Source organism: Denticeps clupeoides, unplaced genomic scaffold (assembly GCF_900700375.1).
Source record: "Denticeps clupeoides unplaced genomic scaffold, fDenClu1.1, whole genome shotgun sequence".
In the NCBI taxonomy this organism is placed as follows: Eukaryota; Metazoa; Chordata; class Actinopteri; order Clupeiformes; family Denticipitidae; genus Denticeps; species Denticeps clupeoides.
The window spans coordinates 243,167-381,315 of record NW_021630083.1 but is presented as its reverse complement, the minus strand read 5'-3'; the positions used below and the strand labels follow the sequence as shown (position 1 = coordinate 381,315).

Sequence of the window (138,149 nt, the reverse complement as noted above, 5' to 3'; positions counted from 1 at the left end):
ACAAATCATACATATACACACACAACATACACACACACATAACATAAACCCATACATACACACACAAGACAAACACCCATACACACACACTCACACAAAACACACACACACACACATACATACACAAAACATACACACACATAAACACACACACATGCGCACTCACACATACACACACACACGCTTTCTCTCTCACACACACACACACAACATACACACACACGCTCTCTCACACACTCACACACATATACACACACACACACACCCAATTCCGCTCAGAAACTGATATTTTTGTCACCATGGAAACAAAATAAATAATATTACAGATAAGTTATTCATGAATAATAATACATCTGTGATCAGTAATTAATTTGTTAAAGAAGATCAACATCATTAATTAACTGATTTGTTTGTTTATTGGTTATATTTTATTTTTATTGGAGGATGGTCGAGTGTCACTGTCCTGACTCGGGGGGGGGGGGGGGGGGGGGGGGGGGGGGGGTGGTAACCTGGGCCCGTTTTACATAGATGATTTCTTATGGAAGGAAGTGAAGAGACGTCATTGTGATACAGCAGCACAGCGGCACGGTGACACGTGTCCTCTGTATTTAACCATCACCCTTGGTGAGCAGTGGGCACCATGACAGGCGCCCGGGGAGCAGTGTGTGGGGGACTGGACCTTCATCAAGGGGACCTCGGTGGCACCTTGGCAGTTCGGGATTCGAACCCGCAACCTTCCTTAACCACTAGACCAACACTCACACCTGTGTTGTTGTGTTGTCCTCTGCCATGTTTCCCGCCTTGAATACTGCATAGTGCAGCTACTAGATCTTTTATGATCCTCAGTGGCCCTGGTGCATTATGGGCCTTCTGAGGTGACCAGGTGAGAAGGAAGAGAAGCTGAACTCTGTGTTTGAGGTAATTAGAACACACTTCATGTAATACAGCAGGAGGTCCAGTGACAAAAATTCTCTCTCTTTTTACAGGCCAACCATAAAAAAGATCTCAGCCATCCCAGGTCCTCCTGTTCTCCACAAACCATCTGAGAACGCAGAGAGAACCCCCATCTTCCCGGCTAAAATCCTGTCCGATCCACCCCAACCTCAAAGATGCATACGTCCTGTATATTCTGCATGACTGTGCAGAATGGATTATAGATTATAGATTATAGTGTCATGCGGTGTGTTTGCGTGAGAGGGAATTTTTGGTGAATTTCCAGAATTTGTAAAATGATTTGATCAGTTCACACCTGCAGGTATATAGCATTTTATGAGTATATATTTGAGGCAAATTTAGTCCTATTTTAAATGAGGGCGTCTGGTAAATGCCGTAAATGTAAATGTACCTGATAACTTGTTCTGACAGCTCCATCTAGTGGCGCTTCCTTACACACACACACACACACACACACACACACACACAAACACAGTATTACAGAATCAATTGTATAGGATGAAGTTCATTCTGAATCTCATATGAGCAACAGTGTGAATCATGGACTAATGAAATGTGTTCAGACCTGAAAAACAGTGTGTGTGTGTGTGTGTGTGTGTGTGTGTGTGTGTGTGTGAAGTTGACTGTGTCAGTGCAGGATGCCACGCACCCTCATTATCGCCACAGTTTCCCAAATCAAATGGCGGCGGTCACCCAGCGGTGGGACGCTAATGAGGCAACAGGCACCGGTTCTCCACCAGTTCTCCGGTTCTGAGCCCACCACCCTAACATCCACAGACAGACAGAAAGGAGCTAATGACACCACGATGTCCTCAGGTCCTCCTCTCAGCTGAGGGTCCTCTGGTGCTGCTGCAGAACTGATAGGAAGCGAGGTGGCGCTGCTAAATTCCAGTCATGATGTGGTTTGATGAGGAATCAGCGGGGCGTCTGAGCCACCGTCTCACACTGAGAGAGTCAGACCACATCAACATGGTCAGATGAGCAGAAGAACGAGAGAGACAGACAACGAGAGGAAAACCGGCATTACTTCACTTATTAATCCTTAATCTGAATTTTGGGTGATGGAGTGTGGTGGATGGAACATTGAACATGTGACCCCTCCCAGATTAAAAACCCCGGTGTGTGGGGTCAGACCTTCTGCTCAGCTCAGTGAGATGTGATTGGTCAGGTCATTATAATGTGACACCTATCCTGGGAAGATCATTAGCGCTGCGCTATGGCGAGCGGCGGGTCGGGGCACGAATCTCCGACACGTTTTTAATTTGCGGCCCCCGAGGTGGGAATTCGCCGCTCTCGATGCCAGAACACGGACCACCCTACACCGTTACCACGGAAACACACCTGACTGGACCACTAATGTAGACTCACAACACGCAAGATGAAAATGTGTCTGTATGATGAGTGGGTGGAGCCTCATTAGACTGTGGGTGGGTCTCGTGGCTCGGCGTGGTTCCTGAATACGCCTCCCGGGTTCTACTCTCAATAAAAAGTTGTAATTATTACTACACAAAGCTGTATTCATGTTTATTATTATTTTCTCAAAATGATCCAGCAGAAAAAAAACAAGGAAAAAACTGGCTGGTGTGTAGAACCGAACAATTAATAAAAAGATCAACAAAAAGGCAGTGAAGTGATTTTGTTTGTGAAACACTGCAGCACAGCACATGATGACACGGTGAAACGTGTCCTCTGTATTTAACCATCACTCTTGGTGACAGCGTGTGGGGACGGGACCTTCATCAAGGGGACCTTCTGATTACGGGGCCGCTTCATTAACCGCTAGGCCATCACTGCCCCCCACCACTGCCCTCTATGCACAATAATATATTCAATAATAGGTGAGGTGGTCAGGTGTGAAATTGTGGATTTTTTACTTTAAACATGGCTCAACCAATCAGATGTTAGAAGTGGAACTTGCCACTTTCTAACCTCCATTAATCCAGTAAGATATCTCATTTAACACGTCCGCCACTGTAATTCAAGGCCCAGTTGCCGTAGAGATGGTTGAGTGAACGACGCCTGGTAATAATCTGCTGCCATTTCATTTTTAATCTACTGAACAATGTTGGCATTCAATTTCTACCTCTAATTGGTTCCTGGACCCCAGACACGCCTGCCACTGATTGGAGAAAGCAGGGCTACAGCAGGGCGTGGCTACAGCAGGGCGGAGCTACAGCAGCGAGAGACTCTGCCGGTGGGAGAGACTGATGCTGATTATATTATTCAGGACGTAAGACGTGTGTGTGTGATGGGATGTGTAATTGTGTATGTGTGTGTAAGTGAAATTGTGTGTGTTGGTGCTCGGTCCAGGAAGCATTTTTAATAAAGTGACCCCAGCGGACGCAGCATTATCGCTACAGACCTGCGTTACTGTCTTATAAAAGCCAGCGAGACGCCAGGCTGTGGTCATGTGACCCATCAGATGACCATTAATCAAGACCTGCAACTGTCCAAATCGTATCATCATGTGGAAGATTTTCTGTAAATGATGATCCACCTCCATCTTCTGACATGTTGGATGATGTGCGTGTGACTGCCAGCGGCAATTTGATTTGTTCATTTTCATAATAACAGGAAATTAATCATATCCCTGTAAGGAATGCCAGATATTGACCTCTGACCCTTTTGGAATAAACCAGGACATTGTCCAGCTGCTGCAGTTCCTGTGAAGACGTGTCTACATCAGATCCAGATGTAAACAGGTCTCTGATATGGAATATTAGACTCCATAAAGAGATGTTTTTATTGTAACGTGTCCCAGCAGATGGGAGGATTTATGAAGCTTCTCCCCCACACGCCGTCCTCTGGAGTCTTTTTAGAAGTGTACGTGTCTAAGTGTGTGTGTGTGTGTGTGTGTGTGTGTGTGTATGAAACACCTCCAAATGTCAAGTGTGAAATTCCCAGCGCGATGGGAGACGCCGGTGGTGAATCATCTCCCGGGTCTGGTGGATCCAGCGCGGGGGCTGGAGAACCGTGAACTTCCTCCTGTTTCCTCCTCAACAAACCAACTGTGAATTTCAAATAGAGACAAGTCAAAAACCGGCCTGCCTGCGGCCACTTTATTAGAAATACCTGCCTGCTATGGTGTTGAGTTTCAGAGAGTTGTTCAAGCAACACACACACACACACACACACGGTTCAGGCACCTTTAATGCCAGTAGAACTGGGTAAGAGAAGCTCTGCAGATCCTCCTTCCTGTAGAAAGTGCTCCGGTTGTAATAAGTCCATTTATGATGTGTGAGGGTGTGAGAGAGGGTGTTTGTATGAGTGTGTGTAAGAGTGTGTTTGTGTGTGGGTGCATATGTGTGTGAGAGTATGTATGTGTGAGTGTGTGTGAGAGTGTGTGTGTGTATGTTTGTGTGTGTTAGTGTGGATTTGTGTGTGTGTATGGTGTGTAGTTGTGGTTAGTGTATAGTGTGTGTTAGTGTGAGTATGTGGGTGTGTTAATGTGTGTGTATGTTTGTGTGTGTGTGTGTGTGTATGTGTGAGTGTATTTGTGAGTGTGCCGTGTGTGTGAGTGTATGTTTAGTGTGCGTCTGTGGGTGTGTTAATGTGTGTGTGTTTGTGTGTGTGCGAGTGTATGTTTGTGTGTGTGTTAGAGTGTGTGTGTATATGTGTGTGTGTGGTGAGTGTGTGTGTGTGTGTGTGGTGTGTGTGTGTGTGTGTGTTGAGTGTATGTGTTTGTGTGTGTGTGGGTGTGTTTGTGAGTGTGTGTGTGTTTGTGTGTGTGTTGTTGTGTGTGTGTTAGAGTGTGTGTATTGTGTGTGTGTGTGTGTGTGGTGTTAGTGTGTGTATGTGTGAGTGTATATGTGTGTGTGTGTGTGTGTGTGAGTTAGTGTGTGTATGTGTGAGTGTGTGTGTGTGTGTGTGTGTTACTCTGTAAACACGATCCAAGGTCGTGTTGGTGTCCAGGTGTTGTGGACCGTGTGAACCCGCCTGGAAACGCGCGGCGGCGGCGACGTTCCTGCAGGTCGCCGCTTCCTGCGTCGTTAATAATTCAAAGCGTTGGGCGGCTGGGGACGGTGTGTGTGTGTGTGTGTGTGTGTGTGTGTGTGTGTGTTACTGAGGTTCCCCCTTCATCATCTCCACCGGCCAACCGCGCACACACACACACACACACACACACACACCCCGTCTCTCCCTCTCTCTCCCCCCATCTCTCTCTCTCCCGGTAGGAGGGATGCTGGGAGTCTGGATCTGGACCTGGATCCTGTAGAGACGCCAGACCGACACGCACCGCGGCTGCACTGCGCTTTTCGGGGACAGAAGCGGCGGATCAGGTGAGGATTTCGCCGTTTTTCCGCGTTTCCACCGACACGGCGGCGCGTCCGGCTTTTTATTGTCGCGCAGCCCGCAGCCACATGATCCGACACCCGCGACAGCCAGGACACCCAGAACCTGCAGCTGTAGCGACTTCCCGGAGTCGCACAATGTCGGGCTGCGGCCATCAAAGTTGGAAGTTGGATGTCCGCGGGATGGACGCAGGCTGATGTGACGATGAACCTGAGAACATGAGGATCATCTGGCCACTTGACCTTTGGTGTCCTTGGTAGAAGACGTTACGGTTCTTAAATCTCCCTACAGAGCAGATACAGTGGACATATTTACTCTATTCAAATATATATACCAAACTGATTAAAATAGAGATTTTCATTATGAGAAAACAATGATTAAATGCTAATAATGTAGCAGTGACAGGTGAATCAATCAATTATAAAAACACCAGGTTCTTCTAATCATCAGATTGGAGTGTAATAAAAATATTCCAATTAAATGTTCAATCAAGAAAATGTCTATTTAGGATGTATTTGAACGAGTGGTTTTTATATTTTAAGGAGCCACGTTTAATTACTGAGCCTTCATTCAATGGGAGTTCAGTATTGAATCTAAAACACAGTGAACGAATCTGAAGCTGTTCCATAACGCGAGCTGATGAAATCAGTCATAATAGCGCTTCAATCAAAACATAGTCATGCAATGGTGACATTACATTTTAACTCATTCTTCTTTCAGTTCTCAGGCCTGAATATTTACAGGCTCTGGTAGAGAGCCTCTTTTCAGACGACTGGTGCCTGAAGAGTCTAAGAAACGTCATTTCTCTTCCCCCAGGACCTCCAGCACCTCAGCTGAATGTTATAGCCTGAGAAGAAGAGGCAGGAAAAGGAATTAAAAGCCATCATCATGAATTTTGTAATGAAACAGGCGCTGGGAGGTAAGTCATATTAAATATGATTTTAATCCGCCAAGCTGCATGTTCCCTTATTTTTTTTAAATGAAGGAGTAAAGAAGTGTATATGCAAACTGAGTGGTTTAAACACACGTAACGCTTCACATGAAGGTTTATATTAATTGTGAGACATTTTAAATGCTGTGCATGTTTATTAATGCTTGTCTGGGGTAGTGTGGATGATAACGGACAATATTTATATAAAACTGCATCGTCTCGACTCATCTGTATGGTAAAGAGGCTGCGTGTTGATTGGTGTTGCAGAGCGTTGCCAGGTTTTGCGCAGTTCAGTAGCTGCATAGACTCGCTTCAGAAAGAACCTGTTACGTGCTGTGGAAATTTTGCAGGGAAAAAAAACATTGAAATTTCAATTAATTTTATTAAAAATTTTGAAATATGCATTCTGTTTGGTGATGTACTCATTCACAGGGGGTACAATTTAGTTGATTCATGCCTTCAGGACCTCCAAACCAGAAGAGCAGTTGTTCTTTTCCACAGCACCGAGCCCTGAGCCGACAGATTTAGATTACGCCCAATTCTGAAACCCTCGTCAATACAAAATGAGCCATGACTCCACCCACGTCTACCCTATATGACCCCATCAAATCACACCAGCCCAGTTTTCAGATGGATCAGATCTCACCACCTCCTTTTATACCGGATGGTTAAGATCTTCTGGTATCCAGGTCTCAACTGATCAGTCGTGGACCTAAATAAAATTTGTCAATTGCTTTTACTGTTTCGGAACATCATATGAGAAAATGACAATAAAACAATAACAGTTACGGTTATTATTACATGTAGCTGTTACTGTACACAGCCTTTACATTAACAGCTGGAACTCCAGGGTTTAGAGTCTCTAATGAAGACGGAATGTAAATATCTCATTTACATATCTCTGGGATATATTAGGAAGATTTGTATTTAAAGCTGTTACTACGTTAATGTGCAGAAGGATGATTAGAAGGCGGAAGTGTGTGAGTTGGGTGTGAGTGTGTAATGTATGAGGTTAATCCGTCAGCATTTACTAAGCACTTCAAACACACCCAGCACACTCAGTGAGCAGAAATCCATAAAATGTGTTTAAATGCACCCATGATGGTGCACGCACACACACACACACACACACTCAACATATTTCAACTAAGCCTGAAATACACGCACACTTACACAAGACTGCAGCATCAGCACCTTGTAGGACCAGCCCTCTTGAACACACACACACACACACACAGCCATACAGCCTGAGAGAGAGAGAGCTAATGCTGTAATTGCCACACTCTTTTCCATAAAGAACACGGTGACCTCCGACTCCACACACACACACACACACACACACACACACACTTCAGAGTGATGGAGGGACTGGGGGAGGGGTGTGTGCGGGTTTCATTAGCTCTGCAGTGAGAGGGAAATGGATTGGACACCAGCGGGTCACACACACTGCCAGCCCTGAAGAACATTTCTGATCTTGGCTTTATGTATGTTGAAATGAGAACGGGAGATGGAATTAATATTCATGATATGTTTTAAAATATTTTCTTTCCAATGAATTTTTTTTTTTTACATTTTTATTGTTTTTTTATTTGAATAATCACACTCACAGAAAAAACAAAACAAAAATACAAGAACAGATAAATAGTCTGGATTAGCGTTCATATTTTTATTCTACAGTCGGAAACAGCGTTCATAATTTTGGTCTACAGTTGGAAACAGGGTTCATATTTTTAATTTACAGTCGGAAATAACGTTCATATTTTTAGTCTACAATCAGAAACAGCGTTAAAATTTTTAGTCTACAGTCAGAAACAGTGTTCATATTTTTAGTCTACAATCAAAAACAGTGTTAAAATTTTTGTCGACAATCAGAAACAACGTTAAAAATCTTTGTCGACAGTGGGAAACAGGGTTGTTATTTTTAGTCTACAGTCGGAAACAGGGTTCATATTTTTAGTTTACAGTCAGAAACAGCGTTTACATTTTTAGTCTTCAGTCATAAACAGTGTTCATATTTTTAGTCTACAATCAGAAACAGCATTAAAATTTTTAGTCAACAGTCAGAAACAGCCTTAAAAAATTTTGTCGACAGTCGGAAACAGCGTTTAAATTTTTAGACGACAGTCAGAAATAGTGTTAAACTTTTTAGTCTACAGTCAGAAACAGTGTTTATATTTTTAGTCTACAACCAGAAACAGCGTTTAAATTTTTAGTCTACACTCGGAAACAGGGTTCATATTTTTAGTTTACAGTCAGAAACAGCGTTTACATTTTTTAGTCTACAGTCATAAACAGTGTTCATATTTTTAGTCTACAATCAGAAACAGTGTTCATATTTTTAGTTTACAGTGAGAAACAGCGTTAAAATGTTTAGTCGACAGTCAGAAACAGCGTTCATATTTTTAGTCTACAGTCAGAAACAGCGTTCAAATTTTTAGTTTACAGTCAGAAACAGCATTCTTATTTTTAGTCCACAGTCAGAAACAGTGTTCAGTTTCTGAGTTTACAGTCAGAAACAGCGTTAAAAGTTTTAGTCTACAGTAGGAAACAGCGTTAAAGTTTTTAGTCGACAGTCGGAAATAGGGTTCTTATTTTTAGTCTACAGTTGGAAACAACGTTCAAATTTTTTAGTCAACAGTCGGAAACAGCATTCTTATTTTTAGTCTACAGTTGGAAACAGCATTCAGTTTCTGAGTTTACAGTCAGAAACAGTGTTCATATTTTTAGTCTACAGTCAGAAACAGCGTTCAAATTTTTAGTTTACAGTCAGAAACAGCATTCTTATTTTTAGTCGACATTCGGAAATAGGGTTCTTATTTTTAATTTACAGTCGGAAACAGCGTTCAGTTTCTGAGTTTACAGTCAGAAACAGCGTTAAAAGTTTTAGTCTACAGTAGGAAACAGCGTTAAAGTTTTTAGTCGACAGTCGGAAATAGGGTTCTTATTTTTAGTCTACAGTTGGAAACCACGTTCATATTTTTAGTCTACAGTTGGAAACAACGTTAAAGTTTTTAGTCGACAGTCGGAAATAGGGTTCATATTTTTAGTCTACAGTTGGAAACAACGTTCAAATTTTTTAGTCGACAGTCGGAAACAGCATTCTTATTTTTAGTCTACAGTTGGAAACAGCATTCAGTTTCTGAGTTTACAGTCAGAAACAGTGTTCATATTTTTAGCCTACAGTCAGAAACAGCGTTCAAATTTTTAGTTTACAGTCAGAAACAGCATTCTTATTTTTAGTCCACAGTCAGAAACAGCGTTAAAATTTTTAGTCGACAGTCAGAAATAGGGTTCTTATTTTTAGTCTACAGTTGGAAACAGCGTTCATATTTTTAGTCTACAGTCGGAAACAGGGTTCATATTTTTAAATTACAGTCGGAAACAGCATTAAAATATTTTAGTCTACAGTCAGAAACAGTGTTCATATTTTTAGTCTACATTTGGAATCAGTGTTAAAATTTTTAGTTTACAGTCGGAAAACTGTTAAAATTTTTAGTCGACAGTTGGATTAGGGTTTTATTAACAGCGTTAATTTCCTGGAATCAAATCAAATATAGGTCATTGATCAAAATGCTTACTACAACTGAGAACCTGAGGCTTATGATGTACATGGACAATGGAGTCACCGTGAAGGTGGAGCAGTTAGATAAGTGGTGCGGTGTCCTTGGTAGCGGCTGGGTGCAGTGGGACTCCGCTGGGTAAAGTGCGTCATCGTTGGCACACAGGAGGGGCGGCGGCTGCCCAGAACTCTGGGTTCCTGAGAGCTGTCCAATAGGAGCTCAGTGTCAGAGAGATGGAGGAGATTCCTCAAGGTCACCTCACACACAGACACATACAGATAGAAATTGCAAGCTCACACGCATTTCTGTTGTCTGTACAGTATGTGTTTACTGTACATTACGCGGTCTGTACGGGAACCCCAACTACTGGTCATGAAGGGGTGGCCACACACTGAGCTGGAGGTCGGTGCCATCTGCCAAATGGACACGTACATGAGCTCCGTCATAAGACCCAAAAACACTAACACACGTGTGCACAAAACAAGGTTCAATCATGTCCAGTATACACACAATATTTAAAAAAAAATATTCTTCACTGTAACACTTTACTTTCCTATTTATTATCTGCACTGCTGCTCTGTGTGGATGTGAAGTTGTTCAGTTTGGACATTATTTTAACCCAATTGTATATGGCAGAGATGACAATAAAGCTCTACTTCACACACACATACACAAACCCCTGCAATGAAACACAATCCCATTTATCAGCAGTGAAAAGTATTTTAGAACCTTATAAGGTTCTAAGGTTATGAGGTCCTTGTCCTCATAATTTAGCCAATGTGAATCCTGGCTTCACCCTTTTCATCAGGTTCCAAGGTTTTGAATTCTGAAGACCGGAAATGGTGGAGCAGTTGTATGAAAATGAAGATTTCTTGATTTCAGGCGTATCAGGCGTGGCGTCTCAGCACCATCTGCCAGGGGGAGATCCCACCTCTCCGGTGCTCAGAGGGGCGTAAAAGTACAGAAAACATCAAAACTCGCCATCGTTTCTCCTTTCCCTTGTGCCAAGCTGCTATTTTGGGTTCCTGCTGGTCTGAGGGCTGTTTGGAATGGGATTACTGGGAGGCGGTTTGTGTTGTGGAGATCTGAAGGCCGGTAATGATCTGTCAACTGGAGTTACGAGGCGAAACCGACAAGAAAAGAGCAGCGTCTCACTTCACTACCTGATGCGGCGGCTGCAGAGTCTCTGATCACCTTCAGAGAACAGGAAGAAGAGAAGCTCTCAGACGTTCTGGATACTTCATAGCTCTGATGAAATCTTGCTGAGTGGGTGATGGGCGTGGCCAGCAGGGTGTGAGCACCTCTTTTCCAATTCAGACTCCATTATTTTCACGTGGAGAGAACTTTGGGGAGATGCTCCTCTGACTGCCTGCAGGAAGTGAACAGTGAAAAACAACAACAGGCCCTCTGAGGTTCCATCTTTTTAGATGTTAACCCTTTCATCTCTTTATCTGTGCTGCAGCACAGCTTAAAAATAAATGGTGTAAGTCGCTATAAATCTGTTTTAATCTGTTTATTCTGCTCCAAACTTTCTGAGTAAATTGCTGCTCTATTTAAGTTCTACAAGCTGAAATAACCATTAATTTATAAATTCAGCTAATTTTCTATTTCCTATTTTCCTTTTAGGCTTATTGCAAAAATAATGAATAATTGAGCTCAGAAATTGCTTTGTTTTGTAAAGGTTGAACATTTTGACTGTAAAATATCGAAGGAACCCCTGTATATGTATATCTATCAACCAATCCTTATTTATATGGCATTTTTTACAGTGCCTAACAAATAGAACAGTGCTCATTATGTATACATGATACATACATATTTACATACATACTTACATACATACACACAGTGCATCACATTTCCCATATTTTTTTATGTTACAGCCTTATTCCAAAATGGATTAAATCGTTTTTTCCTGAGAATTCTACACACAACACCCCATAATGACAATGTTCAAAAATGTTTACTTGAGGTTTTAACAGACCACCAGGAGCTGGCCAGTCGCCTAAACTAAGCAATCAGGGGAGAAGGACCTTAGTCAGGGAGGTGACCAAGAACCCAATGGTCACTCTGTCACAGCTAAAGAGGTTATCTGTGGACAGAGGAGAACCTTCCAGAACAACAAACATCTCTGCAGCAATCCACCAATCAGGCCCTTATGGTAGAGTAGCCAGATAGAAGCCACATGGCAACACGTCTGGAGTTGAATAGCTTTCAGACCATGAGAAACAAAATTCTATGGTCTAATAGACAAAGATTGAACTCTTTGATATGAATGCCAGGTGACACATTTGGAGGAAACCAGGCTCTGTTCCTCACCAGGCCAAAACCATCCCTACAGTGAAGCATGGTGGTGGCAGCATCATGCTGGGGGGATGTTTCTCAGCTGCAGGAATTGGGAGACTAGTCAGGATAGAGGGAAAGATCCTGCATGGAAACCTGCTCCAGAGTGACAACGACCCTAAGCACACATCTCTGGAGAGATCTTACAATATCTGTGAACCAACAGTTTCCATACAACCTGATGCCGTTTGAGAGGTGCTGCAAAGAGGCTGCTAAAAGTGCATCGACAAGGTACTGAGCAAAGGCCGTAAATACTTATGTACATTCGATTTCTCTGTTGTTCTTTTTTCAACATTGTCAGTATGGGGGGTTGTGTGTAGAATTCTGAGTGTGTGTGTGTGTGTGTAGTAGCAGTAAAGGTCAAACATCTCCAGAATAGAAAAGAGCTTTACATACAACATACACACACAATCTGAAGCACATATTCTCCCACAGTAAAGACCCAGATTCCACTGCAGCCCTTTTTTTGTTCCTGCGTATCAGAGCTGTGCAGCACACAGAGGTCACAAACACACACCACACACTCCCTCTGGACGTCCAGATAACCAGTGAGGCATGATGGCAGCTGTGAAAAGGCCAGAAAGCAGAAGAAAAGGCTCAATAACCATCAAACAATAATGAAAGGCATTGTGGGTATTCAGGTACACACGTTCACAGTGGGCTGCCCATGACCAGGAGATGCATTCCCTATTTATACATCCATGGAATCCATTGTGTAAAAAATGACTCTGATTGATGGCATGTGGTCCAGGGAGGAGCCTTCTGGGTAATTATCCATCTCAGCGATACACCTCTACTAGCAAGCTTGTGGGTTTGGGACCAGCCTTGTGTAGGTTCAGCTAATGCAATAAAAAATTTTAAAATTATAGTGGTCCTCCAGTTGACCGCTGGGGACCTTCAGACACATCAAAATCAAATAAGCCTGTGTTGGCATCTTCCAGGGTGTTAGCATCCTCCACATATTGTAGATATGTAATTAACATATTACTTAACTGGTTGGATCAAAGAAAATCTTGCATGGTCAGAGCAGTTTAGGGGGACAGACAAAATATCAGGCAATTTGTATTAATGTTGGATGTAAATCCGTAAAAAGAACTCAAAGAGAAGCTCTTAGTAATAAAAATACGGATGCCTCCATTCTCCTGAGGATGAATGCATCTTCTTGAAGTAATTGCTTTTTGTACGCTATGCTTGAAATATATTTACAGAATGCTGAGCGCGATTTTTGATGTTAATTCTTACAACAAAGAAACAATTTGGGGGCCAAATTGTCCCAAAAACTGGGAAGGTGTCCAGGTCCAGAGTGTAAGATTTGGTGGTCAAGGGAAAAGTGGATGGATGGAAAAGAGAGACAGAGCGACTGGGCTGAGATAGAAAGGAGAAAAAATCCATCATAAAAATAAACTAATTTCATCATAAACTTAACCCTTAATAATGAACTTAACTGGAGACACTCAAGGTTCACAATAAGCACAGCAGACGCTCACACAGATAGTGTCAGTTTCACCATGAAGCATAAAGGTTTATTTTCCAAGTGAGCGGAACATAATGTAGATACACACACACACACACACACAGCATCAGCTGCAGCCACTATCAGTTTCACCCTGCAGGATAGAGATTACTTTTCTAAGTGAGTGAACCGCTACACATAATGGCAGTGTACACAGATGGGTGTGTTGTGTGTGTGTGTGTGTGTGTGAGAGAGAGAGAGACAGAGAGAGAGACTGCAGGGCATTGGCCTAATCTGTATAGGTCAGCAAACATTTAACAGATTAGCCACAATGCTTTGGTTTTGGGCAAGTGACTCAAACTTGACACTAACACACACTGAGGTCCTCAAACTGCAGTTCACACCACACACACAGCCTATGGTGACGTGGAAAAGGTCTTCAGAGACAGCAGAGAATCTCTCTCTCACTGTCCTTCAGGCAGCAGGACAGATGTCCAAATCTCCACACATCACCATTCACACGATCCTCAGATATACATCACCTCTACTCATACTGCTCAGACGTGGAAGATGTTCTGCTCATCTTGAAATGAAGGATGACCATTTACTCCTGTCAAAAGGGAAGCCCCTCCCACTAAACCGAACAAGATCGTCCACTCATGGTCATTCAGAGAGTGTGATGTATGTGTGTGAAAGTGAAGTCATTTTCATTGCAGCACAGCACACAGTGTCACAGTGAAACGTGTCCTCTGTATTTAAACATCACCCTTGGTGAGTAGTGGGCACCATGACAGGCGCCCGGGGAGCAGCGTGTGGGGACTGGACCTTCATCCAGATGACCTCAGAACCAGCAACCTTCTGATTCCTTAACCGCTAGGCCACCACTGCCCCCGGTGTGTGTCATTCATCCACTCAATTAAAAGTGAATTTACACTCATAATTAATAATGCATATTTCATTATCCTCATTAGAATAACATCTAAAATGTCATCTGTCTCTGCATCTTCCGAGTTCTGCTTTTCTCTGCTGTCCGGCTGTTCAGGGCGGGGGTGGAGTCTACAGGAGAACAGAATCGGGGTCACTGTTAGCAACCAGACACAAAAAAATGCTGCTTTAGCTCCCGGGCAAGAGCACTCTAAATCCTGCCGCTTCCCTGGAGGACTGCACAGAAAGTCAAAGTGAAAGAGAGATGAGAGCGAGTGGAGATCACAGTGTTTGGACTGGATGATTCATTCCTTCTGTTCTCTATGGCGACCTTCAGCTCAGTAGTGGAGAGTAACGACCTTCACACACAGAGAAAGAGCAGAATTACACACAACATGTCCTCTACACAGACCTCAGACAAGGACAGACAGAGTAAAGGGAATGTCCTCAACACATCCTCCTGTACTATACTCCTCTACACAGACCACAGACGAGAACAGACTGAGTAAGGGGAATGTCCTCAACACGTCCTCCTGTACTATACTCCTCTACACGGACCTCAGACGAGAACAGACTGAGTAAAGGGAATGTCCTCAACACGTCCTCCGGTACTATAATCCTCTACACAGACCTCAGACGAGAACAGACTGAGTAAAGGGAATGTCCTCAACATGTCCTCCTGTACTATAATCCTCTACACGGACCTCAGACGAGAACAGACTGAGTAAAGGGAATGTCCTCAACATGTCCTCCTGTACTATAATCCTCTACACGGACCTCAGACGAGAACAGACTGAGTAAAGGGAATGTCCTCAACACGTCCTCCGGTACTATAATCCTCTACACAGACCTCAGACGAGAACAGACTGAGTAAAGGGAATGTCCTCAACATGTCCTCCTGTACTATAATCCTCTACACGGACCTCAGACGAGAACAGACTGAGTAAAGGGAATGTCCTCAACATGTCCTCCTGTACTATAATCCTCTACACGGACCTCAGACGAGAACAGACTGAGTAAAGGGAATGTCCTCAACACGTCCTCCTGTACTCTACTCCTCTACACAGACCACAGACGAGTACAGACTGAGTAAAGGGAATGTCCTCAACATGTCCTCTGGTACTATAATCCTCTACACAGACCTCAGACGAGGACAGACAGAGTAAAGGGAATGTCCTCAACACGTCCTCCAGTACTATAGTCCTCTACACAGACCTCAGAAGAGGACAGACTGAGTAAAGGGAATGTCCTCAACATGTCCTCTGGTACTATAATCCTCTACACAGACCACAGACGAGTACAGACTGAGTAAAGGGAATGTCCTCAACATGTCCTCTGGTACTATAATCCTCTACACAGACCTCAAACGAGTACAGACTGAGTAAAGGGATTGTCCAACACGTCCTCCTGTTCTATACTCCTCTACACAGACCTCAAACGAGTACAGAATGAGTACAGTGATGTCTTCAACACGTCCTCATCTACTATACATCCTCCTCCTGTTCTATACTCCTCTATACAGACCTTAGATGAGTACAGACTTGGCACATTCATCATTCATGGGTAGTACAGACAGATCTCAGGACAGTACTCATTTAAAGTGTCTTTCTAGGTACAGTGTACACTTTTCCAGAGAGGGTGGTCATGTGAGATACCTTTTATCATGAAACCAGGAACTACCAAAAAAACTACAACGTCATGATTGTCACATGACCTTAAAGGAATATTTCTGTAGTCCAAACATGCTGACCATAACACAGGTGTGGCTACCACTGCTGAGTCTCCAGTATGTGAAACATCCGTCCATTCATCTACTACAGTCTACATGCTGACTGTGTTAAAGTCCTGCGTGCACCGTCTCTGTCTCTTCCGTCCGGAACTTTCCAGCCGCCGATTATCCCAACGTGGAGCAGATCTTCCATATTCATGAGCAGCTGCTGCAGGAAACCAGGGAATTTAAATCCTTTCTTATGAGATAATTTGTCCACTTTCTTTAGAGACTATTAGGAGAAATGACAGTGGTGGCCTGGACAAGTGGGCAGTGGTGGCCTAGCGGTTAAGGAAGCGGCCCCCGTAATCAGAAGGTTGCCGGTTCGAATCCCGATCTGCCAAGGTGCCACTGAGGTGCCACTGAGCAAAGCGCCGTCCCCACACACTGCTCCCCGGGCGCCTGTCATGGCTGCCCACTGCTCACTCAGGGTGATGGGTTAAATGCAGAGAACAAATTTCACTGTGTGCACCGTGTGCTGTGCTGCTGTGTAGCACTTTTTTCTGTAGTTCTGTGTAAACTGATATAATGTATATTTACGGCCAGATTCTGTAGTTCTTTTAAACGTTTGAATGAGTGTGTTGTACATACACACTACAACATTGTGTGTATTGACGTAGAACGTATTACGTGATTGGATGGTGGTATATGTGGGTGGTGGGCGTGGTCTACGATCAACATTTACAGCATCATTAATGCACTGTTTACGTATCAGCTGCCTCCGTCGCCAAGTTTTAACTCGGAGTCCAAGTCACTCGTCCAGATACCGACTTTATCATTCTCACCCTCTCACCCCCCACCCACACGCAGCACCTTCTAATGCGACGATGATGAAGAAATGTCTGCATGCGCTCCTGCTAATTAGCTGCGGTAGCAACGTGTTGCTGAGGTCTGGGCTCATTAGTGGGTTGGAGGTGGGTGGATGAATGCGTTAAACTACAGACAAATCATAAACAGGAAAAGCAGGAGAGAATGTTCTAGACTAGTCGCCCAGCAGGATCTGTGGGCAGATTTCAAATTAGTGTTAAATATTTGCAGTTCAAGGGTGGATGCAAGATTTACTGATGTGACATCAGCAGTTTCTCACAGAGCTCCACCCACATCCATCATAAACAGGGCTGGATGGGGCAGGGAGGGATGAACTGGGCTCCTCTTTCTAATGACTATTGATTTCTGGGTTTAATATACGACCTGGTGATGACAGAAAACACACACACACACACACACACACACCTCCCATCTGATTCCTTTTCTGTATACGTGTGCGTTTGTTTAGTCATCTCTAGCTGCACAGGTGTGTGTTCTGCTGCAGAAGTAAAATCTGAGGACTGTGAATTCATTTTCAGGTTCTGCTGAAACATGTGGACTGAGTGGAAATGAGTGAATGTGAGGATGAAGATGCTGGCCATGTAATGGGATATGACGTGGTCCTCCTGACCTGAGACCTTCTCACACACTGTGTTCAGGAGAAGTCTTCCACTGATCTCGCGTTTTCTGAACAGGGGCCACCAAAGACATGGGGAAGATGCTGGGAGGAGAGGAAGAGAAGGATCCTGACGCGGAGAGGAAAGAGGAGGAGAGGCAGGAGGCGCTACGGCAGCAGGAGGAGGAGCGGAAGGCAAAATATGCCCGGATGGAGGCAGAGCGAGAGTCCGTCCGCCAGGGCATCAGAGACAAGGTGAGGAAAGAAGCGAGGAGTCGTGACCTTTGACCTGTGGCCCTACTCATGCGTCTTATTAAACTTGGTTTCAGTACGGCATCAAGAAGAAGGAAGAGAAGGAGGCAGAGGCTCAGGCTGCAATGGAGCAGGCGTCTGAGGGCTCGCTGACCCGCCCCAAGAAGGCGGTGCCAACCGGGTGTGGCAACGACGACGAAGAGGAAGAAGGCATCATGGACACGGTGATGAAGTTCCTGCCGGGTCCGCTGGCAGACATGTTCAACAAAAAGTAACGCCTGGGTTACTTAGCAACCATCTAATTAACATAATATTTACATAACCACCACGCCCCAAAGCTCACCAACTTCACTACATTTATGGTGATGGTATCAGCCACCACACCGTAACATTTATCTTCAACTGAGTATTTCCTGAGAAAAATTCAAAGCCAAAATGTCCCTGGTGCTCAAGTCTGAATTCAGACTGAGACCAGTGAGAAATTAATTATGATCTTTTCTGATTACTCTCAAATCTAATATATATATATATTAGAATTATAATTTGAGGGAGTGGTCTATTATTAAAAGTTTTATGGTATACTATACTATATATTATTTTGCAATATGACACAATGTTTTATTTGTATCCCAAAATATGACACAAATGTCAGGTTTGTCAGACTCCAGTCGAAAACTCATTCATGCTGCAAATCATTTTTTTGTAAATATCTTGAGTATCGTAATATATTATTATTATGATATATAAAAGAACAAAGATTAAAAGCCATAATTTTGACTTGGAAAATTCTCCAAATCATAAACACGTTTGGAAGGTTTGTTGTTTTCTTTTTTTACTGATATCATCACACAAAAATATTATCAACTGTCAGTGTTAAAATGTTATAATCACTGCACATGAATCCATAAAGAAGAACCCGGTAATGGTGAACATTTCTCCACAGCATGTATGTGCAATTGTAAGTTATTGCAGTATGATGTGTGTGAAATCATTTGTTTTTTAGGATGAAATACATGAATATTTAAGGCAATAATTCTTGATTTTTTTGGTCTAGATGCCGTTCTTATTTGCTCATTGTGAGTTATAAAGCTAGCGTGCACCTGTTACATTTTCTAGACATTTTACATTCACAGTTTTGAGTGATCTTTTACATTTTATAATATAACATTTGAATATTGATTCTGATAATTAACTGCCAAACAAAAGGTTGAGAGAAATGAATGTTTGTTTATTGGTTATATTCTGCCAGTTGTAGTGTCCCCATCATAGTTATCGTAAAACTCTTACTGTTGCTGTGGAAAACTCACAGCCAATCAAAACCAAGCAGTTGGTCTCTGATTGGCCGGTGCCTTGTTAGGTTACTGAGAGTAAATCCATTGGAGCTACAGGCCAGGGTATTTGTGGTAATGTAGCTGTAAATATTAGCTGTGCATGATTTACTAAACTCAACTAAAGGCTTCATTTTAATGGTGCCAAGCAACATTAATTCTTGACACAGGAGACATGATCACGAGCTGGCCGGTTCCCACTGGCTCAGGGTTCTCCTGTTCTTGATGTGGAGAACATGTCGCCTGCATAGCACCAGGAAAATAAAACCTGAAACGCGGTCAGACAGCGACAAACGTGCAATATTCGTTTTTCAAATGAAGTTGTTGTGTGTTGCTGCAAAATCAGCACAAACAGACAATCTTCATTTCTACGTGTTCATCTTAACTTGTGTGTGTGTGCGTGTATGTCTGTTTTACCAGACTGAAAAATGTATTTTCCTTTATTTTCATGTCATTCTTTGCAGTTTGGTAATTTTATGCACTTTTCAGTTTTGAGAATTTGACCATTATTGCTTTCATTTTGATGGTTGGCCAAATAGTCATAAATCTAAAATTTCCAGAAGTAAAATATTTTTACACTGCTCAGTGCGTGGATATCCACAGCTACAGGCTGCCATATTATAAACATTCCATTCAGAGAACATTCCAGAAACGGATTCTGGAATACAGCTGGTCCAAAAGAAGCAGCTGCTGCCAACCACCCAAAAATATTCGATAACGGTGAATATTTGACTGTTCAGCACATTATTCTATACAGACCCCGCCTTACAGATAATGTTAAAGCACACATCCAGATCGACATCATTTCTATCAGCAGTCACTGGTTAAATGCCATGATAACCATTCTTAACCAGGACGACTGGCCCAACACACTGCCTCTCATTTACAGTTAGTTGCCCATAATCTACATAATCCTGAATAGAAGCTACAAGCTAGCCAGTACTGATTTCGCCTTTAAAGAACTGAATATGAATGATTTTCTACTTGCTCTTAGCGTTTATGTTTTTAACAAGCTGATTTCACTAAGAAGTAAGATATCTGATCGACATGGTGACCCCAGAACCACACTGGCGGGTCAGCATGGTGATACGTTGACTTTATTGTAGGATCAGCGGTAGGAGAAGTGAATAGAAAATCGCTGTCGCTCTTTTTTGAACTGCTTCTTCAACGTGGATTTAATGGCTGTATTTAATGTCTTCTTCTCTGCATCGTCTTCCTGCGTGTTTCCTCCTTCTGATCCAGGCTGTGGTGTGTTTCTGTCTGTAGGTTTTTTCTGTCGTCTGGTGAATGTATTCAGAGATTTGTGTTCTTTATTTATTTCTTCTCACCCCTCTCTCTGGTTCTCTTTTGTGTGCATGCATACACTGTGTGTCGTATTTCAGTGTCCTTTTGTGTGATCACTGCATGATTACAGATTTGAGACTGTATCACACCCTGAGAGGGAAAAAACATGGAAATCACAGAGAATAAAGTGATTTCTTACGGACGCTGTCTCCATAGTCATTTTTCTGCTCCTCTCCAGAGCAAATAACGTCCATTAGGAAAGTACTGTACAACACAATTATTATCAGTGCTTATCTACAACTGCTCCCATGTGTTCACATGCATCATATGACTGTACAATGCTCCACATTTTCTAATAAATTAGGAATGACTTGACTGTTAACCATCTTGAAACTGTGTAATATGGCAGTTTTCCTTTCAGCAGTACTAAAAACTGACTACTGCTACTACTACTAATACATAACTCTTTTCATATTAATTTAATACAGATAAGATAATAACAGCCACCACAATGTCATACAGTTATAAACCACTCATAAATCAAATATTTACCATTCACGGTTGGTTGGGGTTCCTCCGCCCTTCTCACCTCGGACCCCTGACAGCCGACATGCTTCTCCAGCAGACCGCCTTTCATGATACGGTGATAACCAACTTTTAATCACTTAACCTCTCCTCCATCTTGGTTTCAGCGTCACTTCAACACTTCACGCAACAATGCATCACAGCTAAACTGAACTTTGACTGTGGTGTGCATAGAAGAAGCTTTATATGCCAATAATTATATTAACATTTATCTGAAATGCCTTTGTTCTTCTGACATCACTTTACTTCATAATGGAGTACACTGACTAGCAATAGAAATATTGTCAAAATTTGTCCCTTTAATTTATAAAGGCACTTTAACCCTTTAGTGACAACCTTTGGTGGCAGGATACAAGGCTTCTACGTAAGGACCTTAAGAATGTCAGTGGACACAAACACCACTCCCATCATTCCTTCTACACCATGACGAATTACAATTTTTATTGTAATTAAATTCCATATCAACTCGCTACTCCCCAACACTGGTTTTAAGAATAATCTGTAAAATTCACGATGGCTGTCAAACATGTCAGGTTCACTGCTGGGTAGAGTCTGGTGAGCAACATCCACTACACTCATCTGTGGGCGTACAAAACCATGAAAATCTCTTTAGCATCTCTGCGTTTCTCAAAATATGAGAAGAGGGGGCTGCTGGGACAGATTCCAGTTGGATGATTGGCTGGTCAGTCAGTGGAGACAGAATTGGAGGCGAGGCGTGGAGCTGTGATGGAGCTTGCAAATGACAAAAATACACCTACACAAAACAGAACTCGCACTCTGTACAAGAAGTCAGCAGATGGACTACACCATGGATCTGGACACCATCAGACGTTCACTAACACACCACCTCCTGACACACGCACAAACACACACACACACAACAGATTTACTTCATCTGTTATATTTAAAGCAATGTGAAGAGAGAATGAATGAGCGAGGAAACTAGCTGAATCAAAAAAGATGGCTCAGAATTCTTGCAAGAATCATAATTTCCTGATTCCTATTCAGCATTGAGGCATTGAGAGGCTCTCAGCCAATGAAAAGCTTCCTAATGAACATTTGATCAAACTGAAAACCACACATACTGTTCTGTTCTCCAGCTGCAAGATCAAAACCAGACTGAACAAGGAGAGGAAGGACAGATCACCCTGAACAAAGTCTGTTTTGTCACTCTTCTCTGCCATTAGGGAAGCAATTAAAGAAGCAAGAGACAAACAGAAATGCCTGAAACACATGATTATCTATTATCACATTACTATCCATTATCTAAAAGCCTTTCTATTATCATATTTCAATTTATGGTCACCGTACTATTTTTCATCACATGGTTCTCTATTAACACATTACTATCTATTAAAAAGAAAAAGAAGAAGAAAGTGACGTAATTGTCGTTGTGAAACACTGCAGCACAGCACACGGTGACACAGTGAAACGTGTCCTCTGTATTTAACCATCACCCTGAGTGATCAGTGGGCACCATGACAGGCGCCCGGGGAGCAGTGTGTGGGGATGGGACCTTCATCGAGGGGACCTCAGTGGCACCTTGGCAGATCGGGATTCGAACCCGCAACCTTCTGATTACAGCGCCGCTTCCTTACCCGCTGAGCCACCACTGATACCACCACTGATGTCATAATAGATTATCACATAATTATAGATTGTTGTAATAACCATATTATAAATTATTATTATTATTATTATATCTACTTAGTAAAGTATATCTGCTGTGTAAACCTGTACATGATGAGCTTTAATGTATTTTACACATTTTTTGGAAAAGGACAGTATTTATCACTGATCTGATGCTGTTCACTGTCTGGATCATATTTCATCTTTCACCCAATCAGCAGCAGCCCTTAATGCAGTAAAACAACACACAATATGTAGAACAAATCTGGCAAGAATGAAGGAAGAGCTATGAAAAGTGCAACGCTCGTAAAAACTCGGCTGCTACACCCACACACTGCCTGCAGCACGATCTACTTCTCACTTTTATTAATCCACTGCGGAAATCAAACCTCCGCTGCAGAAAAAGCTTTTCTGGTGCCAACATCTCAGGCATTTTAATCTGTTTTAATTAAAATTTTCACACACTGAGAACAGTAACATATTTTAAATAGAAGCCAAACTAAAGTCACATGGTAGTGCTGCAGAAATTCGAGGAAATCAGATGTTTACTCTGAAATTCACTTTGTCTCTCACCAGGTAAATTAATAAAGTGGCTCAGATTATTAAAGTGATTATAACACACACACAATAGGAGTAGAATTAAATCATTTTTAGGGTCTTCTCATACAAAGATCTTTGCCTACCATATTTACAGTCACCTTCTGATCACCCGATCAACTCTGGCAAAATTCTGCACCACCTCATTATAACATAACATGTGCTGGGCAACAATAAATATCTTCATTGTGATTAATCGTGATTAATCGAGATGATCTCTGCTGCTAAATCACTGACTGATACAGGAACTGCACTGTCACTGAGCAGAAGGCCCTACAGCAGAGCACATCATTGGGGTTTTCATCTCTCAGGTCTCCAAGAAACATCTCAACATTTTCAATTTCAACATATTTCACACTAAATCTGCTCAGTTTGCACATTTGTCTTGTCTTGTGTGTCTTGTTTGAAATATCCCACATACCTAATCTAGTGCACAGCCATTTTGAGCATCTTATATGATGTTGATGAGGATGTTGTTTAGTGTTAAAGTATTTAAGTTTAGTTTAATTTCAGTGTCCTCCTGGTCCAGCTTGAGGGAGGGCTCATTTTTGGGGGGTTGCTGAATGGGCTAGTGGACCCCAGCCCTAAGTCCAAATGGTGGAGCACAGAGGGAAGTGGAGTGGGAGGAGATGGGAGGTTCATGACCCAAGACCCAAGGAGAGGGGTTGAGAAACCAGTCTTCCCACCTGGACGTATGGAATGAAGGCTCCTGAGTTGGGTGGTACTGGTCTTTCTTCCCAGTCTCTCATGTATTTTTCCAGAATTTTATTCTTATTAGAGCCTTTGATAGATTATACATTGCATCCATACATCATGAATATGTGCACACACAAAATATAGATAGATAGATAGATAGATAGATAGATAGATAGATAGATAGATAGATAGATAGATAGATAGATAGATAGATAGATAGATATTGAATATTGATATTTATGTCATTTGTCATAGCTGCTCATGACTATATTTAATGTGCTGTTCTGTTTAAATATCCATTAATATTCATTTTAAGGCCTGTTTCCACCAATAGCATCATTTAAATATTTATGAAACAGAAGTGCACAAACTCACACACTAGCACATCCTCTTGGCACCTCTTCTTCGAGAAAGACTTGAAGTAAAGCCACTGAAGCCCCTTCATATTCCCCCCTGCTCCAGTGTGACCCAGTTCAGAGCAGCATCTGAGGCCCAGCTGCAGCTCTCCCAACTCAACATTTACATTTAAATTCATTCATTCATTCAGCTCGTGTTCAATGTACTGCACAGCTCCATTTTTCACCAGGAACACTGTGCACTCCATGCGCTCCCTGTTTCTTGTGATGAAACACCAGAAAGTTGTGCTGGAATCACCCCCTTCCCCCAACATATCAACACCCCACTAAAGGGGTTATTAATACCATAATCAGTTATGAATTAATGATGCAGGATGCGTGGTAATGGCTTTAAATATCTCTGTAATGTATAATGTATGATCCCTCCCTGTTTTATTTCAGCTCGCCTCTCTGATCTCTAAAGTCGGTGAGTTTCCTGCTGTCTGACGACCCATAATGCTTTTCTGTGGCTCTCATTAACAGTGACTGAGCTGCCAGAGATTTGTTTGTTCTGCTAGCTGGTGCGACTGGTGGATCAGAACAGCTGCAGCATCTAAACACTGAGAGTTAGACTGAGCTGAACTGGACTGGGCTGAACCAGAATTAACTATACTGTACTGAGCTGAGCTGTACTGGTTAGAACTGAACTGGACTGAGCTGAAGTGGACTGATCAGAACTGGACTATAATATCTGAAGCTCTGAAATTGTAAGTGAAATTGTTGTCAACCTAGTAAAACACAGAGAGAGAGAGAGAGAGAGAGAGAGAGAGAGGGAGATTAAGTTGATTGTCTGATACCCCAGCCTGTCCTTATGAGAAATATCACTGAGACAATTTAAAAATGTAAATTATTCATTTGAAATGCTGCACTCTAGTTCTCATGACATGAGAATGTGTGATCACTTTTACTCTGTATATCTCACATGCACACACACACACACACACACACACACACACACACACACACACATATTTCACACATTGTGCTGTGCATCACAATGATAAAAACACTTTATACTCACTTTTTACTGAAGTTGTACACTGTATGCATACTCTACACACCACATGTGTCATGGGTGCTGGTATTGGAAACGTTGTTCCTCAACCACTTTATCTTTTTCTGAACACCTGGATGACCATGTCTACAGGACAGTGGGCGTCATGGAGAATCACTCGTAGATACTTAGTAGTCATGGTGATGCAGGGATTTGGGTCTTTCAGGGATCTTCACATCAAAGCTGACAAGGGTCCATCCAATTCACCTAACAAAGGACATATTGTGTTTTTTAATTATTAATGACCAAGTTAACATCAAAACCACAATCCTGTACACACAAAATTATCTATAATAATGCATGTTCAATAATAATCAATTTTTTTACACTTGCAGCATGTATCAGACAACCATATCCAGTGTGACTTACAATCAGTAGTTACAGGTACTCTTTTTAAAACATCTGTCGTGTTTTTTATGTCAAACACAAGTCTACCACTAAACCAAAAGAACAAGCACACAAACACACCCACATACACGCCTGCACATTATTCTAATGTGTATCAGGATAATATATTTTCCATTAGTTGCCATGTAGGCAACCTAGAATTTTATTTAGCATATTTTTAGGATCATGATTTGATTGACAGGAAATGTGTGTGTGTGTGTGTGTGTGTGTGTGTCCTTTATATCCAACTCAATTTGCATTTCCATTACAAAACTGCTGCCATCCCATGCATTGCAACTAGACAGTAATGAAGTGTGTGTGTGTGTGTGTGTGTGTGTGTGTGTGTGTGTGTGTGTGTGTGTGTGTGTGAGAGTCTGTGTGAGAGCTCACATTTCTCACATTCAGCTACTTCCTGGCAACACAAACTTACAGTGAAATTCCAGTTTATCACCAGGGTAACACGTTTATCTGCTACAGGTCCACCAAACAGGATGTTCTAATCAGTCAGTCATGAATAATATACTATAACAAGCAACACAACTAGTTACTGTTCACAACTAAGTCTTTCACAAACCCTGATAAGACAGAAGCTCTTGTACTTGGGCCTCAAGACACAGTTTCAATGATTTAGTCCACTTTATTACACAGTCACCTAGTCAAACACAGACAGTGTTAAATTAATCTTAGTTAGGCTGTCCTAGTTAGTGTACCGGGCCACTATTACACAAAAATATCACTATAAGCACATATTTCTGTACTAGTTGTACTATGCCACCATCTGCTGCTGCTTCTGTTTGTTCTCTCACTGAATCAAGACCCAGACCATCTGCAGACTCCAGTGAAGAGACCACCAGATAAATCCTGGTTCTTGGCAATGGACTGCTGATGAGACGACTTAGCATGAAATGAACCAGAGAGTCACCAGAGCCACCACCACCGTAACAACTATGGACCAGTAACATCATAATGGACATGCAATGTAGACCATGACACTGGACTAAAACCTACTCTGTACTGTCCAGTACCTCCAAACATGGACAGATGCTCTATACTACACTTTGGACTTTTTTCACCACTACAACTATTGGACTTTTTCTTGGACAAACCATCACCAGCCCTGCAGTGACACCACTTGCAGGCTCACTCTACCCTGGAAGGGCGTCCCTCTCTATCACGCCTTCCCAACGTCTCTTGCAGCAAGTGGACAGTGGTGGCCTAATGGGTAAGAAAGTGGACCCGTAATCTTACTGTATGCGATTAAGAGCTATATAAGAAATAAATGTTGTTCTTGTTGGTGCTGTGTGGAGTAAAGCTGAGAAACACACACACACACACACACACCCGCACACATGCACCCGCACAACTGGAGCCCCTGATTACCCGCCGGGTGCTGATTGCTTTCGCCCTTTTCCTGGCTGTAAATGCCATGCTATTGTCCACCGATGTCCACGGTCATAATTAGAGCGTCTCTACACTAATCTGTCAAAGTCTGGGCAGAAAAACAAATGAGTGTGTGTCATTTAAAACGAAGAGAATAGAAATATCAGACATTATCATTACTAGTTTCTGCAACAGTTATTTGGAAGTAAAACCACTGTATATCCACACGGATCGGGGTTAGGGTTAGACGTCTCTAATAAAGTGGCCGGTATCAGTAGCAGCTTTGATGTTTGATCTCAGTAAAGGGTTGGGGCTACTAATACAGTCTACAGCAGTGTTTTTACAGCAGAAGTGGGGGTTCCTGCGATTTCAGGTGGAGCTCAGAGCTGCTGAGAACTGATAATGAGACGCCATTAGCAGCTGTCAGAGGCCATGATGGAGAAAAGCTTTAGTCAGGAATTCCACTAATAGCAGCAACACAGACAGAAATCATAAACACACACAGTGTACAGACATACGCAAGCATACACACACCCACGTACAAGCATACACAACAACTACATTTATTTCTTATTTAACCCAAAAACAAATACAGTTTTTCTTGTTGGGCTACAGTGACACCCAACACACGTTCACCCCTTCTGAACACAAGGAAAAACCTCATACAAAATACGAGGGAGGAACCTTGTGAAGGTTTGTGTGAGAGGGATGTCCTTCCAGGGTGGAGTGAGGGGACAGTAAGTGTCAGTGCATGGTGGGTAATAATTTGTCCAACAATAAATAATAATACTAAACAGTCCAACAGGTGTAATATTGGTATTAAAAGAAGTCCAAACCTGTGCATTGAAAAGGATCCGTCCATGTTTGGAGGCACTGGACAGTGCAGAGATGCTCCCAGTCCTCATGGATTGGTTCTGCCCCATCATCCCTGGTCAACATACCTTACATAACATTGTCAAATGTCATCATGGTCCTCATGAACTGCTTCTCCAAGGTGGTCCGATTTCTGGCCATACTCTTTCTAAGGCTGTACAAACTGCTGACATAGTATTAAGGGAGGTGTTCCTCCTCTCAGAACGGGATCCGGAATTTCATGTGTCCCTGTCCCACTCAGGTCCCACCTGTACAGGGATGTTCGGAATTGGGGTCAGCTGATGGAATGCTTCCTGCCTTGAACATTGGACTGACCCGTCTACTGCACATTCCCTGTTTAATGTGAGTGTGCCTGTCTGTAACCCTGACAAAAGCACATACACCATTACAAGTCACCTCCTGATACTACAATTCAAATATACTACCTCATAATACAAAACTGATGTGCAATAATCTGCCAGCATTCGCTAGGACTGTGACAAGAACAACCCAGGCTGATCCAGTTCTGACCAGTTCCCCTTTCTGAGCCCTGGTTCCCTGTACAAAGAAAAATAGATCAAGTGATTGATTGATTGATTGATTGATTGATTGACACACACACAGAAACTGTTGAGGTGACAGATTAGCTTCTGTTGTTCCTAGAGGGAGATGGAGAGAAGTGGCCAGACCACCTTCCTCAACATCCTCATCATCAGACCCACACCGAGCACTAAGAGCACCCACAACCAGCCCACAACAGCGAGAGCTGCTCACTGATTGGCTAAAAAAGAATTCCTGAGTCATGCCAGAGAGCAACATAAAATTAAGTAAACAGTAAAGCAGAAATTCTTGATTTGGGGATGAGCATCGATCAACCTTGTCTTGTATTGTCTTGTATTCATCTCACATTATGAAGGGCGTAATCCACACAACAGCAGTGAAAAGAACGAGGGTTGAAATGATCAAATCACAGCAAGTATTCTAGCCAGATACTGCAGGTCACTCATCACGACTATCTGTCAGGTTCTCTGTGACCCACGAACAGCTGGGCTGCAGCTCTTCAATGCACATGTGCAGAATGTCTAAAGAATTCATTTGCATTTCATTTGCATCATTACCAAGTGTGAATATTAAAGTGGCTGATGTGACCCTGTACACCTCCTGAACATATTCGGAATATAAACGTTATTTTGGTGTTCCACACACACCTCAACGGTTCAAAAGGTTGACTATTTAAAGAGACACTTTAAAAAAAGTTTCATTTGAGCATTAGTGGTATGATTTTGAAAAAAAGCTGAGATACTTGATTCTAAACAATTTAGAATAATTGTTAAACCGAATAATCACAATCTAAAACATCACAGATGCTATTTTCAAACTAGCGCTTCATGCAATGCTGTACATTGACTGCTGGTCTTCAATCCTCAGGATTAATACAGGATTATTAGTACAGGATTAGTACAGGAATCATAATACAGTATTTGATACACTAACGATTTTTCAAGGGGTGGTAGGGGTGGTAGTAGCCTAGTGGGTAACACACTCGCCTATGAACCAGAAGACCCGGGTTCAAATCCCACTTACTACCATCGTGTCCCTGAGCAAGACACTTAACCCTGAGTGTCTCCAGGGAGACTGTCCCTGTAACTGCTGATTGTAAGTCGCTCTGGATAAGGGCGTCTGATAAATGCCATAAATGTAAATGTAAGTCTTTAATCCTCCACTTGTTACCTCTATTAATTCCACATTTTCTACTCTTTACCTGTATATAAGACACCTTTCCACACATTCAATCAATTAATCAGACTCCAACCTCTCCACTATGGGCAGGACCAGGTAGCTGCCCAAGGACACCAGGGACAAACTTGTAGACTTGCACAGGGCTGGGATGGGCTACAAGACAACAGGCAAACCGCTTGGGGAGAAGAAACCCGATTCAGGAGATGCCTCCTACTGTAACCCAGTGGTACAGGATGATGTCTAACCTCATGAAAGTACACAGGAAAGATGAATGGTCTTTCTTCTGGCTCTGGAACCCTGTTTGATCATCTGGTCAACACTGAAGAGTGCTGGACATCTTTTTGAATGGACACTTTCCCAAACCAAAATGTACCCAAGCTGAATGGTGCTGGAGGATTTTTGACTGGTGGGGCAGAGGTCAGGGAATAGGGGCACGAACTCACATTTACATTTTTACATTTACGGCATTTGGCAGACGCCCTTATCCAGAGCGACTTACAACGTGCTTTCAAGTTACCATCGATGAAGAGATCAATTCCGGTTCACTAGGACCCCAACTATGAATACATCTATTTAATTCACTCTGTTGTAGATTCTGTACACAAAGTTTGACAAGAAAATTACAATTTAATCTAAATATTCTTTAAAGAGGAAGGTCTTGAGCTGCCGTTTGAAGGTGCTCAGTGACTGAGCTGTTCTGACCTCGAGGGGAAGTTCATTCCACCACCGAGGGGCCAAGACGGAGAAGAGTCTGGATGAATGTTTTCCTTTTACCTTCAGAGATGGAGGGACCAGGCGAGCAGTACTGGAGGCTCGGAGTATACGAGGTGCAGTGCGAGGTGTAATGAGGGCTGTGAGGTAGGATGGTGCTGCTCCATGTTTGGCTTTGTAGGCCAGCATCAGTATTTTGAACCTGATGCGTGCAGCTACTGGGAGCCAGTGAAGGGAACGTAGCAGAGGGGTGGTATGGGAGAATTTGGGAAGGTTGAAGATCAGTCGTGCTGCTGCATTTTGTATGAGTTGTAGAGGTCGGATGGTACATAGAGGTAGACCAGCTAGAAGGGAGTTGCAGTAGTCCAGTCGTGAGATTACTAAGGACTGAACCAGTAGTTGGGTGGCCTGGGTTGACAGGTAAGGGCGGATTCGTCTGATATTGTAGAGAAGGAATCTACATGAGCGGGAAAGATTGCTGATGTGAGTTGAGAAGGAGAGTTGGTTGTCTATTGTTACGCCAAGGTTGCGGGCTGTTGCAGAAGGAGAGAGCTGCGAGTTGTCTAGGTAAATAGCAAGATCCTGATGTGGTGAAGAATCTGCTGGAATGAATATTAGTTCAGTTTTGGTGGGATTGAGTTGGAGGTGATGGGCTGCCATCCAAGACGAGATGTCTGTTAGACATGCAGAGATTTTGGAAGCAGCATGTAGATCAGAGGGAGGAAAGGAGAAGAGGAGTTGTGTGTCGTCAGCATAGCAGTGGTAGGATAATCCATGTGAGGAAATGACCTCACCAAGTGATCTCGTGTAGAGGGAGAAAAGGAGAGGACCTAGCACCGAGCCTTGAGGGACACCAGTGGAGAGTCTACGTGAGGTAGAGGTGGATCCTTTCCAAGTCACTTGGTAAGATCGCTCATCAAGGTAGGAAGCAAACCACTGCCATGCTGAGCCCCGAATTCCAAGCCTCTTCAGGATTGACAAGAGAGTCTTGTGGTTAACGGTGTCAAATGCAGCAGATAGGTCAAGGAGAATAAGAACTGATGACAGTTTTGCCAATCTGGCTGCATGTAGCTGCTCGGTAACCGCCAAAAGGGCAGTCTCGGTGGAATGAGCTGTTCTGAAGCCAGACTGGTTAGGATCCAGGAGGTTGTTCTGTGATAAATGGAGTGATAGCTGGTTGTAGACACAGCGCTCAAGGATTTTGGATAGAAACGAGAGGAGGGAAACTGGTCTGTAATTGTTAATGTCTGTAGGATCAGCAGTGGGTTTCTTTAGGATTGGAAGAACCCTGGCTGTTTTGAAGGCGGATGGTACGTGGCCAGATGAGATTGAGCCGTTTATGATATAAGAAATGAAAGGGATGAGGTCAGGGGAGATAGTTTGAAACATTGCAGAAGGTATTGGATCTAGTGGACAGGTGGTTGGGTTGCCTGTGGAAATAATCTGAATGATTTCATCAGATGTGATTTTAGAAAATTGATTTAGAGTAGTTGTCGAATTTTCAGAGGGAAGAGTAGGATTAGTGGTGGAGAATGTCTCACAGATTTTTTCAATCTTCCCTGTGAAGAAGTTGGCAAAATCATCAGCTGTTAATGAAGTTGGGGCAGGGGAAGTCGGGGGGTTGAGTAGGGATAAGAAGATGTTGTGGAGTTTTTGAGGGTTGTGGGCAGAGGCTTCTAGTTTTGTTTTGTAGAAAGCAGTTTTAGCAGTAGTGAGGTTAGTAGAAAATTTGCGCAGAAGATTCTGGTAATCCAGTAGGTCTGAGTCAAGTTGAGATTTCTTGTATTTTCTCTCCGCTGCTCGAAGAACTCTTCGATTGCTACGCAATGTATCGGAGAGCCAGGGCGCAGGGGGAGAAGTCCTTTTGGGTTTAGTTGATATAGGACAGAGTTGATCAATGGAAAGGGAAAGTGAGGTGAGGAGAGAGTTAGTAGCGGTCTCTAGTGGTAAGGAGAGGAATGAGTCAGGGGTTGGGAGATGTGAAAGAATGCAGGAAGATACAGATGAAGGTGAGACAGTGTGAAGGTTTTGTCTAATGAAGGATGGACGGGGGACAGTTGTGGATCCTGTAGGTACAGTGAGTGTAAAGGTCAGGAAGTGGTGGTCAGAGATGTGAAGGGGAGTGGAAGAAAGGTCAGAAGTTGGAGAAGGACGACTGAAGACCAGGTCCAAGACATTCCCTCCTTTGTGTGTGGGAGAGATGTTGCTGTTGGTTAAGGAGAAAGAGTGGAGAAGGGGAAGAAGGCAGGATGATTGTAGCTGGGCTGATGGAAGGTTGAAGTCACCAAGGAGAGTTAGGGGGGTTTCTAAGGAGAAAGTGCTGAGGAGAGTGTCCAATTCATCTATAAAGGTCCCAAGTGGCCCTGGAGGGCGATATAAGACTATGAGAATGATGTTCACAGGAGAAGAAACTGAGACTTCTTCAAAACTCCATGTTTTGAAGAAGAAGGAGTACAATGAGTACAATCCCAAGAACACCATTCCAACTATGAAGCATGGGGTGGAAACATTTGCTTTTTAGGACAACAGATGGATGGGGTGTGTATGGTGAGATTTTGACCAGCAACCTCCTACCCTCAGTAAGAGCACTGAAGATGGGTCGTGGCTGGGATATTAAACCGAAACACGCAGTCAGGAAACTAAGGAGTGGCTCTGTAAAAAGCATTGCAACGTCCTGGAGTGGCCTGGCCAGTGTCCAGGTCTGAACCCAAAAGAAAATCTATGTAGGCGCTGAAACTCCGTGTTGCCCAGCAACAGTCCTGAAACCTGAAAGATCTGGAGAAGGTCTTTCTTGAGGACCAAAATCCCTGTTGCAGTGTATGGAAACCTGGTCAAGACCTACAGGAAACATATGACCTCTGTAACAGTTTCTTTACCAAATACTAAGTTATAATAAATATCTATACTATGTTGTATTAATACTTATTTATTACGATATAGATAATTAACAAGCAGTTACAAGCGCTACACCGTTCTAACGTCAGACAGAACTTTACGTAGTTGTGCCCTGACAAGCAGTCTGTGGTCTGCCAGCTCAGGTTAATGTCTGCTTTTATCCAGCTGCAGTACATTGATGGAGACTCATGGCCACATTAGAGGACAAAAGGGGACAGAATGGAAACACACACACACACACACACACACACACACAGACACAGAGAGAACAAGCACTATTAAGCAGCTGAAGATCACTGCGTGCCATCTGGCTTCAGGTTCCTCTCAGTGTCTGAACCGCATCCAGCTTTACTGTCTCCTGCCAACCTCCAAACCAGTGAGAAACGAAAGCACCAGCAGATGACAACTCAACTCAACTGCGTTTGTCTTTATGAGCTTCAGGGAACCTTGAAGAAAAGCAGCTGCTACCAGAAAGAACACCACTAATTCAGCAGTTTTCACACTGAGAACCAAATGTTGAAATCTCCTCAATCTCCTCAACCTCTGACCCTGACGATTAAAAGTTATTCCTGACATCTTAATCTGAAAATAATATAATCGTGGCAGCTCTCCAACAAGAGCAGGTAAATAAACGCTGATGTCTAATAAGCAGCAGGCAAACGTGTCCTGACACAAAAATAACCACATGAGAATGTGTGTGTGTGGGCGGGGGTTCTTTTGAAGCTTTTGTGAGGCTGCAGCAGTGTGTAGGTGGCCCTCATCCTGAGAATCAAAGCATCCTGCAAAAATGAATCAAGAAATTATGAAGTTTATTCCAGAGAACATTTGTCATCAAATAAATATCAAATCACCCGAATCATCAGGTCACACATAATTCAGCTATTTGTGATGTGAGTTCGTACCAGCAAAATGCAAAGTTTATTTGTATTAAAATACAGACACACACACACACACACACACACACCACCCCCACCTGACCTGCACCCACACATTGTATATTTAGCTGTGAATTACAGCTGAATGATGGGATTGCAGCCAGACGTGTCTCAGTGTGCTGGAAAGGACAGGTGAAAGAAAGCGTACAGAGTTTGGGGTATGTTTAGTGTAAATTGAAGTGGTTTTAGGTGAAGGGAGGGCAAGTGTAGTTTATAGTGTAGGGAGGTTGGGTGTAGTTTCGGAAGTAGGTTTGAGGTGTAGGAAGGTTTGTGTAGTTTCGGGGTAGTTTACGATGTGGGGAGGTTGGGTGTGGTTTTTTGGGGTAATTATGGTGTGGGGAGGTTGGGTGTGGTTTCTGGGGTAGTTTACGGTGTGGGGAGGTTGGATGTGGTTTTGGGGGTAGTTTACGGTGTGGGGAGGTTGGGTGTGGTTTTTGGGGTAGTTATGGTGTGAAGAGGTTGGGTGTGGTTTGGGGGTTCGTTTACGGTATGGAGAGATTGGGTGTAGTTTCGGGGTAGTTTACGGTGTGGGCATGTTGGGTGTGGTTTGGGGGGTAGTTTACAGTCTGGGGGGGGTTGGGTGTGGTTTGGGGTGTAGTTTACTGGGTCTGGCAAATTAAAACCTTGTTTTGATTATTTTATAAAATGTGGGTTCTTCAGGTGCTTAGCTGAAGTGAAGCTGAATGTGAGAAAGATCTGGATGTGGATTTTGACATGTCCATGTCCATGTCCCAGCTCCATCTCCACGGCATGTCAAATTAAGATGACAGAATTCCCTTTTTAAGGTCTCCACTTGAATCCTGCGTCCAGGTTCATACTCAAGAATTTGTGGCCATAATCAGAGATTAATGGTGGACACTAATGGTATAATGATCCACTAATACATGACCCTTAACCCCTTTACATAATCCCTTAGTCATCGCTGCCTAACTTCCACTCTGGTTCCTTCAGACATCAGCGAAGATCGCTGCTTGCCTGCCTTCAAAGGAAATTCCCATGATGCTCTGCTCCACGTCTCTCTTTTCATCCCTGACAGCAGCAGGTCTCAGCAGAGCCTGGAGGAAATTACCGACGGTGGAGGCTGATCCCTCATCGGAACCGGTTCTGAAGAGTCGCGTGGATCCCTGCAGCACCGTGTGGGTGTGTGAGCTGCCCTTCACTCACAGTGGAGGAGAGACAGTTACTCAACATCAAGAGTATTGATTAGATGATGATTTTCCCAGAGAGAACAGACACAGAAGAACAGGACCTTCCGTTTCCCAGAAAACGATTTGAATGTTGGGTCGATAGAAACAGTCTTTCATCATCCCTCCCTCCTCTTCAGACCTGGACCCGACCATCTGCGGGATCAGTGAAGGAGATCTATCTGCAGAGAACCTTAATGCTGATTCTGCAGTGTGACCTTGATGACCCCACCCAAAATATACAAATTCAACAAGTGGCCATTTCCTGCTTTTCAGAATGAACGGTGTGTGATTTCAGACGAGTCTGTGGAGAGTGTGAGTTCTGTGCAGTTACAGTTGCTATGGAATTTTCCTGTCTGAAACACCTTCAACCACACACACAACACACACACACACAACACCTACCAAAGTGGAGGTCAGAGCAAGTGCAGGTGTGTGTGTGTGTGTGTGTGTTTTGTGGGATATGGCTGCACACCAGCAGCAGGTTGAGACCGGCCCTGCGAAGAACAGGCCCTGTTAGATCATGCTGGATCAGCAATGAGCTCCCAGCACCAGCTGGTCCAGACGATGACGGTGAGAGAGAAGAATAAACCAGTCTTCTTCTCAAAAGCGTTTATTGATTAATTCCACACTTTCCATCGTCTTAAAGGAACTCCCATTTCAGTGTGACCCCAGAAACTCGAACTGAATCATACTGGTGCAATAAATAACAGAGCAGGAGGAAAAGAAAGAGCTGAAAAGCATCCAACACACACACACACACACACACACACACACACGATCAAATGATAAAAATAAAAACACCACAACCATGGTAATAACCACCATCGTAAGAAACATTTCAGCTGGAAGTCAGAAACTCTCCGAGCATCATGGGTAATCAGTGCCGGCCTTAACCCCCAGGCTGTTATTTTACCATATTTAATAATACTTAAAAAAAAAAAAAACTCCAAATGTAGTGAAACAGGATAAAACCGCACGCAGCATAAATAAATAAGATGATCATTCATAAACAAATGCATTTATGGCTCAAAACGGTTCCGTTGGACGTGTCACATCAAACGGGAGGATAGAAACACGCCTCCTTTAACACAGACAGACACAGAGTAGAAAAAGATTCAATAATCCTGGCGAATCTGCTGGTGATTCGTTATTTCACGTCTCTGGGCGTGGCCGGGGGGTTGGGAAGGCGGAGCATAGACAGCCCCTCCCCCCAGACCCTGCCGCTCAGGTCAGCAACGCAGGTCTAGAGCATCACACCATTTGTTAGTGACCAGCCAATGAAGTAAGAGTATCCTGAGAACGACCAATCACAGAGCTGGACAGTCAGCTAACAATTTTTGCAATAAATATATTTTAATTTTCATCCAACAACAATATTCTGGGTGTGGCAGAACTAGAATGTGAGGTGAAGAATCACATCTTGGAAGTTATAAAGGCTGGAATAAATACAGTTCAATAAATATTGTTCTTAAATCATATAACTGAGATCTAGTGTGCATCTCCAGACCGTGGTGGCGTATCTGAAAGTGTATTAGGGAAACGTCTTTTCTTTTCAACAAGAACAAGCAAGCAGCTACCTGAATGCTAATTAGCACTCATCATAATTGTGCATTTGAAATTAACAGCAGGTCCAGAAACGACACGTGATGTTCTACTCCAGGCAGCCACTGTCTGTGGGAGCAGCCATCTTGCATGTTGAGGTTGGGTCTGATGAAACTGTCTCAGATTCTAGCTGAGATTCCAGCTTTCAAGAATTATCAATATGCAATATACAGGAACGTATCACTAGTTGGTGCTTTTTGAATAAATATTTCAGGTCTGAGAAAAAACTGAAATTTGTGCTGAAAAATTAATTACAATCTGAATTTAAATAATATATTGAGACAAAAGAGAAAATCAATTAACCAAACCTAAGGCACTGTGCAACACATATACTCATTCTGTTGCTCTCAGGCCTGGAACCCTGACCTCTCCACCTCCAGAGACGTGAAATAGGCGGGTCTAAGCAAACAGAATGATTATAGCACCACAGGAGGCCACGCCCCCTGCCCTGCACCATTTTGGGTTGTAAAACAGTAACAATAAACTAAAAATACATTAGCACCATAACACACACCTAGTGCTAGATCATCTCTGGAAGCCTGTCCAGTGTGATAAGCCCCGCCCACCCTGCACTCCAGATTCACACTATTTGCTGATTTGCATATAGGAATGTAGAATCCTGTAATCAGCTGTTTCTTTCTTTGTGTAGTGTTGGAGTAACTGGTACGTAATGGACCTCTGAGAGGGAGTTGTGTTGGAGAAATCAGCACTTAATGGACCTCTGGGATGGGGGGCGTGAGCCGAGACGCAGGTAAAGTGGGAGATGCCTGGGTTCGGGGTCAGAAGCTCCGATCCCATTGGCTGACAGTGAAACATGTGACGCAGGCTAGACTCCCACTTTAACAATGTCTCTTCAGATCTCAGGTGAAAAGAAAAATCTCATCTGAACAACTGCTCAGAACCCAGTATAATGCTGTAGACAAATTATACAAAATAAAAAAGCAGAAATATTTCACATTGTAATATTAAAAATTGCAAGAGAAATTCAAGCAACAGATCAAATATTCCATAAGCAAAGCGCAGCGTTTCAGATTTTGTTCTGTTTTGGTGTAGCTGGTTTGGCAGGTCACCTGCTTGGATGGGACAATGATGTCACACGCCTTTAATACGCTGGATATGGCAGGAACACGCAATAAACCTCCATAAAAAATTATTATCTACATTCTGATATCAAAAAGCTGCTCCATGATTCCTGTCATAGGCGCTCTGAAGAGGGCACAGGTCAAAGGTCATAGGTCATTACACCGAGGGAGGGGGCAGACGGAATGGGCAGGCATGAGGTCACGATTTCCCTTCAGCTATCTGCTTCCCAGCTTCTTTCCTTGTTCGGATGTTCAGCTGGTGATTGGATAAAAGAGAAAAGGAACGTCTGGAACGTCCTTCTCCGACGCCTGCCCGTCCCTGGTTTCTACCGTGAAAAATAAAAACCTCGTGATCAGAACCGACCTCGCCAACTGAAGCCCAACGCTCCTCCCAACTCAGCACGTCAGGAGCTGTTCCAGTTCTTCTCTTTTCCATAATTCCTTTGTATGTACAATATCTGTATATTTGTATAGAACATAAATACTACACAAAAATTTAGTCTATTCACAATTCACTTAAAAGGGGGAAGAAAAAAAAAGAAGACAAAAGCAAACATTTTACATACAAATGTTGTATATAACTGTGGAGGGGTGTATCTGGGATGTCCGTTGCTATAGAAACTGAGTCATTTGTAAACAGAGCCCCATCCGTCCAGCTTCAGCTCTCGCTCACATATAAAAGTAAAAAGATTCCTTCGTTCCCGAGGGTTCCTGAAGCCAGCAGGTGGACGGTACCTGTGCTGGCCTGATTCGCTGGCGAGGGAGGGCGCGTGTGTATGAGTTCTCGGCAGCGTGTTGTTGATCGTCTCTGCATAAATGAACCATCACTCAGTTTATATCCATTGGTTGAGGTTCTCTACAGAAGATCCATTTTTGGCCTGTAGTGTAGAAGCAAGGGGGATTTCTGCAAAGTAAAACACACACACAGACGTGGTGTGAATATGCACACTGAGAGGTGAAGAATGAGTCGAATTTGCTGGTTTATACTGGTTACCAGATCCTTCACCTTGAATCTCCATCTCGTTACCACGACAAACTTGAGGGTGTGGTCCTTCCCTAAGATCTCTTCATTGCATAAGATATCGAGCTGGAAATACAGAACAAATATTTTAAGATAACGTTCCATGTTCTTCACAGTGTGTGTGTCCCCCAGCAGGTTAAATGCTCGGAGCTCCAGAAGAAGACCTGAGGGGCTCCAGAAGAGGCAGGGGCTGTACCTCGTTGAAGGAGGTCAGGTTGAGCTTCTTGGCGATGAATTTCTTGAGGTGCAACACGGTGGCCTGAGCAGAACAGCGGATCCACTTCCTTTTGAGTCCACGCAGCTTCGAGCTGTTGCACTCCAGACAGATACTGACCTGAAACACACACACGCTGACTTACACACCAGAACCCAGAACCCAGAACCCAGAACCCAGCCTGCCCACCGACATCTTCCCTCTCGGCAGGGTGGAGCACATTCAGTCACGGAAAATGACAGCAGCAGTGTGTGTAAGAGAGGTGTAACATTTCAGAGGAGAGGAGAGTATGAACACACACAAACACACAAACATCTGCTGCGTGCAACCTACCTGCTCATCGCTACGGTGATAGTCATTGTCCTCTTCTGCTTTGTCTTCAGGGTCTTTATGAGGGTCGTCAGGCTTGGTGTCTCCTGCGGAGGAAACTGATGATCACATGACATCCAAGATGGCCATCTTTAAAAAGCATTTGAAATTATGTATGTGTAAAGGGTGTGTGTGCGTGTGTGTGTGAAACACACCATTACGCTGTGAGTCCAGGTGTGTTTTCAGGTTGCCCAGTTCTCCTTTGATGTCACCAGGAACCTCCATTCCCAGTTTCTGGTAGAAATCCCGCTGTTTCCTCATCTCCGCTAGAGAACCACAGGTATGGGAGTTTAGTCTTTCATCATAGCTGTGTGTGTGTGTGTGTGTGTGTGGGTGTGTGTGGGTGTGGTGTGGGTGTGTGATAATTGAACACACCCTCCTGCAGGCCAGGCACCAGTTTGTAAACGATGTCCTGCATTGTCCGGTCATGACTGTAACAGAGAAAGAATGGAGAACCACACATGTACAGACCCAACAAATACCAACAAGGAAAATAATTACACACAAACACACCATAATACATCAACACAATAACAAACAGGGACAAAGAGCTGTACTTCAGTTTTTAAAAAAGCCCTTATATGAAATAAAAGTGAGTGGAGCGTGTGAGAATTTTATTCTGGACTAACCCAATATACTGCAGGGGGTGGCTCTGGTGGATCACAATCCTGCAGGTTGGACATGTGTTGTTCTCCTCCAGATACTTCACCAGACAACTCCTACAGACTACAGACACAGAGAGAGAGAAAGGCGGGGTGAATCAAGGAGCTATAGCCCCCTCTAGTGCTCAGAACTCAGACTGCGCTGAAATAATCCTGCTCCAACCAGTAAAACACTGAAACGTGGATCATGATTATTCTAAATGACCATGGTTCTAGAGCAGAGAGAGAGACTGACAGCAGGGATCTGAAACATGCATCATGATTATTCTAAATGACCATGGTTCTAGAGCAGAGAGAGAGACTGACAGCAGGGATCTGAAACATGCATCATGATTATTCTAAATGACCATGGTTCTAGAGCAGAGAGAGAGACTGACAGCAGGGATCTGAAACATGCATCATGATTGTTCTAAATGACCATGGTTCTAGAGAAGAGTGAGATGAGAGAGAGAGAGAGAGAGAGAGAGAGAGAGGATGACCATGGTTCTAGAGAAGAGTGAGATGAGAGAGAGAGAGAGAGAGAGGATGACCATGGTTCTAGAGAAGAGTGAGATGAGAGAGAGAGAGAGAGAGAGAGAGGATGACCATGGTTCTAGAGAAGAGTGAGATGAGAGAGAGAGAGAGAGAGAGAGAGAGAGAGAGGATGACCATGGTTCTAGAGAAGAGTGAGATGAGAGAGAGAGAGAGAGAGAGAGAGAGAGAGAGAGAGGTGACCATGGTTCTAGAGAAGAGTGAGATGAGAGAGAGAGAGAGAGAGAGAGAGAGAGAGAGAGGATGACCATGGTTCTAGAGAAGAGTGAGATGAGAGAGAGAGAGAGAGAGAGAGAGAGAGAGAGGATGACCATGGTTCTAGAGAAGAGTGAGATGAGAGAGAGAGAGAGAGAGAGAGAGAGAGAGAGGATGACCATGGTTCTAGAGAAGAGTGAGATGAGTGGGAGAGAGAGAGAGAGACTGACAGCAGGGATCTGAAACATGCATCATGATTATTCTAAATGACCATGGTTCTAGAGAAGAGAGAAAAAGAGAGAGACAAAGACTGACAGCAGGGATCTGAAACGTGGATCATGATTATTCTAAATGACCATGGTTCTAGAGAAGAGTGAGATGAGTGAGAGAGAGAGAGAGAGAGAGAGAGAGAGAGAGAGAGGATGACCATGGTTCTAGAGAAGAGTGAGATGAGTGGGGGAGAGAGAGAGAGAGAGAGAGAGAGAGGATGACCATGGTTCTAGAGAAGAGTGAGATGAGAGAGAGAGAGAGAGAGAGAGAGAGGATGACCATGGTTCTAGAGAAGAGTGAGATGAGAGAGAGACAAAGACTGACAGCAGGGATCTGAAACATGCATCATGATTATTGTAAATGACCATGGTTCTAGAGAAGAGAGAGACTGACAGGTGTGTAGGCACTCGGTCACTGTGGTGGCGTCGATCAGGTAGCCCTCACACAGTCGGCAAGTGATGTGGGCGTTGATGTCCCACAGCTTGATCTTCCGGGTCAGCATCTCAGTGTTCTGCAAAACATCATCGTAAATTGAACTATAACATCTAAACACCAAAACATACTCCATAATCAGTTCTAATTATAATAAGCATTATACATTCTAATAAATATAACAATCACTGGAGGGATGTTCTGCGTTTCTCGTAATGATTAATTATCAGTTTGTCTTCTGCACACAGTGTCGTTATTTTGATTATGCTGAACTAATCATTCATCAATACTGATATTTCCAATACCTGGGAACATCTGTTTTGCTGCTTTGATTTAAACTGTGTTTGTGGTTTTCATTCTTACCCCTATTGCCGCCATGTGTCAGCAGAGGATGATGGGACAGTTCTGTCTGACAGGGGCAGGGTTAACGCTGCATCATGGACACGCCCTCATAGAGCTGCAGCTAGAACCTGGACAACACAGAACAGAAAACAGAAAGGTGATGTAGAACAGAAGTGTAGCAAAGCACAGAGAAACACACACACACACACACACACACACAAACATGTACCCACATACAAGCACGCACCCACATACAAGCACATACAAGCACACATACGTACAAACACACACACACAAACACGCACACACAAATATACGTACAAACACACACACACACACACACACACACACACATACAAACACACACACGCATACATACGTACAAACACACATACAAACACACACACACATACATACGTACAAACACACACACACATACGTACGTACAAACACACAAACATGCACCCACATACAAACACGCACCCACACATACGTACAAACACACACACACACACACACACACACAAACATGCACCCACATACAAGCACAATAAAAACTCTGAAAGGAGCACAGGATGTAAATCGTGAACCTCGTCTCTTTTCACCGTCTGTCTGAAATGACATGGGGTGGCAGTGGCCTAGCAGGTGACACACCCGCCTCTGAACCACAGAGCCACCGGTTCAAGAAACACTGTAGCAGAGACCAGGAAGCAGAAAATACACACCAGAAACCACCGGGATCAAAAACAACTCAGAAGATCAGGTGCTAGTAGCCTAGTAGGTAACACACTCGCCTATGAACCAGAAGACCCAGGTTCAAACCCCACTTACTACCATCGTGTCCCTGAGCAAGACACTTAAGACAGTGTCTCCAGGGGGACTGTCCCTGTAACTACTGGTTGTAAGTTGCTCTGGATAAGGTCGTCTGGTAAATACTGTAAATTAAATTCAATTATTATGATGTAATTACAGCATCTCCAAAACTGCTGCTCTAGCAGTATGGATCTTCAGGATCTTCAAAAAAAGACCTGGGGCTGCAGACTGGTCAGGATGCCAACACTGTGTTCTCCACCAGCTCCAGAACTGGACCACGGGGCAATGGAAGAAAGTGTCCTGGTCAGATGAATCAGGTTTTTTTTTTTTAAATCAAGGCACGGATGCCATGGTGACACCAATCCATGGTGACATCACTTGTGGGACTAATAAAGGATCATCATCTTATCTTATCTTATCGATTCTCAGACATTAATCGATACTAAATTATCAGTTAGCACTGGTATCGAAGTGAAGTGAGACACTGCAGCGCAGCACACGGTGAAACGTGTCCTCTGTATTTAACCGTCACTCCTGGTGAGCAGTGGGCACCATGACAGGCGCCCAGGGAGCAGTGTGTGGGGACGGGACCTTCATCAAGGGGACCTCAGTGGCACCTTGGCGGCTCGGGACTCGAACCTGCAACCTTCTGATTACGGGGCCGCTTGCTTAAACGATAGGACACCAAACATTTTAAAGCAAGAGATCCATCTGGAAGTATTTCAGATATCAACCAGATGAAATGTGGACAAGCCCGTTTACAAGAAGTTGTCACTCTCAAAGCATTTAAAACGGCGTTAAAACTCTGAGTTTCGAGAGGGGAGTTGATGTTGAAACGTAATATGAGTATTTTATTTGTCACTGTCATACAATACCATTGAAGTAAGTAACTAGAAGAACTGCCGTCACTGCAGAACACGCATATATTTTAGTTCCTGTATTCTTTCTCCCCTCGAGCATCAAAAATAGTTCTAAGTATCGAGTACCATCCTTAGTATCGGTATCAAGTTAAAAATTTCAGTATCGTGACAAGTTTAGAACTCACAGAGTAAAGAACATGATCACATTTGGAAAAAAGAACCACAGATTTTCACCCAAGACAAAAAAATCTAGAGGATGAGTTCAAGGAATTTCAAAATCAGAAAAACACCAATATAATACAATGTACAAGCGTCATTGAATCACATTAATTAATAATTACAATTCACAATACTCTTAAAGTGAGTAAAGTCTGCTGTAACAATATTACAATTCCTCTTCCCAGGTCTACCTTCATCTCTGAAGTCCAACACAGACCGTCTCCTGCTGCTGAATCAGCCACATGATGCACAAAAAACTTTATTCCTTAAACAGTAAAAATATTTGGGGTGGTAGTGGCCTAGTGGGTTAGACACTCGTCTATGAACCAGAAGACCCGGGTTCGAATCCCACTTACTACCATCGTGTCCCTGAGCAAGACACTTAACCCTAAATTGCTCCAGGGGGACACTGTCCCTGTAACTACTGATTGTAAGTCGCTCTGGATAAGGGCGTCTGATAAATGCTGTAAATGTAAATGTATTTGAATTGTAAAAACCAGAAGCTCAGGTTGTAATAACTGTTATAAATGTACAGTAATGTTACAGTGACCTACACAGTAACAAAAGTCAAAGTGAAGTGATTGTCATTGTGAAACACTGCAGCGCAGCACACGGTGACATGGTGAAACCATCACCCTTGGTGACCAGTGGGCACCATGACAGGCGCCGGGGAGCAGTGTGTGGGGACGGGACCTTCATCAAGGGGACCTCAGTGGTACTTTGGCGGTTCGAGATTCGAACCTGCACCCGATCCTTGCTGTAGAGCACAATGTCATCAGCAAACATCAGAGTCCATGGAAACCTGTCTTATCTCATGTCCATTACCATAGCAACCAAGAAAGGGCTCAGAGCTGATCCACGATGAAGACCCAAGTCCACCTTCAACACTGTCACTCCTACTGCAGACCTCGCCGCTGTCACACTGTCCTCTTACATACACTGTCCTCCACCACCTTCACATGCGTCCCTCCACTCCCAACTTCTTCAAACAAACCCACAGCTGCCACAAGTAAATTATGATGATCGTCAGTGATTTTTACATTTAAATAAGCAGCCACCAAAGCATACACTGATCAGCAACCTCCAACTGTGACAGAGTGAGACATGCTGATGGGTTGACCCCACATTTGTGGTAGAAAGTTTGGAAACCCTAATAGATATATACAACATAGATATATACACTAGCTGTTGCATTCAGCCTCTCAGCATGCATACATTCTGCCTTCATATTTGGACAGGGTTCCAAGATCATTCAAAAACTCCGGACTTTAGTGCCCTGTATGGCTGTAATAATAATAATCAATGCATTCGATTTTATTTTATCATCTTGTATGTTTTGATTGTAAGTTGCTCTGGAAAAGGGCATCTGATAAATACTGTAAATGTAAATGTAACAGTTGTTACTCCGAAGGTCACTGTACATATAATGTTACTGTACATTACTGTATGTTACTGTACATACATATAACATTACTGTACATTACTGTACAACAGTTTTTACACTGTAGGCTACTTTTTTGGGGCAGTGGTGGTCTAGCGGTTAAGGAAGGTTGCCGGTTTGAATCCTGAACTGCCGAGGTGCCACTGAGGTCCCCTTGATGAAGGTCCAGTCCCCACACACTGATCCCCGGGCGCCTGTCATGGTGCCCACTGCTCACCAAGGGTGATGGTTAAATACAGAGGACACGTTTCACCGTGTGCTCTTAACTTTCACCATAACAATGTATTTCTGTACCAGTTGTATACTGTCACCATCTGCTGCTGTTTCTGTTTGTTCTCTCTGAGGCACTGAGTCAAGCCTGTAGACCACCTGCAGAGTCCAATGATGAGACCACCAGATGAATCCTAGTCCCTGTGTTATGTCCCTGGACATTTGCTCCCACATGTTCTGTGTGGCTGGCTGTGTTTTTGTGTCCTGTCTCTTTTAGGTTGACTTCATGGGAGGAGTTGACGCCTACCAGCTCCACCTCCCATCTGCCTATTGGTCACCTCCACATATATAAAGAGACTTCAGATGATGTTCGGCAGGTCCCCATGGTCTGCTAGGCCCGCACTCTTTTTGGAGGTCTTCAGGGTCCATGGAGATCTGCAAAGAGCTCTGTTGGGGATCTCATTCATGTTTCTTGTTGCTTTGTGTGATAGACCCTTTGTTGTTAGCCTGTGTTAGCCTGTTAGCTTCATGTACAGCCCTGTTCGTTAACGTTTGTGCGTGTTTGAGTTGTCCCCGCTGGACCGTCCCTTCCTTTAGGCTGTACTGATGCTGGTTAGCTGTGCTGAGTCCGCTGTTTTATTGTACCTGCTAATTCACTGGATATAAAAGCACTGTTTGTACGCTTCGTTTGGCTGTGTGTATAACAGTGGACGTCCTCCTCGCCACACCCTTGTCACGTTTCATAGACCCCTGCACTTAGGAACGTGACACCTGGCAATGAACTGCTGATGAGACAAATTATCATGAAACAAACCAGAGGGTCACCACAGCCACAGCCGTCCTTCTCGGCATCACTTCCTTTCTTTTTTCTCTGTTCTAGAGTATTTTGTGTGCAGAAGGGTGGGGGTGTCAACTGTAGGGCTTGTCAAAGCCCATTGAGACATACTGTATGTGGTTATGGGCTATATAAGAACTTAATGTTGGTGGAACAGACCCTGGAGAGGTGGAGATCTTCTCTAAACAGGAGAGGAATGAAAGTCTGTAGGGTGAAGACAGAATACATGTGTGTGAATGAGAGGGAGGACAATGGGATGGTCGATTAGCAGACGCTTTTATCCAAAGCGACTTACAATGGGAAGACACCACGCAATTCTCGTTCGATTTCTATAGAATATCAAGTATACAAACTAAGAGCCCTGATAAGGCTTAGAACTTGTCCATTGAAGAACATGCTCGGAGAGTGTTGGGTGCTAGGACTAAGAAAAATTATATGTATTTATACATTTTGTATTTGTTTGTTAAATGTGTATGCATGTGTATGTGTTTTAAATTTGTCTGTAATATTTTTGGAATAAGAGGGTTTTCACATTCTTCTTAAAAGTGGTGATAGTCTCGGCTAGTCGTGTGGGAGGAGGGTAGGTGTTCCACCAGCCAGGGACAACAACGGAGAACAGACATGATTGGAATCGGAGACCCCGTTGAAGAAGGAATTTTTAGTCTCCTTTCGTTTGCCGATCTGAGAGAGCGTGTAGTAGTGTATCTAGGTAGTAGTGTGTTGATGTAGGAGGGCGCAGTTCCATTTACAGCCCTGTAGGCAAGCATCAAGGATTTGAACTCAATGCGAGCAGCTACCGGGAAGCCAGTGGAGGGAGGTAAGGAGAGGTGTAACATGGGTGTATTTTGGCTGATTGAAGATGAGGCGGGCTGCCATATTTTGGACCATCTGGAGTGGTTTTATGGTGACTGCAGAGGCTCCAGCCAGGAGAGAGTTACAGTAGTCGAGTTTGGAGATTACCATTGCCTGGACGAGGAGCTGCGTAGCCGTGTTGTGAGAGAAAAGGGCCGAATCTTGCGAATGTTGTAGAGAGTGAACCTGCAGGATCTGGAGATCGCAGCAACATGATGGTTCAAACTCAGTTTGTTATCTATCCAAACCCCAAGGCTTTTTGCAGATGCCGTGGGTGTTAACAATAGCGATCCAATTTGAATTGAAAGGTTTTGCTGAGGAGAATTGTTGCCCGGAAAGATCAGAATCTCATTTACAGGAAGAATCTCATTTACAGGAAGTAGAGCTTAGATACTTGGATTCAGCAGTGTGAAGGAGGGGTGAGGAAGGGACTGCAGAGTGGAATGGACGGAGAAGTGTGGCAGGGTGGATGTGGCAGGGTAGTGAGACCAGCAAGGTTAAATGGAGACAGTGGAACTGATAAAAACACAACAGACATGAACAAAGAGACAAAGTTAAAGATGCTAAGATTCAAGAATGATTGTGTCTAGTAGAGGGTTGATGAATGTGGCGAGAGGACATACATGTGGTTGGTGTGGAAGATGCAGAGGACAGGGGGAAATGGAGACAGTGGATCTGCTGTGGCCACCCCTAACAGCAGGAGGTAAAATAGATGCTAAAATGTATTTTCATACATTTTTATACATTTCCAGACTTTTCATCACAGACAGTTTTAGAGAACAGCATGTGTGTGAGGTTGTATGTGCAGGTTTTTGAACTTCCACAGTCCTCCAAATATTCTGCCACAGAGCGTAGAGTAGAATTAAACCAAAATCACAAGTGTAGAAAGTCCATCTGGTGTACAGTACTGGTACCAGAGTTTTGAAAGACCCACATCAAATACTTTTCGAGATAAAGAAAACAGGTAATTACTTTTATAACCAACAATAATATTACAGTACTCTATGGTGTAATAACTTATAACCTACAGTAACGTTTTAGTAACCAACAGGTAATAACTTGTATAACCTATAGTAATATTACAGTACTCTATGGTGTAATAACTTCTATAGCTTATAGTAACGTTTTAGTAACCAACAGGTAATAACTTTTATAACCTACAGTAATAAGACAGTATTCAACGGTGTAGTAACTTATAACCTACAGTAACGTTTTAGTAACCAACAGGTAATAACTTTTTATAACCTACAGTAATATGACAGTATTAAACAGTGTAATAGCTTATAACCTACAGTAACGTTTTAGTAACCAACAGGTAATCATTTTTAAAACCTACAGTAATATTACAGTACTCTACAGTGTAATAACTTCTATAGCCCACAGTGTCTGGTTTGTTGAACGGGTAAAGGAAGGGGGCAAAGGCTTGATTGATAAAATAAAGACGGCAGATGAGCCTTCTTATACAAAACAAAACATGAACACACGAAAAACATCACTTTCGGCACTCCCTGAACACCCACGACTGTACAGCCACTACTAACTCCACCACCATCAAGTTTGCAGATGACACCGTCATGGTGGGCCTGATCTTCGACAACAACGAGACAGCCTACCTGGAGGAGGTTGGAAATCTGGTGAACTGGTGCCAGAGGAACAATCTCCACCTGAACGTCAAAGGAGTTAATAGTGGACTTCAGTTCCAAGCAGGAGAGGACCTACCAGACCCCTGTCATCAACAGGAGCCCAGTGGAGAGAGTGGACAGCTTCCGTTACCTCGGTGTTAACATCACGCATGACCTGTCATGGTCCCCACACATCCACACCGTGGTGAAAAAGGCCCGGCAGCATCTCTACCAACTCAGACGCCTGAGACTTCAGACTGCCCTCCAAGGTGCTCAGGAACTTCTACTCCTGCACCATAGAGAGCATCCTGACGGGAAATATCTCAACCTGGTTCAGGAACAGCACCATGAAGGACAGACGAGCCCTACAGAGGGTGGTTCGATCAGCTGAACGCATCATCCGTACCAAGCTCCCTGACCTTCAATCTATCTACAGCAAACGGTGCTGTACCAGGGCCAGGAAGATAGTGAAGGACCTCACCCACCCCAACAATGGACTCTTCTCTCTGCTGCGATCAGGGAAGCGCTTTCGCTCCCTGAAGTCCAACACAGAGAGAATGAGGAGGAGCTTCTTCCCGCAGGCTGTCCAAGCTCTCAACAACAGTACATAGAACTCCAACACACTCCAGCACTTTCACTTTCAGTCACTCTGGACTCTTTGCACAAAATCTTTGCACTTTTTTATTTATTTATTTTTTATATTATACATTGTCTTTCACTCATTTGCACACCTTCACCCTACCTGTTACACATATTTTATGTTAAAGGTAAAAAATATGTTTGCAATATTTGCATATTGGTCTTCATTGTTTACTTGCAACGTTTGCAATACTGTGGTCTGTAACAGTCGCAAAAAGCATTTCACTGCATATTTACATTTACATTTACATTTACAGCATTTACCAGACGCCCTTATCCAGAGCGACTTACAATCAGTAGTTACAGGGACAGTGTCCCTGGAGCAACTTAGGGTTAAGTGTCTTGCTCAGGGACACAATGGCAGTAAGTGGGATTCGAACCCGGGTCTTATGGTTCATAGGCATATCATACCGTGTATGACTGTGTATGTGACAAATAAAATTTGAATTTGAAACAAGTAAAAATGCCGAATGATGAATGACAAGGACATTTTTACATGTTATAACATATGACAACAAATCAAGGTAATGAGGGGAGCACAAGACTAGCATTGGGCTGGAAACATAATTCACAGCGTAATAACATTTATACTATTCAGTATTGTTACGGCCAGGTATGGTGTAATAATGTTTTTAACCTACAGTGTAATAACTAATATGAATAATATTCATGACAAAATTATAGAGCAACACTGAAGAGAAGTAGGAAACATTGTTGATGTGCATGCTCATATATTGATTATTCAATGACTGTATATAATTATATATTAAAATTCATATATAATTATGTAATAATATTTTTACCAAGTTCTGCAGAAAAAGCAAATGAACTACGGTGTGAAAGCGCCCTTAAACTGTAAGACAACTGCAGCTCCCCATCCAAACTGCGGTGGTACTACAACAACAAGACCAACATTTATTTCTTATAAAGCCCATAATCACATGCTGTATGTTTCAATGGGCCTACAGTGGTGGCCTAGCGGCTAAGGAAGCGGCGCTGTAATCAGAAGGTTGCCGGTTTGAATCCCGATCCACCAAGGTGCCACTGAGGTCCCCACACACTGCTCCCCGGGCGCCTGTCATGAGTGATGGGTGCACCATGTGCTGTGCTGCTGTGTGTGACAATCACTTTACACACACAAACACTTGACACAAAGAAAAACGCCATACAAAAAAAAAGACAGGAGGAAACCTTGGGAAGGAGTGAGGCAGAGAGGTACAACTTCCTAGTTGTACTAGTGCAGTACTAGAATACTACTAGTGTTAGTGGGGACATTTCTTCTTCCTGTGCAGCACAGCTAACCACATCGACTTAACCTAGTATGAACAGACTGAACCAGGTGGTGTCTTCACTTCCTGACTTCACCTGCTGATGATCTCCATAAACTAGGGTGACATCTACATGACAGTCATCAGACACGGGCCAATTACAAACATTCACCACAAAGCAGGCTGAAGCCCCAACACTGGACACTTTATTAGAGACGTCCACCAGTCAGTTTTTGCTGGACCACCCTCACGCCATCTGGACGGGTCAGTGGTTAAGGAAGCGGCCCTGTAATCAGAAGGTTGCCGGTTCGAATCCCGATCCGTTGTCACGTTGTTGGGTGGTCAGTGTGTGAGGACGTCAGTTGTCAGTTTCTGCTGGACCCCCCCTCATGCCATCTAGGCAGTGGTGGCCTAGCGGGTAAGAAAGTGGACACGTAATCGGAAGGTTGCTGGTTCAAATCTCGAACAGTCAAGGTGCCACTGAGGTCCCCTTCATGAAGGTACCGTCCACACACACTGCTCCCCAGGCGCCTGCTCACCAAGGGTGATGGTTAAATGCAGAGGACAAATTTCACAGTGTCACCGTGTGCTGTGCTGCAGTGCTTCACAATGACAAATCACTTCACTTTCACTTTTCATTTCATTTCTGACAACCTCATGACCTCAGGACCAGTTCTGGAGGTGGTGGTCCTCCCAAAACTCCTGGATCATTACAAACCAGGGCAGTAAACCTGACCCTCACCCTGCTGTCCCACAGTGGTCAGATCAAGACCCATCATGGTTCTTCACTAAACAATTCCTCCCCTGAAACTCCACCAGTCTGGCAGGAATCTGAGGAGGAATCGGAGCTGTGACATGAACTTTGACTCGGGACTCCCGGTACCAGGTCGCAGCTCGAGGTCGCGGGACCAAACCCAAACTTTTCTCCACCCGAAAGGGTTAAAGTTCGTGGACTGGGGGTTCAGGAACATTCCAGGCTGTTAGCAGAGAAAACTGCTTTCATCAATAAACCAGAACCGGGGCTCCGGACAGGACCGTGTACCCCCGGGGCCCGCGGCCGGCGTCCTACAGTCCCGGAAAGATACACTTCTGGGGGTAAAAGACAAACTGCAGGGCCCCGGCGTCGCCATATACACACAGCCTATAGCAGCATGAACACACACACACACACAGGCAGGCAGGCAGGCAGGGACACACACAGTCCCATTTACCCGCAAAATGGGCCGAAAACGCGCGGACACGCAGAACCTGGCCGCGTCGGGCCCAACTGACCTGTTGTAGAAGATGAGAGTCGGCCGATCCGGCTCTGGATCCGAGTTAAATCCACCAGCAGTAAAACAAAGACGCGAAAAAGGCCGATCGGAGCCGAGTAGCGCCGAGGATCTGCGCATGCGCGGAAAACGCGCCCGGCGTGCACTAGGATGAAAAGTTAAGAACCGCGACATAATAATAGAATTGTAATTAAACTTTCTGCCAGAATACCATGCAAAGAACAAATAAGCTTATAAGAACATAAATGACACAAAGTCGTTTTATTTTAGGACAGTCTAGAACAGGGTTTCTTGGGTTTCACTTAACAAATAACAGGTGGGCGGAGTGAATAAACTGTTATTCATTATTCCTGAAATTTTTATTGTAAGAAAGATATTGAACACTTGATCACCAAACAAAATTGTCAGCAGCACTTCATGCTTGTGCTTCGAGCCACGGAAGGCGAGGCAGGGCGCGCAACGTCATACGGATGCGTCATGACGTACGTTGTTGCCATGTCGGTCTATTTTTGTGATTGATTATGTTGTATAGTTTTGAGCGTGTTTTTTTTTCGCCCACAATGACGATTTCTAACGTAAAATTATATTTTAAAAGATATTTGTCCAGCATGAGAATTGATATATTAACTAATTTCATTCAAATGCCTTTTTCGCCTGATCTGGCAACATCAGACTTGAACCTGCAGTTGGGTGGAAACCGGCATCATTCGGAAGTGAAACTCGGGAAAAGAAATTACTTAAACTGAAAAAAACTTTAAACTGAAGTCGAAGACGATCGCGCGTCTGAACGTCCGATAGGAATATGGAAACAGAGAAAGAGAAGCCGAGAGAACAACGTCAGTGGACATGATCCCGGACTGAACGGCCTGGACAGGCTGCAGATTTTCTAAATCTTTTTTGCAGCTATTTATTAACCACATCAGCTCTAGAGGGTAAACGGCCAGGATATAATTCGGAGCGTGGATATGAAAGTTGACACATATTTTTCTTACTTGTTAACTGCCTCATAACACGGAAGAAAGTGGGAATAAAAACGAGGAAGTGGAATCCAGAGTCGCGTGACCGGAATATTGTCAGAACTTCGTTATGATATTTTGTTCTGCTCAATTCGAAACGTGAGCAGCATGCTGAAGGGCATTTCTGGTGTTTTTTCGTAAACCCATGGAGTCTGACGGCCTGATCCCGTCCCAGGCCGAACCCAGCCCGGACCTCCCGAAGCTGCTCCACTTTAAAGTTTACAGGAGGAGGTGGTTCGTCCTGGCGCTGCTGTGTCTGCTCAACTCGTCTAACGCCACGGTACCGTAAAACCTCGAATAAACGCGATACCCCGTAAAACGGGAATTTACTGTAAAATCTCGTGTAGACGCATCCCTGGAGCTTACATATGATGTGTGGTGCCATGATTGTTGGGGGTTTTAATAATTGCACCAGGATTAGGTAGGACTGTAGAACTGATTTAATTAATAACTCAAGCCATCCGAGAAGATTAATTACGACAAACTGGAAATCCTCTAAACCTCCCAGCCAAATTCACTGGATACAAGATATTCTTTATTTCGTTAAACTGGAAAGGATAAGACTTTCACTTAGGGGTTCCCTTAAGACATTTAAAAAGATCTGGGTCCTTTTCTCGATCTGGTTAAGAATAAGAATTTCCCTTCTCTTCCTGGGTGATACAGTTCATGTCTGGATGGAGCTCTGCAGTGGGGTTTTTTCTTTATATAGGTTGATTGTGGGGATGATTGTAGGCTGTTATTGTAGTATCTGTATGTATGTATGGGTGTATATATATATTTTTTTGTTTTATTTGTTTGTTTGTTTGTTTGTTTGTTTATTGGGGTCTAGATGGGGATTGTTTGAGCTGTTTTCTTTTGTAACCTCGAGAATATTGTTATTGCTCATAATCTAATTCCAATAAACACAGTTAAAACAAAAACCCCAACCATCAAAAATACTAGTTCTTGAAATAATTGATTAGGTATATGTGTGTTTGTGGAGGATGTTCAATATGCACTTGACTAATTTGTGTGTATGGGTCTCAGTTATGGCTGACGTTTGCTCCTGTGGCGGATGAGACCATGAAGACTCTGGGTGTGTCTCTGTATCAGGTCAACTGGCTTTCGATGGTCTACATGGTGGTGGCCATACCTGTCAGCTGTGGCACCACGTGGATGATTGATAAATGGGGACTTCGTATCACGGTAAAGTTCAGACCAAATCAGGAATGAGTTTTATATATTATTATTATTAGAGGATTAGGAGGAGCAGTAAAATGATGCTTCTGGACCCTGTAATAAAATGTAATCCAGAAATATTTTCCTAAAATTATCTAAATTAATTGATATGCTAAGGAAATGCATCATAACAACTGTGAAAACTGGGAAGTACATATATCTGTGTGTGTGTAGCTTGTGCTCGGCTCCTGGTTAAACATGATCGGGAGTATTGTCCGCATGACCGGGGCTCTGGCAACAGTGCCGGATTGGCTACGATTCCCCCTGGTCCTGGTGGGACAGACAGTTTGCAGTCTTGCTCAACCACTGGTCATCTTCTCTCCAACCAAACTGGCAGCACTCTGGTTCCCAGAACATCAGAGAGCTATGGCTAACATGGCAGCATCAATGTGTCAGTCTCTCTCTCTCACACACACACACACACAAACACAGTACACACACACACGCAGTACACACTAGTGCTGCTATGTTAATGAACATAATCCACTCTGGATAAATTAATAAATAGAGTTGTATTAAGTGCATGGAAACAGAAAGAACGAATGATGAAAATAACTGCTTTTGATTGTCTCTGATTCAGCTAATCCCCTCGGTGTGCTGCTGGCCAACATTGTGTCTCCAGTTATTATCAGTTCGACCAGTAGCTTTGTGATGCTGGTAAGTCTGAGACTGAACTTCAAGTTCAGCATCACTGAATCACGTACAGCATTACGGACTGAAATACAACATCACTGAATCACGTACAGCATCACTTACACAAATACAGCATCACTGAATCATTTACAGTATTACTGACTCAAATACAGCATCACTGAATCACATGCAGCATTACTGAATCACTTACAGTATTACTGACTCAAATACAGCATGACTGAATCACATACAACATTACTGAATCACTTACAGTATTACTGACTCAAATACAGCATGACTGAATCACATACAGCATTACTGAATCACTTACAGTATTACTGACTCAAATACAGCATCACTGAATCACATACAACATTACTGACTGAAATACACCATCACTCAATCATGTACAGAATCACTGAATCACATCACTCTGCCTTTCCTCTCCCTCAGCTCTTTATCTACTCAATCCCACCAACAATCATCTGCTTCCTAGCAACTGTGGGACTTCGACAAAGTGTCCCACCCACCCCACCTTCTGCCAGTGCAGAGAACTCTAGTTCAGAGCCATTTGTGCAGAGCATCAAACTGGTACACACATGCACACCAGCCAACTTTTTTAGTGCAAATAACCTGACTGTGCAGTGTGTGTTAGTGTGTAATGTGTGTCTGTGCTTGTGGTTCAGCTGCTGAAGAACAGGTCCTATTTGATCCTGCTTCTGTGTTTTGGACTGGGCGTTGCTGTGTTCACCTGCTTCACATCCCTCCTGGAACAGATCCTGTGTGTGAAGGGTTACAATAATGTATGTACACAACACACACACACACACACACACACACACACAATCGCTCAGTAGCTGCTGTACAACTGTGACCTTTTACCCCTGCAGGCATTTGCTGGACAGTGTGGTGTCCTGTTCATCTTGCTTGGTCTGCTGGGTGCTGGAGCCACCAGCTGGTACGTGGACCAGAGCAAGAAGTTCAGTGAAACGACAAAGATCAGCATCTGCCTCGCGTCCGTGGCCTGTAGCATCTTCGCTGTGGTGAGGGACAATACACACACACACACACACACACACACACACACACACACACACTGCCCACTAAGGTGATGGTTAAAAGCAGAGGACACATTTTGTTCTCACAATGACAATCACTTCATTTTCACTGTAGGTGTCTCAGATGCCAGATCAGAAGACCTCGGTAGCCGTCACCTGCTGTCTCTTCGGATTGTTCGGATTCGCCATGTACCCCGTTGCTATGGAGCTGTCTGTGGAATGTTCTTATCCTGTGGGTGAAGCCACGTCAGCGGGAATCATCTTCATTGCTGGGTACGAAGGGAAATGTGGCACTAGACGCCGGCGCTGCCTTCGTAATGCTCATTTTCTAGTCTGAGGCTAGAAGAGGGTCTCCATGTGCCACCAGCATGAGCAGAACGTCTGAACCCCCTGCTCGAACCTCGTGTTTGGAGTTTACATACTCTGCCCATGGTGGAGGGGGGTAGTAACATGCTTGTGTCCCCAGGGGGGGACTGTCCTGTTCACTACTGGTTGTAAGGCGCTCTGGATAAATGTAGTGTTTTCTCCCGTGTACAGTAGGTGAACTGGCAACTCCGAATGTCTCGTAGGTGTGTGTGTGTGTGTGAGAGACGCCTTGGGTGAGTCCTCGACTGTACAAATCAGAAGTAAATATTATTGAACTGTGTGTGTGTGTGTGTGTGTGTGTGTGTGTGAGAGACGCCTTGGGTGAGTCCTCGACTGTACAAATCAGAAGTAAATATTATTGAACTGTGTGTGTGTGTGTGTGTGCAGACAGATCCTGTCGATGGTGTGTATGTTCTTGCTCCAGCTTTTGGCCCGGCCGCTGTCCAGCGCTCCGCTCTCCGTCTGTGCCGTGTCAGATGAAACACTGAGCTGGAGAGGTGGGAATTTCACACACATCAGTGTATGTCTGTTTGTTATACAGAAACACAATGCTGAGTGTTGTGTGTTCTCTCCTCAGTGCCCGTACTGGTGATGGCTGGACTCTGGTGTTTAGCAGCGTGTGTGTTCGTGATCTTCTTCAACACAGACTACAGACGTCTGCAGGCAGAACAGGCTGCTACAGAACACACACCCGTCCTATCAGGGTCACATGACCACATCGACGCTGCACACACGTAACACACGCGTGATGGGAACAGATCTAGTACCTTCACACACTGTGCTTCGGACATTGTGTAAGCTGATGCTGAAATTAAATGACGTACGATGCCAAATATCAGGCAATAAATGAATATATTAATATGGTTTGTTATTTATGGATTAATAAAGATGTCTGTATTTTGTGATGTGGTGGACAAAATGAACAAAATTGTTTGAAGGAAAGGTCAAGGTCAAAGTTCAGCTTTGATAATAAAAGTACACACTCAAACCTTTTTTATAATGTGTTTATCATGCAAGTGTGTGTGAGTGTCCATCTCTTCAACAGATAAAAGAAACCACACCGATTTTAAAAAAGGAAGACTATTTCAGTGTATTTCATCACAGATACGTGTACAGCGGACAGAACACACACCGCCGATACAATAAAACAAAAAAAATATCCACAAAAAACGAGGCTCTGATCCACTCACTCTCACACTCGCTCGCTCTCTCTGTTCCATCACATCAGGAGTTCTTAAAAAAAAAAAAAAAGGTTTTAAGCACCAACACTCACACACACTCTCTCTCTTTCTCGCTCTCTAAAAGGAGTTCATCAGTGCCGTCTCAGAGCTGCAGGGCGCAGAACTGCTGGTACACGGTCAGGATGTGGTGGTCCAGCTCTGCTGTGAACAGAAGGTTCTCCAGGGTTCCCATGTACTGCTGGATGGTCACATGGTGCTGCAGGATGGGACGAGAATAGATCATTTCATACATATACAGATATGGTTCTGATTATAATACTAGTTATGGGTATAGGTTATGACCACGTTAGTGTAGAAATGTAATTGGGCCTAAAATGTTCACTTGATGTGGCAAGAGTCCAACAAAACCCACCCACAAGTACAGCTTCTTTAATCTTTCTCATTTCATGTAACCCATTGGCTCATTATTTTCATTATGCACATGGTCAATTTTCCCATGTCTCAGACTCAGAAGCGGTCATCAAAAACAAATTGACAAGCAGCAAATCATATGGAAAAGATAGGTACTATAGACCCGAAGTTCGTGTTTGCAGACCAAAATAATAGAAACCGGGCCCAAACCAGACTGAAATAATAGAAATAAAATAGAACCAAATCACACCCAAACTGGAATTATAGAAACTGAGCCTGAACCAAACCAGACCAAGATTTCAAGCTGTAGTTTAGAGGGCCCTTCTTCTCAGAAGCTCATTACCATCAGGAAGATCTGCTGCAGGCGCTCGATGCAGTTCTTATACCAGCTGGTGTTGAACTCCATGCCACTCGTCTCACAGCGGACCAGGTGCTCAGTCAGCAGCATGATGAACCTCTGAAATTGGGACACGTCAGTGTCTTTCCTCTGGGGACTAGTGGACCGTGTACCGGACCTACTTCCATACCTGGAATATGACCAGGAACAGATTCTTCTGTTCACTCTGTGCCGACTCCACCTTCTCCTGCAGACGTTCGATCTGCTCCTCCAGCTGACCCTCCTCATCTCCACTGAGCTTCTCCATGTCCTCCTCATCACCGCTGTCCCTCTAAAACACAGACATTTTAGAGCAGCACTGTAGGCTGAAACTTTTTAAATAAATCAGTTTACCTTCTTGTGATGCTGTTTCTCCAGCTTCTCTTTGGCTTCCTCTAGCTCCCTTTGGATCTTCTGCACGTGTTTGTTCATCTTCCTAATGGTGGAGTGAAGAATCTCCCACACATAGAACCTGCAGAACTAACCAGGGTCAGGATCTGTAACAATTAAATACTTTAAAACCATGGCATACGCTGTAAGAGCTGGAAGACCTGGTGAAGTCGTGAGCCATGTTAGTGGAGAAGATCCAGTTGGCTACAGCAGAGCAGTCAACAATCTGTGTCCGGATCATCTTATCCACCAACACCGAGATCATCTGGGAGCAGGACAGAACCTAAGCTCAACACATGGTCCATGGGCTGTAGATGAACTTTGACCTCTTTCTGACCTGTGGGTGGTTCCGCCAAACGTCATACACGACCCTGAGGACGTCGAGTTTACCCTCATCACTGTCACTCAGTGTCTTCAGCACCTCATGGAACCTAACACACACACACACACACACATTATAAGCGAGCTGCTCACTCTATATTTACTACTACATTTTACATTTACAGCATTTACCAGGCGCCCTTATCCAGAGCGACTTACAATCAGTATTACAGGGACAGTCCCCCCCTCTAGCAACTTAGGGTTAAGTGTCTTAGTCAGGAATGCAATGGTAGTAAGTGGGATTTGAACCTGGGTCTTCTGGTTCATACTACCACCCACCTACTATTATATTTGGTTGACAGCACCTTAAATTTCAAAGTGACAATGACAATGTTTATCTTTTCTTATGTATTTAATGGCATCTTAACCCTGTCCACCATGGACAATGAGAGAGCACAACCGCACTTACTTGGCGAGGGCGCTGAATGAGTGGCTGAAGGACTTGGCTGCCAGGTGAAGAAGAGTCTGGAGGAAGACCTCGATCTTCAGAGGGTTAAAGCCCTCACCTTCATCTACACACACACACACACACACACACACACACAATCAGAAAAAGTTGAAGATTTGCAGCTCTCCAAATCAGGGAGCTTTTGCTGTGATGCTAGCATTGCTTCTCTTTACCAAGTTGGACAACAGGGACTGTGTCCAACAGTCCTGAAGGTTTATGCTGAACACTTTCTTTCATTCACTCATGTTAATGAGCATCCCATCAAGCGGCTTTTGATTATGACAATAGTGAACAAAGCAGAAATGAAGAGGAAAAAAAATATTCAAAAATACTTTGCTTTCTTCTGATACAACAATTATTAAATAGATTTCTTCCATTGGATTCTTCAAAATGTAGCATAAGCAAATATAAATGATTCATCCAAAAACACACACATGACAATGAGAAATGTCACAATGTCTCACCATCATCCTCCTCCTGGTTGGGGTTGGGGACGTCCCTCAGGACTGTGAGAATCTCCTCGTTGGACGCTCTGTTCTTGATTGCGTTGCCAACTGTGATGGTCACCGGGTAAGCGAGCAACGAACCTAAACCGGTGATTGATGAATTATGTAGAATTCTGTGCACAGCTCTAAAATGTGTGTGTGTGTGTGTGTGTGTCTCTCACTGCTGCTCTCATCTCCGTATTTGTATTGGAAATCGGTTCAGCCGGGATCAACACAGAGAAACTCGGTGGGACGATGTCAACAATGCGCTGATGATAGGACAACCTGAGAGCAAAAAACACACACACACACACACACACACACACTTCATTAGCACACCAACTAACCTGCAGACTGTGACTGTGTGTAATTCTGTACCTCATGGATTTCTCTAGAACCTCTCTGACGAATTTGGGTTTGGGTTTATCCAGGTCCACAGTCAGACAGTCAGCCCTGCAGAGACACACACTGATTGAATCCTCCAACACACACACACACACACACACACACACACACACACACACCCCCACCCTACTCACCAGTCATCCCAGCTCCATCGAAACTGAAAATTACTGAGATGGTGAGAAAACCAGTTGATGAACCTGTAAAATATAACATGCATCATGTTCATTACACACATTTACATTTTTACATTTACAGCATTTACCAGACGCCCGTATCCAGAGCGACTTACAACGTGCTCAAGTTACCATCGATGAAGAGATCAATTCCGGTTCACTAGGACCCCAACTATGAATACATCTATTTTATTCACTCTGTTGTAGATTCTGTACAAAGTTCGACAACAAGACAATTACAATTTAATCTAAATCTTCTCTAAAGAGGAAGGTGTTGAGCTGCTGTGTGAAGGTGCTCAGTGACTGAGCTGGAAGTTCATTCCACCACCGAGGGGCCAAGACGGAGAAGAGTCTAGATGAGCGTCTTCCTCGTACCTTCAGAGATGGAGGGACCAGGCGAGCAGTACTGGAGGCTCGGAGTATACCAGGTGCAGTGTGAGGTGTAATAAGGGCTGTGAGGTAGGATGGTGCTACTCCATGTTTGGCTTTGTAGGCCAGCATCAGTATTTAGAACCTGATGCGTGCAGCTACTGGGAGCCAGTGGAGGAACGTAGCAGAGGGGCGGTGTGGAGAACTTGGGAAGGTTGAAGATCAGTCGTGCTGCTGCATTTTGTATTAGTTGTAGAGGTCGGATGGTACATAGTGGTAGACACACACCAGGCTGTGTGTGTGTGTGTGTGTGTGTGTGTGTGATAAAACATACCGGTCTATGCAGGTTGTGTTCATGGTATCCAGTCTCATGTACATCATCTCTGTAGCCTGGGCCAACTGAATTCAAGAGTTAAGTCAACTCATTCAACACACACACGCTGCACCGGGCACCTGTCATGGCTGCCCACTGTTACTAAGGGTTATGCAGGTTAAATACAGAGGACACGTTTCACTGAGACACAGTGTGCTGTGCTGCAGTGTTTCACAATGACAATCACTTTCTCACACACACACACACACACACACACACAAGGATACAACTTGCGGCAAAGATCCGGGCTGCAGCTTGCAGAGTTCTATCAGCAGGGTGGTGTACATCACGTCAATGTGTGGGGGAGACGGCAGCTGGAATAGCTGCCCGAAGATCACCTGACCAAAGGAGAAGTTATCACATTCGGGTGTGTGTGTGTGTGTGTGTGTGTGTGTGTGTGAGGCTGGGGGGGTGATAAATACCTCCACAATATGGTAGTTCAGAGGAATCTTGCTCTTCCCTGGGTAACTGAGCAGCTGGGCAGCACTGGAGACAACAAAGGGTCAAGGGTCATAGAGTTAATAAGGAAGTCTATCTGGGTCTCTCTCTCTCGCTCACTCACTCGTCCACACAGAAGAGACTCACCAGGTCTTCCTCTCCCTCCAGTGGGATTTGATGATGCAGTTGAGGTTCTCCTCGATCACATAGCGCTCCACCGAGTGACTGCCGGGCATCACAGGACCCTGACAAAAGAAAATGTCACTAAACAGTCCACCAGCAAGGCGATGTCACCTCAAACACAGACAGGTCACCTCCGGGGCGTCGGTGTAGTCGAACATGCGGAAGACGACGCGGGGCATGGGGTAGATGGCGTCGTGCGAGTGGGCGGGGGGCGTAAACGGAGGCAGGTTGTGCTGCAGCGCCTCACACAGGACACTGTCAAAAGCGATGTAGGGACGCAGGATGTGACGCTCCTGCCACCGATCCTTCTTCAGCTTCTGCACCTGAGCCCACAGACAGTCCAGATACTGCAGACAGAGCAAGAGGAACCAGTCACATATCAATCCAAAATCAATCAACAACTTACATTGGACCTGAGTGAGACCAACTCCTGAGGTTCACCTCATTTCAGACGGGTCCACGTTTCACTAATCGATCAGTTTGTTTTAGAGGTTGAAACAAGTGGGTTCACCTGGTCCTTAAAATGTAATAAAATGTGGGTCTTGGTGTGTGTGTGTTTAGTGGCTAAATGCTTCTGATCACATCTGGAGCCCTGATCATTACTGCTGGACAAAAATCCATCTAAACTCTTGTCTGACCTCTTCCTGGGGGTGTGGCTTCTCTGCAGTCCACACCTGCAGCATGGGAACGTGGGTCTTCTGGCGTCCCCTGCAACACAGACTCAGCGGTCAGGACCCGCTTTCTGGTGCAGTTCACCCCCCAGAAGCAGAAACTCACTTCAGATAAACTTCGATTTGTCCAAGGAGTCGGTCCATCTCCACGTCCTTCTTCTCATACAGCTCCTTCCCCACCCAGGGCAGAGAGGACAGCACGGTGTACACGTACCAGTCACAGCGCACCTACACAAACAAATACATGAACTGGGCCCCGCCCTGCAGCACCTTCATCAGCTTCTCACCACACAAGTCCCTCACCTGAGGAACGTCCTCCTCCTGTGTGACACTGACGAAGTTCTCAAACATGGCCACCATGGAAGGTGCTGCGATCACGTGGCAGTTCACCAAGTCACACAAGAAGCGTACCTGCAGAAGACGCAGGATTCAGACACGGAAAAAAAACAACCAACACGAGAACCTCCAGAGTAGAACCGCACCAGGTACAGCGCCTCAGTGTACAGGTTCGACTTGAGGGTCTCCTTCAGCTGACGGATCATGGCCTCCACAAACTCTCCTCCAAAGTTGTAGTTGCGAGCGTTCAGAAGGCCGACGAGGGTGGTGTACACGGTCAGCTTCTCAGGTAGCATCCGCGCCCTGTTAAACAAAGCATGGAGAGAGAGAGAACGCAGAGAGAGAGAGAGAGACACATATACACAGAGGAGTTTGTGTGAGGAACAGTTGCGGGTTATGTATATTATTTATTTGAATATAATATAACGAACATTATATTTGACCTACACAGAACATAATATGCGGAGGATCTTGGTTTTGTAGTTGGGGAGATCGGCCTCCAGGACCCCCGCCAAACCTTCCAGGTTACTTTCAAGAGAAGATGTACTCTGCAAGAAGAAAAAACGACAGGCAGGATAGGACGCGTGGACGGAGTAAAGAGAGTGTAAGGGGTGAGGGGTTAGGGGTCACCTTCTCTCCCACTCGACAGATCAGAGACTCCAGACGGTCCTCGATCTCCATCGGTTCGGAGGTCCGCCGTCTCTTGTGCGGCTGCGCGCCTGAAAGAAGCGAGATGGTGACAACTTTGTACGCGCCACTTCACTACATCTAATGAATTGTAATCTCATGTAATGTAATGTAATGTAATGTAATCCCACATGCCTCCAGAGACTCCCACGCTATATGCGACCAGACAAAAACGACACACGATTCATACAAATATTAAAACCGTTATAACGCAAATAGAAAAACACGCACCGTCATTTTCGTCACTGTGTCGCCTCCGGGACATGTTAATTTCCCCAAAGTAAAAAAAAAGACCAAAATTCGCAGCTCTAAACCAGATTTGAATCAAACGAAGAAAAACGTGGAGCGCCGCAGCACAAAAACACAGGCGAAGCGGGCTCGAGCACTTCCGGTGGAACTTCAGTCGTGACCCGGCGGTAGATAATTACGCGCAGGCGCAATGCGAAGGTGCCAAGTTTGTTCTTTTATACATTATTTACTATTGTATTTCTTCTGCATATACTGGACAGCGTCGGTTTGGTGTGATGTATTAAATTTACATTTATCTTAAATAATTGCTGTGAGATCCTGCGCATGCGCATTACGTCCCACCGCTCAGCGCGCGCAGGGAAGTTGTACTTTGTGTGTAAAAATGATCGATCTTCTCCGTAGCTGGATTAATTGACAGCTGATCATGGAGGAGAACCCGCTGCGTCACCTGAAGGTGGAGGACCTGGACCTGCTTGACCAGCAGCTAAAACCTAACAAACGCTGCAGACTGGCGAGCAAGAAGGTGCGGGCTTTATAAGTTAAACATTTTAATTGCAGAATTCTCGAAACAGTGCGAGTTATGGAAGTTTGGAAGCTTTGTGTCTTTTTTTGTGTAGATGTTTGCTATTTTCGTGGAATCCAGGAAGACCTCCATGTCTCAGTGGACCTGCTGTGGCCAGATCTTCACCAACACCACGGGCATCCACCAACATGTCTCCCGGACCCACAGCCCTGAGATCCAGGATCTGACCACAGCCACCCTGCAGCAGCAGCAACCGAAGATGGAGGAGGAGGAGGGTGGGGACGTGTCGTCATGGATACCAGACATCAGCCACCTTTCAGGAGAAGATCTGACACGGTAGAGACCCCACAACTCCCCACAACCAACATTTCCAGGTGCCGGCGGTTCTGCGTTCTGACTCACGTTCCTTGTGCTGACTGTTCTGTGGTCCGGCCGATGTCCCCAGTGTCAATGGTTCTGCGGTCTTGCCAACGTTTCCTGGTCGGACTCACATTCCTGGTGCCGACGGTTCTGCGGTCCGGCCGATGTTCTTTTATGTTTGCGGTTCCAGTGGTTCGGTGGTCCATAGACCTGCCAAAGTTCTCAGTGCTGACGGTTACATTTTACATTTACGGCATTTATCAGACGCCCTTATCCAGAGGACAGTCCCCCTGGTTGTGTCTTGCTCAGGGACACGATGGTAGTAAGTGGGGTTTGAACCTGGGTCTTCTGGTTCACTAGGCTACTAACACCCCGGTTCTGTTGTCCCACAGAGGCACCGGTGAGGTTCTACTGTTCTACTGCTACTGCGATTTACCGAATCCCCAGCAGATCAGCGCCTGGCAGCGAGAACTGTGTCAGCGGCTCCGCCTCACCGGAAAGGTACCCGCTTTTCTGTCCGCCCCGGCGCCGCTTTCCGCCTTCCGCCCGTCATCCTGTCTCCTGGACGCAGGTGCGAGTGGCGACGGAGGGAATTAACGGCACGGTGGGCGGGACCAGAGTCTCCACGGGTCTGTACCGCCGCGCCATGCTCGCCCACCCGACCTTCAGATGCATGCAGGAGGACGACTTCAAGGTGACCGGGCGGAGATCTCACACAGATTAGAACCGTTTAGAACCGCGTACTTCTCCACCTCATGTATCAGGTGTTCTCGTCAAGATTTCAAATGACGGTAACTGTGCTGCTGTTCCGTAGCGGAGTGAAGGCGGAGCTCACTGCTTCCCGGAGCTCAGAGTGGGCGTGTTCGAGGAGATCGTACCGATGGGCGTGGACCCGGCGCTCATCTCGTACAGGCGTGCCGGTGAGTGTGTGTTTGGTAGGTGTGCGTTTAGAGGGAAGAATGTGATCCTCATGTGTTGTTCATTTGGAAGGAAGCCACCTAGAACCGGAGGAGTTTCATGAAGAAGTCCGGGCCCTGCTGTCCAGCAGGGACACTTGTGGTGACACGGTGCTGCTGGACTGCAGGAACTTCTACGAGAGTAAAATTGTCAGCATCTCTGCCACTGTGGTTTGAGGAACATCAGAGCTGGGCACGTGGGGAACAGGGTTCTGAAGTCTGACGTTCTTTCAGGGCCAGTTCAGCTGCTGTCTCGCTCCAGACATCCGGAAGTTCAGCTACTTCCCGGACTATGTGGATCAGAACCTGGAGCTGTTCCGAGGGAAGCGGGTTCTGATGTACTGCACCGGAGGTGTCCGCTGCGAGAGAGGCTCCGCCTACCTCTGTTCCAAGGTAAGACCCTGCGTTCTGTCCTTTGGACGACTTGTTGCTGGTTCACCATTGTGTGTGTTGGTGGGACGTCCTGCAGGAAGTGTGTAAGGAAGTCTACCAGCTCAAGGGTGGAATCCAGAAGTACCTGGAGCGCTTTCCTGATGGCTTCTACCGTGGGAAGCTGTTCGTGTTTGACGAGCGTTACGCCATCGCGTCCAACGCCGACATCATCTCAGGTGAGAGCTGCTGCGCACGTGGGACAGTCCCCGCCGCGTGCTGATTGGTGCTCTTCTGTGGTCACGTGACTGTCGTGTTTGCAGCGTGTCGGTACTGCGGCGCCTCCTGGGATCAGTACCAGCTCTGCTCCACCCGCCGCTGCCGCCAGCTCGTCCTCAGCTGCCCGTCCTGCCGCCGCGCCGGGACCACGGCCTGCTGCCCCACGTGCCAGCGCAAGGGGTCAGAGGTCAGCGGGGCGTGGCGGGAGGAGTGCGACTGTACAGCCACTCGCCCCCGGATCCCCCGCGACGTCTGATTACGTTTTAATAAACGGTGAAACCAACGTGAACAGTGACGCAGCGTTCATTTACAAACATGAATACGTTTATTGAAATGAAGAGAGGGCGGGGCCTACAGAGGGCGGGGTTTACAGAGGGCGGGGTTTACAGGTCACGCGTGGTGTTTACGGGGGGAGAACTACAACCGGTTCCCCCAGTGCTACCGCGCTCAGGGCCAGTGGTTCTGCAGGTACCACACGGTGTCGTTCCGCAGCGCCGGGCCGAACAGCGGGTTGAGTTGGGCCAGGATGGCGATCAGCCAGCTGCAGGACAGGACAGGACAGGACAGGACAGGACACCTTCAGTTCTCCCGGCTGCATATTACATGTGTTCCACTCATAAATAATAGATGTTGGAGAACAGACGCCATTCCTGCTGTCCAGATGACTTCGTCACATCTGAAGAGCAGGAACACGGCGGACTGAACACCCTTCAGGTTCTGTTTTAGAACCTCAGAACCTTTCCTGTGGACGGTTACTTACAACAGGTAGCAGCAAACCGCGGTCAGAACCAGCATCGTAACAACAACCCTGCAGGAAGAAGAAGGGGACATCAGACCGAGTTCCAAGTTCCCATCACATGTTCATGACTGGAACAAGCAGAACTTCCACAATCTCAACACACCAAACTAAGAATCCGCACTCTAGAACCACAGAGAAGCACGCAGCAAGTTTACAAGTTGAAGCAGAAAGGAAGGAACGCGGTTCCGTCTCTCACCCCCTGTTGGGTCCTTTAGGAACCAGAAACGGCGCCACTACGCCCACGAGTCCCCAGAACGCCGTCATGACGGACACGGCGACCACGAAGCGCAACTCCGCCATCGCTGCTCCGCCGCAACTCCACGAGTGACGCGACGCGCAGCACTTCCGCCTTCAGGGAAATACAAAGACGGAGAGACCCAAAAAAATAAAAAAAGACGGAGAGACCCAAAAAAAAAAAATAAAAAAAGACGGAGAGACCAAAAAAAATAAAAAAAGACGGAGAGACCCCAAAAAAAAATAAAAAGAGACGGAGAGACCCAAAAAAATAAAAAAAGACGGAGAGACCAAAAAAAAAAAAAAAGACGGAGAGACCCAAAAAAAAAAAAAAAAAAAAGACGGAGAGACCAAAAAAAAAAAAAGACGGAGAGACCCAAAAAAAAAATAAAAAGAGACGGAGAGACCCAAAAAAATTAAAAAAAAGACGGAGAGACCAAAAAAATAAAAAAAGACGGAGAGACCAAAATAAAAAAAAAAAAAAGACGGAGAGACCAAAAAAATAAAAAAAGACGGAGAGACCAAAAAAATAAAAAAAAGACGGAGAGACCAAAAAAAAAAAAAAAAAAGACGGAGAGACCAAAAAAAAAAAAAAAAAAGACGGAGAGACCAAAAAAATAAAAAAAAAGACGGAGAGACCAAAAAAATAAAAAAAAGACGGAGAGACCAAAAAAATAAAAAAAAGACGGAGAGACCAAAAAAAAATAAAAAAAAAGACGGAGAGACCAAAAAAAAAAAAAAAAAGACGGAGAGACCAAAAAAATTAAAAAAGACGGAGAGACCAAAAAAATTAAAAAAGACGGAGAGACCAAAAAAATAAAAAAAAAGACGGAGAGACCAAAAAAATAAAAAAAGACGGAGAGACCAAAAAAAATAAAAAAAGACGGAGAGACCAAAATAAAAAAAAAAAGACGGAGAGACCAAAAAAATTAAAAAAAGACGGAGAGACCAAAAAAATTAAAAAAGACGGAGAGACCAAAAAAATTAAAAAAGACGGAGAGACCAAAAAAATTAAAAAAAAGACGGAGAGACCAAAAAAAATTAAAAAAAAGACGGAGAGACAAAAATAAAAAAAAGACGGAGAGACCAAAATAAAAAAAAAAAAAGACGGAGAGACCAAAATAAAAAAAAGACGGAGAGACCAAAAAAAAATAAAAAAAAAGACGGAGAGACCAAAATAAAAAAAAGACGAAGAGACCAAAAAAAATAAAAAAAAGACGGAGAGACCAAAAAAAATAAAAAAAAGACGGAGAGACCAAAATAAAAAAATAAAGACGGAGAGACCAAAAAAAAATTAAAAAAAGACGGAGAGACCAAAAAAAAATAAAAAAAGACGGAGAGACCAAAAAAAATAAATAAAAAAAAGACGGAGAGACCAACAACACATGGCGGCAACTGGACTTTCTTTCTTTAATGTAGAGACGTTTCATTCTGCAGCCACAGAACTTTGTCAATCCACAAGGGACATTGTGGACTGTCCCATAAAATAGTGCAGGTCGAGACAAACTAAACAAAGCAGGCAGACAAGTAGCAGCAATATGATAATATATCGCTGTGTGGATGTATTTAGTATAAAGTGTATATGGTATATGATATACTATGATAATAATGACAGTAGTAGTGATATTACAGTATATCAGTGTGGATGTATATAGTGTATATGGTATATGATATACTATGATAATAATGTCAGTAGTAGTGATATGACAGCATATTAGTATGTGGATGTATTTAGTATATAGTGTATATGGTATATGATATACTATGATAATAATGACAGTAGTAGTGATATTACAGTATATAAGTGTGGATGTATATAGTGTATATGGTATATGATGTACTATAATAATGTCAGTAGGAGTGATATGACTGTATATCAGTGTGTGCATGTATTTAGTATATAGTGTATATGATATACTATGATAATAATGGTAGTATTAGTGATATGACATGATAACACAGCAGCACAGTGTGAGGCGGTGAGAGATTAAAGTGCAGGATGTAGTACTGATATTCAGTTTAGGAGAAAAAATTATTTACAGATGATTTAAGGCTTTTTTCCAGGCAGCAGTCTGGCTGAATCTCTGCACGTATTCAGAGTTGACATTTACAGCATTTACCAGATGTCCTTATCCAGAGAAACTTACAATCAGTAGTTACAGGGACAGTCCCCCCCTGGAGACACTCAGGGTTAAGTGTCCTGCTCAGGGACACAATGGTAGTAAGTGGGATTTGAACCTGGGTCTTCTGGTTCACAGGCGAGTGTGTTACCCACTAGGCTACTACCACCCATCCACAGGAAAGGTTCTAAAACAGAACCTGAATGGTGGTCAGTCCGCTGTGTTCCTGCTCTTCAGATGTGATGAGGTGGTGGGATGAGAATCAGTGTTCCACCACCCAAACTCATGATTCCTGTGGAACTGCGGGCTTCAGCACAGAAAACAGACAAAGACAGAGACTCGCTTTTAAACTTTTTATTGATCAAAATCACGTTCACTCCTGCATCTTCTCGATGGTCTCCTCCTTATATTTGCCCTTCTCCTTGCCATCCTGGCGAGATTTGGCTTTACGCTCCAGGATCTTCTTGCGATCCTTGTCCAGCTTTAGCCTGGTGATCACCACCTGCAGGACCGAGAAAGATGTGATGTTACAGCTGGAATGAAGAAGATCAGATGGAGAGAAAACAGTGTCCAGAATCAGGACAGAAATAATAGAATAAAAGTGAAGTGATTGTGATACACTGTGGAGCAGTGTGTGGTTAGAACCTTGGCAGTTCTATCAATGTGATTGTCACATGTGATACATAGCAGCACAGCACACAGTGGATTTGTGCATTTATCCAATCACCCTGAGTGAACAGTGGGCACCATGACAGGCGCCCGGGGAGGAGTGTGTGGGGACGGTGCTTTGCTCAGTGGCACCTCGGCGGACTGGGATTCAAACCCTAATCCTTCTGATTACAGGTCCGCCTCCCTAACCGCTAGGCCACCACTGGTCTGGGGCACCAATCACCAAACCTGACCTGAAGAGAGACTCCTTCACCTATTAAAAAACACACACACACACACACACACACACACACACACACACACACACACACACACACACACTGTCAGTGTGTACCTTGCTGGGATGGATGCCGACGTGGACTGTGGTTCCATTGGCCTTCTCACGCTGGACTCGCTCGATGTAGATCACGTACTTCTTTCTGTAGACCTGGACCACTTTACCGATCTGCTGGCCCTTGTAGTGACCGCGGACCACCTGAACACACACACACACACACACACACACACACACTTAAAACTCAAAACTGCCCACATACTAAAATAAAAACATTCTGTAGAACATACAAAATCTTTATCGTCATTGTCACTTTTCAAGGAACAATGAAATTTAATCTGCAGTCGACTCAGTGTGGTACACAGTTAAAGACAGAAAACAAGACAAGAAATAAAACTAATATATACAAACTGCACTGGATTTTTACAGCCTGTTGCACGTTGTGTGAACACTACTTCACACTGTGAGAAAGAACGTATACGGAGAACAGTTTTGTTCGAGTTGCGTATGAATAAAAGCTGCTTTTAAGATGGCCCGTCCTGGTTTTCATTGCTGAGTCCACTTAAGTGAAGATAGGCACAGCACACAGTACATACAGAGGACATCTCACAGTCAAGAGACAGTGGGCAGCCATGACAGGGGGGCTGCGTGTGGGCACCTCAGGATTCGAACCTTCCGATTACAGGTCCACTTCCTTACCCGCAACATCACCAGTATTGCACATTCTATTATCGATTTGTATTTATTACATGTGTATTTTTTTTATTTCTCTATTGGAATTTTGCACGACGAGCTGGTGGGCTGGACCACGATCTTGTATTATTGTACCAAGTGCTATTGTGACAAAGTCTACATCCCATTTACACCATTTACCAGACGCACATATCCAGAGCGACTTACAATCAGTAGTTACAGGGACAGTCCCTCCCTGGAGACTCAGGGTTAAGTGTCTTGCTCAGGAACACAATGGTGAACCTGGGTCTTCTGGTTCATAGGCGAGTGTGTTACCCGCTAGGCTACCACCACCCTCGACGTCCACTGTAGTGTTGGGGACATGAGACTCACCTGGACCTCGTCGTCCTTGCGGATGGGCATGGACCGCACGTTGTACTTCTGCCGGAGCTCCTTGGACAGGGGGGAGGACATGATCTTCCTGCGGATGTGGGATGGGGCATTAAAGTGCCTCTTGCGGTTCTTGCGCCGGGAGGACGTCACAAACGGGTTGAGCTTCATGATGGCTGCTACAAACCACACAAGACATCAAATCAGTCCGTTTATTCATTTATTTAAAACATTAAATAAGCCAGAGAAGAGACGCTCGCACATCATTCCAACTCTTTACTGCATTTTCCACATGAGTTAAGAAGATATAGACGGAACATCTTAACCCGGCACAACCACCGGAACCGAGTTTAAATCGGAATTCAGGCTTTCAGGGGACATTTAGCATCCAAGAGTGAACACGGCAGCGACACGCTCATGACGCGACGAGCGTTTTTAAACTATTACAGAAAAGTGACAGGGGCAACAGCGCAAAATAACGTGTAACTTCAGTCAACATCCGTGGACTTTATCATTAACTAAAACCGTAATACTTAACGCAAAATAACGGCGAACGGCTGACAAACACAAAGAGTCGACAAGACGCCAACAGAACGCTAAACAAGCGAGGATGGATGAAGATGTTTTATTTCATGTTAGCATCAGGCGCTTACCCTGCCGACACTCCGCTATGGCCGCCGGAAAAGAGAATCGTGACGTATTTCCGCTGGAATTAGTTCCCGCACAAATCTCGCGATAACAACGAACTAAACGGGATTACAGAGAGCTGGGACTGTGTGGCAAATTCCATTTATTATAATCGGTGCGCTTAGTGGCTAGGATGGATAGTAATGATTAAAATGCATAGATAGATGGATAAACCATACAACTCACATTAATATAGATTATATTGATTCATAAACGATACACATTTGTATCCTTATTGAATATTCATAATTCATATGAAAGAGGATGTGGCATCTCTTTTTATCTAGAGGAGACAATGTAAGCCTATTGTGTTTTAAAGCTTCAGACCTAAAATAAATGACCCTAACCCCAGGGAACGTAGCGACCCAACATTATTCCTGGGACCATTCATTCCCGGTCTCTTTAGTCGGCTCCAGTTGGCTCGCGGTTATCTATTCTTCAGCCTGAAGGCCGAGTGCCGTCGCAGATAAAGGGCAGGTCCAGGTGCGCTTCTTTTGTGGGTTTTGGGTGTATGGGCGTGTTTGGGCAAAACGCATACAAGAACACACAGCGGCTTTCAGAGATGCAAACATCCGCTGTGGTGCAGTGCATTCAGGTGGAGGGAGTTCCCTGGATGTGGTGAAGTGTGTGTTTTGTCGTGTATGGAAGAAAACACAGTTTTGGGGAGAAAACAGATCCCACAAAGTGCTGGTAATTTCCAACTTGTGTTTTAATAGTCATGGATCTTATAATTACATTATTACGTATTATGCAGAAATTGAGCTCTGGAACGTATCATTTGTTCATGCGATGCCTTTTTGCAGCTTGCTTTCGGCCGCCCAGGTGTCATGTCGGGAACCTATTGATGGCACGCACAGGTAGAGGTCACACGGGGGATGCTGGTGCACCTGCACGCTTCCCTGAAGATCACACCCGACAAATGAAGCAGGACAGCACGCTCGCCACTCTGGATTCTGCTATAGGGAACCATGAATTTCTGCAGTGTTAAGGTATGAACATTATACGGCATTTTAATATACGGCTTTACTTAAAGATGTCACTTAAAGACAATTTACCTAAAAATGAACTTTTAACTTAATCAGTTTTATTTAAACCGTCTACTGTTTAGCATATAAATATTTCAGCTCCACGTTAGTCTCAATATTTCAACCATTAAGGCCTGAAAACGGCAAACGTTAAAGAATTAAGAGCATGCCAATGCTGGAACGTTAAAGAATGCTTGTAAATCTTTTAGATCCACATAAGGTAGATGTTTTAAATAACACTTTTTAAATAGAACATTTCTACTCTACGCTAAAATGTATACTCTGCAGTTAAAGAGCATTATTCTAGAAATAAACTCCAATGATGCGAATTCATTTTTTGGTAACATTACAGTCTGGTCGGATATTTACTTTATAGAATAAAAGAGCAGAAATTCTAGATGCATCTGAACTGCACCTAAAAAAGGAACTTTTCAGTAGAAGTGAGATTTCCTAACTGGACCATGACCTTCTGCAGGTGGTTGTGACGTTGGCGATGCTCATCACACTCGTAGTAAGTGAGCAGCAGCAGAAGAAGGCACAAGAAAGACGACGGCGGCCAACCACACCCAAACAACCCCACCCCAACCCTCACAGAATCTCTCCTGACCTGATCGATGGAGACACCGAGGTCCGTGGGGAGGTGAACTTTGAAAAGAGCATCGAGAACATGGTGTCGCAGGTCCGGAGCAACCCGGCGCTCTCCAAAAGTAAGTGTGTGGTGGACCGCCAGCTGTGGATGTCTAACAGCAGAAGCCTTTCACCGTGGTCTTACAGGTTCGTACAACAAGCTGAGCACAATCTAAAACATCTTCATTATACTATTTATAATATTACATCTCCAAGTGGAGCTTTCATTGTGTTTAATAGTGACGGAACAGGGTGTGGCGCATTAGCGATCTAGCAGATCTGGAAATTCTAAGCGGAATCAGACAGGGTTCCGTAGCGGGGTCACTGTGATAAACGTGACGGTCCACCTTGAACAGGATCAACCACGACGAAAACCGGAAGCCAGTGGACATCCCTGAGGCCAAGTGCTCCTGCACGGGCTGCATCAACCCCTTCACCATGCAGGAGGACCGCTCCATGACCAGCGTGCTCATCTACACCAAAATCCCGGTGCGGCGACGCCACTGTCCACAGCGGCGGGAGAAACCGCGGAAAGCGCGGTGCCGGTCCCGTTACCGGACGGCGGTGGAGAGCATCGCTGTGGGCTGCACTTGTATCATGGGATAGGGAAGTTGGAGATGCCCAATAAAACACGTTCACCACATTACTGAGTTTTTCCTCTGGTCTTTCAAAAGACGGAGACTAACGTCCATCCTGATACTTCTTCTGGGTTTAAAATGTCTGAGCACGGAAAACTGCACACACGCACAGAACATCCACAGGCCCTGACGTTCTAGAAGATGCAGTATGGCCACCAGCTTATAGAAATGTGAGTGCATGGCGGATTTAAAGCTCATAACCAGAAGTCCCGTTTACAGACTTTAATGCTCCAGTATGACAGATGGGTGTTGGCCTGCACAGCAACACAGTTTACTGAGCAGAACATGCAGAACTGTTCTAGCACTCATAATCTCCCAAATAAAATCCTTCATTTTCCTTCATGTTCACAAGAGATTTGAAGTCATTTATTGTTATTGGTGGTTATTGGGAGTCATTTCATTATTATTTCATTTAATAACATCTCTTGACTGCAGCACAAAGTGGGTGAAGTCTCTGAAATAATTTTTCTTTTTAAAACATCTGTTGTGTTAATCTTTGATATGTCAGGTCAAGTTATGGTTCCATGTCGGTTCTCATCTGGGGCGTTTTACATTTTAGCCTGAAAAACACAGACAGAAATGTACCTTGATGAAGGGGACCTCAGTGCGCTTCCTTACCTGTTCCTCACCACCCCACACACACTCACATGCACTCACACACACACACACACACACACACACACACACACACTCACACAAAGGTCATTCTTCATCACCTGCTGAGCTGTCACTCTCCTTCTTCCACAGAAACACACACGGAGTTAAATCAACTTTCTGTGTGTGTGTGTGTGTGTGTGTGTGCGTGTACAATATGAGCTGAGTGAGAAAGATTAAATATGAAAATCGACCATTTATCGGAATTTTCAGGACCTCTGACCCCATTAACGTACGCTAATGAGAGCAATAATTAATGAAGCGGGTCTTTAATTGGCCTCGTGACATGAAACGTCGCCGGCTGGGGGTCGCAGCTGTCACTCACTCGCGCCCTTCATAAAGGGGCATCTGGAGCAGGTCGCCAGCAGCAACTTCATCAGAAAGACGCTGACGTGCCGCCGGAGACCGGATGGACACCGTGGACACCATGGACACCCCGGGCGCCAACGCCAGCGCCAGCGGCGCGCACCACCACCTCCCTCCTGGGGACCTGCGGCTGGCGGTGCCGGCGACACTCGCGCTCATCTGCGTCGTCGGCCTCGCGCTCAACGTCACGGCGGCGGCGGCGCTGGTGAGCAGCGCGCGCAAGACCAAGCTGTCACTCATCAACGCGCTGATCCTCAACCTCCTGGCCGCCGACGCGCTGCTGCTGACGGTCTCCGCGCCGCTCCGGGCCGCCGCCTTCTCCCGCCCCGCCTGGACGCTCGGCTGGCTGGCGTGCAAGAGCTGCGACTGGGTCCTGCAGGCGTGCACGGCGGCCAAGAGCGTCACCGTGGCCGTCATGGCCAAAGCGTGCGAGCGCTACGTCAGCGAGCCCACCAAACACGTCACCATCCGCGCCAAGAGCGTCGCGCTGCTGCTGCTGCTGCTCTGGACGCTGGGCGGCGTCGCCGCGCTGCCTGACGCGCTCTTCGCGGAGCTGCGTCCGGCGGGCGGCGCGGGCGGCGCGGGCGGCGCGGGCGGCGCGCTCGTGTGCGCGCGGGTGGTGCCCGGCGACGCGCGCGCCTTCATGTCCGTGTACGTCAAGCTGTACCCGCTGATGACGTACTGCGCGCCGCTGCTGCTCGCGCTGCTCTACTTCTGGCGCGCGCGCGGCCGCTGCCGGCGGCGATGCAGCAAGACGCAGAACCTGCGCGCGCAGATGCGCTCCCGCAAGCTCACGCTCACGCTGTTCGGCCTGACCGTCACCATGGCGACGCTGTGGCTCCCGCAGTGGGTGTGGTGGGTGTGGTCCCGGCACGCGGCCGCCACGCCCCCGCCGCTCCTCTCCGTGGCCGCCAAGGTCCTGGTGTTCGGCGCGGCGCTGCTGGACCCCCTGCTGGTCCTCGCCCTGTCCGACGAGTTCCGCGAGAGCTACAAGGACCTGTGGCGCCGCCTCACCCTCCGCAAGCCGCCGCCCACCAAGCCCAAGGCCGGCCCCCACACGCCCACCGCGCCCAGGTCCCCCACGCCCCGCCCCGAGACCGCCCACCTCCCCAAGCCCGAGGACGACGCCCGCCAGCCAGACAGCCCCCCCAACGACGGCGTGGTGCTGCCCGACCTGGAGCAGTTCTGGCACGAGCGCGAGGGCGGTTCCCATGCCGACGAAAACGACCCCGTGCCCTGGGAGCACCAGGACGCCCCCGGCGACCGGCAATGAGGCCGGTAGTACGACCACCGGCTTTAACCGCGACAACAGTGTGGCCGCCAGCGCCAACGCCGACACTAGCACCAACGCCGCCTCCGACACCTCCAACCGCGACAGTAGCGCTGCCACCGCCTCCCAACACCTCCAACCGTGACAACAGTGTGGCCACCAGCACCAACGCCGACACTAGCGCCGCCACCAGCACCACCACTGCCTCCGACACCTCGAACCGTGACAACAGTGCAGCCACCGCCTCCAACACCTTCAACCGCGGCAGTATCGCCGCCACCGCCTCCAACTCCTCCAACCGCGGCAGTATCGCCGCCACCACCACCTCCGACACCTCGAACCGTGACAACAGTGCAGCCACCGCCTCCAACACCTTCAACCGCGGCAGTATCGCCGCCACCGCCTCCAACTCCTCCAACCGCGGCAGTATCGCCGCCACCACCACCTCCGACACCTCGAACCGTGACAACAGTGTGGCCACCAGCACCGACGCCGCCTCCAGCACCAACGCCGACACTAGCAACGCCACCAGCACCACCACCACCTCCAACACCTCGAACCACGACAACAGTGTGGCCACCAGCACCAACGCCGACACTAGCGCCGCCACCACCGCCTCCAACACCTCCAACCGTGACAACAGTGTGGCCACCAGCACCAACGCCGACACTAGCGCCACCACCAGCACCACCACCGCCACCGCCTCCAACACCTCGAACCACGACAACAGTGTGGCCACCAGCACCAACGCCGACACTAGCGCCGCCACCAGCACCCAACCACGTCAGAAGCGCCGCTGCCTCCTACCGCGACAACAGTGCCGCCACTGCCTCCGACAACAGTAAGGCCACCAGCACCATGACAACAGCGCCACCACCCACTCCAACTACAATAAAAGCACCGCTATCGCCTCCAATTGCCACAATCAGCATCAACCATCACAGTAGAATCACCACCACACCAGACTATGACAACAGCACTGCCACTGCCTCCAACCACAACAACAGTGTTGCCACCAGCACCAACCACGACAGTAGTGCCTCCAACCACGATAACAGTGTGGCCAGCAGCACCAACCATGATAACAGAGATGCCACCAGCACCAACTCCAACCACAACTGCAGCACTGCCATCAGCACCACCTTCAACCATGACAAAAATGCTGCCACCACCTCCAACCACGACCAAAGTACCTCCTCCACCATCTCTACCTCAAACCATGACAGTAGCACCACTTCCAGCACTGCCTCCAACGACAGCAGAGCCGCCACCACCACTTCAAACCATGACAGCAGCACCGCAACCAGCAGCGTTTCCAACCATAACAGTAGAGCCACCACCACCACATTCAACGTACAACAGCAGCGCTGCCACCGCCACCCCCAACCACGACAGTAGTGCCAGCATTATCTCAAACCAGAAGGGTAGTGCCGCTGCAACCACCACCTCCAACACCAACGGTAGCGCTGCCACCACCTTTAACTAACAGTAGTGCTGAAGTCACCACCTCCAACCTAGAGAGCAGTGCCACCGTCACATCTCCAATCATGACGGTAGCACCAGCGCCACTACCAGCTTAAACCACAAACCATGACAGCAGCGCCCCTACCAACTTCAACTTATGACAGCACTGCCACCGCCACCACCACCTCCAACCATTTCAGTAGTGCAGTCGGCACCTCCAACCACAACTGTAGTGCTGAAGTCACCACCTCTAACCTGAACAGTAGCACCAGCATCAACATCACTTGAAATTACAACAGTAGCGCGGCCACAACCACCTATGATGTTAATGCCGCCGCCACCACCACCTACAACCCCAACAGAAGTGCCACAATCACCACCTACATCCTCGACAGTAGCGCCAGTCGTAACTTCCGCCTGCAACCATGACACCAGCACTGCCACCTCCTCCCTCAACAACACCAGTGATGGAACCATCAGTCAGCGGTGCAACTCAAACTGGTGGCTTGATTATAAAACAACACGAAATTGAAACGGAACAGAATTTAGATACATTTGTTATGTTGGTTCAATGGTTTGTAGAACAGAATTAATCTGTGTTTCTGAACAGAATGTTGGGTAGAAACAATGATCTGTACATATGTGTAATTATGTAGGTAAGTTGACTAATCAGAATGTTCCCCCAAGTCTCAGGTGATGTTTTAATGGCTGAAGTAGAAAAGGGGGTAAATGGGCTGTGTGTGTGAGAGTGTGTGTGTGTACAAATAAGCTATAACTGTATCAGACACAGTAATTTTTATGTATTTTACACTAGATATAAAATAAAGTATCTAGAATCACTCGTACACTTTATTAAAAAATACACCAGAAAAATGCAGTGTAAAAAATAGTTTGCATTTATTTCCAGTCAGTTGCTACAGAAATGTAGCAACAACAAAAAATTACAAATTTTAGAAAATATAAAATGAATAAACTGGAGCCCCAAGTCGGCTAAACAAACTCCTAATTCAATCAGCAATAATTAATGTACCATACAAAAAAAATAATAATGTCGCCAAAAACAGATAACAGACATGCTAAATTGACCTCACAGAGTGGTGCAGCATTGTTCACTGCCCGCCTCATTATCCATTTTTGGCAGAACGACTCCTGTAAGTGGAGACTCGGGGCAATTAAAATCCTGAACACGTCCCCTGAGATCCAGGTGGCTACGCATGGAATGTCACACACATATCAGAAATACAAAATATTACTTTAAGTATGCAGTATGTCTACACACCGTCATACTGAAGTCTTATTTCTCATTTTGTCAGTTGCCAGTTACCTACATGTTTTGGATGGTGAGATGTTGGCCTTATTTCCACTTCCAGGGTTGATTTAGGGCATTATCACCATATATCAATACTTCACGCAAAGCTTGTTTAACAGCTTAGCAGTTGCTACGAATTTCAAACCAAATTATTTTCTGAACCAGCTTGTGTCTGGGAAGAAAAACCTCGCAGTGACATGACAGCACAGTAAACCGCAGTAAAGATATGTCGCTGAATGCTATATATGTATATCTGGAGTGTGTCACTGTGAACGTAGCCAGATCTGTTCCACTGATGGGGAAACCCTGGCCAGAATTCTAGTGGGGGGTGGGGGGTGGGGGGGGATTATTTAGTGGAACGCCGGACGGGCTCGGAGGCAGTGGGGGGAGGGGGTGGACCACGTCGGTCCAGATCTTCAATGTAGGAGATGAGGAGTTTGTGGCGTTCATCAGGGACACAGTTCAGCACCAGGTAACGTTTATCATTCTGCAAGATGTTCTCAATGTCATGCAGGTGCTGGTCTGAGTCAAACAAGAGCTTCCTCGATCTGAGAGAGAGAGAAAGAATAAAATATAAATAAATATGCACACAGATACACACACACACACACACACACACACACACACACCTGTAGGTGATAAACCTGGTCTCCTTGAGCAGGGTCCTAAAGTCAGCTTTGGCCGTGATGTACTTGTCTTTGATGAAATCTTCAAACTCTCGCTGCTTCTTCTGTAGCAGACAGGCACGTTTATGATGAGTGTGTGTTTATCAGTGATGGAATAATGGCGAGTGGGGAAAGAAGAGAAAAAAAAAAGAAGAATTTTTCAGTAACGGGCAATCTTACCAATTACTGTTTTTATGGTTACAGCACTTTTATAGTTACTCACAATAACGTGGTTGTAACGCGTTACTGTAATGAAGCTCTTTTCATGCCTTGGAACTAAGTCTTTATCCGCGTCGGTAACGAGCAACTCAAATCTCATCGTCTCACGGCCAAGAACACAAGGAAGTTGACAGCAGCACATGTGGGGGCCGCTAATGTGAGCGCCGCTAATGAAGGAAGAGGGGGAGCCACGCCTTTCCCTGGTAACTAATTTACTTTATAATTCTCTAAACCAGTTACTATTCTGGAACTAATTCTGAAAGTAACTAACTAGTAACTATAGGTAATGAATTAAACTGCTGTTTATGCGTTTGTGTACATGTGAGCGGGTTGCGGTGATATGTACCCGGTCACTGCTGGAGAACTTGGTACATCTGGGATCTTCTTTAATCACCTTCTTCACTTCTTTCCATGAGGTGGTCAGTGTGATCTAAACACACAAACACAGATTATTTTAGTCAAGAAGCTTCCACAGGTGAACAGGTGCTGGTATCTAGTGCATCACGAATACCTCTCAGTTTAAAATGGGATAAAATAATAAAATAGTGAAAAAAAAAAAAAACACACACACACATTGAACATTTTGTGTGGATTAGATTCAAATTTAATGTCTAAATACATAAACAAAGAATGCATTTCTATGCTATTGCCCTGTTTAATATTTATGCTTGTTTATACATGTTGGATAGTGTTAGTTAGTTAACCCAGTGTATAGTGGGAAACATTTTGGAGATTCTGGTTAAAGTCACTCAATCCCTTACACATCCTGGAACACATCATCCCACTCACTTTTCCATGTCATGACAGTTTTAGAGGACAGGTGGAGGTTCTCACCATGCTGGTCTCGTCCAGCAGCTGCCTGAAGAGCTCCTTCTTCTTCTTGGCCAGCGCCTCCACGTGTTCGTTAAACAGCTTCTCCTTGTCATCACGCTCCAGCAGGGACGCAGATTCCCACCGGTGGTCCTTCCTCAGCAGCCGGCGGGTGTCGGACCACGATGCATCAGATGAGCGAACCTGAGGAGCCGGTGGGCGGGGTTAAAGAGCGCAAAACTGACAGAATGTTGCAGGACAGGGCCACACCCACCATGTCGGACAGCAGCGCTCTGAAGTGCTGGATGGCCTCGTCGCGTTTGTGCTGCTCTCTCTCACGGTCAATCTCCTTGGTCTGCTCCGACCGAGCCCTCTGCACCTCCCGCTCACGCTCCCGCAGGCTGGCCTCCACCCGGGCCTGCTTCTCCAGCTCACGCTGCTTCTCAGAACTGAGGTTCTGAAACACAAGGGAACAAGCTGTAAACTGTGGGAGATCGTTTGATGTTTGTGTGTATAAATGTAAGAGCTGCGTTGTCTAGGTGTGTTATGAACCAGAGAACCAGAGAGGGGGTGGAGATGAATGGTGTCAGGTTCTAAGCTGTCTCACCTTGGACAGTCTCTCAATAAAAGTCTTAAAAAGCTCCTCCCTTGCTGTAGGGGTCTCGACCGCCTTGTACCGGGGGTCTGAGTCCAAACGGTCTTTTACTTTACTCCATCGCTGCTGGCCGTCCACATGCTGCTCCAACAGCAGGTCAAAGAAATCCTGTTTAATCTGAAAGACACACACAGACACTACAGTACACATAGAGACTGCTCACGACCCAGATGGGAGGTGAGAAGAAGGCAGGTTCCTTCACTAAACTCAGCCCACCTGACATTTCTTTCTCATTAAACTTTAAATATGACCTTTCATTACACACACACACAGACTTGAGCCGGTGAGGTGTGTGTATGTGTATAAAGACAGTTAATGAGTAGAGCTCCACTTCACAGATCAATTTATAGATATTGTATTCTGACTTTAATTGGAAAATCAGACCTTCTCAACACGGTTCTTTGTGCCGTCCCGGTCCTTCTTACGCATGGCGGTGACAAACTCTGTGAAGATCGCCTCTCGGTCCTTCATCTTCTCTATGGCTTTGAATCGTGGGTCTTTAGCGTGCCTTGCGGCAAAATCACTGAACGTAGTTCTGCAGACCAAAATAAATGTGTATACACACAAACAGATCTTGAGTGGTCTGGTCCTTTACTAATCTGAATTCTTCCAGGGAGACTGTCCCTGTCACCCCAACTGTAAAACACACTGGAAAAAATGCTGTACATGTGGGAGACTCAGTTTATCTGAGAAACTTGAATGTATAGAAGAATCCATGAAATCACACAAACAAACCAATTAATTCTATGTCCATGTATCAGTGTTCTGAATGAAGTGCTGTAGGCAATGAAGAACTGAGATGCCTAGTCTGGTCTGCAGCTCTTACCTGATACTGAGTTTGGCCTCTTCCAGCATCTTCTTGAACTCCTCCCTGCAGTGAAGTATTTTGTTCTTTTTCTCTCGCCTCTCCTCCTCTGCTCGTGTCTTCACATATTCGTCAAACACCTACAGTTCCAGGACAGTCATCCATGTGTATGAATATATTTAATAATTATGGTTAAGGTCGGTACGTTGAGTGATACGGGCGGGTTGTGGTTACGGTCGGCGCCGTGAGTAATACGGGCAGGTTAGGGATCTGGACACTACATCACCTGTTTCCTTTCTTTGGTATTCAGGAGGAGATATCGGGGGTCAAACACAATTTTGTGCAGCTCCTTTTCCCATGTAGAAAATGCTGAGACCTAAAAAGGAAAAAGGGAGATTCTTTCTAACTAGCAAACATTTTATACTGGTGTTATGATGCATAATATTTAAAAATGAGACTGCGAACCATGTGCATTTCTTATAAAGCGGCCTTGGGTTGTTTCTCATTGACACAGGGTTTGCACATCAATTAGCGCTGCCTGCAATAATTATTAATCTGTGTACGTCTCATCACTCCTGTCCATCAACACTAATGAATAAGGTGCCTGTCAGGGTTCCGGCCCCCTCCCCCAACGTGTCTGCACTAATTGGACAACACACAGGGTGGAACTGTGACCCCCCATATATGGCCACAGGCTATTCTGAGCAGGGGGATAGGCACCTTGATGTTTGGCCTTTTTTGATTCAAAGTCTGCTTTCATGTCCCCTGGCTTCCCTAAGGGCACAGCCCAAACCGGCCCCGCCCCACGACATTTAGAAATAAAGAACGCTGGACACAGATTAATTACAGATGACAGAAGTCACTCGTCCGCTCTAAGAGAATATGGGTAATTATGGGTCATGAACACACAAAGGTCAATTAAAAAAATAAAAAAATCGCAGAAAACCTTTCAAAATGTGCAACCAGAAAAAGTGCAACCAAAAACGACCCTTACTACCCGATTTGTACAGATGTGTTGGCGTCTTTCAGCTCCACCTCTGTGTTGGTTGGGTTATTTGTGTTATTTACCGCGCGCTCCAGCAGCATGTCTCTGAACTGCTTCATGCGTGCCTCCTGGGGAACCACCGCTCTCTCCCGCGCAGCCTGGAGCTCCGCCTCCATCGCAGACTCCTTCTCAGACTCTTTATTGTCCTCTTTCCTAAAAACACTACTTGTCAGACAAAAACTAACCCACATACACAAAAAGGATGATGGGAACTTACTTCCTCTTCTTGGCTTTAGATGGATCAATCTCTTGGTGATCCTCAGGTCCTTCCTCTGGATCCTCGGGTGGAGCCACTGTAACTACAAGTCAGTTTGTCATGAATCACAATCCCCTTAAATCAATAATTACACACACATTCCACATTGTACAAGCTGAAAAGGTGAATTCTCAAACATAAACTCTGCATACTTGAGTCCTCTAAGCCAGTAAGCACAATTCTACCACATTTCTACAAATGCACAGTGCCTGTACAAAAGTGGGATGAGTCTTCAGACCATTCAGTGGTAGGTGGAGTAAAGGAGCAAAAAGAACTGAGGTCAAATCAGGTTGACCCATTCATGCTCACCTGGCTTCCGCAGACCATACAAACTTCTCTTGTGCGGAGGATCCTGTATGATCTTATCCACCTCAACAAGGCCAACCAGATCGTCTGGGCGGTCCCACTTCGAAAGGCGTGTGGTCGGGTTGTAGAAGAAGACGCGTTCATCACCGGTCCACACAACACACCTAGACAAATATATCAGTCTTGTTAGAAAAATGCTCACTCCACACAGGCAGATCCAGAGCGACTTACAACGTGCTTTCATGTTACCATCAGTGACGTAATCAGTTCTGGTTCACCAGGACTCAAACCATGAATACAATCATTTTGTACAAATATTTCACTCTGTTGTAAGTTTTTTTTTTTTTTGTTTGTTTTTTTTACATAAATCAGACTATACGAAAGCTACAAGTTAGTCTAAATACTCTCTAAAGAGGAAGGTGTTAAGCTGCCGTTTGAAAATACTCAGTGACTGAGCTGCTCTGACCTCAAGAGTAAGTTCATTCCACCACCGAGGGGCCAAGACAGAGAAAAGTCTAGACGAGTGTCTTCCTCGTACCTTCAGTGGTGGAGGGAGCAGGCGAGCAGTACTGGAGGGTTGGAGAGTGTGAGGAGCAGTGTTAGGTATAATAAGTGAAACCCCATATTTGGATCTGATGTGGGGGGACAGCTACTGGGAGCCAGTGGAGGGAGTATAGCAGAGGTGGTGTGGGAGAATTTGGGAAGGTGCTGCTGCTTTCTGTATTAGTTATAGAGGCCGGATGGCAGTCAGCAGTAGACCTGCTTGAAGGGAGTTTTTTTAAAAGTGAAAGTGAAGTGATTGTCACATGTGATACACAGCAGCACAGCACACAGTGCACACAGTGAAATTTAACCATCACCCTGAGTGAGCAGTGGGCACCATGACAGGTGCCCGGGGAGCAGTGTGTGGGGACGGTGCTTTGCTCAGTGGCACCTTCTGATTACGGGGCCGCTTCCTTAACCACTAGGCCACCACTACCCCAGTGGAGTTACAGTAATCCAGTTGTGAGATTACTAGGGACTGAACGAGTATCTGGGTATTTATTCTCAAAGTTCGAGGAGATTTTTTTTGCAGAGCAGCTCCACATCTCCAAACTTATTTTCTGATCGACTTGCCAGGGATGTGAACACCGGGCTCCAATTAACTCAAAGGTTCACATACTTTTTCTTGCATTGTATATAAATGTGTGTGTGCGTGTGTTGTCTGCCATAGATACTGAAATGATAAAACATCTGGAACGTTAATGTAATTAGACTTACCACGGTGTGCCAGTGATGGCTGTGGTCGCCACAGGTTTCGCTTTCTGAGCTGCTTTCTCCTCTTCAGTCATCTCCTCTTCCTTCAGCTCCTACACACACACACACACACACACACTCAGCTCTGTAGTTGCAGGGGTGTATGTAGTTGAGAACCTTGGAGAAACCGAGGTACCAGTTTGACAAGCAGTGCTGGGTTAATCTGGGGTCTGATGTCATGAAAGTCCATCAGATCTGCTGGGTCTGGCATCATGCTGGACTCTTTCATCTTCTCCAGACTACTTTCTACTAACAAGAAGCATCACCGTTAACATACTGAAAACTGTCAAACAAGTCATGGCAATGAACTCTGAACTCTGACCTTGATCCCTGAGCTGCATGGGCCTGTCCCAGGTGGTTTCTAGGGTTCGGCTGTTGTGGTAATAAGACTTCCCTTCTGGTGTCTTAAACTCTACCCACTCAGAGAGCAGCGGGCCAGCAGTAGTGTTGGTAGAAAGCATTGACATGGGGGGGTGCATCATGGAAACTAAAGGCGGGGCCATGCCTGGCAATATCCCTGACAGATAGAGAAATCAGTGAGCAGGTCTTTAAACAGTGTTTTATGTTGGTTTTTTTAAACCACGATGTGTACATGGTCCTGTAATAACAGACCTGGTAGAGGTATGGGCACCCCTGGCATAGGCACTCTGAAAGGCGGCACCATGATGGGCGGAAACGTGGGGACGGTGGGTCCCGTGGCACCCAGTGTTGGTGGGAGGGGGTGGGGTCCCGTTGTCACAATAGTAGCCATTGTGGGAACACTGACTGGAGCCAGAGGGGACACCACCGCACTCACCATGGCGCTGGGGGCCGTGATGACATCTGGAGGCATCTCTACAGGCTCAAGGGCTGAAGGATTGAAGCAAAATTGATGAGTGTTTGACATGCATACACAACAGTAATGGAAGCGATGAGGATATCAACCTGCGGCTGTGGAAGGAGGGCTGCCGTCCAGGTGACTGGCCGAATTCTGTGGGGAGTCAGTGGTTACGGGGTTGCCTGGTGCTCCCAGTACGGCCGAGGGCTGGGCGCTCATCAGATGCCCGAGGTCCGTCTGCTGAATGACCTTTACACCCTCTGGCTTTGCCCAGGCCGATTCCCGTGTTCGGGCGTTGTAGTAATACACCTGTATTTATCAGTTATAACACTTACCATTTCACAGCAATAAAAAGCAGATGGAACATAAAGTACAACTAACTGTAACTTCAGTTTCCATCACATACCTTTCCCTCTGGTGTTTTGTTCTCCACCCAAATCTCTTCGGCTGGTGCTGCCACTGGTGGAACCCCTGGTGGAAACATCATACCGGGTGGAGGGGGCAGGAATGGTGGGCGCTGCAAAGGAATTTGATGAATAAGAGAAGAAATCAATTTATCAAGGTCAATAACACAAAAACATGTTCCTCAGGGAGCAAATTATAAAATTAGAAAAAAACTGACAAAAACGTGATCTGAAGGTTGCAGGTTTGAATCCCGAACCGCCACTGAGGCCCCCTTGATCACTGGCTGCCCACTGCTCACCAAGGGTGATGGTCAAATACAGAGGACACATATCACCGTTTCACCGTGTGCTGTGCTTCAAAATTACAATCACGTCACTTTCACTGTTATCTACAGTCCATGATAATTACATCGTACATTATTACCTGTACTGGGGCGGCCATTGGCGGCGGCATTCTGGGGTCAAAGGGAAGTCGGGTGAACGGGGGTCTGGCAGGCGGCGGTGGTCCCCGCATCAGGCCGAACTGCGGGGGGAAATGTGGCTGGGCCATGCTGCAGATCAGACAACACAGCGGGTCAGCGGACATCCAGCACAAACAGCATTCCGTTTTTAACAAATACCAGTTCTCATGTACAAGACGAAGCGAAATGAAACCCCAATCGTTCCGTAAAGGGGATTAAAAGGCCGCGGGGAAAAAAGAATGTTTTAAAAAGAGGTTTATAAGATCACCCGCTGCCATTGAGCCCAACGCCGTCTGCTTCTATCAGTTCCGCCATTACGGGAGAAAACAGCGTCTGATTGGACGGCGACACGCCAGCGTCCTGCCACGCCAGTGGTCAGATGAATCACGTGGTCAACTTTTCGAAGACTGTTATTGGCTGATGTTTGGCTGTAAACGTAACCGATCTCAGGACACGCTTAACAAGTCGATGAAGTTTAAATCGTTAAGAAAGGTTTTTAATGAACTGATTCTGGAACAGAGAAAGTCGGATCTGGACGAAAATGCGCTGAATGTAGTTAAAGAAGCACTGAAGGCAACGTCTGCAGCTTTTATTGTAGGTGCAAGTGATAAGGCAGAGTACAGTACAGCTGAATCAAAATATTAAAGTGCACAGCGTTAAAACATCATGATATAAAACTACAGAAATGGTCCAGTTGACACCAGCCGTAAGCACCATATTGACAGTAAAGTCGAGGCCATTCTTGTACGTACATCCCCAGGGTGTGGTGGAGGTATTCATGTTGTCAATTACTAATAATTAACCACTGGTTTCAGGAAATATTCCTGAATATGTGAACATGGCCAAGGTAAACATGCGCAGAGATGAAGTTCATATTCACAGTTTCAGGCAGGAAACACTCTTTGTTCCTGAGGTCCCATTATGGACAGGCCAGGTAGGTAATAATGAGACGCTGGTTTACTGTGCATTTAGGCACAGACGCCACACCAACATACTGTCCAATCGCCGTTCAAATATGCATTAAAATATGCAAAACAACAATACAGAATTCAAAAGTGATATTAAACTTCCCCAGGCTTCTTGATGTGGGTAGACATAATATTACATGAAATGATTTGGCCAGATTTATAGGTCAACGCTTAGATTTAGTGAAAGTGAAGCGATTGTCATTGTGATACACTGCAGCACAGCACACAGTGCCACAATGTGTCCCATAGTGAGCAGTGGGCAGCCATGATTTCGGGTCCACTAGGCCACCACTACAGATACCAAAAGTCTCTCAGAGTGACTTGACAGTGTAGGTACTGATGCCACCTACAACATCCCAGCGCATCAAGATATACGACAAATACCGCTGTGCTGATACGATGCACATTCAGCTGCCACAGCAGCACAGTTTGGGTGAAATTTGCACTAAAACCACATTTCAAACGTCGTTTTTGAACAGCAGACCAGTCATCATGTCCAGAATTATTGATAATGCCACAGATGTGTCTTTGTCTGAAACGTACAAAAATGGAGATACCTGGATTATTCAAAGTTATTAATACATGAACCCATGTTAGCAGAACCCGTCTACCATTACCTGGTTTTAGTTTGTCCAACAGGTGGCAGCATTTTAAACGTCCTGCTGTGGAGAAGGATTTTATTATAGTGTTCAAAATTAGATGTACAAAATCATCAAAAGCTGTTACGATGGCAGCTCTGCACCAATATGGATGCAGTATTAGTTGTACTTCTTTTCGAATACAGCAGTAATACAGCAGCGCTGTGAGAAGGCGGGGTCACTCACCTGAGCTGGTTTAGGAGAGGGGCATGGGGGCGGCGGGCGGCTGGGTGGAGGGGGGCGGTATTTAAGAGGTGCAGAAGATGGTGGAGTGTAGAGAGAGAGGGGCGGGGCTTGTGCTGGAGCTCTGAACTGGGGTGTGGCTGGGTGTTGAGGGCGGGTTTTGAGAAGGTGTGGCTGTTCTATCTGAGGCTTGTGAGCAGGTTGTGAGGTCTGCATGTTGCCTGATGAAGCGTAAACAGGGATTGGTGGCGGCTTCACTGCTGGTCGAATGATGGAGTGGGCGGGGCTTGAGTGCTGACGTGCCTCGAGACGAAACACAGGGAGTTACAGGAGATCAGCTTCAATTAGCTGCTTTAATTAGTTTCATTAAATGTAAGTGCTACCTGTTCAGATCTGTCTGGTTCTGCACTCTTCAGCTGGTACGTGGGGTTGGAGTGACCGTGCGTGACAGAAGAAGAACCTGAGGGGCTGGAGAAACACACACAGTGAGTTCAAAAGGCACACCATCATCAGTAGTAAAGGACATGGTTAGATTGAATGTTTGAATGGATAAATGACCATTTTAAAATGATCAGTAGAACTTGACAGGGAGGGTGTGGGACTATATGTTTAAATCTTCTCAATGTATATTAAAGGTTGAAGAAACATTACTTGACGTCAGGCCCATGATTGGCAGGTCTTTTTAGTAGGTGGAGCTTATGCTTGTAGAACCACCAGAATCCCAATCCCATGATCCCCAGAAAGAGGAGGAGGAGTAAAATGACAGGAAGTAGGTTGTCTGTGGAAGCAAACATTTGTTCTATAATACCAATATCTCTTTATGTAAATCTGATCAACTGGACTGAAATAAAGTCATGACACTCAAAAAGACACATCACTGTCATATTCATTAACATCCCTGCTATTTCATAGAGTAAGCAGCACCAATAACTCAGATCTTACAGGTATGAATGACCGGGCCACTGTCCTCGCTGCCTCCAGACCCCCCCGTGTGGCAGTATGGTGGCGCCCAGCCCGCTTCACAATGGCAGTTGTGGTTATTGTTGCACCGCTGTGAAGAGTCACAATCATTACAGATTAAACTGTAACAGAGCGTCTTAACTGGATGGTAAATATGTGTATATCAGACAACTATACAATATAGTCTAATATCTTCAATACAGAAAAATACAATAATACCACAACAGCGTTCAAACACCTACTTATACACTCAAGTTCTTAACAAACACTTAACCAACACCAACAGGAAAGGATATTAATGTACAGCCCTCATTGGAGATCATTTACAAAAAATGCCTAGATCTCTAATATATGACTGCAATAATCAGTCTATGCTGTATCTCGCTCTTCACTAGGACTGTGCCTGACGGGTCCATTCCTGGGTGATCCAGTGGTGACCAGAGTACGGCTTCCCCTTTTTCAGGGAATGTGCCACTGTCACCTTTGGCTGCTGTTCTAGTGTCAGCCGCTTTCTGCTCATATTGTAATACGTGCTGTATAAATGAAAATGGATTGATTACGGTATGTTGATATGTGTTTGTAGTGTGTGTGTGTGTGTGTTTGAGAGAAGAGTGAAATAACTCCATACACCATGTCCGTGACATTTACTGCTGCACTCATTCTCTTGTAGGAAAGAGGCATTCCTGCATTCTCCTTCAAAACAGACCTAAAAACACACAGAGATATTTCATGTATTGCAGTTATGAATAAAAACCATATGGAATGAGACACAATGTGAAGTGATCACTGGTGAACTATGTTTGCTTCACCCCGTTCTCAGCACACTTGGTCCCGGTCAGAACCAGTCCCGGGTCCAGGGTGTCGCCCGGCCCCGCCTCCGCCCCGTCGCCCTGCAGGATGACTGGTTGGTACACGTGTGTGCCCTTACACAGGATGGAGCGTGTGTTTATGCGGACAGTGGTGTCGATGGCCACGGCATTGGTCTCAATGGGACTTGTTGCTGATGTTACACACTGGATCTTTCCACACATAGCATCTCTAAGACAAACACGCACAAACACACACGATTCAAGTTTTACAAGAGCTTCAGGAGAAGGAAGGGAAAAATGACAAATTACAGGAAATGGATAAGAGAAGTGAGGAAGATGATGGAGTAGAACAGTACACAATGAAAGGAACAGCACACGGTGACACAGTGAAATGTGTCCTCTGTATTTAACCATCACCCTTGGTGAGCAGTGGGCACCATGACTGGCGCCCGGGGAGCAGCGTGTGGGGACGGTACCTTCATCCAGGGGACCTCAGTAGCACCTTGGCGGATCGGGATTCCTTCTGATTCCGCTTCCTTACCTGCTAGGCCACCACTGCCACCAACATATTTATATATATTGTTGACTTTTGTGCATGAGACACCATCAACCGGAATGAAATTCCTTCTATGTGTTCTTGGACAATAAATGCGATTCTGATTCTGATCAGGTGATTAAGTAGCTGACTATATGGCCTGATTATACAAGATATATGTGCTTTTGAGAACAGGCTGTGTAGTTGTGTGTGTGTGTACCTGGGAGAACAGGCTCTGTAATTTCCCATCAGGTCTTTGCCGCAGTTTCCATACAGATTTCCAGCCTGATTCACTTCCGTAAAGCAAACATCAGGAGCAGGACGAGCATCTATCACACACACACACACAGACAATTAGCTAAGCACTGCACACCGTGCACAACAGCCAACTGAACACTCATTAGTGTGTGTGTGCTGTACCTCGGCCCCACAGTAACACACACTGTGATTCCAAAGACAGGCACATGCCTGTGTAGCAGTAAGCCCCTCCCCCTGCACACCTCGCCCCATCCAGCAGGTAAAAGTTAGCTGGACACGCCTCAGACTTTCCGTCACAGTACTCCGGGAGGTCACATGGTCCCACGGGTGGCCGACACAAGTCTCCTGGTGCCTTCAACTGCAGGACAAGTGAACAGGGATCACTGGACCAACGTTAATATTCGTTCATGTCCATCATATTCTTGGACCACGGGAACTCCACCCAAGCGTCAGTATCAGCAAAAACCAAACAAATATCTGACCATTTCTGTTCCTGTCTGGGTGTGAAGGTGAACTGTACCTTACAGTCATGACAGCAGATCCCATGGGCGCATTCAGCACCGGCCTTCAGAGTGCAGTTACCAGCATTACAGCAGGGACTGGAGCATTCCTGACACACACACACACACACCAGAGAGGGGGTCTGCTGTTACAGGACAACGGTCTGTAGTTGGATTATTCTCTGTGTGTCTGTCTTTTGTCAGTTTGGGCCTGTCAGTCATGACAGACAACTTATTCTTGTTTTTGGCCCCTGCGGGTATCCGTTGAAGGCGAGTCGAGGCGAGGTGCACAATTTGACATATCGAATGTGTCAGTGCTGCCAACAGGTGTTGGGAGAATCAGGAAAAACTGTGGAAAAAGGCTGAAAACCCACCCGTTATGTTTATCGCCTCCACGACAAGTCAAAAACTAAAATGACTGCTTGACACATAGACTCATTACCAACAATGTCCTACAACATAATCACAAACCGGCCATTTTATTAGAATGCCCTTTTTTACTTTATTTTTATGAATGCCCGCACCTATTCAAATTTTTTCTGGACTTTTGGTTTCTTGTTAAGTAAAAGTGAAGTGATTGTCGTTGTGAAACGCACCAGCGCAGCACACGGTGACACAGTGAAACGTGTCCTCTGTATTTAACCATCACCCTTGGTGACAGTGGGCACCATGACTGGCGCCCGGGGAGCAGTGTGTGGGGACGGCGCTTTGCTCAGTGGTACCTTGGCGAATTGGGATTCGAACCGGCAACCCTTTTGATTACGGGGCCGCTTCCTTAACTGCTAGGCCACCACTGCCCCACAATGACTGCTTGACACATTGACATGTATTATTAACATTGACATTAACACATTGATACATTTATATGTAAAGCAGCATGTACTGTGACACAAACACACAATCACAACTCTCACCTCTTCCTCACCGCAATCACACTCCTCCCCCTCCTCCAGGTATCCGTTGCCGCAGCGACGTCCCTCCACCATCATCCGTGTGTTGGGGGAGTTGAAAAGGCATTTCCCGCCTCCAGAGTCTAAATATCGCTGGAGCTCTCGCTGGTTACAGGAATTAAAGACACGGGGGAACGGATGCCTGAACACACACACACACACACACACACAATCCTTACAATCAGTAGTTAGAGGGACAGTCCCCCTGGAGACACACAGGGATACAGTGGTAGTAAGTGGTCTTCTGGTTCAGAGGCCTCTCTCACCCTGTAGCAGCGGCCATGATGCAGCCTCCATCTGCCGGGTCGGCCTGGCAGCAGCTCTCGCTGTCGTGGTTCATGCCAAAATTGTGTCCCATCTCGTGGGCAACGGTCGCAGCCACGCCTACAGCGACTTCGGAATGATCCTGACACACAGAAAAGGAGCGAGAAGCTACAGCCGGGGCCTGACAGTGTGAGAGTGTGTGTTTGTGTGTCTGTGTGCTGTACTGAGTTGACTCCTCCTGATTGGTACTCGGAACACATGGCTCTGAGGGGCGCCAGGCCAATGGTGGAGGCCTGGAAGCGCAGACCCCTGCGGACACACACACACTTTCAGATGTCAGGACGCCAACTGACATGATTACATTGAGAGTTGTGATTGGCCGCTGACAGACGTACGTTATGAGCTGGGCGTTGTCATTGGGCAGGCGGCGCAGCTCTGTCTGTCTCCAGTGCAGGAACGCTCCCAGGGTGCTGTACGGGTTTTCCGAGACAGGGATCTTGTCCCGATCTGACCAGATCTCCAGGCCGATGAGAGCCACTCGAATCCTCAGGGTTCTGTAGAACTGAACACACACACGCAGACATGCAGAACTATGTTTGTGTGTTTACATGTGTAGTTGTGCGTATGTGTGTGTGTGAGACTCACCTTATCGACCAGGTTGGCTGCTTCCAGCAGCTTCATCCTCGTTCTGTGCAAGTCCCGCCCCTGATTTACAAACTAGACACAACATCATCAGGATGTGGCTCCGATATTCACACACAAACACACACATACACACGGTACCTCAGCATAGTCTGCCACTATCATCAGTTCGACATATTTCATGTTTCTGCTGATGTCCCGCCTTTCCTGCAGGAAACGGTTCAACTTTTATTTCCCAAAATGCAACACAATGCCATATTCAACGCACCAACACACACACTCTCACCCTCATTCCCCAGTGTGTGTGAGCCATTCCACCAATGAAATCTCTCAGAAGGCGCCTGTGATTCTCGTTGTCATGGTGACGGCTGCAGCTGTGACACAAGTTCAGGTCCTGAGTGTTGAACACCGCGTGACCTCCAGGCTCCGTCTGGTTGTCCAGTGGTTCGATGAAGAAACTCACACTGCTGTTTAGCACAATCACACCCCTGAGAAGAGAAACACACTCAGCTGGAGTGGCCAGGAACAAGTGTGTGTGTGTGTTTATTTGAGGTTCTCCACACAGCTGCATCTTCTCAGCTGCTCTGGATCTGGTGCTGAACTGTGTGTGTGTCAGCCTGTACTCTAGTGCCTGGTTGTGTTACCTGAGACCAGAGCAGCTGCTTACAGCAACACTGGAACCATCAATGTTCTGGACAGCACCGTGGTAGAAACAGTGATCCTGCAACACACACACACACACACACACACACCATGTTGTATGGAGTCGGGGACGAGTTGTATATTTTGTGTTGGTTTGCAGGACCCACCCCTGCAGCACGCGTAGAGGCGTGTCGGCCGCCGGTGGGACTGAACCAGACCTCCTGATACCCGGGAGAGAAGAGACCACTAGACAAAACAAGAGGGATGCTCAAAACTCACACACACACACACACACACACACACACACACACACACACACACACTTGCTATCTCCCTCTCTCTATCTTGCACAGACACACTCTTTATGTAATACTGATGCATCAAGGTTTCTAATGGCAGAAACTGGACTGCACAGAGAGAGTGTGCACGTGTGTTCTGTCTTGAGGGGCAGTGTGGGAGGGGACCCCTAATCGGAAGGTTGTGGGTTCGAATCTCTAACTGAGATGCCACCGAGGTCCCCTTGATCAAGGTAGCGTTACCACACACTGCTTCCGCCTGTCATGGCTGCACCCTCAGGTGATGGTTAAATGCAGGGGACACATTTCACTGTGCTGTGTTGTGTCACATGGGACAAATAATCACTTTCAAACCTTCACTGAGAAATTCATCACACACACACACACACACACACACAATGCTTTTATCTTAATGACAAGATGTGAGTGGTGTAGAGCAGTAATCCTGTTAAGAGATGGGTGTGGCTTTGCTGAGTCAGTGTCTCTCTTTCTCACACACACACACACACACACACACACTGTTGAAATATTTCAACATTTGCTCTGTGGTGTGTGTGTATGTGTGTTCTTCAGATGAATCTCCTGTAAATCATGGCCTGAAAGGGGGCGTCACCTACACTTTGTCATTGACCTCTGAACTCTGCTAAGCCTCTGTCACCTCACTTTCAAACACACACAAACTCTGTGACACTGGGCCATTAGCTGTCACCACATCTGAGTAATGCAACGCTCAGTGCCAGCTTCTGGATAAAGCATCGCCCTAGCAACAGCTACTCCACCGTGTGTGTGTGTGTGTGTGTGTGTGTGTGTGTGTGTGTGTGTGTTAGAAGCTGAATGCCAACCCCCAGTGTGGAATTCTGGGTGTGTAGAATGCATATGCCCCGCCTCTGAAAAGCTCGACAGACTCCGCCTCTCAGAGAGTTTTGTTCTGCTGACAGTCAGAAAGATGAGAAGATGATTCTACTCACACATTCTTGTGGAGGTCCAGAACGAGTTGCTCCCCTCCAGCCCTGATCGCCACCTCCACTCTGGAAGGGTGCTGGAGGTGCGGCGCCCACCACAACAACAAATAAATACAGTTTCATCATCGAAGGACGAGGGACGAGGGACATAAAACCAGAGTAACCTTCGCTACCTGCTCACCAGCTGACCTCTGAACTCTGGGCAGCTGCAGCCACTGGGGACGTGTGACCTCATACGTTCCATCATTCGTTTGGAGGGTCACTGCACACAAAACAACCACCTTGACAGTGTACAGTGTCTAGATGTCCAGTTCCATTGATGACCATCCACAACCAACCTGAAACCGCTTCAATATGAAGGAACCTCAACATGTTTATTCCGTTTTATGGAATTTTCTATAACATTTTTGATATATTTTGAGTCAAATGTCGCTCCTCTGTGTATGATTATAAGTGCACTCTGGTTATTATGCTGTATTATAAGTGCTAATATTTCCATATTTCATCAGTTTGCAGCATTTGTACACAGAAGCCGAACTTATCCGGAAAATGTCCGGAGTTCTGAGGAGCACAATGCCAATTCCAAAAATTAAATAATCTAATTTCTAATAAATGCATCGCTCTCCGTCATTCCATGGCAGAAGATGAGGAGATGAGAGCAGGGATGCTCTTCCTACCTCCACCAGCGCTGCATCTCCAACAGCAGAAAAACAGCAGATAAGAAACAAAGAACCGGAGTCGCGGAAACATGATGAGCAAAGCAACGCAACGCAAAGAAACGCAACGCGCGGTCCTGCAGCGCTGATCAGACGCGTCGCCCCGCCCCTTTCAGCGTCATCCAAAAAGACCCCGCCCCTCATCGCTTCCTCACGGTCACACAGCATCGTATTTTTAATACATTTACCTCAATAACCTCAACCTCGTCATTATGGCGTTCTGTGGGTACAATTCTGAGGAGATTTGAAAACGCTGTGAATTCATTGCACATGTACTGTATGTACGTAAATCAATAGATAGACATTGGAGGAAAATCACGGACACTGTCGTTATTTTTAAGGCGCCAGGCTGGTGTCACCAGGTGATGGTGGTTTCCAGTGGTTGCTGATCGGGATGGTGATGGTATTTCCACACGATAACGACCCCAAACCCATCACCAGGATTAAAGAGACTGAGGGAAACTGCCGGTTGGGTGACCAGGTGTCAGATCTTGTATATTAAAATATGTCCTGGTCATTTATCTGCCACTAAACACCAGCACACAAGATGCCTGTACCTCATGCAAAAACTCAAATCTGTAAAAAACAAAGGTGTGGCAAAGTTTAAAATGTGCCTTTGGCACATTCTGTTAAATTGTTAACTTGTACATATATACAGATACATATTTATGTTATTTTTTGTGATGCTATTACCTCTGTTTTTGCTGTTATTACCTTCTGCTTCTGTCCACTTTCTGTCATGACAAGTGCAATTTCCCACTTGTGGGACTAATAAAGGTTTATCTTATCTTATCTTAAAAAGGGGGAGGAGCCTGTAGGCATGACTGACAGCTCTCGCAGTCCTACCGTAGGACCTAACATGAAGCACAGCATGCTGGTTCTCCCGTTCTACAGGTGTGTTTCTAAAAACCCTGAAAATGTTCTTGATCTGATGTCACCTAGCTCTGCACCTCAGGCTCAATTAAGAAGCAGGTTGAGATGAAAGATTTTATTAGAAGGCGATCCTGTTCCATTACAGTCTGACAACATCTGGAATGCTGGAATCAGTCGTCTGGTTCTAGAATATCTGGGTGTTCATCCCAGAACTGGTCCCCAATGATGTCACAGTGGTGGGTGGTGACTTGTCGCCTGCTGCGTGTCACCAGCACCTGCCTCTCATCCCCATTGGAAGGTTTAATCTTCTTTGTGGAAGCCTCGTCTGTCTGTAAAGCCCAAAAAACAAAGAATGAATCGAATCCCACTTTCCCACCAGATCTTATTTCTGAACATGCATCGCTTTCCACTGAGATCAGTGCTTCTTATTCATGGACCAATCATCCCATTCCTGTCCTGCAACAGGACCGACTCACCCGCCCCCACAGCAGCGTGGTCCCTTTCCGGTAGGCCGATGGCTCATTGTTGTAGTTGATGTTAAACTCGGAGAACAGGAGCTCATTTTTATCTGCAGCCACGGTGCCCTGGTCAGCAGCAGAGTTCACCGTAGGGTAAAGTTTCAGAAGAGTGGACGGTAAAAAAAAAGGAGGTTTGGATTTATTTGTGATCATGTGGCTGAACCTCAGGAACCCTGATCATCTGGGATAAAGCATACTTCCTCCTACCTTCAAGCGCTCTTCAGCCTGTGCGGTAGTGCAGCCGCCCCTCTGCACCAGAGCCCAGAATGCCGTGTTGTACAGGTTGTTGATGTGGCCTGGAGATGTTGGACAAAACAAAACAACATGAAGATGTCTGGACCCCACCTGGAACCTCTAACTTCTAACAGGATTTCTTACAGTCAGCCTGGCGCCAGCTCAGGTAGTCCCTCAGGTTGCGGTTGCTAGGATACAACACCACACGCCCGTCAAAGCTTGGGGGGTGGAGTAACGGCTGGTCAGAGAAGAACTCCCCCCAATAAAAGACATAACTGGACGAGAACTGAGACGCCACATGAGTCATCAGTTTACTGCAGGAGGAGAAGGTTTTTTTTTTGTTTTAATGTTTCTGCTTGTACCTCATCAAACATCAATATTCCAGATTTCTAAATTTCCCTCCACCAAGAAAAGTCTGGTATGTCTGCATGTTAGACAACCGTCAGTTTAGCTCTATATCTGCTGTGATCTAGTTAGTGACAGGAAAATGATTCTTGGATCTACAGTATTTATAAATCCAGTTCATTTTATTAAATATCAATTCATTTTGTAGTCTAGCAGTCAGCTTCCTGTTAGTTCTTCACCACTTCCTGTTTGTAATTGGGATGGTGGGGATCACCTTGCTCTCCTCCTGAACCAGGTGCTGGAGCGTTTGAAGATGAAGCTGAACTCGTCGCTCTGGCCGTAAGCAATGTTGATGTCCTCCAGCTCCTCCAAGACAGAGGTGGCACTTCGGACCATAAGGGCCAAAGCTCGATCATCATTGGGCTTCAAGAAGTTGTGATCTTCTGCAAACCTGCCAAACACAACCAATCATCATCTTTGGCATCAAGCATTTCATAGCAGGACACTCATAGCAGGTGCTGGGTTTATACTGGTCTGCATCCTTTTATCTGGTCACACTGGTGCTGGGCGATACTGATTCAGCAATGCGGCCGTGACAACATCTGTACCTTGTGCAAACTTCTAACGTTGATGTGACCACATCCTTCCCCTTTCAGCTGATAAACTGTGTTAAAAAAAACCAACTCAACTTTACGATACTTCCTGACAGGGCATTTCATCTGTCTTACTAATATTCAGGCCTTGCACTGGGATCTTGATTATTTCTCCTCACATTAAAATTTCTTACTTATGAAAGTTGCGTCCATCCAGTCGGACCACAATGTAGCAGTTCCGTAGGCATGTGTCATCAATCTCAAAGTTCCGCACGTACTCAAATTTACTCTTGGCCATCCTGGCACTCAGGGAGATCAAACGATCTGTGTGTGTGGGACATTTATTTAGAAACCTTCTCAACAACGTCTGGGTTATCAGTCTCTGCATATGGATTCTGTAGAGAAAAAATGATATGATATCAATTCACACACTCAAAATTTTACACAGAATCTGAAACTGGATTCATGGCAGACATCCTTCTCCTCAGAAGGTATACTGATATCAGTTATCATTATCAGCGGTATAAACAGAGTATAATATACATTTACCCAAACAGGAGAGATTTTTATTACACCAGCATATTTATTTATAAGGCACAAACAAGGAGCTGACCATTAAAATAAAAAATTAATTAAATTACCATGAACAGGACAGAATAAAATAAGAGAAAAACATGCAGCAATTTGAATTAAACAAGGGGTTAAATAAAACAGAAAATATTTAAGACAACAAAGAGTTCAGAAAGGACTGCATAAGAAACCACATAAAACACTGCATAAGAACTCCGTACAAGAACCACGTCACACTGGGTTAAAAACCAGGGTGTAAAAGTGAGTATTTAAATGAGACAAAGGCCCTGTCACCTCTGTGCTTGTAATGAGAGACAAATAGTCTGGTGTCGAGCCATTCAGTGATTTAAAAACTAATAAAATAAATTTTAACACGAACTTAGACAGGGAGCCAGTGTAGTGAGTCTAAGATCGAGGTTATGTGATCTCGCCTGTTTGTACCAGTGAGAAAACGTGCAGTTGCATTTTATACTTTGTAGAAAGCATGAAGTCACTTGAAGAGCTCAGACACAAATATAAACTTAATAAACATGTCCATAAGTACCTTTTATATATAAAGAACTGAAACTGAAACTGAAAATCAACTGAAAATTCATTGTGTAAATTGGATGCATGGAGAGCAGATTTAAAACATGGCAGACTGTATGTATCAAAGTGTTAGGTAACTACAATACAAATGGCTAATGCGGACATATGTAACACCAGAAAAACGTAATAGATTTATCAAAAACATCCCTGTTTCACTGTGTCTGAGAGTGTAATAAAGTTAAAACATTTTGGGAGGATCTGCGGGTTGTGATGGAGAAGATGATCTGTAAACCAGTCCCACTGGACCCAGTTATAATAATAAGAGCTGGTGGACACTGATGGACCACAGTCTGTTAAATGCAAAGATGTATAGCAATGTTATGGAAGAGGACAAATGGACCTAAAATCACTCTTATGGACAAGGCAAATGATATAAAGACTTGTGTTTTAAAGGGGAAACATGAAATCTTTGAAAAAAATATGGAAACAATTTATGTAATTCATCCAAAATATAGATCTGTCTGAAGAGATTGAGGATAACGGAGTAAATGGAAAAACTAGTCTGAATTTGTGTTGACTGATACCAATGGGAGGTAAGTGTGTTTGTTGTGTTTTATTCATTATCTTTATACATTTTTTTAGTCTTTATCTCCTTGTAAATAGATCACTGCGAGTGTCACCAGTATGAAACAGTTAGCTGACTGAGAAAGTGTGTGTGTGCATGTGTGTGTAACATACGTGTAATCAGCGTGACCCGAGTCCCATTCGGCTTCTCAGTTTCCTTTTTCATTGCGGTCACAAACAAAATCTGTCGTTTCTGGACGATATATACAAAAGTCGTATGAAAATGTATCTACATGTGGAACATATAGAACGAACAAGGTGTCGGGTTCAGTACAATCCTGTTTACAGAACTCACACGAGAACCGCGGTGGCCCGTAACGTAAAGGACGCCGACGTGCTACATCGACCCTCTTCAATGGTTCCGACACCGACAATTATCTTATAAAATTCTATTACAAAAATCTGTATAAAATACAAATTCAGGTGCCCCCATGTCATTGTAACAAAATACATCATATACATTTTACCAGCTGCAACGTGATTTTTTAATGTAGTCTGTATTACTGCTTATTGTCCGTTTCACGGTGTGGTGCGCGGAGACGACTTGATTGATAAAGTGTTAGATTTGCGCTATCTAATGATGAAAATGCATTAACACGTCCAGATAAAACCATCCATGTAAAGTTTTATCCCACTTACTGGACTAATAAAGGATCATTTTTTCAAGCCCGGCTGATATCGCAGAATCAGACCGAAAAACTGATCTCAGACCAGTGAAACAGCTGCAACTCTGAAAGAGTGCCGTGTAAACACAGACTCAAACTTTGGTTCCGCTACCACGTTATTGTTAACCGTGTTGCGTTTGCACGGCAGGTGTTGCAGGTTGAACACAACGTAAATACTTCAAACAGTTCACAGTCTCTGTTCACAGTGAAAACAGAGTGCAGAACCAACAATAATCCCCTCCAACTTGGTCTGCGGGGCATTCAAACATGGAGGAGAGTGCAGAGAAGCTCCCCAAACCCGGTAGGAATGACCAGCCGGAATCCATCACTGCTGCACCCACGGCCGGCCCGATCCCCGACGATGACCGCGCCGGGCGTTTGGACATCGGCTCGGAGCGGTTTGACCCCCTCCTGGCTCTCTATTCCCCCACGATGGATCTTCCCTTCCCCAACATCAAGCGCTTCAACAACGTGGCGGAGTACCAGAGCTTCCTGAAGGGCGGCCGGGGCCGAGCGAAGCCGGAGAACGTGGAGAAGAAGCTGCGGAAGGCGCGGGCTGCAGCTCCGGACCCGGAGCGCCTGGAGAGGCTGAGGAACCTGATCATCAAGCCAGAAGCAGCAGAAGAACCGGGATCCAGCGGAGATAAGAGGCGCGGACGGAAACAGCGAGCCCCCAAAAACGTCCTGACCAGGATGGCCGGTCCGTACTGCTGGAGTTCTGATGTTCCTCCTCAGTCAAGTTGGCAGGCGGTTCTCCACTTTCACGAAGTTCACACGTTGCCTTTTCAATTGCTGCAGCCGATAAGTTGTTAAAAAGCTAAACCGTGCAGAGTAAAAACGAGTGAGAGAAAGTTCTATGAATGCAGAACTCCTCCCTGCCAGCTTGACTGGGGTCTGAACCCTGAGCTGCTACAGAGTCAGAAGATCTGAAGAAGTTGTTCTTCTGTTTTGCAGCTCTTGCCGGCAGTCCCCTCGGAGAGCTGAACCGCTGCATTCAGGAGAAGATTCGCATCAAAGTTCACATCCGCACCTTTAAAGGGCTTCGGGGGGTGTGTTCCGGGTTCATCATGGCATTCGACAAGTTCTGGAACCTGGTAAACCTTCACTTCTCTTAGTAACTGGTGGCATTTCAGTAAAATGACAGTTAACCACCAGTCACAAGCTCAAACCTGCTTCAGACGAGGTTTTAACTCCTCTCTCCCACGTATCGAAGAACGGATGGGATGCACCCATAACTGTAGTCGTATTGAAGGCAAGACACTTAACCCTGAGTGTGTAGGATAATAGAAGATGTTCGGAGATGTTTCCGCGTGTAACTGTGTGTGTGTTCACACCAGGCGATGGTCGACGTTGATGAGACGTACAGGGAACCGTTGCTGGGGGAGGCACTTTACCACGAGAAAGCTCTCACCATCACACGGGTAACAGGTCTTATTTTACAGAAGTGTCTGCATGCTGCTAGTTTAAAAATTATACGCTTCAGACTACAGGTTCAAAGGTCAAACTTTGTTAACAAGAGAAGTAAGGATATAAAATGCCATTCTCTAGCTTTTTGAGAAGCTGAAAGTACAGGAGAGCCAGGAGACCAGCAGAGCGACAGGTCCAGACCAGCAGGTGGGACAACATGGACCCCCGTATGGGAGGGTCCACACTCGGCACCTCAACCAGATCTTCATCCGGGGTGAAAACGTGTTGTTGGTTAATATCCCACCGACTTGACCGCGCCTGCTGTGAGATGTAATGACCGAGTACCCACGTGTGCACACACACCCATGCAGGGTGGAGCCTTTAACCTCTCCAGGTAGGTCAGGTCTGGGGAGGTCTGTTGTATCATGTTGATACGTATTGTCGAAATGGAAATAAAGTGCAGAATGTTCTACGGTTGTCTCCAGCGCTTCCTTCACCCCCTTTTTATTCTTCATTAGCAACGCTTCAGGACTAATTGCCATTTCTCTTTTAACAAAGAAACCACTGACCTCATCTTTCAAAGGCAAAATCAACCCTTTAATGCTCAAAAACAAAGAAGACAGTGATTTCTCATATAACAGTCTAGTGTTCTTCATAAACACCCCCACGCAACAGACAGCAGATTGACCAAAATCTCAAAACTACAGGAGGCGTTGGACCATCTTCTCAAATCTTGTTCACTTCATTAGATAACTGGGTTAACTTAAGAGAGAAGTATTTATGACTACCAATTGGTTAATCATGACTTCAATTGTAACTTAAACCAGCTAACAGAAAAATCTCCAGGTGGATGTTGAGAAAGGCCAAACTGCCCCATGAACAGGAAGAAGATTCCCTCTGTACTCAGAAGGTTGGAAGGCTTATTCATGTTGCAAACAAAATAACACACATGCACGCACATACGCACACACTCACATTCTTTTAAGGCCTTGGTATCTGCAGAAGGCACACCACACACTGATGTCACACCTACAGGACATCAGTGCAATTAATTATTCTGGGATGTCTGCCCACAGGGATTGTCATGCTATGTTAAGTGCAGGTTACTGAACCTGTACAAGCTCCGCCCATCAGTGTTCAGAAATCTATGTTTGGCCACGCCTCATCTGAATAAGCACATTTCTTGACTCGCACACACATTCTGAAACTTGGCAGTGGAGGTTCTGAACACACACACAAAACCATTCATTTAAATCGATAAAACAAGAATGAGTCAGGATTAAAGGATCTGGGTCAAAGTTCACTGATACTCCAAAAGCCCTCAAGACATTCACACAAACAGCATTTTTCCTTCAGTTCCAAAGCACAAACACCAGAGTGTAGATACATTTTTTTTTATCTTTTCTACTGTTTTTTGCAATTCTGGGTTTGATTCATTTCAAAAGGAAAACCCCACTCCACTAATTACCATAAAACTTCTTATACTGGCCAGTTAATTTACAGAATTCACATCTCATTATGTCAGCTGGCTGGGTAGAATTCTTTACAGATTCTGCACAGTGGACAGATCATTTCTCAACAGTCACATAATCAAACAGCTTTCCGGCCAGCAGGGATTCATGGGAAATGAACAGAGTCTCTTGGAAGAAGAGATGTATGTGTTACAATCTGGACCAATATTAGAAGTTTAGCAGTAATTGTTACATAAAATCATTTTCTGTCACCTACATAATCAATAGAAAAATGTCTCCAGTGAGAATTCTTGCTTCAATTTGATTAAAATATTTATATTAGATTTGATAACAGAGATTTACATTTATTAAAATAAAGATGCTCTGGGCGGTTGTGTTTGACATCTTTTCAAGTAGTCTTTTGTTTATAAGGCCTTCATCTTTGTCGTTCTTGCTCTTCCTCATTTGCCAAAGTTGGCAAAGTCAGCAAAGGCATCGGATTTGGCTGTTGGCACAGTGGTGCCCACTCCCATGATGGGCATCCCCATGCCCATGTTCCCTGGCATTCCCATGGCCATTGCTGGCATGTTCATGCTCATGTTCATTCCCATCATTCCCTGGTTAAATGGTATGGACATGGTGGACATCCCCATCGTACCACCTCCGCTGTACATCACAGGGCTGGTGGGGGGTCGGACGGGTGGGGCAGCTGGCATGCCCAGAGTCATGCCATGAAGGCCTTGGGTTACCATGCCAACCGGAGTCTGAACTGCTGCAAGAAAAACAAATGTTCAGATCCTGGCAGGTTTGGATTCTGCAGTAAGTGGCACAAGCGCTTTATAAAAACACGATCATTTTCAACATTGACGATGGCGTGGTGGCTACAGTAACAGAGAGGCATGAAGATGACTGGAACACATGGGGTGGCCTTGCTCAGGAGAGAGTGTGTGTGTGTGTGTGTGTGTGTGCGCATCACCTTGCTGCTGCATCATATGAAGAGTAGGTTGGGCTAGTTTTGGTGGTTGTGATCCTGGTGACAGGTAATCCAGGCTGATATTCACGCTGGAGTCAGACCAGGTGGATGGAATACTGGATTTTGGACCCTGCAGGTTTGGCTTCTGTTCCATCACAGCTTTGGGTTCCAGTGGCTGCCCCAGATTGAGAGGCTACAGATACACACAAGTTATTTATTTATCAGGGGGAAATTAAGTAAAATTAATCAAATAACTATAATGACCTTAAAGGCCGAATTAACTGTTAATTTGAAACACAATGTATATTAAATCCAGAAGTGTGGAGTTGTTGGGACACCTGTGAGTGGGACGTTGTGGTGAAGGACACACTTTGGGATGCAATAAGGGACGACGTGTGGGTGGGTGGACCCATGAGGTCGAACAGATCTGTGGCAGTGACGGAGCTAGTTGAAGTGATGGTGGGGTTGGGGCTTATGAGGTCTGGGGCTGACTGGAACGCAGCGAAGAGGTCTGTCGCCGCAGAAGGTCCAGACTGGACGGGAGGTGCAGCAAAGGGGAATGTATTCCATTCACCAAATTCTCCATTATCTTTGCCACCTGCAGCTGCAACACACACACACACACATTATATGTTAAGGTCTGAAATGAAAAAAAAAAAAAAAAACACAAAATTAGTGCTAAACAAATCCCCTGTAGGTACAGAACAGGTTGATCAGTGCATGGGCTCCCCCTACTGGGGACATTAGAAAAACACACACACACACACACACACACACACACACACAGACACACAGACACACACAGACACACACACACCTGCTGAGAGGCTGGCTGCAGCAGCTGCTGAAGAGAAATCAGCAAATCCTCCAAGATCTGAGGATCCACCTGTGTGTGAAGGACATGTTGTCATCATCAGCAATATCACTTTCAATCACTCTGGACTCTCTGAAATCTCTGCTCTTTTTACTCTTTGCACATAATCTCTGCTCTTTTTACTATTTTTTTTTATCTTTATATTGACTTTCACTCATTTGCACACCTTCACCCTACCTGTTACACATATTTTATGTTAAAGACATAAAAGTTTAATATTTGGTAATGTTTGCAATATTTGCATATTGGTTTTCATTGTATACTTGCAACATTTGCGATACTGTGGTCTGTATCAGTTGCTAAAAGCATTTCACTGCATATCACACCGTTTATGACTGTGTATGTGACAAATAAAATTTGAATTTGAATTCATCCTGCTACAGAAACGTCCGTCCACTCATACACTCCGGGTTCCATTACAGACCTGGTGCATCGGTGCACGATATGAACTATAAATACAAAGTGACGGTCTTTATGGGTAGTGGTGGCCTAGCGGTTAAGGAAGCGGCCCCGCAATCAGAAGGTTGCCTGGTTAAAAGCAGAGGACACATTTCATTGTGTGCACAGTGTGCTGTGCTGTGTTTCACAGTGACTTATCCTAACAGAGCCAGAAGTCACTCTGTGGGTGTGTGTCAGTTACTTGCATTTGATGTGTGTGTTCGTTTCTGTATATTCAGTTCAGATGGCTGGGTGTGTCTTCAGGGGTTACCTGTATTTGTAGGATGTGGGGTGGAGTCCACCATTAGAAGGTCTACTAGGCCCCCACCAGTACGTTGGCTGGCTGAAGAATCTGAGCTCTACAAGAAAAGCCACAATCAGAGGGCATTGTTCACAACGAGTCAAATTCCCACAGAAGCATCATACCTCGTCACTCCTCATCTGGGCAGCGCCGTCACCAGTGTAACGTGCTGCAGCTCCGAGGTCCACGGTTTTGGATGGGGTGGAACTTTTTTTGCGACTTGCGGTGGTTGTTTCTGTTGCCTGGACGATCTGTACACTTTTTGTTGTCACAGTTTCCTCCTCATCTTTGAATTCAGACTTGCCATTACGAGCTCTTCTATTCCTCTCTTCCTCCATGTCACTGGGAACAAGAGAAAACTGGTAATTAGTTTGGGGGGGGGGGGGGGGGGGGGGGGGGGGGGGGGGGGTGTCATGAAGACAAATGAAGCGAGCGATTTGACCAACCTGAATCTGTCAGGTGACTCGTCCCGATCTTTCCGCCGAAATTTGCTGATGGTGTCATCAATCGTGCTGCCGATCTTATCGCTAATTTCCCCCAGCTTTTCACTAAATGGGAAGCCGCCCTTATTGTCCCAGTCATCATCCCAGCGAGAGCGTCCCTCCCGAGACTCATACTGGTCTCCCGCTGAAGGAGAGAGACAAGAATGTGTAGAAGTCCACTACTGTTGGGACAGAACAGCAGAACAGTCCTGATGATTGTAGGCTGCTGGGAGGTCTGGACACCTTGAGGAGCCTGAGGAGAGCTGATGTGCTGGAGAATGATGTGTGTTAGAGCTGTAACCTGCCGGTCACGTCGAGTCCGTGCGGTAATGATCCTCAAACACAAACTTCGATCTACAGTACCAGTCCTTTCAGTATGATTCGCTGCTTATATATTTATTTCACTTAGTTAAGAGTTTTGTAAATTTGGTTTATTAAAGGTTCATTTTTATGATTTGTTTATTTGATTTGCAAATCTCAACCACCGTCGTCAGGTGATGCATTTTAATTATTGGGAGAGAGATGTGAAAGTGAAAGTCATTGTAAAACATGGCTGCACAGCACACAGTGACCGGTGGTGGACGAAGTACTTGAGTAAAAGTAGATTTACCCTGGGTAAAAGTTTACTCCATTTACATTTCTAGTTGAGTAAAAGTACAGAAGTATTTGCTTGAATGTGTAATTTTTATGTACAGGTTAAATCAATTCATTTTAGTTCAATATATGACATACATTTTTAGTGGAATGCCATTAATTACTCTGATTACTGATTACTATTAAAATGATCATATATGTACATTTTTACGACATTTATCGTACGGCCTTATCCAGAACAACTTACAATTTAGTGACAGGGACAGTCAGCCTGAAGACACTCAGGTTTAAGTGTCTTGCTCAGAAACTGTGGCTTTAGACACAGACTAAGAACTGATAATAGTTTTTTTTTATCTGCTATTTTTAAGTAATTATTTTGGTGATCATGCAGCACACGTAAAATATGCGCCTCGTTGAAACTCCAGAATCAGGGTGCTTCATGTGGCAAGATGAAAAGAGATGCCTGATAAACTGATAATCTGTCTGCATGATTGGTTTGGTGGTACAAGCACAACTCCACTTGAATCATCCTGTGCATGATAATAGATTTGATTTTCCAGCATGAAAAGTTAAAATCATGTTGATCAAGCACTGATAACACAATCTACAGATCCCTTAATGCAGTGCTTCAGTTTAGATTAGATGGTGAATTATTGTAAGACTAAATCGTATGGGTCTGAAGCAGTCACAAAAGGCATTTAAAAATGTGAAAAAATTCTCTCAAATATGTTTTGGCAAATTGGACTATTGACTATCAATAACTGTAATTTGATTGGTGCACTTATTGATTGTATCCTTCAGAGGCGTCGCAGGAAATGTGGAACGCGCACGGTTCTCTGACCCCACACGCCGCTCTGCATCGTAGTTTTGATCTAACGGGTCAAACATTCGATTTTTAAACATAAAAAATGTACGATTGCCGATTGAAAAAGTAGTGGAGAAAAATGTTGAATTTTTGACAATGAAATGTACTGGAGTAAAATTAAAAAGTATTATGTAAATAGTAAAGTTCCGATACACAAAAAAACATGTTACAATCCACAACTGACTGTGAAAACAAAATGTGTCCTCTGCATTTAAGCCTCCACCGTTTTGTGTGTGGGGACAGTACCTTGTTCAAGGGGACCTGAGTGGCACCTTGGTGGTTCAGGATTTGAAATGACTCACTCTTGAATTTTAATTAATACAAGCTGGTGGGCAGAACCAGCGGTGTAATCAATACTCTCTGGCACCGCACAATGGAGACTGTGCCTAACAGCCCATCTACACTAAACTCTGTTTAACCCCACATCTCAAATATACAACATTCAACCCACTCACTTTCCCGCACATTTCCTGGGGCAGTGGTGGCCTAGCGGTTAAGGAAGTGGCCCCGTAATCAGAAGGTTGCCGGTTTGAATCCACCAAGGTGCCACTGAGCAAAGCACCGTCCCCACACACTGCTCCCCAGGCGCTTGTCATGGCTGCCCACTGCTCACTCAGGGTGATGGGTTAAATGCAGAGGACAAATTTCACTGTGTGCACCGTGTGCTGTGTATCACGTGTGACAATAACTTCACTTTACTTTTCCATTTCCTCTTAGTCTAGCACATGCCAATAAAGCCGGGGATTTTAGTTGTCAGGCCGTTACAGCTCTGTGTGTGTGTGTGTGTGTGTGTATAAAAGTGTATGTTGTTCTATCTGATATTAAAACTGACAAGAAGTGTGTGAATGAGATAAAAAGAAGACAGGATGAGACAGTGTGTGTGTTTTTGATGACTCACAATATCGGTATCCGCTCATGCTGTCTGAAGAAACACCAATGTATTTATCTCGGTTCTTCTTCGCTTTCTTCCTCTCCTCCCTCAGACGGTCATCGTCCTGAACAAACTCAATCAATTCCTTAACCTTCTGCCTCACGTTGATGCCCTGGTCTTTACCATTCTCATCTAACACACACACACACACACACACACACACACACACACACACACACACACACACACACACACACACACAGAGAGAATAGGTAGTTATACGTAAGGGTGTTAGAAAATATCAGCACAGCAATATATTGTGATATTTTACGTGGTGATATTGTGTTGATACAGAAACATCACATATCAATACTGTTGTATACCAATATAGTCCAAAATTCAGTTATGTTATGTTATGTGGTTTTGGCTGAATTATTCATTTAACGTAAGCCACACAGATCGTATGCAGCATCTGACTGTTTTTCTTGTACAAAAACAGCACAGCATCTACACCTTTATAAAAAATCCATCTTACTGGGTACAACAGTGAGTAACGGGATGTCATGATGACAGCACCAAAGGCACTGCATATATTTGTGAGATGTGGCTGTATTCAAATTAGAAGTGAAAGTGTATTCATTCTGTGTGTGTGTGTGTGTGTGTGTGTGTATACCTATGAAGTGGTAGCTCTCTATGGAGCGCAGGTCATACAGGTGTTCTCTAGCGCTTGTGACAACACGTTCTGAACCGTTCCTGATCAAATAGGCCAACAGCAGCAAGGACTGTGGGAGAGGGACGTGTTAGAGGCGGAGTCAGGATCTGCAGTCTCAACCAGCCATGATTACACCCGCAAAAAAAATACTGAACATAAAACTGATGAGAACATTTTTGTCTTTAGACACATTTTCTAATAGAGGTACAGACAGCTGGACAAACACCCCCATAACAGGCACAATCGCTGTGCTCAGGGGTAACGGTTAAAAGGTCACACCTTGTAAACTCTCCTCCAATTCTTCTTATTGTCCTTTAGCATTCGACACCACAGCATGTTCAAGGCCTCTGGAAACTGTTCGTACATGAAGGTGGCCCTGAGACACAGAGATGAAATGTGAGCACAGTTTGCAGGTGTGTGTGGAAGAAAACTGTTCATTTAATTCACCTTGCGATTTCTCCCATCAGCTGGCTGGACGGTCCCCAGGGGTCATCGTTGGTGGCTTCTCTGACCTTTGACTCTATCTCTGTATAATTCATCACCACGTTGGTGCTGAATGAGAGGAGCAAATGAAACAACCACAAATTCATCTAATTCAGCCACAAACAAAGGAAATTCCATTCATTTTATACAATCTTTTATTCACTTTCAATATTATAGAAATCAGGAGATTCCAATGTGTTAATTTCTTAAAGAGACAACAGAATCTTACCAAAACATGCACACACATACACTTGAAAACCTGCTGAACATGATTATACAAAAGGCAATGTCAGGATCCAGACAGGGTGGGGCGGATGGTATGTGTGTGTGTGTGTGTGTGTGTGTGTGTGTGTGTGTGTGTGTGTGTGTGTGTGTGAGTGAGAGAGAGAGAGAGAGCAGCTCAAAGAATAGAGGGAGGATCAAACAGGGTGTATTTTGATGCTGAAATGTCAGATTCACTAGTTCAGAATAAAATAAAAAGTGCTGATGGTCTACCCGAACATATGGTTTTGTGGAGGACGTTGTCCTGAGATTGTGTTTGTCTTCTGACAGGAGAAAGGATGTTGTTGCCAGATTGAGCAGTTTTATGTTTGATTTTTTTGGGAAAAATTGCTTGTTGAGAACATCTAGCAAGCAACAATTAAATTCTTAAATGATCAAACAATTTTGTGTGTGGGTTCTGCCATTAAGAAAAAACAATAAAACATAGGTCAAATCTCCCAAATATTAGACACATAATAATTTTCCTTGTTTTTTTTCCTACATAAAAAGCAACTGTGCAATATAGAAAATGTAAACAGAAAAGATATAAAACAAAAATAATATTTCCTTAATATCACACTCATGGACAGCTCACAGGTCCTTCTGGGCAACATATCGGTGCAAAGTGAGTTGGACTAAGTTATATATGAGTTTTGTAATGTGGCTTGTTTCAGGGCAGGCAGCCAGGAAGGCATCACAATCAGTGTTGCAGCACACACTGTTAAAATCTGTCACTGTTGCATCTGTCATGGTGAATATAGCTACTCTGATTACTTAGTCAAAATGGTCACATGACCACCAACAACGCAAACACAGACAGACAAAAAAAACCCCAAAAAAACGCCTCCACCTAATCAACCATACTGGTAAAATGGGTGTGGCCATTTCCCACATGACTGACCTCTGACCTCCTATGTGACCAGTGAGACCATCACCACCCATGATACCAGACAGCCAATAAGATCCTCCTTGTTTTTGCACAAACCTACAGCACATGGACATAAGCAGATACATCTTCTAATCATCTCATCCACTCTCACTCCAGAATCTCAAGGGGTTATAAAAGTAATGTGTTTTTTTATATTCTAGTTTCCTATCTAATATAAAAAAATTGAGCCCCAATACACACACACACACACACACACACACATGAATAAGAAAAGCTCTGTTGCAGAGGGAAACACTAGACCCTGATTTACGAGGTCATCCTGTTCAAACTGGAACCTGCATAACAGCAGAAGCAACTACAGTGAAACTAGGCAACAGTGCGATTCACTGACATGAAGTGACCCCAGCCCGTTCATCAGGGTCAGTTACTGCTGACGACACCAGACAAAGGTGGTAAGATGTGCCCAGATAGCGGGGCAGTGGTGGCCTAGCGGTTAAGGAAGCGGCCCCATAATCAGAAGGTTGCCGGTTCGAATCCCGATCCGCCAAGGTGCCACTGAGGTGCCACTGAGCAAAGCACCGTCCCCACACACTGCTCCCCGGGCGCCTGTCATGGCTGCCCACTGCTCACTCAGGGTGATGGGTTAAATGTAGAGGACAAATTTCACTGTGTGCACTGTGTGCTGTGCTGCTGTGTATCACATGTGACAATCACTTCACTTAAAAAAAAAAAAAAAAAAAAAATTCATCCTGGGCAGTGGTGGCCTAGCGGTTAAGGAAGCGGCCCCGTAATCAGAAGGTTGCCGGTTCGAGTCCCGATCCGCCAAGGTGCTACTGAGGTGCTACTGAGCAAAGTACCGTCCCCACACACTGCTCCCCGGGCGCCTGTCATGGCTGCCCACTGCTCACTCAGGATGATGGGTTAAATGCAGAGGACAAATTTCACTGTGTGCACCGTGTGCTGTGCTGCTGTGTATCACACGTGACAATCACTTCACTTTCTTCTTCTTTCTTCAGATGCACTGATGTGCTGCTGGGATGTTGGACTGGATCAGTTGTCCACCACCCAAAAGCATCCAGACAGCCGCAGGCCCAGTCTGGACTCCAATCACCCTGCTCAGGTCCCACAAATCCCTACAGACCACAGCAGAAACCGGAACTGGGAACCTGTTGATCGCTCAGCTCTGACACCAACCTGGAAAGATCTAGGCTGACATTTTATGTGATACTTCGTCATAACTATTTTAGCTTCTTGTTTATTCTACATTACACATTAACAAGTGGCCTCAGTCATGTGATCAAACAAGCCCTCAGGGTTCCTAACCTGCTCCACGTGTCTGAAACCTGTGCTGAATCCAGTCTGACTAAGGGTGGTAATAGACTAGTAGGTAACACACTCGCCTATGAACCAGAAGTCCCAGGTTCAAACCCCACTTACTACCATTGTGTCCCTGAGCAGGACACTTAACCCTGCGTGTCTCCAGGGGGACTGTCCCTGTAACTACTGATTGTAAGTCGCTCAGGATAAGGGCGTCTGGTAAATGCTGGAAATGTAAATGACAGAAACAGACCCATAACGAAAACATGGCAACTACAGACAGACAAACAGACACACACACAGACACCAACAACATCATTTTTAAGCTATATCACGATAAATCCAGACACGACGACCTGTCTGAGTGTTGATGACATCATTTCTCTCTCTCCTCCCTACAGACAGACACCAAAACAGCGTGTCCTTTCAATTTCAAAGAACTGTATTTGTCTCCGAGGGGCAATTTAGAAGGCACAGTGGAGCAGCTCATGTATAACACTTGTTACAACACAAAATAACATTTTCCTCGTATTGCACTATGAACAATGATAAATAACTGTATACATAACAGGAGCAGTAAGGTGCATCATTTAAAAAGTGTGTGAGGTGATAATGGTTGTTTTGGGGGGATGTCCAGATTTCAACAGCTTTAGGAACCTTCCTCCTCTGTGTCCTGCAGCCGGGGCATCATAGCCGGCGTCTGGACAGGAGCCACTCAAAGGCAGAGTTCTATGAACTAGAAGACCCAGGTTCGAATCCCACTTACTACCATCGTGTCCCTGAGCAAGACACTTAACACTGAGTGTCTCCAGGGGGGGACTGTCCCTGTAACTACTGATTGTAAGTCACTCTGGATAAGGGTAAATGTAAATGTGAGGGGTCTCTAATTAGTGCCAGGCTGCATGTCTGCTGGTCACAGATGTGTGATAAGGATCTCACAGGCAGTCCAATAATCTTGGAGCACATGCTGACAGCGCTGATTTCTGTAACCGATTTCTGTTCAGCATACTGGTGAAATGGAACCAGCAGATGATGGAGAATAATATGACACTCTCTATTAAGGAATAGTAAAAGGTCCATAAATTGTCTTTTCTGACTCAAAAGGACTTGAGCTTCCTAAGGAGGTATTGCCACTGATCACACTTTCTAAGGATCTCTGTGTTTGAGGAGAACTTCAGTAGGTGGTCAAAGATGGTGCTCAGGTATTTATACTCCTTGACTAGCTCCCGTGGATGTAGGTGGTAACTGCTGCAGCCAGATCCCTCTGTTTGTTAGTGAAGGTCGCTAAAAGTGGCACCACAGCGGAATATCGGAAAGACACTTCAGATACACGTATTACGGGACCACTCAGACCTACGTATATAAAAGCCAAAAAAATCATAATAGGGGACCTTTAACTGGTCGCCACCTTTTCTCTCACTGAAATGTACAACTCCAGTCTGTTGAGTGTAGATCTCGCAACACCGCCCCAATAAAATTACGCAGGTATTGCAACTCTATATACATTCTGTTCATTTTTGAGTATGTGGACAAAAACCGCCACAAAAGAACATTGTGGATTTGGACCGTGGCTGTACATACATACCTACGTACCTAGTTAACAGCAAGTATATTTCTGCCTTAAGAACGAAAGGAAATGAGCGGGTTGGATGTAAATTGTTGTTGAAATGTGTGTCACATGGGAGTTAAAGACAGTTTGGTGTCAGTGTATGGTTAGGCAACGTCTTCGTTGTGCAGTGTCAGAGAGCAGCCACCCTGTTACAAATATAAAACTCTTATTCCGGCCAGAATGAGCACAGAGCGTTTCTTCCTCCAAGTTCGGCGACAGCTTATTATCCCAATTTCAGCATGCAGACACCTCGCCGGTGCAACCAAAACATTGAACACGCAAGCCCGGGCCAAAATAAAATGGCCAGCATCAGGTTCCGGTGAAGATTAGCAGTAATTTACCTTTAAAGGGACACACGTAGCGGCAAAGGTGCTGAAATATGGAAGCAACCCACGCAGGACCACATGACGTTGCTCACTAAGTAAAGTTTTCAAGACCTGGAAAATTCTTTTTTTTAAATTCTACATACGCACAACAAGAACAAAGCGACATCTACATACGCACAACAAGAACCGAGCAATAGAAACATACACACAATAACCCAGAATTCTACTCAAAATGGGTCAGAGGTTATTTGTAAAATACTATTAGGTGTTGGGAGCTAAAAATGTGGACATTTGTTATTGGGAAGTGAACCTCCTGGAATTGGAATTCCAGTCAAATCTGAGACGGTGGAGTGGGAGCATTCATAAAACCACTCCAGATGATCCAAAATATGGCAGCCCGTCTCATTTTCAATCAGCCAAAATACACCCATGTTACACCTCTTCTTACCTCCCTCCACCGGCTCCCGGTAGCTGCTCGCATTGAGTTCAAATCCTTGATGCTGCCTACAGGGCTGTTAATGGAACTGCGCCCTCCTACATCAACACACTACTACCTAGCTACACTCCTGCACAGAAGCTACAATACTACCTCCTACATCAACACAATACTACCTAGCTACACTCCTGCACAGAAGCTACAATACTACCTCCTACATCAACACACTACTACCTAGCTACACTCCTGCACAGAAGCTACAATACTACCTCCTACATCAACACACTACTACCTAGCTACACCCCTGCACAGAAGCTACAATACTACCTCCTACATCAACACAATACTACCTAGCTACACTCCTGCACAGAAGCTACAATACTACCTCCTACATCAACACAATACTACCTAGCTACACTCCTGCACAGAAGCTACAATACTACCTCCTACATCAACACACTACTACCTAGCTACACTCCTGCACAGAAGCTACAATACTACCTCCTACATCAACACAATACTACCTAGCTACACTCCTGCACAGAAGCTACAATACTACCTCCTACATCAACACACTACTACCTAGCTACACTCCTGCACAGAAGCTACAATACTACCTCCTACATCAACACACTACTACCTAGCTACACTCCTGCACAGAAGCTACAATACTACCTCCTACATCAACACAATACTACCTAGCTACACCCCTGCACAGAAGCTACAATACTACCTCCTACATCAACACACTACTACCTAGCTACATTTACATTTACGGCATTTGACGCCCGTATCCAGAGCGACTTACAACGTGCTTTCAAGTTACCATCGATGAAGAGATCAATTCCGGTTCACTAGGACCCCCAACTATGAATACATCTATTTTATTCACTCTGTTGTAGATTCTGTACAAAGTTCGACAACAAGAAAATTACAATTTAATCTAAATCTTCTCTAAAGAGGAAGGTCTTGAGCTGTCGTTTGAAGGTGCTCAGTGACTGAGCTGGAAGTTCATTCCACCCCCGAGGGGCCAAGACGGAGAAGAGTCTAGATGAGCGTCTTCCTCGTACCTTCAGAGATGGAGGGACCAGGCGAGCAGTACTGGAGGCTCGGAGTATACCAGGTGCAGTGCTAGGTGTAATAAGGGCTGTGAGGTAGGATGGTGCTACTCCATGTCTGGCTTTGTAGGCCAGCATCAGTATTTTGAACCTGATGCGTGCAGCTACTGGGAGCCAGTGGAGGGAACGTAGCAGAGGGACGGTGTGGAGAACTTGGGAAGGTTGAAGATTAGTCGTGCTGCTGCATTTTGTATTAGTTGTAGAGGTCGGATGGTACATAGTGGTAGCTACACTCCTGCACGCTCTCTCAGATCTGCCAACGAAAGGAGACTAAAAATTCCTTCTTCACGGGGTCTCCGATTCCAATCATGTCTGTTCTCCGTTGTTGTCCCTGGCTGGTGGAACAACCTGCCCTCCTCCACACGACTAGCCGAGACTATCACCACTTTTAAGAAGCAGGTGAAAACCCTCGTTCAAAAAATATTACAGACAAATCTAACACTTACGCACATGCGTACACATTGCACAAACAATACAAAAATGTATAAATACATTATAATTTTTCTTTGTCTAACACCTAACAATCTCCGAGCATGCTCTTCACTGACAAGTCTAAGCCTTATCAGGGCTCTTAGTTTGTAAACTCAATATTCTATAGAAATCGAACGAGAATTGCTGGTGTCTTCCTCTTGTAAGTCGCTTTGGATAAAAGCGTCTGCTAAATAAAGTAAAGTAAAGTAAAGTAAAGTAAAGTAAAGTAAAGTAAAGCAAAGCATTATACATGGAATGACCCAATAACTACAGCAGCTCATCATGATCTTCATCAGTGCTGCTATAAACATCAGGTCTACTTTACAGTCCTCTACTCACCAACGTTACGTTGGATCACATTAGCAGGAATTGTTCATTAAAAAGTTGCAGGATTTAAACTCCATAATCCGCCGACAGGGAAAGGACTTTGACACCCGGAAGTGAGATTCAGACACCCACTCTACACTCAATCTGAACATAAACTCTTCAAAATAATAAGTAACATTACGACTTAGGTTCAGTAAAACATTAATAAATTAATAAAATCTTTTTAAAACAACATCCAACGTGAATATCGTGATCTCACGGACACTAATAAAACCTTATCGGATGCCGGGAATAGTCAATGGAAAACTTTTACATTAAAAGAGACTAAAATTCGGATCAACCATACCAGTATAACAGACCTCTGTTTGTTAATAAACAGTAACACGGTGGCTAGGAACTCGTTTGCTAGTTTTGATCATTTGACTAGTTTGCAATAAATTACATTACATGCGCTATTAATAAAGAAAACGGAGTTAATTTTCATAAGCATGTGACCTGTTCAGTGATCCACGCACATCACCAGGGGACTTTATGTGTTTACTAAACTTTTCTTTTAAAGTCTCGTAGCAGCAGCAGCAGGAAACACGCCGCCCTGACGTCAGGAGTGGGTACGTGTCATTTTAATCGCCCAAAAAATGAAGTATCTCTGGAAAAACTCACGCTTTATCCACCAGCTCCCGCACTTTCCACATGTTTAACATTTCGCCTTCTTCTCCGTGGCTCTTCTCTGTAGTTCTCCGCTCTTTCAGCCCGATCTGTCCGGCAGACGACGCAGGCGGGCCGTCAGCGAAACCAGCCTGAGCTCGGTTCAGTAGAGACAGAACACTGGAATGGAGACTCTCATCCTGTCTACGGAAGTCTGGTCGCCATCTTGAATGTTCAATTCATGCGAATGTGCTCTTAGCGTCTAGGATGAAACGTTAAAAAAACACAGAAAGGACACGCTGGTACGAATAACCCTAATCAGATCTTACAAGCAAAGTTTTAAATAGAAAAATACGACGTTAATTTTCACGAAATTGTCATAATAAATTAATTGAGTCGGCCATTTGTAAAGTACTAGGTGTATGGTGTCGAATCCTGGCATATAACCACTCTGAGTTATTTCTACTGACAGCAGAACGCGGTTTGATTGGTGGAACATCGGATTTCCACGGAAACGTCCTCCGAACGTCATCGGTGTCGACAGGAATGGCTGTAGAGTTTTTCTTGAAATACTTGTTGCGAAAACCGGTCCTGAGTCCATAACGAACTGCTGTTGTAGTAAGATTAATTTGGATGTGATTTTTAAGAAAATTGTGAATGAAGAGAAAGGGGATAAATAAAACAAACCAAAACAGCACACTCCTCATTAATTCACATGTATGCACCAGGACTGTGCATTGGACATAATTTAGTTAACTCACTCACTGCCTGAGCCCATCCAGGGACACTGGGTGCAGACTCATCCAGGTTTGTCAGGTTTATTGCATTAAAAACCAGGAGTGCACACACAACTTCTGTAAGCCTCTATTTATTAAAGAAAACTAAATTTGCATATGTTTAAACAGACAGATGTACTCTCAAATGATTTCATTTTATGGCAGCAATATTTGAAATCGAGGGAAGTGTGTGTGTTAATGTTAATTTGTTTTGGAAAATAGCCATGTTCCTTTCCTTTACTTTACTTTACTTTATTTGGCAGACGCTTTTATCCAAAGCGACTTACAATGGGAAGACACCAGCAATTCTCGTTCGATTTCTATAGAATATCGAGTATACAAACTAAGAGCCCTGATAAGGCTTAGACTTGTCATTGAAGAGCATGCTCGGAGAGTGTTGGGTGCTAGACTAAGAAAAATTATAATGTATTTATACATTTTGTATTTGTTTGTTCAATGTGTATGCATGTGTATGTGTTAAATTTGTCTGTAATATTTTTGGAATAAGAGGGTTTTCACCTTCTTCTTAAAAGTGGTGATAGTCTCGGCTAGTCGTGTGGAGGAGGGCAGGTTGTTCCACCAGCCAGGGACAACAACGGAGAACAGAGATGATTGGAATCGGAGACCCCGTGAAGAAGGAATTTTTAGTCTCCTTTCGTTTGCCGATCTGAGAGGGCGTGCAGGAGTGTAGCTAGGTAGTAGTGTGTTGATGTAGGAGGTAGTATTGTAGCTTCTGTGCAGGAGTGTAGCTAGGTAGTATTGTGTTGATGTAGGAGGTAGTATTGTAGCTTCTGTGCAGGAGTGTAGCTAGGTAGTATTGTGTTGATGTAGGAGGTAGTATTGTAGCTTCTGTGCAGGAGTGTAGCTAGGTAGTATTGTGTTGATGTAGGAGGTAGTATTGTAGCTTCTGTGCAGGAGTGTAGCTAGGTAGTATTGTGTTGATGTAGGAGGTAGTATTGTAGCTTCTGTGCAGGAGTGTAGCTAGGTAGTATTGTGTTGATGTAGGAGGTAGTATTGTAGCTTCTGTGCAGGAGTGTAGCTAGGTAGTATTGTGTTGATGTAGGAGGTAGTATTGTAGCTTCTGTGCAGGAGTGTAGCTAGGTAGTAGTGTGTTGATGTAGGAGGTAGTATTGTAGCTTCTGTGCAGGAGTGTAGCTAGGTAGTAGTGTGTTGATGTAGGAGGGTGCAGTTCCATTTACAGCCCTGTAGGCAGCATCAAGGATTTGAACTCAATGCGAGCAGCTACCGGGAGCCAGTGGAGGGAGGTAAGAGGAGGTGTTCCTCCTTTGGGAGTTCAGTAATTCACTAATACCCTCACTGCTGGAGGAGGAGTAACACAGTAAAAAATATTGCTATTTTTAAAAATAATGACAAGTGAGACAGGTGAAACCAGTGTTCATGGTTGGACCCACTTCCATTCACTGCACTGGAATCATTACAAATTGCACAGCAATCCCAAACCGCAGTCAGTATTTACACTCTTTGATTTGTTTTCCTGCCCATTTCCTTCTTTTTTTTCCTTTAAAAGTCAAACATTTTCATGCAAGGTTTGCTTACGGCCATACCAGCCGAAGAACCCCCAATCTCGTCTGATCTTGGAAGGTTTTGGCCTGGTTAGTACTTGGATGGGAGACTGCCTGGGAATACCAGGTGCCGTAACCTTTAAATATTGATAAATCATTGAAGTTGATTTTTTGGAATTCTGGTTTGGCCTGAAAGAGGATGGCAGCATAGGAGAACGTGCTCCCGAACTTTGAGACGAAAAACAGCCCACAGTAACTCAAATTCGTAAAAAGGTTTGCAAAAAAAAAATAAGAAGGGACCTCAAAGATGCCAAGAATCAAAAGCAATAAGAAATCTACACAGAGTGAGTTACACGAGAGAGACAGAGACCGCGTCTGCTAGCAGCGCTATGGAGGACAACAACGTGCTAATAGACGAAGGAGAACAAGCTAGCAACGCAAGTCTGAACCTCATACTCAGAGAACTGAAGGAATTTGGGAAAGATAACGATGCGCAGCTAAAGGGGATCCGAGAGGATATAAGTAAGACAAATACGAGAGTGGAGGAGGCGGAGGAAAGAATCAAAGACGCTGAAACTTGAATACAAACTAATGAGGAAGCAGTAACTGAGATGCTTAAACTGCATATTGAAATGGACGCGAAGCTGACGGATCTGGAGGGGCAGTACAGAAGAGAAAATATCAGGATATACGGTGTCAAAGAGGGATCAGAAGACGATGCACCATCAATGGTTGCTTTCGTTTATTAAGGCACAAACTGGAGTTGCCTGAGTCAGCTGAAGTGCGAGTGGAGAGAGCACACCGCGCCCTCGTACCTAATGCGACGCCAAGGTCTATTGTTGCCAAAATGGCCAGTTACAGAACAAAAGAAGAAATATTAAAATTAGCCTGGCGGAAACGTGGGTTTGAGTATCTTGGTAACAAAGTTAACCTGGATCATGATTATGCACTGGAGGTTCTGAAGCAATGGCAGGAATATGCAGAGGTTAAATCTGTGTTAAAAGAGAAGAAAATCCGGTTCCAGAGTCCATTTCCAGCAAAGATGAGAGTATTCTATCCAGAGAGGCCGGTGTTATACGGCTCGGTGGAGGAAGCAACTAGCGATCTGGCGAAAAGGATATTCCCGGTCACGGTCATTAAATGCCCGGAGACCATTACGGAACAAGTCTGACGCCTAACGTGGTGCACAACAAGAAAGACCAGGGGTCAGATGGGTAAGGATGGGACCCGGGGTTACAAGGAGAAACTCCAAGCAGTCAGATGAAAGGAACAGGAGTAACAACAGGACATGAAAACTGACATATGGAGAGGACTGACGGTGAGGTGTTTCTCTCCACCTTTTTTTTTTCTTTCTCTTTTCTTCTCTTGCTCTTTTTTCCCCCCGAAGAGATAGTTAAGGTGAGAAGCATAAGGGGTTTCTTTGTTTTGAAAAGGGGAGGAAGGAGAGAGGAAGAAGGGAAAGGAAGAGAGGAAAGAATTTTTTTTTTTGGAACTTCATTAAATGTGGCAATAGAGATCATTAAAATGGTCAGGAGTTCTATCTGTGCTGTGAAAAGAATGGACAGCAGCCGGACAGCGCATGAAAGCCCTCTCGCACCTACAGGTGAGGGAGGACCTCCCTCAAAGCCCCCCTTTCATCGGGGCTTACCCAGGGTGTTTTTGATGACCCCACAGTTGGAAGTCAACATTCTGTATTCTGTATTTGTTCAAACACAATTCAATGTTCATTTTGCAGCTGTTGTTCAATACAGCTCCAATGTTTATATAATGGTTGGTTATGTATGTTCAGGGAGTGTATGGATTGCGCCAGGTTTTGCTATTTCAAAAACACCCAGACAATTAGATTATGGCTAATGGCAAGATAAAAATTACTTCATATAATGTAAAGGGCCTGTTAAATCCTATAAAACGTAATAAGATACTAACTAAAATGAAAAAAGAACAAGCACAAATAGTATATTTACAAGAACCCCACCTGGATTTTAAGGAACATGAGAAATTGAAAAGAATGGGTTTTACAAGTAGTATTTGATAAGTAGTATTGATGCAGAAAAGGCTTTTGACTTTTTTCTTTATCGAGTCTTACATAAAATTGGCCTACACGAGACCATAATTAAAACAATACAAGCATTATATGATAAGCCCAATGCTACAATTAAGGTAAATGGCAGCTTATCTAATAGTATTACATTGGAAAGGGGCACGAGGCAAGGTTGTGCATGTTCACCTCTCCTATTTGCATTGTATTTAGAACCGTTAACCCAATATATAAGACAAAACAAAGAAATAATAGGCATAAATATCCAGGATAAAGAGCAGAAATTGGCCTGCTACGCGGATGATATTTAGATTTTTCAGGGGCAACCAACAAATTCCCTACCCAAATTAATGCAATCGTTTGAATACTTTGGCAGACTATCAGGAAACCAAATTAACATAAATAAAACACAACTGCTTAATTACAATTATATACCACCAGATGAAATTAGGAATAAAGATGACTTAGCATGGGAAACGGAATATCTTAGATATTTGGGGGCTGTAATACCGAAGGATCTCACAGAACTATATATATGCAATATAATTACTTACCGATACAAAAGAAAATTAAAGAGGATATAGAAAGATGGAATTTAATTCCATATTTAAGTTTCAGTTCAAGAATAGATTCGATTAAAATTAACATTGTACCAAAATTACTCTTTATTTCAAACCCTACCGATAGAAATATATCAAAAACTATTTAATGAATGGGACAAAATGTTGTCCAGATATATCTGGCAAGATAAGAGACCCCGAATCCGATTTAAAACCCTTCAATTGACCAAAGGAAATGGGGGATGGGGACTTATTACTGGGATTATTACTGGGCAGCACAATTGAGACCTATGATATATTGGTGTAACCCATCATACGATGCACAGTTGAAGAGGGTCTGACTTCCATCCCCATACAAGCACTTATAGTAGACTGCAAGAATTCATGAAAAATATGGAAAACCCATGGTTAAAGTTGACACTTAAAATATGGAAAACAGTAATAACAGAAGACAAATTAGAAGAGGATATTGTGGTCCTTAAATGGTGTGCATACGACACACAGTTTGTCCCAAATAAATTAGATACAAGATTTAAGGAATGGACAAATAAAGGAGTAACAGCTCTATGCAAGATAACAAAATAAAATACAGTCCTTAGTTTTGAACAAATTAAAGAGAAATATGCTCTAGAGTCACAGGATTTTTATCGCTACCTGCAGCTGAGACACTTTATCAGAGACAAGTTAAAGTATGTATCTGAATCAAGTAATCGGCTGTTAGATCTGTTTAAAAGGGCTTATGGTGCATACAAAGATAGGGGAATTATTTCAGGTTTATATGAAGGGCTTATAAACAAGAAAGTACATTCAACCCTGTACATTAAAGCAAAGTGGGAAAGGAAAGGTGAAATAGAGCTGTCAGAGGATGAATGGGAAAAAATCTGGGAATATCAATGGAAATGTAGCAGCTCGCAAAGTTGGAAGGAGTTTGGCTGGAAGAACCTAATAGGATATTTTATTACACCTCATTAAAAATCACACTATAAAGGTCTGTTCACCTGTTGGCGAAATTGTGGAAATATAAATGCAAATCATTATCATTTTTTTGGGGGTTGTCAGGTTGTTAAAACTTATTGGAAGGAAATACATAAAGCAATACAATACATTTTTGGGAGCTACCTGCCTTGGAGCCTTGGAGCCTTGGAAAGCAAAGTCTTTTTTTGGACATATGCCTGATGGATCGACAATTGAGACAAACATTTGTTTAGTATTTTGTTAGTGGCAGGCAAAAAGGCACTTACAAAAAATGGCTTTCAAGGAGAGTCCAACATTGACCGTGTGGATGGACATCATGATGGATATATGCAGGATGGAGAAATTAACTGCAGATTTGAACTATAAGAAGGACTTCTTTGTTTTACGCAGGAAGAAATGGATGGACTATTTAACACCACACAGGGCCAGACTTTGATTTGCTTAGCCTGAGACAATAATATGTTGTATACGTAGCAGTAACCATACTTCACTCCCTAAGTGTTCAATTTTTTTGTTTTGTTACCCTTTTTTAAAAATTATTATTTATTTAGTTATTTATTTAATTTTAGTTATGTTCTTTATTTCTGGAAAACAGACATTCATGTTGATACTTTGTGATTAATACTTAAGATGGATGTACATGTAACAATTGATACAGAATTTCAATAAAAACTAAAAAAAAAGAAGTTTTTTAAAATCGATTTGTTAATTTCTCCTCCTTGAACCATCACCTTATTGTGGTGGACGAGTTTGAGAGCCCTAATGATCCTAGGAGCTAGGTTGTCTGGGCCACTTGGTGCCCCTGGTAGGGTCTCCCATGACAAATTGGTCTTAGGTAAAGGGTGAGACAAAGAAAAGCTCAGAAGATCTTGCATGGAAGGAACAACAAAGAGTCAGAGTACCCGGCCCGGAGGTTTACCGGGGTCCCACCCTGGAGCCAGGCCTGGGGTTGGGGACTGTGAGAGTGCTCCCGGTGGCCGGGCTTTCGCCCATGGCTCATCCAACTGTGGACCCACCACCCGCAGTTGGAACATGAAGGGTCCGGTGCAATGTGGATCGGGTGGCAGACCGAGGCGGGAGCTTTGGCGATCTGATCCCTGGAAAAGGAAACTGGCTATTGGGACATGAAACATCACCTCTCTGGTGGGGAAGGAGCTGGAGCTTGTGGAAGAGGTTGAGCGGTACCGGTTAGATATAGTTGGACTCACATAGCATTATCTCTGGAACGCAAGTCCTTGAGAGATGTTGGACACTATACTTTACTGGAATTGCTCCGGGTGAGAGGCGGAGGGCTGGGGTTGGCTTTTTGTTACCCCCAGCCTGTTTGTTGGGGTTTACCCCGGGGGATGAGAGGGTTGGGGAATGGGTCCTGACTGTTGTTTGCACTTATGCGCCAAATAGCACCTCAGAGTACCCACCCTTTTGGGAGTCCCTGGGATACTCCAACTGGGGACTCCCGTGGGCAATGACAGCATGACCTGGACAGGTGTAATTCGGAGGAATGGCCCACCAGATCTGAACTCGAGTGGTGTTTGGTTATTGGACTTCTGTGCAAACTGCAGATTTGCCATAACGAATACCATGTTCAAACATAAGGATACGCATTGGTACACTTAGTTCCAGGGCAGCCTAGGTTGCAGGTCAATGAATGACTTTGTAGTTGTATAATGTGACCTTCGGCCTTATGTTTTGGACACTTGGGTGAAGAGAGGAGCGAAGCTGTCAACTGATCACCACCTGGTGGTGAGTTGGATCAGATGGCTGGGGAAGATGCCACGAAGACCTGGCAGACTCAAATGTATAGTGAGGGTCTGCTGGGAACGGCTGGAAGAAGAACCTGTCAATATGGTCTTGTTATAACTAGGATAGCATTCTTTCTTGTTATAATTCCTACCTCCGGCAGAGCTTTGACCTCATCCAGAGAGCAGTGGGGGATATTGAATCCGAATGGACCTTGTTTCACTCTGCGATTGTTGAGGCAGCTGTTGCTAGCTGTGGTCGTCAGGTGGCCGGTTCCAGTCATGGTGGTAACCCCCGTTCCCGCTGGTGGACAGAGGTTAAGGGATCTGTCAGGCTGAAGGAAGCCTACAGGGCATGGCTGGTTTGTGGGTCTCCAGAAGCAGCAGACAGGTAATGGATGGCCAAGCTGAGGCAAAATCTCGGGCGTGGGAGGAGTTCTGTGAGGCCGTGGAGAATGACTACCGATCAGCTCCAAAGAGGTTCTGGCAAACCATCTGACACCTCAGGAGAGGAAGGCAGCAATTCGCTCACACTGTTTACAGTAGGGATGGAGAGCTGCTGATGTCAATTGGGGCTAGAGTCGGGCAGTGGAAGGAATACTTTGAGGAGCTCCTCAATCAGACCGACACGTATTCCGAGGAGGAACCAGGGCTGGGATACCTAGGTATGGACTGTCCAATCTCAGGGGCAGAAGTTGCTGAGGTAGTCAAACAGCTACACAGCGTTGGAGCCTGGGGGTGGATGAGATCCGTCCTGGACATCTCATGGCTATGAATGTTGTAGGGCAGCCGTGGCTGACACGTCTCTGCAACATTGCGTGGACATCGGGGGCAGTTCCGATGGAGTGGCAGACTGGGGTGGTGGTCGCTCTCTCAATTGGACGTGTCTAAACTTCTCCGGTCTGCTCCCTGAATCCAATCCCCTCACACCTCCTTCAGTCCATACAGCCCACCATAGTATCTGCTCTGACACACAAACTTTCTTCATTTCTCCACAAGCATGATCTTCTCGACCCTTTTCAGTCTGGTTTCAGTAAAGGACATTCGACTGAAACCTCTCTCCTGGCAATGATGGATGACCTTTGTGCTGCAAGAGCGGCCCACAGATCATCTCTCCCTATCCTACTTGATCTATCTGCTGCCTTCGACACAGTTAATCATGAAATTCTTCTCACCAAACTCACAGATTTAGGAGTTACAGGAACCATACTAAATTGGTTCACCTCTTATCTTCACGACAGGTCTTTCAAGGTATCATGGGGAGGTGAGACATCTGTCCTCTCTAGGGTAACTACAGGGGTTCCACAAGGCTCTGTCCTTGGCCCCCTTCTATTCTCAATATACACTTGCTCACTTGATCACATCATCCCATCACATGTCTTCTCTTATCACTCTTACGCTGATGACACTCAGCTCTATTTGTCTTTCCCACCAGAAGATGCCACTAGTGCGACAGAAAAAATCTCGGCCTGTCTCTCAGACATATCGGCATGGATGTCTGAGCGACACCTCCAACTCAACCTATACAAAAATGAGATTCTGATCTTTCCGGGCAACAACTCCCCTCAGCAAAACCTCTCAATTCAAATCGACTTGCTACTGTTAACACCCAGTGTCTGCAAAAAGCCTTGGAGTTTGGATTGATGACAAACTGAATCTGAACCATCATGCTGCTGCGATCTCCAGATCCTGCAGGTTCACTCTCTACAACATTCGCAAGATTAAGCTTTTTTCTTTCACAACAGGCTATGCAGCTCCTCGTTCAGGCAATGGTCATCTCAAAACTCGACTATTGTCACTTTCTCCTGGATGAAGCCTCTGCAGTCACTATAAAACCACTCCAGATGGTTCAAAATGTGGCAGCTTGTCTCATGTTCAATCAGCCAAAATACACCCATGTCACGCCTCTTCTTACCTCTCTCCACTGGCTCCCAATAGCTGCTCGCATTGAGTTCAAATCCATGATGCTCACTTACAGGGCTGTAAATGGAAGTGGACCCTCTTATATCAATACACTACTAGCTATCTACACTCCGGCACGCTCTCTCAGATCTGTAAATGAAATGAGACTGAAAATTCCCTCTTCACAGGGTCTCCATTTCCAATCAACTCTATTCTCCTTTGTTGTCTCTGGCTGGTGGAACAACTTGCCCTGCTCCATTCGACTAACCGAGACTTCTACCACCTTTAAGAAGCAGTTGAAAACCCAATTATTCAAAAAGTATTTCAGATGAATCTAACACTTACACATGCACACACACTGCACAAAATTAAAACATTTTCCTTGTCTAGCACTTAACAATCTCCGAGTATGTTCTTTTTCTGCCAAGTTAGGCCTTATCAGGGCTTTTAGTTTTGTAAACTCAAAATCTATAGAAATCGAACGAGAATTGCTGGTGTCTTCCTCTTGTAATTCGCTTTGGATAAAAGCGTCTGCAAAGTAAAGTAAAGTAAAGTCGTATTTAAGAAGTGGGACCAGAGGGTATTTTCCAACTATAAGGGGATCACACTCATCAGCCTCCCTGGAAAAGTCTACTACTTGAGAGGAGGGTCTGGTCGATAGTTGAATCTCAGATTGAGGAGGAGCATTGTGGTTTTCATCCTGGCCGTGGAACTGTGGACCAGCTCTTTACCCTTGACGGAGTGACTGAGTTTGCCCAACCAATCCACATGTGTTTTGTGGATTTGGAGAAGGCTTATGACCCTGTCCCCAGGGGCACCCTATAGGGGGCACTCCAGGAGCATGGGGTGGATGGCCTTTTATTAAGGGAGCTCCAGAGGAGCGTGAGCTTGTAGGGCTGCCCTTTGTCACTGGTTATGGTCAGAATTTATATGTTCAGAACCTATATGGTCAGAATTTCTAGGTGCAGCCAGGGTGTGGAGCATGTCGAGTTTGGTGGCAGGAGAATCTCATCTCTGCTTCATAGGCTCAGACCTTCAGCTCTTGCTGGGTAGGTTTACAGCTGAGTGTGAAGCAGCTGGGATGAGGATCAGAACCTCCAAATCTGAGACCATGGTTCTCAAACAGAAAATGGTTGCTTGCCAACTCCCGGGTCGGGAGAGTGTTCCTGCCTCAAATGGAGGAGTTTAAGTATCTCAGGGTCTTGTTCACGAGTGAGGGAAGGAGGGAGCAGGAGATTGACAGGCGGATTGGGGTTGATCTGTCATAGTGAAGAGGGAGCTGAGCCAGAAAGCAAAGCTCTTGATTTACTGGTCGATCTACGTCCCAATCCTCACCTATGGTCATGAGCTTTGGGTAATGACCTAAGTCAAAGTCAAGTCAAAGTCAGCTTTATTGTCAATTCTGCCACATGTACAGGACATACAGAGTATTGAAATTGCGTTACTCTCAGACCCATGGTGCATACAAGTAACATTAAAATACAAACAGTAACATTAAATACAACAATAACATTAAATACAAGGGTATAAAAATAACCATAATATATAAAATTTAAAAACACAATATACAAATAAGGGCACGTGGTGGAGAGTGCAAACCACGTAAACAATGTGAACAATGTAGTGCAACAGAGCTTGTAAAGTGTAAAGTGTCAGAGCAGTCTTGTAACTGACTGAGTAGTGTGAGGTAGTTGGCAGACCAATGCTGCACAGAGTGACTGGTGCAGGTCAGTTTTGTGTGTGTGGTGTGTGTTAGAATTAAAAAAGTTTCAAAAAGTTTGTGGGGCAGAAGAGGGGAGTGGGGACAGAGCCGGGACAGAGTTAAGCTTCCTGACAGCCTGATGGGTGAAGCTGTCCTTCAGTCTGCTGGTCCTGGCCAGGAGACTCCGCAGTGTTCTCCCTGATGGCAGCAGGCTGAAGAAGGTTTGCATTGGGTGGGTGGGATTGGCTGCTATGCAGAGGGCTTTTTTGGTGAGACGTGTGCTGTAGATGTCTTGGAGGGAGGGGAGAGGGACACCGATGATTCTCTCAGCTGCTCTGACTATGCGTTGGAGAGTTTTATGGCAGGACGCATTGCAGGCTCCAACCACACAGTGATGCAGCTAGACAGGATGCTCTCGATGGTTCCTCGGTAGAATGTGTACATGATGGGGGCTGGTGCTCTTGCTCTTCTTAGTTTGCGGAGGAAGTAGAGACGCTGCTGTGCTTTCTTGGCCAGTGCAGTGGTGTTATTTGTCCAGGAGAGATCCTCAGTGATGTGCACACCCAGGAACTTGGTGCTGCTCACTCTCTCCACAGATGCACCATTGATGGTCAGAGGAGCATGCTGAATATTTCCTCTCCTGAAGTCAACAACAATCTCTTTCGTCTTCTCCACATTCAGAGAGAGATTGTTGTCTCCGCACCACTTGGCCAGGCGGCTCACCGCGCTTCTGTAATTTGACTCATCCCTGTTTCTGATGAGACCCACCACAGTGGTGTCATCCGCAAACTTGATGAAGAGGTTGTAGCAGTGTGATGGAGTGCAGTCGTGGGTCAGCAAAGTGAAGAGAAGGGGGCTCAGCACACATCCCCGAGGAGCCCCCGTGTTTAGAACGATGGTGCTGGATGTGGTAGTAGCCTAGTGGTAGTAGCCTAGGGTGGTAGTAGCCTAGTGGGTAAGACACTCACCTGTGAACCAGGAGACCCAGGTTCAAATCACACTTACTACCATTGTGTCCCTGAGCAAGACACTTAACCCTAAGTTGCTCCAGGGAGACTGTCCCTGTAACTACTGATTGTAAGTCGCTCTGGATAAGGGTGTCTGATAAATGCTGTAAATATAAATGTAAATGGATGTGTTACTGCCAACCCGTACTGCTTGTGGTCTTCCTGTGTCCAACAGCCAGTTACACAGTGAAGTGTTGAGCCCTAGCTGGATCAGTTTTTGTGTGAGCTGTTGTGAGATTATAGTGTTAAATGCTGAACTGAAGTCTATGAACAGCATTTGGACATATGAGTCTTTTTTGTCCAGATGTGTGAGTGTTGAGTGGAGTGCAGTGGAGATGGCATCATCGGAAGGACAGACTTAATGTGCTTCATGACTAGCCGTTCAAAGCACTTCATGAGGATGGGGGTAAATGCAACTGGACGGTAGTCATTAAAGCAGGAAGGAGATGTTCTAAGAACAGCATTCCTGTCTTTATTAGACTCAGTTGGAGTTAACCAACATATAACAGGACCTACTAATGAAGGTGGTCACACGCTCGATCTTGTACTAACCTTCGGTTTAAATATAGAAGATATAGTTACTCTTCCGCAATCTGAAATTATCTCAGATAACGTCTTCACATAGTAAAGTAGAGTTTGGTGTTCCACAAGGTTCTGTCCTAGGTCTGTTACTTTTTTCCCTATACATGTCATTCGCAAACATGGTATTAGCTTTCATTGCTATGCTGATGACAGCAATGCCAGATCAGAGGCAGCAGCTGAACATAATAGAGAATTGTATGAAAGACATTAGACAGTGGATGCTCACCAACTTTCTCCTGTTAAACCCTGACAAGACGGAAGCTCTTGTACTTGGGCCTCAAGCAGCCAGTCATAAGATGGCAGACTACACCATAACCCTGGATAGCTTTTCTATTTCACCAAGTATTGAAGTAAAGGATCTAGGTGTCATCATTGATGCAGGTCTCTCATTCAATTCACACATAGATAATGTCACTAGGATAGCATTCTAAATGAAGGAAAACGTATGGAACATAGGAACGTATTGGAACATAGACTTTCTCTGCAGGACCAGCAAAACAAGACCATATATCTTCATGTTCTTCAGCCTTATCTTTGAGGAATGTTTGGGCTCATCTTCTCTTCCAGGCATGATGAGGCACAGAAAAACACCAGCAGAGCTTTTGTTGCGAAATCACTAAACTATATATACACACATGTTCAGACTTTGGGGTATCTGTTATAGCGATTCCCTCCGTGTGCACGTTAAATAAAACTTGACTAAATTCAGTTGACTGTTTTCTCATTGTGGCTTCTCAGATGTATGGTGCTGGAAAGAATTCCACAACAATTTGGTGTCAAGAAGTGGGATTTCAGGCATGTCCATCGAAGACCGGAACGGAGGGGTCTCCAAAACCTTTCTTAGAGTTCAGAGTGACTGGGACTGCGGTCAGTGTCTTCGGCTGTCTGCACCGGAATTTCTTCTTCATCCGGTGACAAAATGTATGGGCCTGAACTTCTCACGTGTTATTTGACCACCACCTTTGGTCATGAAACAATCAGAAGACAACTGTGTATCCTATGTTTGACCTTGTTGAAGCAAAAGCTGAACATAAGCTGATAAGGGGAAGGTTCTGTGACCTTGATGGGCGCCACTATCCAAAGTGTTTTGAGCTTGTCTTTCAACCTTGTATGCCCCATTGTATAAAAGCTTGTGAACTGTAATCAGGGGGTGGGAGTTCTCTTGCGAGTTACCCCAATGTGCATGGTCAATTATACTTGGCAATCAACTGAGTTGACATTCTTTATTGTAGCTCCCCAGCCGGGAAAATTCCCACCACACGAGAACAGGTTAAAGCCCTGTGAGCCAAGATCATGGAAATTATTTGTAAGCCTTTATAGCAAGATCAGTTGTAAAAGCTAATCTGTGAGTCATTAGGATGAGATTCTGTAAGTTATTTGTGAGCTATAATAGGCAAGATCAATGGAGAAAAAAGTCAAACGGGAGAATTGTGAGCCAAGTGCAAGATCAATGTTAAATTTGTGAGTTTATTTTAGCAAGACCAGTTGTTATTAAACCTGAGTTTCCAAGTAAGACCAAGTAAAGCTTTGAGTGTAAATAAATAGATTAATAATACAATTTTTGTACTATTATATGTGTGCTTTGCTTATGGGTGCGTGTTTTTTCTGGTTTTGATTTTATTTTATTTTATCTAAGAATGGAGAAGTGTTTTAAGATATGGGAAGCAGAAGGTGAAAGAAAGCATGCCAGAAAGCCTTTTACAGTGCTGCATTTGGGGAAAAAAAAGAGAAGAAAAGAAACAAACACAGAGGAAGAGGACATGGAAGGAGACGTGGCGCCCCCCATGGCAGAAGATGTGGACACAGTGGAGGACACGTCCACCATGGCCATCCCCAATTGGATTTTTGGGTGACGCAAGGTGGAGCTTCAGACGAGGCATGCTTGCAGCCCTGAAGGAAGTTCCACATAAGGTCATGCACACCCAAAAGGACAGACACGAAACGAAGATGCATTTGTTTTTGTACACTAATTGTTGCCCATTTAATCTCATGGGTCGTGATCTACATTTACATTTACACATACAGCATTTATCAGACGCCCTTTTCCAGAGCGACTTACAATCAGTAGTTACAGGGACAGTCTCCCTGGAGCAACTTAGGGTTAAGTGTCTTGCTCAGGGACACAATGGTAGTAAGTGGGATTTGAACCTGGGTCTTCTGGTTCATAGGCGAGTGTGTTACCCACTAGGCTACTACCACCTTGTAGTAAGTGAGATTTGAACCTGGGTCTTCTGGTTCATAGGTGAGTGTGTTACGGACTACTTTACTTTACTTTACTTTATTTAGCAGACGCTTTTATCCAAAGCGACTTACAAGAGGAAGACACCAGCAATTCTCGTTCGATTTCTATAGAATATTGAGTTTACAAACTAAGAGCCCTGATAAGGCTCAACTTGTCAGTGAAGAGCATGCTCAGAGATTGTTAGGTGCTAGACAAAGAAAAATTATAATGTATTTATACATTTTTGTATTTTTGTGCAATGTGTACGCATGTGCGTGTGTAAGTGTTAGATTTGTCTGTAATATTTTTTGAACAAGAGGGTTTTCACCTGCTTCTTAAAAGTGGTGATAGTCTCGGCTAGTCGTGTGGAGGAGGGCAGGTTGTTCCACCAGCCAGGGACAACAACGGAGAACAGAGATGATTGGAATCGGAGACCCCGTGAAGAAGGAATTTTTAGTCTCCTTTCATTTGCTGATCTGAGAGAGCGTGCAGCGGTGTAGCTAGGTAGTATTGTTTTGATGTAGGAGGGCGCAGATCAATTTACAGCCCTGTAGGCAAGCATCAAGGATTTGAACTCAATGCGAGCAGCTACCGGGAGCCAGTGGAGAGAGGTAAGAAGAGGTGTAACATGGGTGTATTTTGGCTGATTGAAGATGAGACGGGCTGCCATATTTTGGATCATCTGAAGTGGTTTTATGGTGACTGCAGAGGCTCCAGCCAGGAGAGAGTTACAATAGTCGAGTTTGGAGATGACCATTGCCTGGACGAGGAGCTGCGTAGCCTGTTGCGAGAGAAAAGGCAGAATCTTGCGAATGTTGTAGAGAGTGAACCTGCAGGATCTGGAGATCGCAGCAATGTGATGGTTCAAACTCAGTTTGTCATCTATCCAAACTCCAAGGCTTTTGGCAGATGCCGTGGGTGTTAACAGTAGCGAGCCAATTTGAATTGAAAGGTTTTGCTGAGGGGAATTGTTGCCCGGAAAGATCAGAATCTCGGTTTTTGATAGATTGAGTTGGAGGTGTCGCTCAGACATCCATGGCAATATGTCTGAGAGACAGGCCGAAATTTTTGTTGCTATAGTATCATCTTCTGGTGGGAATGACAGATAGAGCTGGGTGTCATCAGCATAAGAGTGATAGGAAAAGCCATGTGATTGGATGATGTGACCAAGTGAGCGAGTGTATATTGAGAATAGAAGGGGGCCAAGGACAGAGCCTTGTGGAACCCCTGTGGTTACCCTAGAGAGGACCGATGTCTCACCTCCCCATGATACCTTGAAGGACCTGTCGTGAAGATAAGAGGCGAACCAATCTAGTACGGTTCCTGTAACTCCTAAATCAGAGAGTGTGGTGAGAAGAATTTCATGGTTAACTGTGTCGAAGGCACAGATCAAGTAGGACAAGGACAGATGATCTGCGGGCAGCTCTTACAGCGCGAAGGTCATCCATCATTGCCAGGAGGGAGGTTTCAGTTGAATGCCCTTTCCTGAAACCAGACTGAAAAGGGTCGAGAAGATCATGCTCGTGGAGAAATGAGGAAAGTTGAGCCAGGACTGCTCTTTCAAGAATTTTTGAAAGAAAAGGAAGGTTGGAGACTGGGCGGTAGCTATCCAATAGAGATGGGTTTAATGTGGATTTTTTGAGCAGGGGAGCAATAACAGCCTGTTTGAAAGCAGTGGGAAATGTTCCTGTTGTGAGTGAGGAGTTTAAGAGCAGATAATATGGTGGGCTGTATGGACTGAAGGATGTGTGAGGGTATTGGATCCAGGGAGCAGGTGGTGGGGTGACTAGACTGGAGAAGTTTAGACACGTCCGATTCAGAGAGGGGAGTAAAGGAAGACAGTGTCCTGGTTTCAGAGGTAACAGCAGGACGGGTCTGGGGTTAGGCGGTGAGAGTTGTTTGCTAATGTCAGCCACCTTCTCTGTGAAGAAGGTAGCAAAGTCTTCAGATGAGAGAGAAGTGGAGGGGGGAGGGGGTGGAGGATTCAGGAGGCGGTTGAAAGTAGAGAATAGTTTTCGAGAGTCATTGCAGTTGCTTACTTTGTCCTGGCAGTATCTGGTCTTTGCTGTAGTGACAGCAGCAGAGAAGGATTTCAGGAGAGATTGATACTTATTAAGTTGAAGCGGGCACTTGGATTACCTTGGATTTTTTTTTTTTTTTTTTTTTTTTTTTAATACCTCCACTGCCTTTCAGCTGCTCTAAAATGGGTCCTGTGGCGGCTGTTAGTGTGTTAGTGTGGAGCAGAGGATGTCTGTAGCACAGTTAGGGTCCTGAATAGAGAGGATGTCTAGGGGGGAGAGCTCAGAGGAAACAGCAGAAGACAGTCGAGTAGGGCAGAGAGTGCGGAGATTACGGCGAAATTGTGTTAAGTGTGAGGTGGGTGTGGTGCGTGCCAGGGGGGATAGTCTGAAGTGAATAAAAGAGTGATTGGATAGATGTGTTGGCTGTGGAGCATTTGCGTGTAAGTACGAGATCTAGTTGTTTTCCAGCTCTGTGCGTCATGCTTACATTAGGTGTGGGCCTTAGGTCCTCTTCTGATGGCATAGTGGTCACTCATTCCAAATCTGCCCTGACCTATGCTATGCTTCAACACCCCGCTCATCTTTGGATTTATCAATGGTGGATAAACACCATACAATCCTGCCTATTAGACCTGGCTACTCAGTGTATGTCTCATACTCTGTGCTTCATGAATACTTTGGATTTACATTGTACTGCTAATGTTGCCCCAGCCACAGCATTTGATGATCAATATGATGCTGCATTTTTTCATTATTTAAATTATAGCATTGAGATAACAACATTGTTCTGGCCCTTTCTGTCTCCTTGACTGGGGTCCAAGAGTAAGTTTCTTTTAAAACATTCCAGTGACCAGTGGCGATACCCAGGACACTGGATTAAATCATGTTGTGACACAACTGACTAAATGCTTTTTGCAACAGTTACAGACCACAGTATTGCAAATGTTGCAAGTATGCAATGAACCAATATGCAAATATTGCAAACATAACCAAATATTACACTTTTATGTCTTTAACATAAATGTATAAGATATAAAAAAAGTAAAAAGAGCTGAGATTATGCAAAGAGAAAAAAGCGCAAAGATTTTGTGCAAAGTGATTTTGTGCAAAGAGTCCAGAGTGATTGAAAGTGAACGTGCTGGAGTGTATTGGAGTTCTATGTACTGTTGTTGTTAAGGGCTCGGATAGCCTGCGGGAAGAAGCTCCTCCTCGTTGTTGCTGTGTTGGACTTCAGGGAGCGAAAGCGCTTCCCTGATCGCAGCAGAGAGAAGAGTCCATTGTTGGGGTCGCTGAGGTCCTTCACTATCTTCCTGGCCCTGGTTCAGCACCGTTTGCTGTAGATAGATTGAAGGTCAGGGAGCTTGGTATGGATGATGCGTTCGGCTGATCGAACCACCCTCTGTAAGGCTCGCCTGTGCTGTTCCCGAACCAGGTTGAGATGTTTCCCGTCAGGATGCTCTCTATGGTGCAGGAGTAGAAGTTCCTGAGCACCTTGGAGGGCAGTCTGAAGTCTCTCAGGCGTCTGAGGTGGTAGAGACGCTGCCGGGCCTTTTTCACCACAGTGTTGATGTGACAGGACAATGACAGGTCCTGCGTGATGTAGACACCAAGGTAACGGAAGCTGTCCAGTCTGTTATTGTCCTTAGTCCCCGCCACAGGCTCCTAAAGTCACTCTGTTCGAGTTGTGACTCCAGTTTCTTCCCGTAGCGCTGCTTTGCCTCCTTCACCGTTTTCCTGACACTGCACGACGCAGCCTTGTATGGTTCCATGTCCCCGGAAGCAAGCCCCGCATTATAGGTACAAGATTTCAGAGCGTCGCGGATGGTTTAAACCACCCACAGCTTCTGATTGGGAAACGTTCTGACGATCGTTTTCTGCACAGTGTCGTCCGTCAGGTTCCCAATGAAACTCACTAATGTTTCCGGAACTACTTTGAAACATGCCCCAGTTTGCGTCATGCAGAGCAGCCACCGATTGGTCGGTCCAGCGTGCCACCTCCCCTGAACCAGAACTTCCTGTTTAAGCCTTTGTTTGTATCTAGGCATGAGGGAGCTGGCGGCATGGTAGGATTTTCCAAACGGTGGACGTGATTGTGCCCTGTATCCGTCATTTATTGTCATGTAACAATGGTCCAGTGTCCTTTCGCCCCTGGTGGGGCAGGTGACATGCTGATTAAAATTTGGCGCTGTGCGTTTGAGACTGGCATTATTAAAATCTCCTGGCACAATAAGCGCAGTGTCCCGGGGCTGTGTTTGGTGCTGTGTGAAAGCCTCCTGCAGCTCACATAAGGCAGTGTCCATGTCCGCTTTCGGTGGAATGTAAGCGGTGCTGATGATGACCGATGTGAACTCCCGAGGAAGGTAAAAAGGATGACATTTGATGGACAATAGTTTCAGATTCGGT

The 138,149-nt window shown here is 44.9% G+C and overlaps 14 protein-coding genes across 22 annotated transcripts; 6 read left to right on the top strand and 8 right to left on the bottom strand.

Moving 5' to 3' along the window:
* The first annotated feature begins 5,036 nt into the window (after window positions 1-5,036).
* Window positions 5,037-20,715, top strand: LOC114782485 (complexin-1-like). The gene is made up of 4 exons (XM_028968378.1): window positions 5,037-5,234; window positions 6,064-6,166; window positions 17,729-17,904; window positions 17,979-20,715. Exons 2-4 carry the CDS (start codon window positions 6,136-6,138, stop codon window positions 18,174-18,176), a joined length of 405 nt encoding a protein of 134 aa, XP_028824211.1. The 5' UTR covers window positions 5,037-5,234; window positions 6,064-6,135; the 3' UTR covers window positions 18,177-20,715.
* Window positions 20,716-36,313: 15,598 nt separating this feature from the next.
* On the bottom strand, window positions 36,314-52,415 carry LOC114782458 (polycomb group RING finger protein 3). 2 transcript variants are annotated; one of them, XM_028968337.1, is made up of 10 exons: window positions 52,308-52,415; window positions 42,298-42,404; window positions 41,896-42,013; window positions 40,474-40,570; window positions 40,220-40,275; window positions 40,000-40,110; window positions 39,809-39,903; window positions 39,458-39,595; window positions 39,247-39,327; window positions 36,314-39,144 (listed from the first exon to the last, which is right to left on the bottom strand). In XM_028968337.1, the coding sequence occupies exons 2-10, from the start codon at window positions 42,310-42,312 to the stop codon at window positions 39,097-39,099; spliced, it is 759 nt and encodes a 252-aa protein (XP_028824170.1). In that variant the 5' UTR covers window positions 42,313-42,404; window positions 52,308-52,415; the 3' UTR covers window positions 36,314-39,096. The 2 variants fall into 2 exon arrangements, with proteins under 2 accessions (XP_028824170.1, XP_028824171.1); XM_028968338.1 differs by having other exon boundaries at window positions 39,809-39,891.
* A 527-nt stretch (window positions 52,416-52,942) lies between these two features.
* On the top strand, window positions 52,943-57,589 carry LOC114782434 (solute carrier family 49 member A3-like). 2 transcript variants are annotated; one of them, XM_028968294.1, is made up of 10 exons: window positions 52,943-53,602; window positions 54,415-54,507; window positions 54,715-54,931; window positions 55,121-55,197; window positions 55,627-55,764; window positions 55,860-55,976; window positions 56,064-56,216; window positions 56,347-56,504; window positions 56,985-57,094; window positions 57,175-57,589. In XM_028968294.1, exons 1-10 carry the CDS (start codon window positions 53,468-53,470, stop codon window positions 57,333-57,335), a joined length of 1,359 nt encoding a protein of 452 aa, XP_028824127.1. In that variant the 5' UTR covers window positions 52,943-53,467; the 3' UTR covers window positions 57,336-57,589. The 2 variants fall into 2 exon arrangements, with proteins under 2 accessions (XP_028824127.1, XP_028824126.1); XM_028968293.1 differs by having other exon boundaries at window positions 54,349-54,507.
* Window positions 57,590-57,661: 72 nt separating this feature from the next.
* LOC114782433 (nuclear cap-binding protein subunit 1-like) lies at window positions 57,662-64,308 on the bottom strand. Its single transcript, XM_028968291.1, is given in 24 exon segments — window positions 57,662-58,034; window positions 58,533-58,646; window positions 58,717-58,857; window positions 58,920-59,037; window positions 59,117-59,220; window positions 59,293-59,386; window positions 59,746-59,848; window positions 60,249-60,371; window positions 60,452-60,478; window positions 60,481-60,554; window positions 60,648-60,722; window positions 60,809-60,871; window positions 61,551-61,615; window positions 61,817-61,927; window positions 62,012-62,075; window positions 62,175-62,272; window positions 62,342-62,557; window positions 62,849-62,918; window positions 62,988-63,109; window positions 63,185-63,292; window positions 63,364-63,520; window positions 63,665-63,765; window positions 63,848-63,936; window positions 64,136-64,308. Coding segments are annotated over 24 exon segments (2,385 nt in total). The 5' UTR covers window positions 64,170-64,308; the 3' UTR covers window positions 57,662-57,920.
* Window positions 64,309-64,375: 67 nt separating this feature from the next.
* On the top strand, window positions 64,376-66,929 carry LOC114782435 (thiosulfate sulfurtransferase/rhodanese-like domain-containing protein 2). The gene is made up of 9 exons (XM_028968295.1): window positions 64,376-64,676; window positions 64,771-65,012; window positions 65,429-65,537; window positions 65,608-65,730; window positions 65,851-65,956; window positions 66,027-66,142; window positions 66,227-66,385; window positions 66,462-66,600; window positions 66,685-66,929. The coding sequence occupies exons 1-9, from the start codon at window positions 64,578-64,580 to the stop codon at window positions 66,894-66,896; spliced, it is 1,305 nt and encodes a 434-aa protein (XP_028824128.1). The 5' UTR covers window positions 64,376-64,577; the 3' UTR covers window positions 66,897-66,929.
* A 13-nt stretch (window positions 66,930-66,942) lies between these two features.
* On the bottom strand, window positions 66,943-67,814 carry LOC114782436 (V-type proton ATPase subunit e 1-like). Its single transcript, XM_028968296.1, has 3 exons — window positions 67,636-67,814; window positions 67,401-67,448; window positions 66,943-67,181 (listed from the first exon to the last, which is right to left on the bottom strand). The coding sequence occupies exons 1-3, from the start codon at window positions 67,737-67,739 to the stop codon at window positions 67,088-67,090; spliced, it is 246 nt and encodes an 81-aa protein (XP_028824129.1). The 5' UTR covers window positions 67,740-67,814; the 3' UTR covers window positions 66,943-67,087.
* Window positions 67,815-70,132: 2,318 nt separating this feature from the next.
* On the bottom strand, window positions 70,133-72,490 carry LOC114782476 (60S ribosomal protein L26). Of its 2 annotated transcripts, none has more exons than XM_028968363.1 (4): window positions 72,452-72,490; window positions 71,802-71,977; window positions 70,797-70,937; window positions 70,133-70,295 (listed from the first exon to the last, which is right to left on the bottom strand). In XM_028968363.1, exons 2-4 carry the CDS (start codon window positions 71,967-71,969, stop codon window positions 70,167-70,169), a joined length of 438 nt encoding a protein of 145 aa, XP_028824196.1. In that variant the 5' UTR covers window positions 71,970-71,977; window positions 72,452-72,490; the 3' UTR covers window positions 70,133-70,166. The 2 variants fall into 2 exon arrangements, with proteins under 2 accessions (XP_028824196.1, XP_028824197.1); XM_028968364.1 differs by having other exon boundaries at window positions 71,802-71,974; window positions 72,452-72,488.
* A 574-nt stretch (window positions 72,491-73,064) lies between these two features.
* LOC114782475 (interleukin-17B-like) lies at window positions 73,065-74,938 on the top strand. Of its 2 annotated transcripts, XM_028968361.1 has the most exons (4): window positions 73,065-73,175; window positions 73,289-73,474; window positions 73,986-74,284; window positions 74,494-74,938. In XM_028968361.1, exons 2-4 carry the CDS (start codon window positions 73,454-73,456, stop codon window positions 74,741-74,743), a joined length of 570 nt encoding a protein of 189 aa, XP_028824194.1. In that variant the 5' UTR covers window positions 73,065-73,175; window positions 73,289-73,453; the 3' UTR covers window positions 74,744-74,938. The 2 variants fall into 2 exon arrangements, with proteins under 2 accessions (XP_028824194.1, XP_028824195.1); XM_028968362.1 differs by lacking the exon at window positions 73,065-73,175 and having other exon boundaries at window positions 73,210-73,474.
* Window positions 74,939-75,783: 845 nt separating this feature from the next.
* LOC114782474 (probable G-protein coupled receptor 151 protein) lies at window positions 75,784-77,212 on the top strand. The gene has a single exon (XM_028968360.1). The coding sequence runs from the start codon at window positions 75,839-75,841 to the stop codon at window positions 77,066-77,068; it is 1,230 nt and encodes a 409-aa protein (XP_028824193.1). The 5' UTR covers window positions 75,784-75,838; the 3' UTR covers window positions 77,069-77,212.
* Window positions 77,213-79,409: 2,197 nt separating this feature from the next.
* LOC114782430 (transcription elongation regulator 1-like) lies at window positions 79,410-87,925 on the bottom strand. The gene is made up of 20 exons (XM_028968287.1): window positions 87,846-87,925; window positions 87,541-87,667; window positions 87,119-87,229; window positions 86,820-87,021; window positions 86,508-86,744; window positions 86,218-86,412; window positions 86,032-86,141; window positions 85,860-85,948; window positions 84,603-84,763; window positions 84,255-84,336; window positions 84,061-84,190; window positions 83,279-83,368; window positions 83,014-83,132; window positions 82,572-82,722; window positions 82,140-82,304; window positions 81,807-81,989; window positions 81,557-81,736; window positions 81,069-81,152; window positions 80,468-80,568; window positions 79,410-80,386 (listed from the first exon to the last, which is right to left on the bottom strand). The coding sequence occupies exons 1-20, from the start codon at window positions 87,890-87,892 to the stop codon at window positions 80,185-80,187; spliced, it is 2,766 nt and encodes a 921-aa protein (XP_028824120.1). The 5' UTR covers window positions 87,893-87,925; the 3' UTR covers window positions 79,410-80,184.
* A 226-nt stretch (window positions 87,926-88,151) lies between these two features.
* LOC114782418 (disintegrin and metalloproteinase domain-containing protein 19-like) lies at window positions 88,152-97,773 on the bottom strand. The gene is made up of 24 exons (XM_028968265.1): window positions 97,730-97,773; window positions 97,594-97,631; window positions 96,358-96,446; window positions 96,191-96,261; window positions 95,094-95,172; window positions 94,929-95,005; window positions 94,571-94,772; window positions 94,426-94,491; window positions 94,288-94,359; window positions 94,038-94,204; window positions 93,867-93,951; window positions 93,645-93,784; window positions 93,343-93,520; window positions 92,449-92,538; window positions 92,091-92,286; window positions 91,891-91,999; window positions 91,136-91,364; window positions 90,955-91,032; window positions 90,309-90,417; window positions 90,018-90,144; window positions 89,750-89,834; window positions 89,370-89,669; window positions 89,163-89,207; window positions 88,152-89,077 (listed from the first exon to the last, which is right to left on the bottom strand). Exons 1-23 carry the CDS (start codon window positions 97,771-97,773, stop codon window positions 89,196-89,198), a joined length of 2,643 nt encoding a protein of 880 aa, XP_028824098.1. The 3' UTR covers window positions 88,152-89,077; window positions 89,163-89,195.
* A 100-nt stretch (window positions 97,774-97,873) lies between these two features.
* Window positions 97,874-102,859, bottom strand: LOC114782451 (probable tRNA(His) guanylyltransferase). 2 transcript variants are annotated; one of them, XM_028968320.1, is made up of 7 exons: window positions 101,300-102,859; window positions 99,658-99,858; window positions 99,145-99,321; window positions 98,670-98,839; window positions 98,499-98,587; window positions 98,250-98,357; window positions 97,874-98,102 (listed from the first exon to the last, which is right to left on the bottom strand). In XM_028968320.1, exons 2-7 carry the CDS (start codon window positions 99,849-99,851, stop codon window positions 97,944-97,946), a joined length of 897 nt encoding a protein of 298 aa, XP_028824153.1. In that variant the 5' UTR covers window positions 99,852-99,858; window positions 101,300-102,859; the 3' UTR covers window positions 97,874-97,943. The 2 variants fall into 2 exon arrangements, with proteins under 2 accessions (XP_028824153.1, XP_028824154.1); XM_028968321.1 differs by having other exon boundaries at window positions 102,334-102,859.
* Window positions 101,923-103,729, top strand: LOC114782453 (U7 snRNA-associated Sm-like protein LSm11). Of its 2 annotated transcripts, XM_028968322.1 has the most exons (5): window positions 101,923-102,550; window positions 102,805-102,944; window positions 103,064-103,102; window positions 103,188-103,271; window positions 103,399-103,729. In XM_028968322.1, the coding sequence occupies exons 1-5, from the start codon at window positions 102,118-102,120 to the stop codon at window positions 103,567-103,569; spliced, it is 867 nt and encodes a 288-aa protein (XP_028824155.1). In that variant the 5' UTR covers window positions 101,923-102,117; the 3' UTR covers window positions 103,570-103,729. The 2 variants fall into 2 exon arrangements, with proteins under 2 accessions (XP_028824155.1, XP_028824156.1); XM_028968323.1 differs by lacking the exon at window positions 103,064-103,102 and having other exon boundaries at window positions 101,926-102,550.
* Window positions 103,730-103,832: 103 nt separating this feature from the next.
* LOC114782482 (clathrin interactor 1-like) lies at window positions 103,833-118,866 on the bottom strand. Of its 3 annotated transcripts, none has more exons than XM_028968372.1 (12): window positions 118,716-118,866; window positions 111,266-111,370; window positions 111,098-111,194; window positions 110,780-110,888; window positions 110,134-110,298; window positions 107,741-107,921; window positions 107,420-107,636; window positions 107,265-107,352; window positions 106,499-106,567; window positions 106,020-106,285; window positions 105,685-105,874; window positions 103,833-105,480 (listed from the first exon to the last, which is right to left on the bottom strand). In XM_028968372.1, the coding sequence occupies exons 1-12, from the start codon at window positions 118,754-118,756 to the stop codon at window positions 105,170-105,172; spliced, it is 1,839 nt and encodes a 612-aa protein (XP_028824205.1). In that variant the 5' UTR covers window positions 118,757-118,866; the 3' UTR covers window positions 103,833-105,169. The 3 variants fall into 3 exon arrangements, with proteins under 3 accessions (XP_028824205.1, XP_028824206.1, XP_028824207.1); XM_028968373.1 differs by having other exon boundaries at window positions 103,833-105,477; XM_028968374.1 differs by having other exon boundaries at window positions 106,020-106,279.
* Between the last annotated feature and the right edge of the window lie 19,283 nt (window positions 118,867-138,149).

What these genes read in the sequence shown, in the direction of transcription:
- LOC114782485 (XM_028968378.1), top strand. Translation starts at nt 6,136, where the DNA reads ATGAATTTTGTAATGAAACAGGCGCTGGGAG. An exon ending in AATGAAACAGGCGCTGGGAG is followed by an intron (nt 6,167 to 17,728) that starts GTAAGTCATATT and finishes TTTTCTGAACAG; the next exon opens with GGGCCACCAAAGACATGGGG. An exon ending in GCCAGGGCATCAGAGACAAG is followed by an intron (nt 17,905 to 17,978) that starts GTGAGGAAAGAA and finishes ACTTGGTTTCAG; the next exon opens with TACGGCATCAAGAAGAAGGA.
- LOC114782458 (XM_028968337.1), bottom strand. An exon ending in GGTGCCTGGCCTGCAGGAGG is followed by an intron (nt 40,111 to 40,219) that starts GTGTGTTCAATT and finishes GTGGTTCTCTAG; the next exon opens with CGGAGATGAGGAAACAGCGG. An exon ending in ACCTGACCTCCTTCAACGAG is followed by an intron (nt 39,328 to 39,457) that starts GTACAGCCCCTG and finishes CTGTATTTCCAG; the next exon opens with CTCGATATCTTATGCAATGA.
- LOC114782434 (XM_028968293.1), top strand. Translation starts at nt 53,468, where the DNA reads ATGGAGTCTGACGGCCTGATCCCGTCCCAGGCCGAACCCAGCCCGGAC. An exon ending in TCAACTCGTCTAACGCCACG is followed by an intron (nt 53,603 to 54,348) that starts GTACCGTAAAAC and finishes TATGGGTCTCAG; the next exon opens with TTATGGCTGACGTTTGCTCC. An exon ending in CCAGTAGCTTTGTGATGCTG is followed by an intron (nt 55,198 to 55,626) that starts GTAAGTCTGAGA and finishes CCTCTCCCTCAG; the next exon opens with CTCTTTATCTACTCAATCCC.
- LOC114782435 (XM_028968295.1), top strand. Translation starts at nt 64,578, where the DNA reads ATGGAGGAGAACCCGCTGCGTCACCTGAAGGTGGAGGACCTGGACCTG. An exon ending in GCAGACTGGCGAGCAAGAAG is followed by an intron (nt 64,677 to 64,770) that starts GTGCGGGCTTTA and finishes TTTTTTGTGTAG; the next exon opens with ATGTTTGCTATTTTCGTGGA. An exon ending in ACTTCTACGAGAGTAAAATT is followed by an intron (nt 66,143 to 66,226) that starts GTCAGCATCTCT and finishes ACGTTCTTTCAG; the next exon opens with GGCCAGTTCAGCTGCTGTCT.
- LOC114782436 (XM_028968296.1), bottom strand. Translation starts at nt 67,739, where the DNA reads ATGGCGGAGTTGCGCTTCGTGGTCGCCGTGTCCGTCATGACGGCGTTC. An exon ending in CCTAAAGGACCCAACAGGGG is followed by an intron (nt 67,449 to 67,635) that starts GTGAGAGACGGA and finishes TTCTTCCTGCAG; the next exon opens with GGTTGTTGTTACGATGCTGG. An exon ending in GCGGTTTGCTGCTACCTGTT is followed by an intron (nt 67,182 to 67,400) that starts GTAAGTAACCGT and finishes CCTGTCCTGCAG; the next exon opens with CTGGCTGATCGCCATCCTGG.
- LOC114782476 (XM_028968363.1), bottom strand. Translation starts at nt 71,969, where the DNA reads ATGAAGCTCAACCCGTTTGTGACGTCCTCCCGGCGCAAGAACCGCAAG. An exon ending in GCAAGGACGACGAGGTCCAG is followed by an intron (nt 70,938 to 71,801) that starts GTGAGTCTCATG and finishes GTGTGTGTTCAG; the next exon opens with GTGGTCCGCGGTCACTACAA. An exon ending in TCGGCATCCATCCCAGCAAG is followed by an intron (nt 70,296 to 70,796) that starts GTACACACTGAC and finishes TCGGTCCTGCAG; the next exon opens with GTGGTGATCACCAGGCTAAA.
- LOC114782475 (XM_028968361.1), top strand. Translation starts at nt 73,454, where the DNA reads ATGAATTTCTGCAGTGTTAAG. An exon ending in TGAATTTCTGCAGTGTTAAG is followed by an intron (nt 73,475 to 73,985) that starts GTATGAACATTA and finishes GACCTTCTGCAG; the next exon opens with GTGGTTGTGACGTTGGCGAT. An exon ending in CTTTCACCGTGGTCTTACAG is followed by an intron (nt 74,285 to 74,493) that starts GTTCGTACAACA and finishes CACCTTGAACAG; the next exon opens with GATCAACCACGACGAAAACC.
- LOC114782474 (XM_028968360.1), top strand. Translation starts at nt 75,839, where the DNA reads ATGGACACCGTGGACACCATGGACACCCCGGGCGCCAACGCCAGCGCC.
- LOC114782430 (XM_028968287.1), bottom strand. Translation starts at nt 87,892, where the DNA reads ATGGCGGAACTGATAGAAGCAGACGGCGTTGGGCTCAATGGCAGCGG. An exon ending in CAATGGCCGCCCCAGTACAG is followed by an intron (nt 87,230 to 87,540) that starts GTAATAATGTAC and finishes ATTCCTTTGCAG; the next exon opens with CGCCCACCATTCCTGCCCCC. An exon ending in CAGCACTGCTTGTCAAACTG is followed by an intron (nt 85,949 to 86,031) that starts GTACCTCGGTTT and finishes GTGTGTGTGTAG; the next exon opens with GAGCTGAAGGAAGAGGAGAT.
- LOC114782418 (XM_028968265.1), bottom strand. Translation starts at nt 97,773, where the DNA reads ATGCTGTGCTTCATGTTAGGTCCTACGGTAGGACTGCGAGAGCT. An exon ending in AATCATGGGCCTGACGTCAA is followed by an intron (nt 89,835 to 90,017) that starts GTAATGTTTCTT and finishes GTGTTTCTCCAG; the next exon opens with CCCCTCAGGTTCTTCTTCTG. An exon ending in AACCAGACAGATCTGAACAG is followed by an intron (nt 89,670 to 89,749) that starts GTAGCACTTACA and finishes TTTCGTCTCGAG; the next exon opens with GCACGTCAGCACTCAAGCCC.
- LOC114782451 (XM_028968320.1), bottom strand. Translation starts at nt 99,851, where the DNA reads ATGCAGAGACTGATAACCCAGACGTTGTTGAGAAGGTTTCTAAATAAA. An exon ending in GAGCTGGCGCCAGGCTGACT is followed by an intron (nt 98,588 to 98,669) that starts GTAAGAAATCCT and finishes CAACATCTCCAG; the next exon opens with GCCACATCAACAACCTGTAC. An exon ending in CCACGCTGCTGTGGGGGCGG is followed by an intron (nt 98,103 to 98,249) that starts GTGAGTCGGTCC and finishes TGGGCTTTACAG; the next exon opens with ACAGACGAGGCTTCCACAAA.
- LOC114782453 (XM_028968322.1), top strand. Translation starts at nt 102,118, where the DNA reads ATGGAGGAGAGTGCAGAGAAGCTCCCCAAACCCGGTAGGAATGACCAG. An exon ending in CGTCCTGACCAGGATGGCCG is followed by an intron (nt 102,551 to 102,804) that starts GTCCGTACTGCT and finishes TCTGTTTTGCAG; the next exon opens with CTCTTGCCGGCAGTCCCCTC. An exon ending in TCGACAAGTTCTGGAACCTG is followed by an intron (nt 102,945 to 103,063) that starts GTAAACCTTCAC and finishes CACGTATCGAAG; the next exon opens with AACGGATGGGATGCACCCAT.
- LOC114782482 (XM_028968372.1), bottom strand. Translation starts at nt 118,756, where the DNA reads ATGTTAAACATGTGGAAAGTGCGGGAGCTGGTGGATAAAGC. An exon ending in AGAGAGCTACCACTTCATAG is followed by an intron (nt 110,299 to 110,779) that starts GTATACACACAC and finishes TGTGTGTGTTAG; the next exon opens with ATGAGAATGGTAAAGACCAG. An exon ending in TGCAGCCAGCCTCTCAGCAG is followed by an intron (nt 106,286 to 106,498) that starts GTGTGTGTGTGT and finishes TGTGTGTTGCAG; the next exon opens with CTGCAGGTGGCAAAGATAAT.